Below are 142387 nucleotides of genomic sequence, written 5' to 3' on the forward strand. Positions count from 1 at the left end.
AGGTGACAAATTGATCGTTTCGAATTCTGGGTAATGTATTTTTGTACTTTAACAACGCCAATTAAAACTACCGTCGGGCAGCGCGTTAACAATGATGTTTTAATTTCAGTTACCTTACAAATTATCAGAACCAATTTAGGATATTGATTGCTGCACTGTTTTGAAAAGTCATACGATTTCGCTCTGTTTGCCTAACACGCTAATCTAACAGGTCGTAAAATGTCATCATTTAACCTGTCAAGTCTGAATTAAGCAAAATTGAAGTTTTAACGTTTTCAGATAAGATTTTATATTATTTAAAATCTCACATTAGCTCAAACTTTTTACAACTAACCTATAGAATATTTGTTTAACAAGCGAGTAAACATATCCCATATAACTTTTTTTTTTAAGTTTAAAAGAAAATTGTATTAACCTATTAATACATTATATCATTAACGCATTTTACAAACTACAATATAATTTACCGGTAATACATTTTTCGTATCATAACGTTTATCTAACATTATAAAACCAAATTGTAAAAAAACAATTACAAAAATGTAATTGACAGAACAGTAAAAAATCCATTATAAAAATCAAAAATATATTTAAAAAAATTACATTAATTATTATTAATTTAATTAAATTTTTAGTTAATCATATCAGGCAAGATAAAACTTATAATTTTGACCTCCAATGCTCTCTAACCTTGACTTTATGAGTACTCTGATCAAAGGTATTAGGAGAAAATTTCAGTGATATTACAGGAGAAACAAAACACAGAAAATTCTAAGTGCTTTGTAGAAGAGCACCCGATAGAGCTTTTTATGAATACAACAATGTTATAAAAACCTTGCAAATCAAAAGTCATTTATTTATTAATACACGATTATTTGTTGAACCTAACAGTGTAGGTAGTCCATCTAACGTAAGAAATTAATTTTGTTTGAAAACAATTACAATTTTGTATTATTCATTTTGGAGACATTTTAGTTTATGTTATTTTACAATAATAGACAATATTGTAAAATGTTTATCTCTTTTGGTAAATTTCATATAGTAGCTTGTACATATTATGAACATTTTAAGTTGAGAATATTTTACTAAAAACGTTGACTGGCCAATATTCAGTGTTAAATAATTATTTTTAAAGTTTAGGAAGAATGAAAAGGAGGACTATAGTATTATTTTTACCTGTGCGCATTACTCTACCACACTGCCCCTTTCGTCCTAAATTTTGAACTTAATTAATTTTAAAAATAACTAACTAAAATTGTTTATCGACCGGTCAACATTTTTAGGATATAATTCGTAATTTAAAAAATTAATACAATTACAACTAAAATATATTCAAGAAAAACTACAAAATTTTAATTATTTTTAATGCAAATGAGTATCTTATATTAAGAGGATCATCCTGTAAGTTATATTTAAAAAAAATAATTCAAAATACGTAAGTTTTTGTTTAATTTACATTACTTTTTTTATTTTATTCATGATCTAGCTAAGAATAAAAATAACTATTATTATTAGTCTTCAAAATCCACATTTAAAGTGTTGGAGTAACTTTTTGAGTTTTTTTTATAAAAAATAATGACTACAGATTTTTTAGATGTTAAATCCTAAAATTGCATCCAAAAAATTCCAACCTCTCATGAGTATGTGTCATTATAAAACCAATACCATCTCTCCTAAAATGTAATTCCCTTCAACTAAAAAAAATTAATATATAGTTTTTTATTTACAGGTATATACATTATCCTGTTTCGATAAAATAAAATTTTTCCCCCCTGTAAATGTAAGCTGGATATGTTTGTTTCTAGTGTACTGATAGAAAATTGAAGGAGTAATTCATAAAATACTAAAATACATATTTCAACTCAATGTCAATTAAACAGAAAACTTACCAAAGTGCTGAACCACCTCAAAAAAAAGTTTTGAGTGTTCTTTGTGACCATCTGAACATGCCCTAGGACTTGCGCGAAAATTTTTTTTTTTTTGGAACAGACTTATATAAACTTGACTTACCTTTACTTATAAATAACAATATACCTACTTAATAATATACAATTTTATTTGTTTCTAATATAGAAAGACAGATATTTATTACAGTAAAGATAACTAGTACATCAAAAAATCAATGGTTAAGATCATTATTATTTATTAAAGTCCTATTAGTGTGGGATGACACGTACGTCTATTATTTTTGTGATGGCCTTGAGTTTTTTTTTTTGTTAGATAAAAGCTACGAACCTTTAAAGGCTACACACAAAGACAATTACCGCGAGAAGTAAAGTAACGCTTCAAATTAGATTGTATTAAACATGAATTATATTCAATTTATGTCTGTATATTGTAAAAGGTAGTGTGTGGCAAAACTTTTTGCTATTTTCCTTCTACCTAAACGAATTACAATGCATTAGGGCTTAAATCAATAACACATAAAATCGATTGGCGCCTTTTGCGGCACGGCAGAGGTACTCAAGACCAATTTCAATTTTCTAAGTTTCGAGTACTTTTTTTTGGTCGCACACTATTTTTTCAGGAAGGCATTAGGTTCATAAGCATACAATACACGCTTAATATTCCAACCGACAAACGGATAATTATAAACTATACACAACATATGTAATAAACTATATTTCTTAAGTCACAGACAAAAATAGAAAAACAGACATGTAATAAAATATTCAAGGAGAAAACTTACATAAGAATTGTGAATCACACGTTTATGTACGACATGAATTATACTTCCAAATTTGCATATAAGTATTATAATTATCATATAAGCTAATACCGGAAGTAAATCAGCTGAACAAGTCTGCGGACTAGATAGAACGTAGTGAAGTACATCAAGTATTCGATGATGTCCAAAATCCAAAATATCGCCAACGGCTGCTCGGTGATAGCGTCACTGGATGTTTGGATAATCCTGAAATGATTAAATATCAGTAAACTATAAACCCGTTAAACGAGACAATATTCTGTTCATTAGTGACATAACTAAAACCTCCCAATATCACATCTAAATGGATATTTCCAACATCGAGACATTGCTAAATCGCTCTTTCTCGCCAGATAACCTTAAAGACCAAAAGTACATGCAGTATATGTTTCGATTTTGTACAATAAGATAAACACAAGTAAGTGTTGTTATACTTCTCCTTCTAAAGTATAATTTCTATGTAATAATTTCTTATGAAAAAAATATTATATTCTAAAAGCTGCTTTAACGCTGGATAAATAAATTTAAAGAACATTAGGAGTTAAGTGTAACCATTTGGGAGGATAATCTATCCAAAAAAAAGAAATAAATGGTTTTTATAATAGTCGCAAATTGTATTATGTCGAACTTGCAAATGAGATGGTAATTTTGGTAATACTGGAAAGCATAAATCCATTAATATATAAATTATCCAATTTGTAAATTTTCGCTAGGTATAGTAATTGATTCGTTATTCCATTTTGCCGCAGCAATACTGTTTTTTTAATCAAATTCCAAATGTAATTGTAAATATACATTATATAAATTACAAACGTGTAGCACAATTGAGGCGTCTAGTTTCAAAAACACCTAAAGACATTTCCAAAAAATGTTTTTTTTTGTTTAAAGTAGTCACATAATATTAAAGTATTACATGATGTGTAAAATTATAATTGAACACCAAATAAACGGTAGAGCTAGTTCAAATAAATAGTGAAAATATTTAGTGAAAATAGTAGGTGATTTCAAAACCTAACCAATCTGACAAATTTTTTTGTTGCTTATGAAAATGTTCAAAAATTGCCTAAAGCTGATTTTGAAAATTAACGCTTAATTGGACTATGCATTATGTAATAAGCGGTTTTATTATTATTAAAAAAATTATTCATTTACATTGATACGTATGAGACTATAACAATAATAAGATAGCATAAAATGTGCAAATAAACAACAGCTGTTATATATATATATATAAAGATATATGATTTTTTTATCAATTGTCTTTAATAAAACAAAGAATAGTATATATACTATGTATAGAGAGCCGAGAAAGTGATAAAAATTATAATATTATGCATGATATAGACATAAGTTTTAGTTTAATGTTTTTATCTAGTTAGTGAGTTAATAGCTACAAATAGACCTAATAATAATAATAATGAATATTTATGACCTTTTTTAATGTCAATAAATAGTTATTTAATTACATAGTTTGTTAAACGTTTTAATTATTCTTCCTAGACACCGTGATATAGTTTTACTAAAAGACCATTATGTGTGTTATTATAATTTATGAATTCACAATGAATCTTTATAGAAATTTTGTTTCGAACTGCTTTGTGTAGCAACGAAAACAAATTAAACGTCAAATCAGATTGCATTGAGAAAATATGGATCAGTTAATAATTTATTATTGACAAATCGGAAATATAGTAATTTTAATATAACTGTCAACTTTAGGCTACATAAAAGTCAATTATTACATCGAAATAGGTACACATATTATAGACATTTCGAAATAAACACTTATTCAACAAAATATTTATTAGTTTTAGATTCACTAAAAAGAAAACTACACCTTAAACCAACTTGAAGGTAAAAATAGCGCTAATTAACAAAAACTGTCTCATTTTGAATTCATTTAAGTTAAAAATAAGCTTCATGTATTTCATTTATGAAACAGATTTATACTATAATTGACTAAAAGACTTTTATTCATGTGGAAAATAGTGTTGTCATTTTTTTGGCAAAAATGAGTTTCCTGGATCAAAAGCCTGAGGACAAAAGTTAAAAGCCGTGAAGAAGAGTTTTATAAAAAAAAAAACGCAAAACAAACTAAAAGTTACAAAGTGATATCTGCCCTACTTAAACAAAGTCACAGAATAATAATATTATTGTAGTGCTTAGGTATAGAATAATTGTTTTCTCATTTCAAATATGTGTTTTTATTGCATAATATATTGAGTCTCTCATAACCATTTGCAACATATACTTATTTGTCGATTTTATTGATACTTAAATGACATTTCCATAATTTTTTAATCATAAAAACGCTTTATGGAAGTGTACTACTCGTAAAATTCATTTTCTTAGCACTGGATGAATTTTATACTGAGGCGGTAACATATAAAACGTAAACTATTAACCCAACATATTTATGAAAAATGTTGATACACACTTGTTTTTTGATGATAATTGAAATAAACAAATTAATTATTTCGGTATTTATTATTATTATTTTTAACGTGTTTACTGACTTTGGAGATCATATCAAAAACATGTCGTTTATCAGGTTTTTTAATAAAAATAGAACAACGTTCATTGACAGTAAAACAATACTAATTAACCAGAAACGTTTGCAAATCAACGTTTTTAAAATATTTTTAACAAGATTGGACTGGTTCGATAAAATTCAAATAGTATGTGTACACGCTATGTATAATCAATGTGCAATAATTGTATGTAGCAGCGCAACGATTTCTGCATTGGTGTAGTCTCTATATATATATATATATACATATATATATATATATATATATATATATATATATATATATATATATATATATATATATATATATATATATAAATTATTATATCTATATGCCTTATATTATATTGCCAAGGTGTCTTGGAGTACGTTAATTTATGTACATAATTCACTACTCTTTGAATACTTGTTACATGCCCTGGAGACAACCATATTATAATGGCAAGTTCACGCACTACACTATAATATATAAATCTTTACCAACACGTGCTCTGTATACGCCATAATGATATACATTAATTGTTGGAAAACAGGGTTAACAATCATTTAAAAAAAAATTAAACTGTCTCCGTTTATGAATCAACAATAATGACGTAGTAACCGTAAATAATCGTTGTTCAAAATATTCTTACTTTAGAACTTTGTTTGCAGCACCCTCCCCCCATTTTTTCTATCATATAAAAAATAATTCTGTGAAAATTTGGATTCGATCACTCAACTCCTTCAGGTACTTCATCGGTTTAGTCAAAGAGGATAGATTTTAGTTTATTGAATTTATTTAAAAATCTATCACAAATGTGGTTTAAAAGATTTGAAGTTACATCATTCTTAACTAATGTTATAAATTTTAACTTCGATGCGTAACAGAGAAGGTATTGTTTTTACCATAGTGTGTTTTTTGGTCAGTTTCCTTTAAGTATAGCAATTCCTTATCGTACTTGAAAGGTACTTAACTGGCCCAAAAATTTAAGAAGTTCTTCCATCCTCCTTCAATATAAAGATAAACCATACAAAAGTTTACATATTTTTCAACTTAAAACGCTACGGCACAATATAACTTGTTTTAAAAATAGTCGAACTTGTTTATAGTACTAAAATCATGTACGTTGCAAACCAAATAAACTACAAAACCCTTTACCCAGAATGGCTCAGAACTTTTTTAAACTAAAAACAGTTTTGGTACTTAAGGTCTGAAAATTTGTCTGAAGGTATATCTAGAGTGGGACTATAACATACACACGGAAAGGAATTTTTTTGGAAAACCCCGAAAAGCCAGAACAAGAAGGTCTTCAGGATTATTTTTAATTAATTTATTGCCGTTGTAACTTATGTACCGTAATTAACAATATAGTGAAAATATTTTTTCAAATACCTGTTCAAATGACCGGACTCCACTGTACTGACTTTTTGTATCATGATTTTCCCTATAGTGCGTTTTCGTTAAAAATCATTTTTGTTGACAGGCTCAAAGATTTCACAACAAAACTATTTGTTTTGATGGATTGGCCCTAATATAACCTAATCTAACGGGATCTATATCTACATTTGCTAACTACTTAGCAATTATCTTGTTAAATATTAAGAAAATATGTGATCAATAAATTGTTCGTACTTAACTTCTGATGATATAATTTACCTAATAATTGCAACTATTTGGTTCAACTGTTTTAGTAGTATTTTGCTGATATAAAAAACAAAATACACAATTATTGTACCTAATTGAATCGTATGACTTATGAGTGATTTAAATGTAAACGTTTAACTAAAGATCACGGTGAGTCATTTAACAATTTAATGTTTTATACATATTTGTCAAGTTACTTTTTATATTCTTACGGACTACGGTTATTACTTGCTAAGCGTCAATGTGTGCATCTTTAGAATTGTCTTATACAAAGAATAATTATATTATAGTCATGTGGAGTAGATTAAACGGACGGATGACACAGCAAGAATCTGTTATGACGGACGGACGCTTTGTAAAAAAAAAATGAACTTAAAAAACTAGGATAAGATATTTATATTATCATATTATCTTAATGCAGCACCAGAAAAACCTGCAAAACTTGAAACGAACGTTAATGTGCCATTTTATATTTCAATATTTTATTTTTATTAAATATTGCTGTTATTTAGTGTAATATATTATTTTTATATTACTCATCATCAATGTTTGAAAAAAATAAAACAAAACATTTCCTTCATAAGCGCTACTTTGTTTGCATTCCCTGTGCAATAAACCACTTATTTATACTTATTTACAAACTATATTTTAGGTGTAGGTACTTACATTTGTAAAATCAAAGGCATCAACAGTTGAATAGCGACATCTTGAAAACATCTGAAATATATATAAGACTACTTCAATACACGAATTGATTCCAATGCCATCAGCCAGTGCACAATATTGTTGATATAATAATAATAATATTAATAATATTTAAATATATTGCCACGTGTACATCGAAAACACACACACACACACACACTTTAAAACTTAACAATATATTAAACTATTATAATAATTTTATTGTTAGTAATTATTAATAATAAATAAGTAGCTACTCATGGTAATTGAGTATGAAGTAGTGACGTCGGTCATGATTTGTAAATTGATTAGTCGTGACAAATATAAACGCGTATTTAGTTGGAAATTTTGAAGCGATGGTCATTAATAAAAAATGCATAAGTCACTATCGTTAAAAAACACTTTGATTATAATTTGTGGCCTGAGTAGATACTTGTAAAAGAGGATCCACTCAAAAAAAAAATCCATTGTTGAAAATTAATTTTTTTTTGGCCCATGTGCACTATTATATATACTATTATATTATATATTATAGGTACAAAGAGTCTTGATTTTAAATGTTTTTTTATTATGTTATTTGATCAGTGACCGGCAAATCGCCGACATTAACTGCGTATTTGTTGGTCGAAAACAACTATCATTCTAATTCAATCAGAACTCCAAAACGCGTAATCCGACAATAATTTTGAGATCAGATGTCATAGTATGACGTCCTCTTAAGAAAAAATTCTTATTATTTATACTTAATGCCTACTCATATTTGATTACTAAATAGTAAAACCCTTGATATTATTATTTTTACTTTAGAAAAATAATTAAAACTTTTAAAAAATGTATTAACTTAATACGCATACAAATTGATGCCAACATTTCAAAGTCACCAAATCTATGGAGTGTACTAAACTTATAAATAAAAAAAATATACACAATTATCTTTTTAACGTAGTAACATCATATTGACAAATTGTAAAGAAAACCAGTTTTGAAAGATTTTTAAAATTCTGTTAATTACGAATTGATCAAATATTAATAGCTTAAATTTGCAGCTTTGTATTGAATTTAATCAGAAAAACATACAATTTTAGTAGTAATATCTTTATCTTAACCACACATTAATTTTTATTTTTATTATTTTATTTTAAATACCGGTTAGTTTAGATTAAGTTTTAGAGCGATAAGAGAATTTCCTGAATCAAGTTTAAAATTCAATTTTGCAGATGAATTTTTATTACATAGTACATTATTAGACGGTTTTCCTTATTAGGTCTTAAATATTAAACTTATAGAATATAGTTTAAGTTACACGATGACGTATTACAACAAAAAGCAATACCAAACTACACAATAAACATTTTGTTTTATGTTTGAAATTTGTATCCGTTATAGGTATTTGGTACATTTTGACATATCACTTACTACGGGAAAAACGCTGTGTTCGCTGCGTGTATCACAATCAAAATCATTAACATTCTAAACAACCAAAAATGCAGACCGGACTGCGTTTAATGTTGGCGATTTGCCGGTTACTGATCAAATAACATTATAGGTTAGGTTAGCTTTCCTAACTATAAAATGCAAATGTCTTCAGTTCAATATACCTTGGCTAAAAAATATATATTTTATTACACGCACTATAATACTACACTCATGAATTCGAAGGGTTTCATTTGTATACTTTTCCTCATAGTTCCCAAAAATGTGAAGCTTACCTTCCTATGCTGAGTACGTATTTGCTGTCCTATATCCTGTCCCTTTTATACCGTTAACCAGTCTCACCACAACGTTTTATGGTTTTCTTGAGACGGTTTTAACCTCTTTCTGCATAAGGTCCCATAAATGGCACAAATTAGTTTTTTCAAATATCTCGTTTGATATTTATCCATTTACGTTACTTTATGCATGGCCGAATTCGGCACGCAAAACTAAACAATTTTGACATAAGACACTTCTATCTATCGGTAAATGTGTGTACTATAATTTAGTAAAACTCTTATCAATTATTTGATGCGGCGTTATCAACTTTCGGGCTTTTTCAGAATTTGAGAGCGTTTTGAGAGCTTTTTCCGATTGTCAAACAAAAAAATACTAGTCAGTTAGATTTTTGCTGCAGATTTCAAAAAATGTAAATACGTCTTTGTAGCTTAAATAGTTTATAAGCTATATTGAAATTGAACTTAATGCCATACATATATATATATTAAGGTTTTTTTAGGGTCAAAAATAGTCAAATTTTTTTTTAAATATTTTTCCATGTAACTATGACCCAAAAAAAAGATACACATTTTTTTTTGAGAAAAATAATTAATTCATGCAGAAAAGGGGTTAAGACCCGATTGTCGTTTTTCACAATATACATCCAGATGATAAACATTAAAACACACGGGCAAAAATTCTCGTTTGCGCCCTCTAGGACGGCATTTTCGACGTCGTCGTGGCATTACTGAGTTTGTGGCTACACTGAGCTACCGGGGTAGACTTATTCGACCAAACTAGGTCACGAACTAGAGGAGTTAAGTGTAAATAGAAAATACATGACCCTCCAAAGAAAAATATTTGCGAAAGGGGGAGGGGGATATGGGAGATAGATTAGGGAATAGTCTTTTTAGAATATTTAGATAACAAACATACTTAAAAGTAATATTATACTGAGAAATATGACCTTGCATAATATTTTTATTCACTTGTATGTCGTGTGAAAAATGGGATAATTAAGTATATAAGGTATAAATTAAAATATTTAAATAATTACAATTGTAAGTTAAAATTAGTTTAAATGAGTATATCAAGGCCGAAAAACAAAATCCGGGGAGGCTTATTTTTTCCTTATAACATAGTATTTTAGAAAGGAAAACAAATAGAAAATTATGGCTGTTCATTAAAATTTGATAACGTTATAACTTATATCTTATATTGTGTTAATGGATGAATTCAGTAGTATAATGCATCATGTTTATCTTTCTTTTTTAATTTATATATATGAAATAATTAATATTATTAATTATTACATTTTAAAATCAAATGTAAAATTTTTTTGTTTTGGAACAAGACCTAAAATACATTTGTAATACTTACATAAGTTAACATTTCTGGTAATGTGTACAATTTTTTCATAATTTTGTAGTGCTAAGACTTAAAAGTCTAGGCTCTCTTCTAGCTGAACTAGGAATTAAATTATTTTATCTAACGTTTAAAAATTATACTGGCATAAAATGAATACCCGAAAATCCTCAAAAAAATATACTTTTCGGTAGAAAAAGAATAACAAAGCTGGGTAAAGTCCAACTAGTTTAAGTTAAGTTAATTTTTTAAAAAAAATGTTTCCTTACCTAGTTAAGTCCGAATAGATTTAAAAAAAAATAACTTTTAAATGTTTTGTTCAAAATGAAATTTTTAATGAAAAAATTGTAAATTAAAATTTTTTTTTGTTTACCAACAGTAACATTACATTACATAATCTATTAATTATAATAACTCTACCATCAAGTAAATAATAACCACTTTTACTTTGTTGGTTGCACTATAATCATCCGTCTGTGATAAGAATTAATTTTATTGAGTAAGACAATTTTAACTTAGATTTATCTCATTAACGAGCTCTAGTTTTGTGTTTAATCCAGCTTTGAATTTAAAGATAGTTTCCTGATACTGGCTTTTGACTATTAGACCGGCAAAATATAGTCATGTCAAAATAAATTATCCCAAATAAATTTGGAACTGTTTGGTTAAAATTATTGCTCGACTTTTTTAATGGTATCGCTAGTCCGAGAAGGTTTGACTATAATATGCATTGGCTTCGAGCCACCCGTAAACCATAAGCCGTTTTATTACAGGTGCACTGTTTAATGTAAAATAAGGTATAAAAATGATAATATTTACTTCGTAGTAACCGTTTACCGGTAGTTCGTACATTGTCAACAACATGAACAAACCCGACACGATCATAACCACTTCGTACTTGTACTTGACCTCTGCCATATTTTAGTAGTTCTCGACGGTCTTTTGGACTGACAATTATTGCTGTGTCAGTATTGCAAAGATTTACAATGATACTTAAGTTAAAAAATAAAAATAAATTAAATAAATTAAATAAAAACTATTCCAGCGTTAATGCGCGAATTCCACACAACTGATTCGGTTCTTAATAATATCTACACGTCATACAAAATCAGTAAAATTTGGTTTTACTTAAATGCAAGCGCCAAACGCGTTACAAGCTTGGGTTCATGACATGTGTTCTACCGAAAAACATCTGTTAGACGCTATTATTTTGCTAGTCGTCGCCGTCCTACTTAATATAATAATAATAATAATATAGTATTGTTGTACTTACACAATAAACAAAAAGCCAAAAATTTGAAAAAAAAACAAATAACTACTAAGTGCTTGGCTTTGCTACGGTAAAGTAAATCGTCGACTTGAAAATATAATCGAGTAGTAAACGTTGGTTTTTATATTTCCGGAGAATAACGGTTTTTTCCATTTTTTTCATACCAAAAAAATTCTGATAACTCCTAAAGTACAGAGTATCTTGTTGACAAGATTTTTTTTACAATACTTAAAAGTCAATTATCTTGAATTTCCAGTTTCGATGTTGAACTTTGAATGGATACTTTAGAATTAATACATAAATCAAAATTAATAACATATAATACTATAAACGTAAAACTATCTATAATAATTGGCAATAGCGCAATTTGGAAGAAATCCACAGGTATTTTTCAAAACGTTCTATTACATTGAAAATATGGAACAAATTTAAATAGATAAAAACATTTTATAATAATTAATTAAATAGTGCAATTTGTTTATACGTCATTAGACTTAAACTAACTTAACATGCAGAACTGGGTAATTTTTATTGTGTAACAAGCTTGAAACGGGTTTTAAATTAAGCCTAAAAGATGAGCAATAGAATACAAAATATAATAAATAATTATTAAAAAAAAAAAACTTAAAAATAGATTTTTCGCTAACAATAATTTATTTTAGCCGAATCTCTAAAATTAAGCAGAAAATAATTTTTAAATATTTTACAGCTATCTCATTGTATATAAGTATATAATACAAGTGTGAGAAAAAAACACCAAATTGGACTTAAAAGTGATTTTTGATTGAGAAATTGTGTAAATTAAATTAATTGCAGTGCCTCAACAGCAATGTCAGCCCCAAGTCCCAACAATAGCTATTATAATTTATTTAGCTATGCACTTACTTACCCATTGTAACACCTTATTATATTTGCAGATAATTAACAGTTTCGTATTGTTTATAATAATTTATGGACACCTTTATTCACATACAGTCAACCAGGAAATATAAAATACACGTATATTATAATTTTGTTTTTTATTACTTTTTATTAGATAGTCAATTTTTAATGATATATACGTATTGTTATATATATTCCCAATATTCTACACGTTTTTATTATTATACATCATTATACTTTACACTTAGTAATATATTACTATAATATAAATTATATAATATATAGAAATGATTGATATTAGTATATATATATTATATAATATTTAACATAAATTATAATAATAATAATATACAATGAATTTACAATATAGTATATATTATACACATATAATCATGGCTGTTCATACAATCTATACTTAAAAATCAGTTACGATTTAACCTATTGTTTCAGAATTTTTAAAATAGGATAGTTTAACATTGCAAGTGTAATAGGTATAAAAGTTCATAAGTGATTAACTCAGAAGGACTAATAGCCCAATCAAATTTCACTAATGGCTATCCTACATCGCACAGAAGTTATATATACATAATCTGTATTGTCTTAGAATGCACTTTAAAACCATTGTTGCAATACGCAAAATAAAATTTAGGAGTTTAGGGCTAACAATAGAATTTTGATTGTACACTTATTAAAGTTACATAATTCCTAAGCTTATATAATATTACAATAACCAAATTGCATAAATAGTATTAGACTTATCCCGTTGAATACGGAACTCGTCTCATATTTTTTCTTTCAATTCTTTTTAAAGTTGTGCAAAATACGGTTTTAAGAACTGATCTCAGAAATATTTTGTCTTTAAATTTATTTCAGCATAAAAGAAGATATGTAAATTTTGGTCATTGTAAAAACAATACCTTCTCTAACTACCTCCATTTTTATTACACATTAAATTTTAAAATTAAATTAATTTTTTCTGTTATAAATTACTTTAATAACACAGTCATAATTGGAGTAAAATAATACTAACGTTGTACGTCGTATAAAATTGTTTTTAGGTACGATTAAATTGTAAGGACAACATTCTCGTGAAACAAACACTAGAACCAAAACTTTGCTTGAAAAAGTGAAATAAAAAAGATATTTCTATCCCTATTCTAAGGATAGGGTTTATGATACTATTTTGGTTTGTCAGTGTTTATCGGTAGTAAAATTTTTAAAGAATATTCCTTACAAATTTAGAACTAATTCGGTTATTTTTAAAAAAAATTATAGAGCATCGTAATTTTTTACTTTTGGCCCATTGAAGTACCTGATTTAAGCTTACAATGACGATTCTAGCTAAATCAATCTTGAGTTATCAATAATGGTAATATTCTATAGTGTAATTAAAAAAAAAAGGTTGATTTACAATTTACCGAATAGAACTAGTTTGCAGGAAATTTTCATTTAAGAGGGCGTCGCACCGGTGATTTTCAGTTATAAAAACATGTTTAAGCAGACTGGAAATAACTCGCTTAATTTTGGTTTTAAAGTAAAAGCACCTATTATAAAACTAAAAGAAAACAATATTCCGGAGGGCAATACGGTGCGTTTTTTAAAAAAAAGTTATTTTTTGGAAAGCTACAGTCATTTAAAAATGTTAAAATAGTCGTTATTTCTAAACTAGCGAGTTATTTTCAGTCTGCTTGAACAAGTTGAGATGAAAAAACATTTTTAAATCGCTTTCAAGGATGCTGTGATGTCCAAAAAAATTAATTAACCATCAAAATAGAGTCCTAGTTATTGAACTAATAATTACTCATCACAGTTTAACCTTTAGAATAAGATTTTGTAAAAAATTGCCTATACTTTACTCCTTAAAAATGGGCGGTGCGATACCCTCTTAAAATATGAATTAATGTTAATGTTCTATATTTAAATTGTTTATACATCTGTACAACGAAAATGTGTATTATTATAGTAAAATAAAATGCATGTTCGGAGATAAAGAACCCCTCTCAAAAATTCTCTCGTAAAACCACCGAAACAAGCGTAGCTTTAAAATGCAGCCTATGATTCAATCAGCTAACTCAATCTTAGAACCTTTTAATTTGTTACCAAGTGACGTCATTTTGTTGCACTTATTTGATCACTTGGATCGGAACACGAATTGCAATCTAGCCGAAGTTAATATTTCCTAAATTTAGTTGTTAGTGATGCGAGTATATAATTATCTTGTTACTATACGTCTAATCCTGGCATAGAGCCTCTCGGATGCCTCCAGCATTGAATGAATGAGGTCCCTAAGTCCCTTCTAATTCTTGTTAATAAAAACATATAGTCCAAAATAAAAAAGAATAAAAATACATATTTAATGAATAAAAACAATCGTTCGGATTAGTCGCAGGCACATTAGCCAAACAGTTGTATGCGAAACGTAACATGCAAAAAACAAATTCGTCTTCCGGCTTGGAGCTCCGTCGTGTGGGTTTCCGTTTTTTACCAATTAACGACCGCCCAATAGTGAAATGATAGTGCTAGTTGCTGTTACAAATAAAAAAGCAAATATGTCATTTTGCCTTTACCATGGTGTGCATGGGCCTGGGCGGGATGCGCGGCACACGGCGTTGAGGCGTCGGCGCCAACTGCTCTAGTCGGTCGCACCGACTTGACACGCAACACGGGATGGCCGCACAGCACCGGTTCATCATGCAGTACGGCAGTGTCACGCAGCACCGACTTGTCGTACAACTCGGTGTCGGCATGCAGCACCGACTTGTCGCACAACCCGGCCGAGTCGCAGCGCACAGACCAGCCGACCTCGTGTAAGCCTTGGCGGCCGGGTAGCGAGGACCGCGTCGAGTGTACTCGGTGGTCTTCGGTGGCGCAGCGGTAACCTCCTCGGTGCGGTAAATACCAGGTTCGCGGTACAACAGCTTATCGAGGTTGGCGTCGCGCAGACATATCTGTCCGTCGTCCGCGTCAGTGCTGCCAACCGCTTGTGTCTCCACGGCCGATGACGGTTTTTTCGGCTGACTTCCGGTCGTCCGACGGCCCGTCTTCCGGTCGTACCAATGCCACACTCGAGACCAAATCCTGGAACATTTCGCTTGCCAAGACATCGAGCAAAGATATAAAAAAAAAAACAACTATATGCCAACACACTTAAGTATTTATTATTAACGCGACTGTCTGCTTCTATTGTTTTACGGAAAAGCGCAATGAATATATTTATATGTGAACCGTGATTAAACAAACCACACTCTATGGTTATGGCAGAAGCGTTGTTTTAAAACTAGCCATGTAATATGGAAAACAAACGATGTATTATGTTTTTCGATTTAAAAAAGATTCTTTTTTGTTTTATTTTATTTTACAAAAAACAATCTATACAAAAATATGTACAATACGTTTTGTTTCTAAATTATACTACAAAGCTTGAATATCTTGAAAAGGAAGCCAAGCCACCCATTGGTAACACCTCTAACAAAAAGATTCTTAAAGCTAAAATATGACACTTGAAAATCTTTCTATTATGATTTCGTGATAAAAATCGATTCTATCAAATTATGGCCTATTGAACCCAAGGGCCGGCGCACATATTAGAGGGTAAAAAAATCGCAAACGAAATATTATTTTCTGAAATGAAAATAACCGCCAAACTACAATAACTGAACTTTAAATAGCAATAAAAAAACGTCAAGGTACACATATGACCTTGAAATTTTATATTATGCCTTAAAAATATATTAAAAATATAACTCATAATTGTTTTGATATTTTTTGCATATTCAATAATGAGACTTTTGAGCGACTATAATTCACTTTCGGACCACTGTGCGGTGTTAGGGGGGAGCGAGTGGGCAAGTGGGGCTTAGGTCCTTATTATAAATCTTTTGTTTTAAAAAAATTCTCAGGCATTTAAACAAAAATGATTTGCCTTTGATTTAGCAAGATTCCCTACAAAAAATAATTTCACTTGACACATTTAAATATTTCATCTATACTATATGAAATTTTATCTACACTCAAAGACATTTACATTTACAATTTAAGTTTGTCGAGTGGAACATTAATGGATGGTAAAGAACTAATGTATGAACTCAATATTAAATTTATAATTAATCGGTAAGAAAAATATTTTTCTGTATAGATAGTGGCAAGTTTGTAAGTATTTAAAAACAGCAAAAAAATGAAAAAAAATTAAAGATATTTATAGGTTACAGAGTTGAAATTTACGTAGAGTAAGTAAAATAGAATGTGTAGAGAGTATACTTCACACAAAATAAAACTTCACGTTAAAATACGAGGTCATTAGCTTCACCCCATGGGATTCTGATGGCCAGTGTGCTTTTTGGATCTTGAGCCTAAAACGAAATCACTTATGCTTTGAAATTTTTCCCACATTTTTTTATGTCGCCCAAATGTTCTTAGATATTACGAAATTGAGTGAAACATGAAAATGAGCATTTTGAATATTGATACTACTAGACTTTTTTTTATAGAATTTGACACTCAAAAGGAAAAGTACAATTTGTTTTTTAATTGTTGTTTTTTAAAGAATGTGTAATTAGCATTCAATTTGTATTCAATAATAATTTTTTGTACTAAAAATAAAAACGAAACTTTACTTTGATAAAATTTGATTTACTTTTGGCTTAGGAGTAAAACGATTCCTATAACTAGGTGGTACTAGCAAAAAGCTATTTTTTTTAAGTACAAATATTTAAAAAAAAAACACTAATTATACTCATCTTATTTTTGAATTATGATGAAAACATTTGTTTTGAGTTTCCAATTCTGTAAAAATGTCCCACTCAATTTCAAAATATTTAAGATGGCGGTGAAATATAAAGATTAGTGGACAATTTTCAGAAAATTAGGTATCTCATTTTAGGCCAAAAAGAAAAATCAACTGGTCATAAGAGAGTCTCACTGTCAATTTAAAATTTAAACATAGCAGGATTTTCAAGTTTTATAATTCTGCTTAAGAATTTTTTTATTAATTTGTCCTTGAGTTCGTTACTCTGTAAGAGAAGCACATTGCCTGTCACACTGAAACAAAGAATATCTGCAAAAATAATAATAAAAACTTATAACTTTGTTTACAGCTGCAGGACTTGTTTAATAAAACATGAAATATTTCAATACCTTTTAAGGGGCCTCAACACTAGTATTTATTAAGGCGCGTTGTATAGGCAATTTGTAATGAAACTTAACATTAAGCTCATATTCTCATATATTAACACAGCAAAGAGGTATTTATTTTGATATTTAGTTTTTTTTAAAAGAAAGAATAAACATTTGTTTATAGACTTTAAATTTCACTGAAAACATTATTGTGAATTAATTGATCGATAACCAAATGACTAAAACAAACATTAACAAGTGTATTTTATGATAAAAATTAGTGATGTCATTTTTAATTTTTTTTTTTTTTTTTTTTAAGAGAAAAACATTACTAAGAGGACTCTACACCACCTATTTCTAAGGAGTAAAGTATAGGCAATTTTCGAAAAATATATTTAGAGCTTGAACTTATTAATACAGTGATGAGGATACTTTATTGATTGCCATTTATTTTGTCAGACTATCACAGTCATTTCTATAGGATGTCACGATGTTTCTCCCATTATTACTGTTTTGCTTGGAACGAATATGAAAGGCCAGTAACTTATATAGTAATGCATACATAGCGTTTGAATTGTTTCGATAACAATAATATTTTTTAATAAGCAAACAGATGAGTAGCGTCCTCTTTAAAATAAAATCTTTACCAACAATACCTAATGTGATTTATCTAATCAGTATTATAATCATAATAAACACAATAAGTGTTAGAAAAATGATTACAAACTACATATAAGGTATTTGACAACAAACGGTTTACTTAAGATAACGGTGTTTTTTAACATTCATGTCATTTTCATCACAAAATAAAAAAAATAATTATAAAAAAAAAACCCAAATCCGATAAAACTATGATAAAAGTGTGTATTTTAATGACACTTCATTGATTATTACTTTTAATACATTATAATTAGCAAAATTGTCACAAATCAAAACCCAATATTAACATTCTTTATTAAACATAAAATAAGTTTTGAGTACAAATTAAATTAAAAAATTTTAATTAAATCGTTCAATACATTTTAATTGGAGCGAATGCTCTTAAACGTTGGTTTTTGTTGGCTGATAATAAAAAACGAGTTTGAACATAAAAAATTAAAAACGATTTAATTGAGTATCTTACAATTTCCCACTAATTTATTCAACTAAATTAGACTTAAACTGCTATTTTATTATTTTCTCCATTACAGCTGTAAGTTGTCCCGATAGTCGTTATAGGTAGGGTGTTAAGCACACAAAGAAAGATTTAACAATCAAGTTTTTATTTCTATTTAATAACTGTCTTTGGCAATTTTTGAAAAAATAATTATTATAACATATTTCAAACACTTGGAACCATGTATAAGGATTTAAGCTACACTAAAGTAATAATTGTCAAATCCAATAATTGTATTATTCTCAACATTTACATTTTTTTTTACACCAGATCGATTCTCGCGACCTCTAAAATATTGTTTTAAAAACCTGATAGAATTGGCCTGTTTTTCCCCTCTTCAGTTAATATTTTAAGAACGTCTTAATTTTGGTTTATATCAGCTCTGAATTAAAAAATTACCTATACTAGTTCACTAGCTTAAATTGTAAACACTGAGAGATATGCAAATCTACCTTGAACATAAAAATAATAATAACAATAATAATTTGACACAAAAAATAGATTTTGTCAAGCATCCTGTTAGTCGTGTAGACAAAATTTCGAAGAGGAGCTTCCCTCCTGGTTAAGAATGTTATTACAGAAATGTTGAATGACTAGATTAGATATTATAATAAGGAATATGTGTTGAAGAGGTAATTTTAGAGTAGCACGAAGATAGTAGAAAGATTGGACGAGTTTAGATTAGGATGACATGATGTGAAATAAAGGAAAACCTGAAACATGCAAAATAAATTGATCAGTGAAGACAGCACAAGAAGTGTGTTGATTGTATGAGTAAACACTCCAATTATTTCTTTTCGACGTATCTTATAGGAGTTCACTAAAAGCATTCGTCAAGACAAAGAAGAAAAAGAAAAAAATGCGAAAAATTATAATAAAATAATCGTTTTATTTATAACTATACTACATAATATAATATTATCATATTGTACACTTATTCTGAAAAAAAATAACAAAATATTTATTTACTCATAAACTAAACAACCACAAGTAAATGTCATTCGACATATTAAGAATTAGGTACATTTACAAAAGTTATGTTGTAAGAAAAAATACAATAACAATACTAATATTATAATAGAGTTTAAATCACACACGCAGCACGCTGCACTCGAACGGCACTAATTACTGTAACGTGTATACAATATAATAAAATAATTAATAATATATAAAATAATAGGATAAACATTCAATGTTGATTAATAAACTAGGTGATTCCTGTAATATTAACATCTGTTCGCTGTCTTAATAAAAATTATTATAATAAGTATTATTTTCTGTTTTAAAATGGCCGAGTGAATCCAACGGGAACATAACAAACCAATGTAACTAACTCGTGCAGCAAAGGCAAAATAGGTAAGAATATTTTTATAATATGAACAACAAAAATGATGTTACAACAATACAGGGTTTTTTCACCCAAATATTTACACATGTCTAGCAAACACTACATTTTTTTTTTTAAATTTTCTTTCTCATTCATAATTTATTTGTACATATTCAGACAGAACTGTCCGGACCTAACGTTACATGAATGATGTGAACAATTTGAACATTTGATGGGTGTTGAAACGACATTTTTTGTATTCCGCGTCGCAAGCCTTTGTGCTCTTCTTCCGGTGTCCCAAGTCCATAGCCTTTCGGAAAATGTCTTTGGCCGGATTGTCACCAAAGTGTTCGTCAGGGCTGCAAAAAAAATATATAAAGAATTTACTTAAATGCACTTGTTTGTATATCACATTCAATGTGAATGTATGTCATCGACTTTTGTTAAGTTGAAAAAATCTAATGAAAACGTTGACTGGTCGATTAGGAAAAACCAAACCAATGAAAATATACAGAGTGATTCATTAAGGATAGGACAATTCATTTTTTCTATTAAGATAATTGCAATTATATAGTTTTTCTTTTTGAAACATTTTTATTTTATTTTACAATATCAACTTTTAAACCTTAAATGGTAACGTTTATATTTAATTACTTTTTAAATCAATTATAGTTTCTAAACATGGTCGAAAACCAGTTTCGGATAATTATTTAAGCTATCAAAGTTAAAAGTTTAGGAAGGGATTTCCAGATGGAGTGTAGTATTATTTTTTCTGCGTGCATCACTCTTCCGCACTCCACCCCAGTTCCTAAATTTTAAACTTTAATAACCTAGGACTTTATTGTGGTTATCGACCAGTAAAAATTTTCAGCAAATTAATCTTTATTTAAAAATTAATTAAAGATTTATTTACGTTAAAATTTAAGTTTTAAATTTTTAAAGCTCTGGAAAAAAAATTTGAATGTTATTTAATATTGTAAAATAACATAAACTAAAAATTCAAAATATTATTCATCGATTATTTTAAGAGAAAATGATTGTCTTATTATTAATATATCGCCTGAATATATATAAAAAAAAATTATTCAATTTCAAAAATTACTGTAATTACCGAAAATAAAGTGTCTTGCATTAAATATTTTATGAGGACGCCATTCTTACCAAATTTTGGATTAATCATATATTCGGTACAGGCTTACTTTGTCAAAATCTTAATTTTAAAATAAAGCTTTAATGTACTTTTATTAATAAAGGAATGAAGAGAGGGTATATTTTTGTTCGCGGTTGCAAAAAAAATTGTTTTAATTAAATTAAAGAGAGGATGTAATCGGACGAGAACCATTGCGTTAACAGGAGACAGAAGGGCATAAGTTTCTGCACATTTTGAAATCTTGGGTTTGAACTTTAAGAAAAAGAGCGGGTGATAAGGAAACACGTGTGATCGGATCTCAGCCAAGCGGTCGTAAAGCCCAGACAAAATCCCACTCTGTGCTTTCCAGTGCGACCGATGGTGTTGGACAAGTAAATAAGTAAGTGTGTGCCGGAAGATACACACTATACTTAGTACATTTAATCTACAATGTAGACGGTAACACGTATGTATATTATTATACAGGTAACATCCGCACGTACAAGCAGAATCGACTGCGGTCAGAGTGGAGAGGAGGGATATGAGAAATGTTAATTGGGCTCTGAATGATAAAATTACCAGACGAACGGCACCTCCAGGACCCGAGATACTCAAACTTTTAGGCGACTATGTTGTAACTATAATATATATTATTATAGTCGGTGTTCTTAATAAAAAATAAATAAGTAAGCGCCACTCCTGTCTCTTCTCTCGCCATTTCCGAGCACGTTCACTTCGACTAGATCCTAATAAACCCCATAAAAATAATCCCAAAATATCTTATTATTATTTACAAAAGTAAGACCAATTTATTCAATGCCATATCTTGACAAAAATATATACCAATGCATCTAAAGGTATTTTTTTATATACATTTTCATTAATGGCAATGCTATTTTAAACCTAATTATTAAAGAATTTTGCCCCAAGCAATATATTATTGTGTTGATAATAATTTTAATCGCGTATTTATTAAGCGGTGAACTTAACATGATTCCAAAACTAGGGACGACCTGAGACAAATGGGGAAATGACGCTAAGAGATTTAACTTTAGGATAGGGAAGTCCGTTTTGATTACCAAGCTTTCAAAATAAGATTTTTTATGTGTGCAGGTGGTAGAGAAATAGAATTTCTACAAGTACAATAGATTAATTGAATTGATTAGTTTATATTTAAGGTTTAATTTAGTTTAATTTGTATTTAGAGCATGGTTTTCTAAAATGTTTAACTGGTCATAAGCCAGTTTTAAATTTAGATACTGTAATATATATAAATACCTAATTTTAGATTTATATCCGTTTAAAATCCAATCAATAATGAACAATTTTAGAAAACCTTACCCTACACATAAATTTAATTAATATAATGTTATTCATTTGTAAAAAATTCCATTTCTCGATTTAAAACAACTTTTATAATTGAATAGTTAAATAAATATTTTTACAAGGGGTATTTTTAATTTAAAAAAAGTTTAATTATGTAAAAAAATATAACTTTTTAATTCATATAGGTAAGGTGGATATTATAATATGATTAGATTAATCACACTAAAATTACTATAATTACGTTAATTTCGTGTTAAAATAAATATCTCATCTTCTAATTGACCATTACACAAACATTGGAAAAGGTTTTAGCGGCCTTAACTCGCCCACCTACGTACGCCACTGGACTTAATAAAGTGTCTATAATTTTGAAGTCTGTAGACTATAATTTTATATCGTTAAAATGTTTAAGGCCTGTCCAATTTAAGGCTTTTAATCTCGCGAAAACAAAGCCAAATTGTGACCCATTTCAGTCCGCCACAGGATTTAATATGTGGTTTTTATTGTTCATTAATCATAATTTAACTATGCCGGTATTTCGACGAGGTGGAAAAATGTTCCAGACAAGATACTATTATGATGGGCATGACAAGAAATTTCGACAGCCACGTCGTACTTTCGCCAGACAAAATGATTTACTGAAGGGAAATAAACACGATTAATTTCTATTCCAAACCTGTATATTGTAATTTTACTGTATATGTATATAAATAATGTATAAAAAAGAGTGTGATGGTCTAGAGGAACTATCATAGCATACCTACTATTACGAAACCGACGATTTTGATTGTCAAACAGCCGAACGAATAGTTTTCGGAAGCGCTTTGATGGTCAATGTTTATTTTTTTTATAAAAAACATTATTTATTAACAATCAAATGTTTACCATCAACGCTGAACCTAAACCAGATGATCCGGAACCATCAACTATAATAGGTATATAACCTTAAGAACTACCAACGGCACCGAAAGCTACCACAGTCAACTTGGGAATGCATTTTATGTGCATCATCCACATATATTTTATACGGTAAAAAAAATATATATTATACATAAAAACATAAATCTGTTGAGCGTCCCAGAATTGTAATTTAACGAACTTTGTACGTATTTCAGATTAATGTGTTCAAACAACATCAGAGTATTAGCCAAATCCAATTTTACGCAAACTAAGCGTAATGTCCAAAGAGAGACAGAAGAAAACGTTTTAGAATTATATGATTCATTTAAAAATAATAAGATGTAAGCTTTTGGCATAATAAAAAATTTTAAAACGTAGGTAGACAAATGTCTGCGGTTTTGAAGGACGCCCAGACCGGTGTCCCCCTATGTCGCAATTGTGGGACTTGTGTCATAAATCTTATCCAAGAAAAACCTAAGAAAACATGAACGTGTTATATTAAATTTGTAAGTACATGTAAATCATTTTCAGTTGATGTTAAAACAAATGAAATAAAACTAATATTATCCTCGCAGCCGTATGTTCAGTATTAGTAACGAAACAAAAAAACAAAGTAATACATTATTGTATGACGTATGTTAATATCGATTTTTTAATTTAAAATTAAATTAATTATTTTCTGCTAACTTTTATTGTCGTCGCAGCTGTACATTGAAAATTATGCTATCGAAACCAAAAAAATACATCATTGTGCAACGTATATTAAATCCCTAAGCTGTGTGAATAAGGAAAACAAAAAAATAACAAAAGACATGATTTATAATATAAAGTTACTACCGATTACTAGTCCTGTCCCAGCTGAGATGTGCAAATATTACACGAAATAATAATTGTAAGATTGTTCTATTTTAATATACTATGAGCCCTACATTTTTTTTAAGGAAAAAAGAAACACAATTAGCTTTTAAAAATTATTGTTTATTAATGGGGTTGATCAAATGTACAGAACAACTATTAGGAAATTATTTTAAAATAGAGGTTGAAATCGATGAAAGCGAGAATGTGTCTTAGTAACAAATACCAATGCCAGATTAAAATTCTTCTCTATTGAACAAATTGTGGAATCTTTAGAACAATTCTTCAGAGCAAGCACTTTTCTCTTAGAGAGTAAAAAACAAAAAAAACAAAATTTTTTTATCTAATTTTTTTTTTTTATTATGATTTTTGTTTAAATAAACATTTCAAACTGTCAAGAATTGTAAACAAATCTAATACGTCAAAAACACAAAAATGGCCATTGTTAAATAAGTGACTTTTCTGGATTTTAATCTGTACTTTTCAGTTATGATAATTTTAACCAGAAATAATACGGATTACTAATTTTATACTACTATTGTTATTATATTTAAACGGTTTTTGCAGACCACACAAAATATACTTAAATTGTCAATCTATTTAATATATTTTATAATAAACGGGTTTTCTCACAATTATAAACACATATTTTGTTGTTTTATGTATTGATTTAAAATGATACTTGATACTTTTTAACATGTACACTTTACAGGTTTGAATGGAAGCGTTTTTAAAAATTATTTTATTACACTTCTTAATATACAGGTCATTCAGTTCCTTTGCTGCAATCACCACTTCTCTTTATCTAACTGTTGACTTAGTTTGCTATTATTCTTTCCCGGAAAGTTAATCCATAATATTAATAATATACGCATTCTTGATAAAACAATAGTATACAAATTCTTATACAGATTTTTTAACAAAACAACAGCTAGATACAGCACTAAACTTTCAATTTTTTTTTAAATAGTACAATTATAAAATTTGTACAAGTAAACACTTTTCAAAATGTACAAATAAAGGTAACATTTGATGACTTTGTGTTTTCAATTTAGTTCTTGCCCTTTTACTGACTTGTATGTGGGCAGCAGCTCTTTCAATATTAAATGTAGGTACTGGCAACCTATATAAAGGTAGAAACAGCTACACATCAAATAATAACCACCGGATAGGGAGGTCATATAACTGGTGATAACACTGCGATGCGGAAGGCAAAGGGAAACCACCGCATCAGCATTTCCTAGTAACAACAATAGTTCTCTCAGGTAAAAATTAAGAGAAAGGCCAGCGACAGAGATACTTTGGAAATAAAATAAGCTAGAATAATTAGTAACCGATTTTACACAGAACTTTAACAGCTTGATTAACATTGCATTCTTCAAACATTTCATCCTAACCAGTATATACAAGATATGCGTTAAAATTATTGTAATCGCCGCATTTAAAATGATAAGACATTTTAGATAAATACATGTGGCTTAAAACAAAGAGACGAACATGTAATGAGGAGCGGTGGGTGGTGAAAATCAAATTTAAGTAGAAGGCAAGAGGACGGAGAAATAATTATATTAGAAAGATATTATCAATATCAGTAAGAACTAAGACTAATACATTATTACTAGGATTTTTTATGCTGTTAATATGCGTATGATTAGAAAAAGAAATTAAGGATGCAAATTCAGATTCAATGGAGAGTTCCATAAAATGTCATCAAAAAAGCCTTGAGCAACAAGTAATAAAGTACAGCATTGCATGAATTCGTCTAAAGTAATAAAATGTTATTTGTACTTTAGGTGTTTATTTTGCATTAAAATAAAATAATATTATAACAATACAATTTGAAGACACACATTGAATAATAACATACTTTATTTGGGGAGTTTTTGGTAAAGTCTAAATTGTTTTATTATAATTATTATTTGATTTGTGAGACAATTGAAGGAAAAAACCGAACTTATGTATTATATATAAAAAAACGTGAAAATGAATATAAAATGTAGTTATTACACTTTTAAATATGGATGCACCTCTGTTGTATGAGAAAAAAAGTAAATAAAAATTAAAAAATAACATTGTATTAGAGAGATAAATATATAAAATGATTGGTTTAACAAAAATGCAAATAAATGTTTATTTTTTTTTTTTTTGGGATAAAAGTGAAACCCTGACCGGAAGCATTTTCTATTTCTCGCGTAGAGTACATAATAGTAATGTCGTGATGCGCTTAAGCACAAACAGAGAATACAAGTAAATTATTATTTTGTAAAAACCGCTGGAAGGCGCTATGAATCCGTTCCATTGTCGGTGTTATTTCATGATTTTTAGTAATAAGAAATAAAAAAAATAGGCAATTACTGTCTATTAGGATAAGATCAAATACTAATATCATGTTTTAACATACTCAATGTTGTACGTACACTGTACATGACATGACCCGTGTTTGTATAATTGTATATTACAAAGTATGAAACCATAATTATTATTATTCAATTTATACACAACGTTGGCGGTTAAGATGGAATGGTGTTAGTTACATAACGTGCAATTTACTCGGACTTTAACAAGTAACTTGTCTAGTTTTTTTTTTTAATGGGCATTTAGAAAGCAGCCGAGCAAAAGTATACTTCCACCTTAACGTCCGGCTCTTCTTGTTGCATGCAAACAAACCGTCACAATCTACCACGTTTCGGTCTTGGCCATAAGAAGCAATACGGACAAAATAACATATACTAACTCGTTGTTTTGAATCTCATAGTTAACATAGTTATTTGTAATCATGGCCGTATTCAGGGGGTGGGGGTCCGGGTTCAACCCCCCTCCCAAAATTTCATCGAAAAATATTTTGTATTACCTTTCATTTATATCTTTTTTAAAACTTTTTTTAAAGTATGTATTTCTGAAAATGATGTAAAAAAAGAAAAACATTTTGGTGTAAGTTTTCTTTTAGCTTTAAAGCCTAAAATAGAAATAGATAATAATAAATACGTGATATTATCGTTACCTTATTGGAAGACGTCAATAATGACTGGGTAATAATGTTTACATTCATATATAGAATCGATTCAACCCTGTATATGAATAAAAGCACGAGTCTTGTCGATAATAAAAATATTATATATATATAAAAATAATAGTCACTATCAGGGTCGGCGACAACGACAGGACACCGTAATCGTTTACTGGAAAGATCTGTTATTTCAACCTGCTAAAATAGTCAAAACAAAAATCCAAATATACCATTGTAAAGTAGAGATTCCAACGAATAAAAGTGCACCTAAAAAACGTAATAGTGACTTGATAACCGAGATAGAAATCGGCCCGTTAAGATACATTCATACATCTGACATTTATGGACTACGCGGTATATGTACCTAAAAAACTGATATGGTTCTATTTAATTAAAATCCCAAATAATATTCACTAGTTTTATCTTAAAATAAACCCCTTCCCCCCAAAAAAATGAGTGCTGGATACGGCCATGTTTGTTATTTATAATGCTTTAAAATAAAGGCCTATTTAACTAAGCAGATACTTCCAATACAGATTTCCATAACCTACAAAATGATTTACAACCTGGCCACTTAATGCGCTGTAAAAGTTAGAAATAATTAAATAAATGTCAAGTACTATAAAAACGCTTTTTCGTGGTTCTAGGTTGATAAATTATTTGCCTTGTAATAATTTCAATAATATCTATTAATATTGGAATATAATTATTTGTCTTTTGATTCTAATAACAATAAAAGTACATTTAAGTCTTACGTTCATTTTAATTGAACAATAAAGAAACTACTTATTCAATATTTTTCATTTATTGGTTTTTTTCTATATTAAATTGAAACTGAGTCTAAGAAACGCCTGTTAACTATAACTTTAAACTTACCTCAACATTTTGAGTATGTTGACTTCGACTTGGTTAAGTAGATTTTTAGGCGTGGCCGCGATTTGGCAAACCATTTTTCTGGCGCACATGCTCTTGTCGAATTTAAGAATTTCGTCAAATTTATAGAAATTGTTCATTGATTCTTCCACATAGGTGTCCATAGTCTGAAAAATAAACCCCATATCAAATAGATATTTTTATTTTTATTTATGTGTACATATTAGTGATGGGAATCCAAAACTCCAGATTTAAAAAAAAACGCTATTTAAGTTACTTGAAAATCTTATAAATATTAAATATTATCACAATATAAAGCTGTGTACTTAAGTAAAATGTTTTGATAACAATTTTTTAAAAAAAAACTCTTAATCACCCGGTATAAAGAAAAACAGTAATTTTTTTGTTTGGAATCCTAACAGACCCGATAAAATAGTGTTAAAATGTAAAACTGTTGTCGATTATAAAACATTTTTTTTAAATCTGTCTATGATTTTTGAACATTTTTATAATTACCAAAAGTTGTCAATTTCATTTTTATAAATATTTTGTAGTAATGAATAATTCAACCGAAGCTATTTTTTTTGTACTACATTTACACAGTCCACAGAACACAATAAGCTACAAATTCTGATTGGATTGGAGAAATCCATTTTTAAAGTATGTGAGACGGAAATAGAAAAAGGACCTCTTGTCGCGAGAATCAAAATCGCAGGAAACATATTACAAAAAATAATAATCAAGCTGCTTGAGGGTACTTTATTTTAACTTTTGGCTAAGCTTCATTCTTCAATTATGGAAAATAAAAAGTAGCAACGTTTCAAAACTTTAAAACTTTTTTTTTCTGAATAACCCCATTTTCCGAAAGATAAATTCAAACAAATATAACTCGACCAATTTTCAAGATAGGCGAAAGATTCCAGTTTCAAGATGTTCAGAACTAAGTGCAGAATTTGTAATAATCGATAACTCGAAATTTGATTTTTGCGACAAGAAGTCCCTTTCCCTTTTCGCCTCGCATATTATAAATTATTATTACTTGTTATTTTTGTTGATTGCACTTTTTATGACATTTAAAATTTTAACGCGATGCCTGCATTGCCGACACAATATTAACTAACACATTGTCAACATATTCTGAGCCTTAGTGTTCACTTGTCATTAAACAAGTATAGTTCAATATAATAAGCTTCAAACACTATTTGTGTTTGCAAATCACATGAATTATACACACAAGAGAATCGTGACATGTCGTGTGGGACACACACGAGAACAAGCAGACACAGACAACACTATGGCCATTGATTAATTTTTTTTCTGTTTTAATTATTGCGACCATTACTGTTCTATTATAATTGTTGTTATTTCAGTTAAGTCATTCTCTTTTCAATAAACATCTGCGCGGCATATGTGTACCTATTATATAAAATAATATTATAATGGAGCCGAATTGTCTGTCAAACGGCTTGTCTCGGTACGGCCAATGTATTAAGACATACTGTGATACTTACTGGCAATTTTTATATGGCAGCAAACTGACAGGCTGGCTCATTAGATTACATACTCAGAAAGCGCGATATCCGATAACGACTTTCGTTTAATAAGTAATACCTGGTACCCACTGAATACCTAATAGCTTCTTATAATATTATAGGAGATAACCCGAGCGAGTGCTGCGAATAATAGAGAAACCAATTTACCAATCCTATTTAAAACCGCCGGAGTCGACCGAGAGCTTACCGATATGTGGGCGTAATCCGATTTAAACCGAATAAAGACTCCGACAAAATATATTATATTTTATTATCACAATATGTGTGCAAAAAGGAAGAATGCAAGAATAAGCAGACATTTATTAATAATAGACACCGATTAGACTGGACCGGAAACTCGTTAGGCCACCGAGAGCAACGACCGTGAGCGTACAACAATAATTTTGGTTTTGATATTAATCACTTAATATCCAATTTGTTACGGCAAAACGGTAGTTTGGTAGGCGTAATTAATATATATCAGTTCGGTGCCGGCAAAGCAGTACAACAAGATTGTATTACAATACCTATTGCGTAACAGCGTCGAGAGAAATCCTAGATCACCTCAAAATACATAATATCACAACATGAAATCGACAAATAAGTATTTAAAAACATTTTTCATCAACGACGGTCTGTTTACAAAACCCTGATCTCTCTCAAGTGTTCCAGATTTGGTATTACATTGTGATGATTATATTTCATAGCACATATTAACAATCTACAAGTCGGTTTTTAGAAATTACCTTAAACTTATCTTAAAATCAAAAAGTTATTGAAAAGATATTTGGAATTATTCAAAAGATTTATTTGATTTAAAACAACTAACCTAACTGATTTTAACTAACAGAAAACGCGAGAAGCCCGTTTGAGGCCCTTCGGGACTTTAGCTTAAACTAGCACTTAAACTAGACTTTAGAAAAAGTGTGTATTCTTGAAATTATAGACATACCGTAAGAAAATCAAAAAACTAAAATATTATAATAATAACAGTTTTGTCCTGAAGAAAGGACGTTCTTTTTTTGTTTTACTTTTTAAAGAGTAGTTTTTTTAAAAGAATGTTTTTAGAGCCTGAAAATTTGACTCATATTTGTAATCGCTAGATCCTTTAACAATATAAAAATATATCAAAAATTAAGATTTTGATCGTTAAAAATTTTAAAACTCGGTAAGAATAAATGTGTTTTAACTTGTAGTGCCTATATTTCTATAAACAATTAATACTTTTTACTGTCTATAAATTCACCTTCAAAGATTTTTTATTCATAATAAATTGATTTTATCTACTAGACTCAAGAGTGAAGGTGGTGCAAATTTCAAATTTAAACCAAAAATATAACAAGCGAATTAAAATAATTATTCCACTACAGGTTGACGTCTCTGAGTTCGTAATTTTAGTCGTGTAAACTTAAATCAGAACACAAGTACCACAGTGAATTTTAATAAGTGAGACCGTTAACATGACATAATGATTTTTAATACATTTATTTGTACTTCTCAATGTATTGATAGTAAATATTACAGTTATATTCTAAGAGTAAGAGTTAAATCCTACGACGGATAGTAGGACCAGAAGGATGAGAGTTTAAATATCCAGGTAAAAAAAAATTAATTTTTAAAAACTATGTAGCATTCTAAAAAAATAATTCCTGTTTTTCAACATAAAAGTTAAAATTTAGATAGATTACGATAGATAATATACATATATATATATATATAACGATAGATTGTATAATCTCAAATTATAACAATAATATATTATTGGTGATATCATAATGCATTAAGAAAAACACTTTCTATATGCAAATCCGACGATAGACTAACACTAACGCGTTAAATCCGAACTACAACGTGCTGTTGTCAAACGATCATTTATCCGGACGAGTTATGTCGGCGCCAACGAAAAATAACTTCCATGTGCTAAACATTTTTTTATAATATAGTCTAAACATATTATATATACATAATACATAATATACCTTTCCACTATATTATAATACACGGAAAGTTACATGCTGGCGCTCCAATATAAACTATTCGAATATTTATGTGTTTCTAGAAAACTATGACTCTTACCACATTAAACAGTATTGTCAAAAATCACGTTAAACTCAACTGAAAAAAAATATATAGACATAATAAAACGTGTTCCTATAATGCAAACACGACGGCCTAATAGCCTGTTAAATAATTGAGAAATCTGTTAGAGTGAAATTCAGATGATTTTGTTTTCCAAAATTACTACAGCTATAGTTATAGATATAGCTATATTAATATAACGTATTAATGTCTAAAAAATATAAGGATAATTAATAATTTTAGCGTCAATGCTCTATTATGAGGTTAACACCGAGAATGAAAATAAAAAATCTATTGTTTATATACATAACGGGTCGGTGCATGCATGTTATAATGCATGCATAATGTTCAGTATTTCTTGAGAGTACATTCAAAGAAAATAATGGCCAGACAAATCCGATACAAATTAACTCGACTCAAAGTGAGCTGCCCACCGTGTAGGTTGCCAAAAGACAGCATAATATTCAATATAGAAATACAAAAGACAATTTTAAATTTTATAATACAAATAAACACTATTAACTCCTTGACATTAACGACTTAGACATAGTTTTATGCCCGTGGAAATATTATTATTTATATACTTAGCATCGATGGTTAAGTCAATGTATAGCAACGTAGAAGAAGCCCCAAAAACGGGCAGTCTAGACTTTTTAAATTATTTTAATCGTTTTAATCCTTTACATTTAAAATAGGCAATGGCCTATTATGGTCATTGCCAGAATAAGTAAGTACACTAGCCTTATTCAATGTGGCACCTAAACGACCGCAACTTCACTAGGTATTCAACTTAAATGTTATAACAGTATATATATGAAATAACCTTTGAGTATGTGCTGTTGTCTAATGTAACCCGTTTGCACCAAACAGTTTTGTTTTGAAATCATACATAATGGTTTTTTAGTTGATTCCACAACATCCAAACTAAACTAACCTTTATCATACTTGATATTTTGTTAGAACCCGTTCGATAGTCGGGGATTGGAATCTAAGTCCACAAAACTACTATTATAATTTGTTTGTTTTACATTTTTTTTTTTAATGAGAAGGTATAATAAAAGTATCAGTCGCAACGGTGAAAGTTCCGACCAGAATATTTTGTTCGTGTGAATATTTCTGACTCATTTTGGCACTATCCCAAAACCAATAAGATTATATTATTATGATCATAAACTCGAGTACTTGTTGGAATGAATCACAACCGTTACCGAATACACCGAGTTAATAATAATTATGATTTATGCATGTTTAACAAAGAGATGTATGTTCAACATTTTTTTTTAAGCTCACCCCACAGAAAATGTACGGTTTTCTAATCAGTATTTAGTCATGAAGCTCCTGGGAATAAATAATTCTACGCTGTATAAATATCAATCAGTTGTAAAATTAACTAACCACCAAACGTTACCGATTGGCGCTTGCGGTTATATAATATATGATGTTCAAACAGGACCTATAGTGAAGCTATTAGTAGTTTTTTTGAACATGGGAAAAATGATTCTATTATTGTTTTCCAGAGATATTGAACACCATGTATTCGGTTTAAGCAGTGCGAGAGATAGCTTAGTTTGCAAAATCCAATTTGGTAAAAATTATACTTGAAATCGCATCATATTACAATATAATAGATTTTTAGAGGATTTCCTATACGGATGAGTATTCATTTTTTTTCTTCAGGCGATGAGTTCTTTCGGTATTATAGTATTATGTATAAGGTCATATATTTTACTTTCCGTTTTTAGTCACGTTTACTCGCAAGCACATTTGTTGATAATATTTAATACCGTATTATGCATTTCAGTATTAAAATTCAGTATAAGTTTATATAACGATTTTGTTTATTTGATATTTTTCGCCTTCTTTAATTTCATATTAGTTTTACCGCATTATAAAATCTAAGAAACCCGTGGGAAAATGAATTATACATACAAATGTAGCCAATATACATAACGAACCAAACAGACAAGTACAAAAAATCATATTAAACTGTTTGGATTAATACAAATTACCAATTATGTGAGCTTTTAAGGACTTATGGGTTTATGTAGTGTTAATTTGGAAGTTGCTTGTATATTTTAGTCAAAATCATTTACTCATCATATTCAAGTAATTTATTTGCAATGCAAACATCTTAATAGTGGAAACCGGTAGTATCCGATTAATTTTTGAATAGGTACATTTTCATAATGTTATTACAAGTATTTAACACTAGTCTACATTGGTACCAAAAAAAAAAAAACATAATCTTTCAAAGTGGCCCATTTGTTTTGTTATTATCATCGATCGAACTTACCGCGTCTGGAATTGATCTCTTCCACAAGCCCAAAAGTCTGCCCGCCGTTTGCACCGGCCTATTGCTACCGGATATCTTCTGCCAATCCTGCGCCAGCTTGTGCATCATCCACATGCCGGCCAATCCCAGAATGCACAGTAGGGCTAACCTCATAAAGTGTATGTGAGCCTTGATGGTGGCCGCCATCACCAACAGCATAAATCCGACAATGGCACTCTTCATTTTCGTCGATTGACTGTTGTCGTAGTAGCTACCTACCGAAAACCGGTCTGCAAAACAAAACAAACACAACGTAAGTCGAAAGTGTGATGCCGTTTACCGACGATTAGCTTAACAAGTTGACTGCCTTTGCATTTTTCAAATTACCTCTTCAACAGTTTTGCGAGTTAAACTTAATACTCGCATCCAATCGGATCCACCACGCTCTAGTCGAGATGAAGAATTGGCAAAAAATGAGTGAGAGTTAAATTGAATTCGCATTAGCCAATATACCATAAGCATCCTGGTGAGACATACATTTAACTCACAAAGCCATTCAGAAATGTTTATTTTTAATTTTTCACGAAATTAAACGGCAAGGTAAGGCAGTCAAACTTGTTAGAAATGAACATACCAAAAATAGCGAATTTTCACCTTTTTTCCACTGGGCTCTTCTCCGACAACCCTGCTCGCTTGTTGTTCTGGGGGCGAGACGCGTTCAACAACGTCTATAGGCCGGACACATACACAACGTGTGCGTCTCTGCGAATTAACGCGAGGTAATTATCGACTGGAGACAGAGTTTTAAGTACAGACTTAGTACAGACACGGTTAAGTGGTTTGCGTTGTCTTCGAGTTGGCCGGCGAACGACGACTGTAATCGAAAAGTTGTGTTTTTTCAACGGGACAGACTCCGCCGACCGGGTCCGCCGGATCCTCCATTGGCGGTGGGGTTTGGGGCCGACTACGCTTCCGGTTTCGCCCTACGTCCGTTGCCTATTATGAAATGACTTTCGCCGGCACGAGCGCATACCGGTCGGCAAGTCCGGTGGTCGTCTGCCGTGTGTGTGTGTGTGTATTTTGTACCAAAACCAAAACCGGTTCTAACCGCGTGTAAACCACAACATACGAAACGCGTACCGTCTGTAAATACAATTATTTAGTTGTACTTACTTTTTTTTTTTACCGCTTTCGGCTTTGCGCGTAGAAAACGGTAAACATTAAGGTAGTCCCGGCCGTCTGGACAGTGTTGCATTGTAGCCGCTATAATATTATGTTATGTATACATCTAACATATACAACAATATACTTACATAGTATTAGGTATAACGTTACCTACCTACACGCACAAGTGCGACGGTCCGTTGCGCAACTGAAATCCATTAGCTTCGTCCGGAAGAGTGTATAGTAGCTGACTTGTCCGTACATAAGGGCCTAACCTCTTCCTGTGTAGATCCAACGGCGAACGGCTCTCTTGAGCACCTGTGAGTTTAGACCTTGAACGGGGCAGTCTGTCCGAAAATCTTATATCAAAATGCATGCCAAACTAGTATTGAGACCGTGAAAGGACTAATGCACGTGGTGGTACTCTTAGAGTAGAAGCAGCAATTGCAGCGCACGATGGATGGATCTCAGTTAGCGATTAATAATAGCAGCTGTAGTTATTACAGGAGAAAAAGAAATATTTGTTATGTTCATTAATTTCATCCAATATAATCAAATATTATTTGGTATAAACCGCAGAGAGTCTAAATGAAAAACCTGAACATTTTCATATGTTTAAACAATGTTGACACCATCGTTGCAACGTCATGTGGTTAGGTCAGAGGTGTATTTTTTAAAGCTGTAAAACGAAAGGTAACCATTAAAATATTATAGTACCCGCATTTGCGTTGTGTAAAAATTCCAAATAGCTTAATAGTATGTTGAACTATAAAAAAAACTGACTATCTCACATAGTCTCGTCATCGACGGACGCTGAGTAGAACAAGTTAATGATGGGCAAAACAATTAATATAGTGTCCTAAATGTAATTTATTATTTTTGTCATTCTGCCATACTCGATTGTAATATTAATCGTTATCCATGCATCAATCGGTATGAAAAAAAAATATTAGAACGCTACCAAGCGGGAGCTATTGTAGATAGACAATGTTCCACCTATATTGAGTACGCTGACTTGCTTTTAATGGAGAAAATTACAACGTATTTATTATTATTATACTTGGTAACAATATCATCTGTAAAAACAATAGGTACTCGGAAGGGTAGGCAAGCGGGCCCTTTGTCTAAACTTCACACTCAGCAAAGTAATTACAGAAGGTGAGAGGGGATATGGGGGATAAAATCTTCCTTGAGCTTTTGTCTTTGAGGAGTTTAAAGACCAATAAAGAGATGGTCGGACGTAGTGAATGTATGTGTAGCAAATCGTATTTAGTGCAGTTGAACACTAGGGTAGCTGACCTAACACAGCTAGGAAAAAATGTAAAGTAGAAGAAGCTTTATTTCATAAATTAACTGAAATTCAAATTGTTTACAAAAAATTGTTTGGTTACGCCTATATTTACATATTGTTGGGTGTTGCTAAAATGTTGGAAGCCTTGCATCTATTATCTTCAGGACTGTGTTGCTGTGGTGAATACGATTTTACTCATTTCGCTGCTGTCTGTACAAAGGGTGTTCACCGTGTATACTTTTAAGTTTAAACTTAACTTTTTTAAATATCAATTCATTCATTCTTCGATTCTTGTGTTCGTTGTGTAGCTAGGTTTAGTACTAGAGGGTAAAACACATTTTTTTTTCTTTCTTTTTAGTAGCTTGAATAAAGTTGTATTTAAATGTGATGTGTTTTACTGAGTTACGCGCCATTCGACTTATCCTTTGGGCACATTTATCCCATCACGCTGTCGCGTCCGTACGTACCGGACCTCTATAATATGATATTATGGTACACTCATCTAGTGTTATCTGGGGACTAGTAGGCGTTTTACGGTTCCTCTCGGGAAATTTGCCGAATGAATAAAATATACAGCCGAAAGAGTAGACATGGGTAAAAAAACAAAATTTGTATCTATAAACCATGTATTATATTATATGCGTAGGTACGGTACACGGCCCAGTCTCGATCACTTTGACAAAACGAATATTTGTATATACATTATTTTAATTCTTACGGTTTCTACATAAAATACAAAATCGATTTTCTTTTTCAACTTATTATATAATACCAACACATATCCATTAAAATCAGTAGTCATACGACTGACGGCTGTTAACGGTAAATTGAAAATTCAAGGGTGTAAAAAAAATATTCAAACGCTGTTGGACTCGACCAGGTCCACAAAAGATCACTTGAAAAGTTCATTAAATAGTACCGTGTTATTACGTTTACTTATTATGTTAGTAGGCTCCTATTAAAAAAAAAATTACAAGCACATACAAATATGCATTGTATTTGTTGACGTTGCCCGCCTGAAGGATGCGCGAGATAACTAACCGGAAGACCCACATGAATATTTTGGATGATGTATTCGGATTTAAGAAACACGCGAGTTTATAGTAATAATTACCATGTGATAATCTCAGTTTATTATTGTAAAGAAAACGGGTGTACCTAATAGTACAATTCGGCGCTTTCTCTTCTTACAACTAGTGCCGGGTACAATAAACAATATTATATTCGACTGGTATGCGAAATGCCATAACTTGGACAATTTTGATAGTATTTATGTATGTAAAGACACGCGACATAACAAATTATATAAGTAATTATTTGTCGTTGCATTTGCCACGACTGGACAACCGCTTTTCTAACAATAAATTTGTAATGAATAATTTATTTTAATTTTTTTAAGTTAAAATTGAATACTGCCTTATGTAAATGTTTTTTTTTTAGTATAAGATACAACCGTTTTATAAGTCCTAGTTGTATATAAAAACGAACTACTCAGGGGGGGGGGGGTGGCGATGGCCCTCTGGGTATTTACTTGTGTGTGTACCATTATCTACTGACAGATCACTCGTAAAAAGATAACCGTCTTCGCTTATACGAAGATAGAAATGTAGTGATCAATAATTAATTTATACGTTTATGTGACAATGACGTCTCATATAATTTTTTTTTTTTTTAGAATCAGATTAACCTAACTTATTTCTTAACCTAATTTTTGACAATGCTATTCAAGTTTAGGTTTTTCCTATGCTTTCCTAGTTTCACCATAAACAGAATTAGAATTATAGTTATGCCAGTTCCTAATATTATGTCCGATTTGTACCAGATTTTAACTCATCCTCCCCGTCTCTCCTCTAAACTATTTCTTTATCTTGTGAACGGTGCTGGAAAAACTTAATATCTTTTAAATAATTTTCTAACCTTTAAAAAGTTTTAAACTGTTCTTAAATTTGAAGAATCTGAGTATCCATTTTGAATGTTTGTTTGATGATAAATAAAAACGTTTACCTGTTAATATTTTTAAATAATAAAACACCTTTCACATTATATCAAGTGCCCCCCTAACGGTTCGGGGCGCCGAGTTGTCTGTTGTGGTGTTTGATATTTTTGTTTGTCGCACTTCGTATTGCAAATATACCATTGTGATTACTTACACCATAATAATGTACAAGTAGATCCTAAAAACTTCCTCGTCTGTAACCAACACCGACAGAGCTCGTTACACTTGTTAATTTAGTGCAGGAGTGTTATTTATAAAAAGATTAAATCATAAAATTGTGCCACTTTTCACAAAAAAATTTAATTTGTTTTCTTCCTCCATTATTTCCACTTAATTATTAGATTACGAAATTTGCTTAGAATGCTGAACAAAAGTGAACGGTTAAAACAACGAACTTAATAAAAATATGTTGATGCTTCCACAGATAAATCATTGTTCAAATTTTCGGTTTGAAGCAGCGACTTATCCGAAGTCAACTTTACTCTAAATGTACAATGTAAATAATTCGTTTTTATTACAATACCAGCTTTACGCAAACAGGAGAAATATGTTATTATTTTTGAAAAACATAGGAAACTAAGTTTAACTAAGAATAATGGAGTACATTTTATTATAAATTAATTTCCTAAATAATATATAAATTATGAAACCGAACCAGAGTTTTAGGGGAAATAAATAAAAGTATGTCCACAGTCTAAGTAAAAATTTGTCCGTGTTTATTGTAACTTTTTAGTATATTTTACAATAAAGCAAAATTTAACTATACATTTATTATTAAATTATTTGAAAATAGAGTAAAAATTATTGATAATAATAAAATTCTTAAATGACGACATATTATACCAAAAAAGTGTTGCAAAATAAGTATAATAAAGTGCACCCTTCAAATTGTATAATAATAAAAAAATTACCCAACTTTCTCCGTTTATTGATTTTAAAAATAAGTACCCACTAAAAATATTAATTTATAAAATATGAATCTTTACAAAACATAAATTATAAAAAGTACAATTTACTTAACGTAACAGCGCCGAACTAATAAATATAGAAAATGCGTAGCAATAATACTTTTTTTTTTTTTGAGACCGATTTGAAATTTTCGGCTGTTAGTTTTATACATTTTTCAAGTAACTTTAACATACTAATATTAATATTAACTCTGCTAACTGTAAACTGAAGCTGGATTCAGTAAGTATAATAATGGAACATAATCGGCGTAGCACCGTGTGTATATATATATCTATAAACTTAATCAAGAACGATTTTACTTTTTAATACAAAAATATAATAGATTTATTAATAAGTTTCACTTAGCATACAAATTTTTTGTTCTTTTCGAATAATTAATGCTACAAAAAAACATATATACATATATATGAAAAAAAAAAATTCTGTAAATAAAAAAATTACAGTAGGTAGAACAGTCTTATGTGTAAAATAACAATTTATAATGAATCAGTTCACTATAGTTAACTTATTACCCTGTATAGAGATAAACTTGTAAAGCTTTAATTCAATAGTTAATTCGTAGATAGTATACAAAATAAAAAAATAACCCAAACAAAAAAATAAATAAATAATAATGGTATACATACAAAAACTATTTGTAGACATAAAAAATAACAAGCTTTTACAAGAAAAACAATGTTTCGCACAACTGTTCGTTTGGCTGTTGTCTTATATTTTGGCCTACAAGATAGGCTAACTTGTGCGCGTACTGAAACAAATGATAAAAACGCATTATGAAAACAATGTATTTTGTTTTTTCAATTTTTCGGTGCTTGTATCAAAAAGTTTCGAGTCGATATTTTAATATTCATACGTTATACTCTCACACTCATTACAGGGGAATTAAGTTAATCACTTCGTATCCATATCTTATGTTTTAAAATTCCATTAATTGAAATGCTATTTTCACATTCAGTTCTACCAACGAAGTTCCTACGAGTTGACTATGATAAAACCCTTAACGATATTGCTCTTTTGGAAATATTCTTTGCATATCTAACGAGTTAAAAATTGTAATATTTCTAAAGAGAGTAATCTCATTTATCTTCTAAAGTTCAAAACCGTCTTCCGAATATTCTACTAGTTCTCAACTTGGAGCTGAATGCAAGCGCTTATGTAAAATCAATTATCCGCCACACAACAATAAGACCGAGTTTAAGTTATCTACCTTACCCTTCCCCCTATCATTAATCATTTTGTAATCATGTAAATAATTCAAGATTTAAGCACGCTATTTCTTCCTTAGTTATCTGGGCGACCACAACAACTCTTCCAATTTTTTTCTCTAAATTTGATAGTTCCTTACCATATTCTAAGTTATATTTCTACTATAGTATCCACCCTTCTGCCATAATAAATAGATCCTAACGTTTCACGGTGATAATTATGACATTTTTTCCAACCAACTCAAGTAAAAACTAAAGACACTTTACACTTGAATTTTTTAACAATTTACGCGTCAACCTATATTATTAACGTTAATCAAAACTTTTATTTCTGAGTAAATAATAATTAAATAAAAAACAACAGTTGATTACCTGAACAGGAGCTGGAACTTTTATAGTACCGCACCAGTTATAATACATGTGACATAGTTTGTATGACAATCTTTGAACGTTTTCAGTGCTTATAGTACAGCCATTTTGCAACACAATATAATGTGTTGGGTTAACAGTGCCCTGAAATGTATAAAAACATATATACATTTATATATTAATAAAAGTTATTAACATCACAGCCTATATGCTTGTTGAATAAATAAAAACTACAATATGATTTCATAACAAACCTGGCGCACATGCTGAGATACGAGGAAAAAGTCAAAATAATTTCTTCTCGTCACAGTATTGTCTATAATTGTTCCCGGTGGTGGATTTACATATTTATTTTCACCCATAAACTACAGAACAAAAATTATTACAATTATTTTATTTTCTAGCTATAGAATCACTATAACGTCTAACCTGGAACACTCTGCTATTTATTCGTTTTTGAACAACAATAAATGTTATTTTAGGAAAATAGCCACCCGGGTATTCTTTAAAGTCAGCTTCCAAGTCTCGTATTTCCATTTCTTGAACCTGTTTTAAATCGCCATCCGATACACCATCTCTGTATATTATTATTCTTTGCGGTAGTTCACCGTTTTTCTGGGGGCAAAACAAAATATTTTAAAACTGCAAGTTCAAATTAATTGCTATACTAATAAGTAATGACGTATTGCATAAAAAATAAATTAAGAAAGAATAATTTATTCCGCTCCACTTAACGACACAAAAAACCACACACTTAACATTTTTGGAATCTGCAACCCAGCAATAGGATAATTTAGCTGGAGTCACAGGACAAAACAACATAAACTTACAGCTTTCCATTTTTGTAGTACTTTATGGAACGCCTCGTGTATAGCCCTTATAAGCTCTTGGTGGGTACTTTTTTGAATGGATGCGACTGCTTGCCATTCTGTGAACAGCTTGTCCATTGATGCAACGAACCCAACAACGCTACTTGCCTGCTTACTTTTTTCATGGTATACGTCTATTCCGACTATCATAGTAGATTTCTAGAAAAAACGGTTTTTTTTTTTTTAATGATATTTTGTTATTTACTAAGTTGGACGATTTACAAAATACACTAAACTATAATAAATAATTACCAATGGGATGTTTATTGCCCAACACGCTCCTCCCAATTTACAATTAATTTGTAGGGCTATTTTTTGAGTAATTGAAGCCAACTTGTCTGGTTTTGAAATTGTTCTTGAAACAATAACCTATTGGAAAAACAAACGAGAGCTATAAAATAAAAACTTTTCTTTCCCACATATTCAATAATATCATACCTGCGAAGGTATTCCCAAGTCAGCACAACATATCTTTTTGACAGCGTTGTAACGATCTTCTCGCTGGTTTGGAAATATTATGACGACCATTTGCAAATTTTTTATGTTAGACGTGACGTTTTGTATCGCTGTAATAAAATGTTCAGGATTGTTGCCTGACACTTTTATTTTATTTGGTACTTCGATATTCATTCCCAAAATTCGACCGCTTGAAATTAATTTATTACAAAATGAATACGTCACTTGTTCTTCTTTTTGAATATACAAAATGGCCCATGAATTCATGTTAACCTAAATTAGTAAAAAAAATAGTTTTACATAGCTCAATATTAACTTCAATGTATAGAAAGGTATTACAATTATTGGTATTGGTTTTACAATGAGTTTTTTTTTAAACTTAAAAATTACAGCATTCTATATTTTTTACAACATAGTCAAATTAATCCCGAATTTGTATGGAATATTCTTTAGGTAAAGTACTATCAATAAATATTGACGAACCAAAACAATGATTTAACCCTTTCCCCTAAAGTGTGAAACGTCCACATTTTTTTTTTCAAACGAAATTAGAACAGACCTAGAGTGATGCTTTATCATACACAATTTTTTTAAAAATCTGTAATCAAATTTTTTTTTATTAAGGAAAAAAAAAAAATGGGTAAATTACACTCTGACCATTGTACATTTCTAGGTGTTGACATGTGAGTAAATCAACAGTCAACAGGTATTTGATATATCGCTTCTCCGGTGGAACAATGGTGTATGTGCAAATTTAACTTTTTTTCAGAAAACGTGATTTAAAATTTTAGTGTAATGGTAACCTTACACAATGGTAAACGACAAAACTGCTCTCTAGCGGTATATATTATCATACTGTTTTCGTACTTAAGTCAAAAAGTCAAAAATTTGAACTTACTCTATTGTTCCACCGGAGAAACGATATGTATAAGAGTAATAACGTTAACAAATTATTATAGATGGACTATCAACCCTAATACTAAAAATATAATTTTAAGCTAATTATACATTTTACAACACTTCAATTTTTATATTTCTTGCATCAAAGTGTTTATTGGAAAGTGACTATCATTTTACAAAAAAAATAATTCCTATAGCTTGAGGCTATAGGCTCCACTTCAATATGCTCTGACATCATGTACTAGCTTTCATTTAAATACAATAACAGCTAGATATACGTTTAATTAATAGCCACTCACTATTGAGAACATTGCATTCTTTGCTACGTCGTTTCCCCAATCCATATTATCTTTGATAGGTTTTTTAATGTTATTTCCCAATATGATAACTTCTTTATTGTATACAGGTCCATGCATTTTTACTGGAGCCGAACTGAATTTGAGTCCCCAATCTTTTAATTTTTTGCTTGCGGCTTCGTGTTCTAAACGTTATTACAAATTATTAAGCATAATCTTTCTAGTATATAAAATAATTAATATTCAAAACTTAAATATAATGTATATTTAATTGTAAAAATTGAAATGTTTTTTTACCTATTAAGATAACGCCCATAAATAACAAATGTTTAACAATTAAGTTTATATAGAGAACAATATTATTCAAAACATAAATGGAATTTTGTAACACTCAACAAATGGGAAATGTTATGGTTAGTAACTGTTATAACAATCATCATAAACAGTAGTTGATACTAATATAATAAAACCACCCTATAGAAAAATTAGAGTACGAAGTAACATTTACTTAACCTACAATAAATTATTAAAAACAAATCCCTCAGAATTTTTTTTCAAAATTTCATAAATATGATCTTGTATAAATGACGGTTTCTAAATAGCTATAAAGATTATTGGAAACATTTTCATTATCATAAAGGGCATATAGTATATTGTACCTACCATTTACACGTTTAACAAAATTTACTAAGGCTGCCTGCCGTACGTCGGGAGTTATTGAAACGTGTCGCTGAATCTCCTTCATTAATCTAAAATCGGCCTTCATTGCTTCTGTCAATCCTGTCATATTACATAGTTCGGGAACCAAACATATTGTATCATTTTCCTAAAAGAAATATCTGTTTGAAATATGTTTAAAATATATGAAGTTAGGTAAATATACTAACCACCGTGCCTTTCACCATATCTTTCTTTTTAAGTTTTGAAATTAACATGGGCTGTTTTGCACTTTTTATATTTATATTATATACTTGTTTATAATAATCAATAAAAGAAATCTGGAAAAAAAAAATAAAACAATTTGTTAGTGCCAAATTCTGAATTGACATACATGTTATAATTTTTAGTAAGCAATTTCGAATATAATTCGATGAAAACATTTCATTGAAGTGTATATCCGAGTAAAATATAAATATAGACCAATTTTTTGTATGATTTTATATATATGAAGGGCACAGGAGAAAAACGGTAGAAGTCACATTATGAAAATTTTAGAGTATAGCAAAAACAAAGTTCGTGAATTCCTCTTCCTCTTAAGAACAAAAAAAAATCACAATAAATGCTATTCTAATGAAAAATGTATTTATTTAAACAATCTGTTGACATAAATAAAAAAAAAATTAATGGCCTAAATTGAAAAAACTATTTTAAAAATAATAATTTCATAATGTGACTACTACTGTTTTTCTCCCGTGCCCTTCATATATATACAGGGTGTCCCATTTTAAAATACTAATCGATTTTTCTCTAAAAATACTAATCCAATCAAAAAGTTGCTTATTAGAGACTTTTAGAGTACAAAGGGGGACGTTATAAAAATTTAAAAAATAGGGTCCAAAATTCAAAATGGCTGACTTACGGTCAAAAACATGTTTTTTTTTAATGGAAACCATGTATTTTTTGTTAACCAAAAAAATGTTCTTATCAAAACTAACAACTTTTGTAGGAAAATTTTTTCGGTAAAACCCATAATTTGTAAATTAAGTATTTTTAGCTATTTTTAGTTTTGTTATTTTATTTTTATGCATATGGTAACCTTGTCATGTGTAGTAACCTTGGTTTGTGTGGTAACCATGGTATTTTTAGTAACTTTAGTATGTGTGGTAAACATGGTATGTGTGGTAACCATGGTTTTTGTCTTTGTGATACACAGAAAAGAGGATAACCTTATCGATAAAAATAATGATAAACATACCACGGTTACCACACATACCATAGTTACAACACATACCATGGTTACCACACATGCAAGGTTGCCATATGCATTAAAATAAAATAATAAAACTAAAAATAGCCAAAGATACTTAATTTACAAATTATGGGTTTTACCGAAAAAAATTTCCTACAAAACTTGTTAGTTTTGATAAGAACATTTCTTTGGTTAACAAAATAACCATGGTTTCCATTTAAAAAAAACACGTTTTTGACCGTAAGTCAGCCATTTTGAATTTTGGACCCTATTTTTTTTTTTTTATAACGTCCCCCTTTGTACTCTAAAAGTCTCTAATAAGCAACTTTTTGATTGGATTAGTATTTTTAGAGAAAAATCGATTAGTATTTTAAAATGGGACACCCTGTATATATATAGACTAATATCAGGAACTTGGTTTACTGTGCCCCAACTATGGTATTTGTTAAAAAATCTATGAAGACACTATATGTACTAAACCAAAGGTTTAACTTTTAACATACCTATAGTTTTTAATATACATTAAAAGGAATTTTGCATTGATATTGAAATTAGATACTGGTTCAATTTTACTAAGAAAATATATTTGATTATTATGTCTACATAGTACTATGAATCGATCAGAGCAAACTTTTTGTATTAAAAGTGACCATTGAATTATTTATTGTTACAAATTTTGAAGTCCACATTTTTTTTTTTCCATAAAAATTTATTGTAATGGAAAATGCTCTAATCGATGCACAGCTTATTATTTTCAAGCTAAAAAATAAAGAAAGTAATATTCAATAGCTTACAATTGTATAAGGCCTTTTAGTATTATTGTTTATTTATATTTAAATTTAATTAGTTGATATAAGCACGTGATTTGTACTTCATCATTCTTACATTTTGTCCATTTTTTTCAAATGTCGACATTGGCGACATAGTAAAATCTATGTCATCAACTCTGTAAGTTTTTCGGTTATAGTGTGTTATAACAGTTGTTCCTAGTAATATTGCCTTTATATCCGATTGACCGTCTCTACCACCTTCACGTTTGGCTTTGTTTAAAATTTCCATCCTATAAGAAAAACATTTAATTACATATATTACACTGCTATCCGTTAATTTATATTTATCAAACTTATAATAAACATATATAATTTTAAATATATATAAAGAATCCAATCTAGCTTAAAAACAACCGACCTGTACTGACCAACAGTAAATACTATTTTAACCCATTCTGTCAACTGCTAACTGAAAATTTGATAGTTAGTATAATTTGTGACACAAAGAACATGTGGGCTTACAAGAACCAACCACTTGAAATTATATTGGATTCAGACAGTTACAGATTTTACTAATGTTATTTGCTTCAACTGATTTTCTTAAATTGATGACATCCAGATTTTATTTTTAGGTAAGATATTAAATAAATTATGCTTAAATTAGTTGTTATGTATATAAGTTATTAAAATTAATTAGTTTTTTTAATAAGTTGTCGGACTAACTAAAAATGTATTTAATGTTATTTGATTGGTAGAACTATAAATCTGGATGTCACAGATACAACCTAACCTAAGTCCATGCAACAAAATATTTTTCCCCAAATAGGGGATGTCGATAGATCTTAAAATAAATAATCGGTAAATAATCATTATTGGCCAGATTATAAATCATTCTGAAAAATTGATTTTATCAGACCGGCTTACTTACACATTAAAAAAAAAGGACCAAATCTAATCTGCAGACTGGGTTAAAATTGTATCAAGTGTAACCCTCCGCTATCCAGCCTGCACAAAAACTCAGTAGGTACATATAAAATTACAAATCAGATATTATGCAAAAATTACTTTGGACATTACTTAAATATTAAAACCCAGCCTTTGGAATCTTTAATACTTTTAAAATCCCTTAAGACGCTAACATCTGAAACCACTGTTAGCTTTAATTATTATTTTAATGACAACAACAGAAACAACCAAAACCTTAATAAAACAAATTAATGTTAACCCAAAACGTAGTAAGTTAAAAAAATTCAACTTTAATATTTAATTTTTTTGGATACGCTTTTCATTGTAATTAAAATAATTTATTTAAAAAAATAGATAAATGATAATTTGTATACAAAAAAATTACTATATATTTTAATTTTGTGTCGAGCAGTATTACTATTTGTATTAGGTAATCAATATTTTCAAAACCCCAAATTCAAATAAATAGTTCTGTTACAATACCTTGACTAAAATAAATATAAATGAATAAAATAAATGTTTTATGCAGTATTACCAAGGCGTGTGTTGCAAAATGAAAGATTTTCAAATCTTCATAATTGTGATTTTTTTCTTTCTATTTTATAAGCAAAATTAGAGGACTATTACTAACTATTCAGGACTATTATGCGTGTATTGAGAATTTAAAGTATATACTTAAGTTATTACGTTTTAGATTCAATTTTAAACGGTATTATGAAACAATTCGTAATATTTAAATTTTGTCTATTATTTTGTGTACTCTTTTCTAATTAAAAACGTCATATCATAGTATAATTAGGTCATAGTTACAATGACATTGTGGTCATTATTTCATGGGATTTATTTTTGAATTAAGGGACATTATATCTTCTTAATATATAAAACGCATAATACAAAAAAATTTAGAACTTAATGTACATATCAATTTTGGTCAAAATACATTCAGTAACAAACATTTATGAGTTGTACTTCAGCGCCTGCAGTTCATGTCAAGAACAATTGTTAGAGAATATTGGCAAGTAACAATTAAATACACAGAAACGAGGTATCATGAATTGTTTTTACAACAATGAAACCAGCAAGAGAAGAACTCTGCTTTTGAGAAGCATGTTGGTCAGAGAGAGATCTATTCGTCTTCTACCTTGAATTTTTATTTTATGATATATATATAATTTTTTGATCCTCCCTTGAATTAGAATAACATTGTTTTATAACTTACATAACTTCTAGAGTTGACTGTGTGCGCAAAATTCGATGCGACACATCACAGCACATAAACAGTCCATTTTCAAATTCGTCAATTGCAGTTATATATCCAGGCCATACTTCTAAACTATAGTAACAAAACGTAAATAACAGTACTAAACTATCGAACTACTAAACAAAAACTACAGTAAAAATATTCTAAAATATTTACTTATATTCTGGAATAGCTACCCTCCTGACAGGATCATACATATTTCTTCCAAACTCGATCAAATCCAACGATTTCATAATTTGGCGAAGAAAAACATTATAAAAATGTATGCAATCTCGTAGTAAAGTTTGACGCCGATATATTATTTTGAGATTTACTTTACTTTTATCATTTAACTCGCTTATAAGTAAAGTTTCCTGAAAATCAAATATACTGATAGTTTCTTTTAACACGTTAACATTTAAAATAAAACCAATTATTACTTACATCATCTGGTAATCTCGACGGAATATACAAAGACGTGCCGTCAAATGTCTTAACCGGTAAAATATTTCTGTGTTGGTTAAGCAACATGAACCTGGCAGGTTTTACATCCACTGGCGGGTTGTAATCTACCCTATATTCAAAAACGCCTTTGTTCTGCTCAAGTTCAATGCCAATATAGTTTGATGACAATTGTAACCTGAAAAAGAAATTAAAATTAAAATCCATACTTGAACACTTCCAGTTTAAAAATACAATTATTATTAAACAACAATTATTAACTATGAAATAATACAAATCCTTAACTTAATAATAAGTTTCGACAAATAGGAAAAATATAAATACATTATTTAACTAACCCACAAAAACAATAAATATAACATATATTATATTTATTTATTTTAGAATAAAAGAAATTAACAATTGTTCAGTAAATTGGGTATGTTGATTTCAAAAACCGTACCCGATATTTAATGTTATTTTATTTATTTAGAATTCTAATTCAGTAGGGTAGCCACCCATAGAGTAATAATAGTGACGTGTTTTGGTTTCTGCACAAGTGTACTCTCTCATGGCATGTAATATAATAAATGATTTTCCAAGTAGCTATTATACTAATCTAATATATAAAATGTCAATTCAAATAGCCGACTCCCGCCAGTCGCCTAATCGTCTCTTCCATGGGATTCATATAATACATCTCGCTCATAGACAAGCTTCTGAGGCGGCTTAGGCAGCGCGTGGCGTTGGCGCGCGTTTTTATCATGTCACAACGTTATCGTATCAAATAATAACGGTGACGGCGTGTGTTGTTTTTTTTGCCGAGTTTGTACTTTCCTTAAATTAAATTAAACGTAAAATTATTATTATTATTATTAATTACACTGTTGTTCATTGTCATACGTGGTTTTTTATTCAATAGTGTTTCCCGGTGTGTCAAACGTTATCATATATATAATAATAAAAATTAAAAACGGCGAACGGCGTGTTTTTTTTTTTGGTGAATTTTTGTCTTTGTAGTTTGTTATATTATATACATACAATTATATGTTAAACGTATAATAGTTATTATTAATTACATATTTGTCCGTAATTCGCTCACGGTTTTCGTTCAAGAGAAATCGACGTGTTTCCCCGTGTGCAAACATTACCTATTAATATGCGTCGTTGGATGTTGGTACGTTTTTTAGATTTAGAATATATATAATAATATATAGTATAGTAGTATATTACATTTTGCTTACAAATATACTATTATTATTATTTAAAAAAATATTTTTCATTATATATATATATATATATAATTTGATGCACTGAATAAAAATTGTTCAGATCTAAAAACAATCGATTTTTAGTTTTATACACCTGGGGCTACTTTTGTGTGCTTAAAATTTATATACATTATTGACATAAAATATCTATGTGTTCATTCCGCTCTAATAAGAAATAACTATATCACATGATCTAATTTATTTTAATCACATTATACATAGCAACATCTTTGCTATTGTAATCATTCCAGTTTTTACTCCCTGGCTTTATAATACTTATTTAACCAACGAATAAATGCATTTTTACACAGTCTTATTATAAAAAATTATAGGTATGTTTTTTAAAAGCATCAGCAAAAGTCCCTATATCATCTTTTTAAATTCTTAAAACAGTTGTCTTTAGATTATTTTAGCATTCAACATTTTGTGTTCTTAGACCGTTTTTATGAGTAGTAATCAAAAATCAAAAAAATTGTCTGAACATTTATTTTTACTAACTATTTAATGTTAATTTTTTATATTATATGTATGAATATATATATTTTTTTTTTGAGCTGCTGTTGATATAGCTTGAACTAAATTAGATACTTATTAATATTGACTATTTTGGTTTTTTTTGTGGTGTGATTTCAGACATAGGGCATAATTAAAACATAAAAATGAAATATTAATTTCAAATCATTTTATTGCATTTTAACATTTTGAAGCATGGTGGTATAAGTAATATACTACTTTTTCAAAAAATAGCCTACTCTCGCACAGTGGTATATATTTATTACCACCTTCATAATCATGTTCAGAGAAAATCGGAGAAAAAAATGCTGTGCTTCAAAGGGTTAAAATTTATATTGAAAATCAACATTTAATTTACTATTTTATTATTTATAGAAGTATAATTATAAGTATTCGCTCCACCCTAAAAAAGTATAGTAAATCTATAGATTTTGCTATATTTTTTTAAATTGATACTACATAATGAAAAATAAAATTATTTTAAAATTTTTGATTATTATCATTTAGTAGGATGAATTGTTGGTTAGACATCTAAAAATATATCAACATATGGATTTATATACCTTTCATGGTTTACTTAAAAAAGTATTAATGTATATATCAATTTATCTATTATGTATAAAATATGTCTGGATAAGTATCAAATAATTTAGGTATTTTATGCACTGAATATTATTATTATTATCATTTTGTACTCTGACCGTTTTTATAATCACCGCCGGACACTCGAATAATCAAAAATATTTGCTACAAATTATTTCAGACATTTCATTCATGTTTTGTACTCTTGAGTTCCCAAGTAACCGTCACACAAACATATCATTCTTCCACACTTTTAAACTTCTAAAAACCAACAAACGTCAGACCTTAAGTATCAAAGTACCTTTAGCATTAAAGGTCCAGATCCAAAAACTAAAAGATTTGCATCGAGACATTTCATTTAACCTCTCTTTGGACATTTTTATAAGCTCTGCCAAATAGTCGATCAAAAATCAAAATAATGTATTTATCACTCTTCACTTCTTTCCCTTTTAAGTTTTAATATAAACTCTAGACATTTCATTCATGTAATTTACTCTTGAATTCTTAAACACTTATGAACTTCTGTTAAACCACCAGACCTTTAATATACATATTTAATGCATTATGCTGTTGGTTACATTCTAAACGTACAGTACGTCATCACCGAATAATGGCATAGACGGTGATTTCTGAACATATAAGGATTTTAATTCAACCAATATCTCGACATATAACGTATACGTTTGAAAAAGTTTTGTTGCACATAGGAACACCATATCAGACATATACAGACTGACCTCTAAACATTTCTTTCTATTTTTAACCATAGCTATTACCAAGCCCGTGAAGTAAACAACACCTCAAACAATTCAAATTAAAAAAAAAAAAAAATTGTCCTTTAAGCAAGTAGCACACTTGCTTTAGTAGTAGGACGTTTCTGATCTGACAGATAGCTAGACTTGCACTACAGTTAACCGGTACTTAGCTTGCAAAACACTTTTTCGAAACTAAGTATGAACTATGATTACTAGATAAAGGTACGATGAATTATAACGGTATACTTTAAAACGTAGTGAGCTGACTCGACTCCGTGGCCGGGCACCCCCCTCGGAACTGCTGTGTACAGACATATAACATACTACGTTTAAACAAATTTTGTTTCACAAAGGTAAACCTTAACAGACATTTAGCTGACTGTGCTCTAGACATTTTTATCTGTTTTCAACTCATAAAATTAAGCGGGATGACACCGGCCTATATTGATGACGTGGTCTATAATATAACAACTTTTACCAAAGACAATTTCCATTGTACACTTTTTCCCAATGGCCAGCTTCTTATCAAGCCTCTTAAGTAGTTCATAAAAATTGGTAAAAGTGGTAGCAACCCAAGTAAGCAACACCGGACACTTGATATTTATTAACCGTCTTACTTCTAGACTATTCTTTTCAATTTAAAATTTAAAAAAATTACAGATACATAGCTAGACTTACTCTCACTTAATCAGTACTTAGCTTGCAAAATATTGTACAGTAAATATTCCGGGTACAGTACCAGGAATCTGTGACCTACCCGCCCGACTCGGGGGCCTGGGGGCGGAGCCCCCAGCTAGAGCGAAGCTCTAGTATAATCTATAATAATGACTCCAAATGAAATATAAGTTTAAATCAGGTTGCTAGATTACAAGTGAATAGTGTACCAGTATAAGTATAAGTACAAGTCTACCTTAGCACAAAGTTACTTTAATAGTAGATTTATATAGACAATGTCATTTGACTAACAATAAGAGGAAATGAGCCAGTTGCTCTTAATACAATGTTTTCTTTTGCATAAAAAAAAATAATTATATTCCTAGAAACATTATTTTAATTTGAAAAATGATATGCATTTTACAGAAACTAATTTAGTATTAAAAAATTACTTTTGACTAAATAAATGTTAACTAGAATTTCAAAATCAGGGTGTCAGCAATTTTAAAAATCTATGGTTATATTAAAAACTCCAGTAATCCAGATTTAACAAATCTTTAAAAATTGTTCGATGCAGATGAGATGTTATCAGCATGTGTGTGTAAATCCATAAAATTAAAATATACAAAGTAACGCAATGAAACGTGTCTGATAATCTGTCAAACAAAATTTCTAATAGTGTTTTACACTCTTTTATAATTGGATTACCACATTTTAATATTTTATAGCTTACATATTTAATTTCTTAATGTGACACCTATCAACATAGAATTTGAATTTAAAGCTCATATATGGTAATTCTCCTAAACTTTAATAATACAAATAAATATAATTAGAATAATAGAAACCACTCAATGACTCATTCAAGTCAATTTTTAAGTTTTTTTTACTAAATATTTTAAAAGTAAAAGGATTGTAGTTTTTGTGGTCTGCAGTTAATTATTGTCTCTTATTTAAAGCAAAACTTACATTTTAAAAGTATCTGTCGGCTTCTCTTTATTTGGCACAACTCGGCATATTACAGGAGGGTTAATTACAGATGGTTGTTCCACATGCTGGGCTTCAGGCTCTGGCTGAGGGGCTACTATTGGAGTTTCAGAGCTACAAAAAAACAACCAAATACATAATTGACTTTTTGGGTACCATAAAGCGAGTATAATAACAAAAATTAACAAACTTACTAGTATAGGTTAAAATTCATTGTAATTAAATATTATTTATCAAAAAAAAAAAAACTATTTATAAATACATAATTATACTTTATCTCTTTTGGATCTTCAGACTGTATTTTGACTGCTGCAAGGCCTGAAACTATTGTTTCTGGTTTATCTGGGCGCTGAATTATTGAAGATTCTGGTCTTAGGCGAGCTAATAAAGCCTAATATATAAAAAAAACAAATGTTTAGCGTTTGGAAAAATTACTAACTTTTTAAGACAGCATAATTATTACAATAATAGTTATAAAAATACCTAGTTATATGTTATAGTTATTTGATAAAATATAAAATCAACTGACCCGTCGTCCACGGATGGCAGGATTTACAACAGATGGCGATTGTATTACAGATGACTGGGGCTCTGCCGGTTGCACTACAGGTTTAATTATTGGTGCTTGAGGCTCTGCAGGTATTATAGGTGCTCGAGACTCTGAAGATTGTATTATTGGTGTTCGAAGCTCTGCAGGTTGTACTGTAGGCGGTGTTTGAGGTTCTGTAGATTGATATAAAGAAACTTGAGGTGATGCTATTGGAATTATAGGTTCCACTGGAGGCACGTGTATGGGAGGAATATTAGAAGCTTCTCTTAATCTAGCTTCATTTTGTTTTTGCATTTGAGCTATACGCTCCTTCAAGAAACCTCGACCCGCCATTTCTGAAAAAAAATTATTATTTTTATTTTTAATTCGGAAATAGTATTTTAGTCATATTTCATGAATTGAGTCCATTTATTTTATTCATATTGTTTAATATACGATAGTAATATCAGCAAAAATTAAAAAAAAAACTTTATTATCAAGAAAATGAAAATCCTACTTCTTATCCAGATTATAAGATTAATAAATTTAAAAGGCTAATTTTGTTGAATTTTGGATGGGACTAAGGTAGTGTGACCAGACGTCCCGATTTTGGCGGGACAGTACCGATATTCAAGCAGGTGTCCCGCTAAATATGGTGATCAAATCGGGACAGTAAAATGTACAGACTTTTAATCGACGTCCCGCTTTTGTCCAGATTTCAAACAATAGTTATTTTTTTCTTATTTTCACTTAAGGTGTGTATATTTTGTGTTCCATCAGATCACATCAGTTTATTTTGTACAGTTTCTATAATCTATACTGTGATATCACTTATTATCATAGAGACCTAGACATTGGTTTTTATCACGTTATGATCTGGACTCTCAATCGGCTATAGGTAACCACGGTTTTAGAAATGAAACCCAAGTGGTTACAACTGATAAAAAATCTCTTTTATTGCTCAAATCTATTGCATCAAATGTTAAATACTAAGTATTAATAATTTTTTTATCTGTATTAAATATTTTATAAATTTGTATTAAGTATATTTAAATTTGGTTTTCATCCTACTTTGATTATAATTATAAGTTTACTTGTTATAATATTTAATACTTGTTTTTTAAAGTTACATTTTGTTTTTATAATTTTTTTGTTAAGTATATAATATACTTAATTTTATTAAGGTATTAATAAAATAAATATTTTATGTTCAATGAAAAATTGATTTAAATTTTGATTTTTATCCCATTTTAATTATGATTTTTTTTTTTGCAATGTCTAATTTTAGCATGAAGAAATAAAGGTGTACCCAAAACCAATTATTAAGGGAGATTAACTCCTCCTACGAGTACTATTTTATGAGGAGGGATACCCTACTTCCTCTAGTTCCTTTTGAATACTTGTCCCGCTTTTATAGAATTTTGATCTGGTCACTTTAGACTAAAGCCTAATTTATGTTAACCAATGTAGGGTCACCGACTATTAGATTAAGTCTAAAGTGAGTTATAACATATTTCAATAAGCTGTAAGAACCAAATGGAGTGCAAATTTTTGGACAACTAAGTCATTGGCTACGGTTAGAATTTGTTTCTGTTTATCAGCACAAAGTGTACGGCTTATAATTAATCCATTTTGTTCTCACATTCCAATATGGTAACGAGATATTTATCATTATTCATTACGATGTGGTAACGCTAAGATAAAACGGAGTCAATATTTGAGGGAAAAAACCATAAACAATAACTGTTGATTGTGAAACAGTTACCTAAAGTAATTAATGTGCGTAATGAAAACGCAGCAGCGACAAGTTCTGCTCTTAAAAAGCTTTATTAGGATAAAAAGTGTAAAAAACTGGCGAGGGATGTTTGGCGTTTAACATCAACGACTTCTATTGGATCTTGGGTATTATTCCTTTACATTAAAAAACAAGTCTTACAACCTAATTATCACACTATATTGATATATATTTTTTTTTATGTTGTCAGAACGGTCGCCCGAGTATAGCTACAAGCGACTGAATGTCGAACAAAGCGAATTGGATAGAATAGAGTAAAACAATATGTTGGCAGACATCTAAAACGAGTCTTGTGTTTAACATAAATATCGTCACAGGGTGTTGTTGATTAAAACAATTGGGTCAATAAGCCGTAATCGCTTTCAATCGAGATAACTTGGCTAAATAAACGCCGAATAAACTTACTGTCGTATCGTAGCGCAGACAATTCACTCGGACAAACAATTAAACAAAAAACAAAAAATATGGTTTTCCAGCTGGAACACGGAAAACGTGATTATATGTCATAAGTGAATCACAACGAGAAGAAATGGCCGAACGTGAAATTGGAAAACTCGGGTCATTTAACACAGAGAATAGAGGGATAAAGTATAAACACAAAGATAATTGAATTGTAATAATAATGAATATCTATTACAGTATTATCTGATTTTCTGTGCGCAGTGCGTAGAATAGGCCTATGTATTTTGTGCGTTTGCGTCGGAATGCGGAATAACACCTTGTGATTGGTCAGCTGTCATCGTTGACCTACTTGATGATCGGCAGAGGGCGCGAAATTCAAATTGTAACCGGTTGTAACCACTTGTTCGGTTTTATAAAACTAAATAAACTATAATCACCGATTAGATACAATTTATCTAATATTACATTTTTGCCTATGATAGGTACCTCCCTATTAGGTATTTTTGTTTTTGTTTTTTTATTCATACGATTGTCCATTGATGAATTTGCTATTTAAACATAATATGAAAACAAAGAAAAAAAGAAATCTAGGTTATGTTTTAGTAACGCCATAAACAAGAGCCAACGTGAAAATATATGCTTTTGAAATGGTGGTCAATGCATGTTGGATAAATTAGTGGCCGTTAAGAATTAAGTTTTACACGGGAGTCCCAAAAAATAGAATTTCGACAACCTGTTTTATTGGCCAAAAAATTGTTTATGGATTATATGGTATTAACTCCAAGACTCAAACGAAACAACAAGTTTTGTATTTTTAGTTAGGTATTTAGGATTTGTTATAAGATATAATTGTTTTATATTCGAAACATTAAACACATCAAATCATTTTATATGTTTAATAAATAATTTAAGTACTGCAGTTATATGCGGTATTTGTTATTTTTGGTCATCCTTAAAATTACAAAGCTACTGTTAAGACCAGAATTATTGTTATAATTTTATAATATTTAATTATAACTAATTGTTATTAGTATTTTTTTTTCCAGTACACTTTAAAGGTGTTTTGTGCCAAGTAAATATATACAAAATGATCCTCCTGCGTAAACCCAATGGGTTATAGGTATTAATATTGATTTTATAATATATTATATAAAATCAAAGGTATTAGTGTAATAACTTACTTATAACAAAATTATATAAAATTCACAACACTTTTTTTAATTTTCGACTCAACAGTTGTTTAAGTTAAAACTTATGAATTAAAAATTGAAATTATAGTATACTATTTTATCCAGTTGGTTTGTCAATTGACTTTCTTTGGTTTTTTAAACAAAAATTAAGACAATTACTAAATGAAATTTGTCGACTTACTTCGATATTATTGTAGTTAATATTATGTTGTCGTGGTTGCTTGTGGGCTTGTGAATGCTTAAACGACGATGTTGACAGATGGTCAGGATAGGAATATATTTCCTTGACTAAGCAGCTATAAAACAAGTGGTGTTGGAGAGCAGATGGTTGCTTAAGCACCTGCTTAGGTACCTGCCTAACCTACCAGCCAATAAGAACCGAGTGTCACATAACCTTTTTTAAACAAAATAACAATAAACTATGATGACCCTTTGCCCGACATACCTACCCCGATGTTACCTAAACTCTGAATTTTTGTATACATCCCCACATTTTTGGTACTCGTGGCATAACACAGCCCACCATAGTACACCTACCCTGACAAATCACTAAGTAGGTTCACAAAACTAAAAAAAATACAGAATGTTCCAGCTACTATAACCACTAAAACCACATAATATTATTTTAATGTGATATTATAAATGCGTTAAAGCTTGTAAGGGTAGTTCTTTGATATTATTTACTAAGTGTGTAAGTTATAATAATATTACTTTTAAGGAATTCTAATTCCTAATTTTCAAAATATACATTTTTGATTAAATACACTCGTAATTTGGTTTAGTTACATACATAAGAAAGGTAACAAAAGTTGTGATTTAAAAAGAATATAATTTTGTTGTAAATTTGAAAACATAAGATATCAATTTAACAAATATAATGTATTTATTCAAAAGATTGTTGTAAAAATTAAAGTCCTGCAACGCAATTAAGAACAGTGAATATTATTCTGCATGTGTTCCTTGTAAGTTATAATACCTACTACTATATCATTTATACATTTCAATATAATGTAAATATACTACACTATGTTTTGAACATTTTACCTGAATATTTTACAAGGTGACAGAAGTGAAATCAATCTTCATGAACCCAAGTTAACGGTTACCTACCTAGATTTACTCGAATTGCCTACAAGTTTTTACATATTTTGTACCCATAAAATAAAATGTACAAATTCTAAGATGAGAGATTGAAAAAAATGTGTTACACATATTTGAAAAAAGCTATTATACATTTACATTTTGTTCTTCATTATGGCTTTACAAACTAAAAAATCTTTTACATATAAATAAACGTTGATTATATATTGTTATTTATATTTATACGAATCTTTACTTTCATTTTTTAAATTCTAAAATATAATGTACTCTCTCTAATAGTTGAAATTAGAAACTTCATGTTATTTGGTTTTCCGTTTTCAAAATAATAAAGTATTTATACATTCTTGAACTAATTCTAAACTCAACCAATGGCAACACCTTAAAATTAGCATAAAAGCTTAAACTACGTTCTTACAGCGAATAAACCAGAAGTGTCGCATAAAAATATATTTTGATTTGTGTTAGTTAGATAATATATTTAGTACCTATGACATTTGAAAAAAATATTTACACATTTATACAAAATTAGTTAAACGGTAATACTTATTGTCTATAACTTATTGCAGTTGAAACTGCAATTTAGACCGAGATAACAACGACTACTATTTTTTTTGGACAACCTAAGAAATAGGAGGAAATGTAATATATTTACAAAGTCCATCGGATTGATGAAAATTAAAAATTCAAACGCTGAAATATTTTTTAAAAAATGTTCTTCGGTCTACATATTTATGGAGCTAAAATTATATGTTTCCATTTGGAAAAACGAAGTCTGTGTTTCTTTGACGTATATGGTATGAAGATACAAATTTTCTATAATATATTTTAAAGGTATTGAAAAATATAGTAAAATATATACTAACAAGAATACAAAAAAAATAATTTTCAAAATACCCATATTTTCTGAGTAAATTATTGTCTTATATCAGATGGATCAACCTGTATATAAATTACAAATTCTATAGGTCAAAATTTCGGGCTAGGTTCGTTACAATAAAGCGATAAATAATATGCATCTAACGGCTAACCTACTTTTATAAAATAAAAATATGTTATTTGTATAATTTTATAGGAGGTTATAAGTTCAAAAATGTCAAATCTAAACCGTCTAAGCCCCGATTGGCGGGAATAACGGTTAGGTAAGAGAATGTTCACTAAATATTTTCAAAATGTATATTGTGATGAAAGTCCTGTGGACGTACCTCTGTGCTCCGCGTGGCCCCGGCTTAAGTACGTCATTGGCTATAACATTATCGCTTTTGAGTATCGGTGAAGATAGTAACGTGCAGCAAAAGACACCGTGCATGAGATACTTTCTTATGGGACTAATAGCTTGATTGAAAAATATGAAATTCACTTTTTTTGTAATTTTAAAAATTGATTATAATACAATGTTTAGCACAAATCAAACGATTCGTTTTACAACTGTAGTGTATAAAAATAAATACAAGCATAAACTTCGCAGTTGAGCATAACTTGAACTAGACATACTTAACTTAATATACTTCGAAGCAATTGTGGTTACCAATCTAAACGCCGTGATTATAATATTGTAGTCCTAATAAATCTTATCCTATCCTGATTCCTGTTACAATAAAATCGTAGTATATTAAATTAATTTATTATTAAACTATAGTTTGAATATAGTAGAAATGGATAGCCCTTAATTTAATGCTCATTTTGACATTAATATGTCTTGTCTGGGGGTCAAAAAAAAAATGTATGTAATGAAAAAAATATAATGTTGTCTGGTGCACTTCCCGTGGAGCTAGAAACTTAAAATTTGAATCATAGCTATTCCTTATAATGGTCTCATGCAATGTATGAATTTAGGAGTTTAAACTCATCCCTTCATAAGCCATAACTTACAATTACTTGTTGATATAAATAAATAAACCTCGAGATCAAAACATAAGGTCAGTAATATGTTTTATGGCCTGCCATAAGACATATTAATGATCTTATATTTTTCCCATAAGGGAAAGATTCGATTTGATTTATACTTTGTAAACACCATTTTTGAAACCTACAGTGATCAGTGTTAAACAATAAAATATATGTTATTGTGATAAAGTCATTTTAAAAACATTTCATGTAAACATAATTTGTTGAAAATTATTTTGCTCATGGATAATTATGTTAATAAAAATGTATTATGTTAAACATATTTTTGTACTTAATAGTATTTTCAAATATTTAGGTAAACGTTACTAATCAAGACGAGTTTTGGTGGAGATGGACTGAAGAGGTTAGTTATTATAGTTGTAAGTGTTTATGACAAATATGTTAATGCTAAAATATAGATTATGGCCTAAATTGGAAAAAATTAAAAAATCACTACATTATTGTGCTTATAATGACGATGTTTAATTTTTTTTTCTTAAAAAAAAAAAGTGATAACAGATTTTTGAAATCAGTTCAATTTTTAGACTCCAAGTTCAGAAACTAACTCTTAAAAGTCAAACTAAAGAAGAAGTGTAGACTCTTTTTAGGGGAAAGCCTTGATAATATTATTGTTATTGCAGTTCGATAAATTTATACTTAAAAAATTAGAACATAATTAGAACATTTCTTTCTTAGTTATTTTGTGTCGGTGTTAAAAAAGAAATATAAAAACACATCATTCTAAAACCAATAACTTCTCAGCTCCGCATCAAAGCTAAAATATTTATCAAGACATACATATTTAATAAACAAATACGGTTTAAAATTAAAACATATTGAGCTGAAATGACATATCATTAATTTTTATTTTATAAACATTAGACAAAAAATACAGATTAAAAGTTGAACGCTGTGTGTGTCTTCTTGATAAGACCAATAATTATATTAAATACCAAACAAAATAACAATTTTATTAAAATTACAGAATACTCTATTAAAATAGGTAGGTACTAAAAAAAAAAAACGATTTAAAAGGTATTTGACCAAAGTAAAGTTAAATATCAGTACTCAAATATCTATTACAGCACTGTCTGTGTAAATAGTGTAATAAAACTAAAGCAAAACGATTACAAAACAGTGGCAGTCTAAAAGCCAGACGCTACTTTCTAAAGGTATTGTAGCGATGAGTTTGGCGTCATATGATTATTTGAATATTTAAATTTTAAACTGTAATCTTATTTTCGTGGTGTGTGAAGTGTGCATAGAATCGGTGAATATCTATCGATTCCGTTAAATTTAAATAACAATTTTAAGTAATGTTATATGAGCGCTTTAAATGATTTTCAAAGTGGAATGAGCACTACAAGGATACCCGCTCGCCTTGGGCTTGACCCGTTCCCCCAAGAGTTGTTTGCTTAGTTCGTATCAAAATCTATGTCACACTACATGTTTCTGTCAACGTTTATACCAGAGATTTTTTTTAGTTTTAATTGCATCGCAAAAACTTACTTACTTATAGCCAATTAATATTAACATCATAATAATATTATGATTTTAGTATGTATTATACAAACACTGAACCCACAACCGTTTATGTCATAACTCATAACAAAAGTAAATTATCGAAATTAAAAAACTATTTGAACAAATGATGAAGTACGACGAGTTTTTCAGAAAAAAATTGTTCTTTTTACAATACTTTTTTCTTCCGTACTTTATTGCATGGCGAAAAACTGTCGGCAAAAAATAATATTGTGATTTATGCTAACAAGATGTAATTTGTATTTTGTCGGGACGGGGACCTAAGTTATGCATTAGATAATCTCAACAGTCAAAATAATATGCAGTGATTTGGCTCACAGCGGATTACTATGCGACCGTCGTTTGCTGTTTGTACCGTGTGAGTTGCTTAGCAATTATTTGTGTAGAATCATAGTGGGTAAGGTACTGAGTTTATATTCGTTAACAGTGTCTAATGGCTAATAGTGAACGAAGAATGGTATTTTTAAAGGTTGATACACGGTATACATATATGAGTTTGGAAGAACTGCATGTTAATTGTTAAACGAGTATTTAACAAACTAAAATAATTAAACCCTGAACTATATTGTTTTTTTATCATTTGATCAACGGATTTTAGATTTGTACTTGCTGTGAATGGTTAACTAAGGAAAATAAATACGGACGAAAATTCGCGCGAACGCTCAATGATAAACTTTTACAACACCCATTAGTTATATAATACCCAAAACTTAATGAAAAACATAGTCTTGTTTACAACAAAAACATTTAGTATACTGTTATGTCATAACCCGCTCTTTTTTGTTATAATAAATAATTTGTATTCTTGCTAGCGGAAAGATTTAAAATTGTTGTTCAAAGAAATGCATTGCCCTTAGTGGTCCGACTACCATCTAAGTCAAGCTAAAAGTGGAGGTACGCAAATGTTTTATAATATAGTTGGGGTTTCTGTATTCCCCCTCCCTCCAAGTCGTGTAATTGATAACTATTTTCATAAAAACATTAATTTTTATTTTTATTATTAAAATTACCTCTATTTAGACGTTTTAACTATAATTTTTGTAATTTCAACCCAACCTAACTATAGAAAAGGATAATTGAAGGATAATTAAACGACCCCGTGGGTTTTCTGCTAGAAAATGTGTAAGTGAAAGTTTGTTTTATAGTAAACCGGAGTTTGTGTACATTATTGATGTCTGGTGATAATGTTTGTACATAATATAATAGATCTGATAATGATTATTATGAACATACCAGCTGTACGCGCTATAGCATGATGATAGCGCGTTACGTCGATATTCGTATAAGATAGTCCATACTTACTTATTTGTTCACAACAATACGTTAACCAAGATGTTGACAGTAACAGCAGCTAGTGCCGAAGGCTTTTAATGGCGAAACTTATTAAGTCTTTGGGTTAATAATAATAAAAGAAATACATTGTCATCGACGAACCATACACGAACATTTTTTAAGTACGTTCAGTGTACAGCTATATTAGGCATAAAATAATAGTATGACAAAAAAAATAAATATGTATGTTATAATATTGTAGTGAATTGTATGTTGTAAGACATTAAATTTCCGGCCAAAAAATATTTTTATTGGTATATCATTTTTTTAAAAAATATTTGAAAAGTATGTGTTCAGATCTTAAATTTAAAGGGACCAATCTGAACTAATCCTTGAAAACATTTTTTTCAAATTGTCTTGAGTGAATTATTATTAAGTAAATAATAAGTGTTTAACTGACAACACACTAATTAGTTAGAAAATGTAATTCATCATAAGCTGGAATCTAATCAGTAATTATTTAATACATTTTACCAAAGCAAATTTAACATAGGTACATCATTAACTTATCCAAATGTGTTACACTCTAAATTATCTTTTCGATCGGTGTTATAAGTTATCATAGTCTATAAATGGAGTTTTTAAATTCATTATCACTTCTCGAGCTTTAAGTTTGTAACCTATAGTGCTTCTAGTGTGACCAAGCCTTTATTTGTGTGCGTTTTATCCCTACGGCATTTATGTTGTGAATGTATTGCTTAATGCTGAAAAGGTTTGTAAGACTTCATGTTGACATATATCTCACGAAATTCATGTAGTATGTACTATACATGTATTACAAAAGTCAAAAACAAGTGTGTATTATACACACTGATTGTTGACACCTTTTTATCTACTTTCACCATTTATTATAGCCGTTTAATGGCATTTCTTAGACATTGTACACGAGCACTTGAAGAATACAAGTAAGTGCCAATATCCTCAAGGTTTTGTAATAACTGCCGTTTTAAGCCTTAAGGTTTATTGAATAAACATATAACTATTAAATATTTGTATCGTTGTAGAAGTAAACATGCCAGTGAACACGTGCGATAATACACCTATAATAAAATATTCAGTGAAATTATTTAGTTTGTATGATATGAAACCTATCTAAAGTAATTTTAAGGCAAAGAAAATTGTATTAGTTGTGTACAATTTTTATACATATGCACGTAAAAAAAAAGGTCAAGATCAATATTTATTTTGTACTTACACACAACTAACAGGTAGCTTATTTTCGCTGTATTGGATCTTCTTGTTTGAAAGTAAGCAATTATAAACTTACTCCTGATATAAACATTTAATATTATTGGTAAAGTTAATTACACGTTTCATTTAATTAAGTCTTAACCGATGAGATAAGTTTTAATAGAAAAAACAAAATATTGTGAGTTTAAACAAACATCAATGACTCGTTGAACGTTGCAAAATCCATTTCACTTGATTTTCTAGTTTGCCATTCGTAGGCCGTAGCCTTAACATAATTTAAATTGTATTTAATTTGATTTTTATAATTATATTATGGGCATTATTCGGTATGTCGTATTGCAAATTATAATTTACACGCAAGCTGTATTGATGGCGCTTAAGGAAATAGTCCATATTTTATACTCTGCCCGGCTGATAAATGGTAATTATTATTAGTACCAGACTAGCATATACTTTTACATAATGACACCTTTTTGGGTTACATCATATTATAAGTATGTGATTAAACCCTATATCGGACAATTGTACTAACACAATGTTATTATAAGTGTGGTTAATATGTGAAGGTTATGAACGTTACTCATTTTCGTAATGGCTATACGTCCAACGTGTTTAGTATAGGTATATTAAATAATTGGTATTTATCAATACCCGCAGCATCTATGGCGTTTGGGTACATAAGTGTTATTTACATTTCAAAAAAAATATATTAACTACCCACATTTAAAAATGTATTTATACCAAATCTGGAAAATATATAAAGTCAAATTCAACTAACAAATAAAATCCTACTTTTATATGTACAAATATCTAATAAATAATTTCATATTCATTTTTATTTTTACAAATTTAAATAGCTACTAAAAAAAAATATTTAAATCATTTTTGAATTTGAATTTTTAAAATAAATAAAAATCGGTAATAATTAAAATTAAAAAAAAATTTAAATAAAAGTTAAAATAATAAAAACATACATTTTTTATTGATTGTTAATTTTAAACAGTCATGTTAAAATGTATTTTAAATATAATCTATACTTGCCGACTCTAAACATAATAATATATGATGTTATTAAAATGTATTTTGGCATCAATTATTTATACACCTAATAGTGAATGTGTTTGTGTGTGTATGTGTAAAATTATAAAAAAACATTTGTTATGTTATGGATTCATATTATTATCCAGTTTGAAAATTATCACTATTCATAAGGTGAATGGGGGTGGCATATAATTACTGTATAGCTATTGAATGTACCAACACGTTATAATTCATATTTATTATCGTTTTCAATGTTGTGTTTAATCCAGTTGTTATTCGAGTAAAAAATTGTTACCTAACGGTATTATTATTATTAATTTCAGTTTATTAGTTATTTACTACCGAGTGATTTATACGCAAAAAGAAATCCATACTTAAGTAGCTGTGTGTAGGAACAACAAAACAACAAGATAACACATTGAATTCAAAATTCCGATTGCGTATACAGGGTGTAAGTACCGACTGAAAATATAGCATAGTGAATCCATTTCACGCTGTTTGCAAAATTGTGATCTTCTTCAAGGATATTATTTTCAGATTCCTTTTCTATAAATATTACATTTCACATTGTTACTATGTTTGGGCATCAGAATGATGTCTCTTTCTGGCATTTTCCATGAATATAACAAATTTACCGTGTCAACTTTATAACGACAAACGGGATTAAACAATTTTTTACTATCCATATATTTTCAGCGACGCAGTGCTGAATATCTAAGTAAAAAAGCAATTGGCCGGATCTTTAAATCAGTTTCCCTAAGCTATAGTTTTCTTTTATATGACTGTTTTGATATGTACATATTACATCATTTAAGGGTAATATTTGTGAAGATTTTATTTGTTGCCAACGGTGTACGTAATTTAGATTAAATTATAGTATTTACTTATGGTCGATAATACGTTTTTTTATTACATAGAGACCATTTAGGTATACTGAACTAACGAAATGGTTTTGTTGGGATTTAATCCATATCACTGATTAAAATAAACCTCATGAGATCAGAATTGTACCTACTCTTCTACTGTGATTTTTTATTTATTTAGAGCGCTCAATAAACACATTTAACCCGAATTCAAATAATAACTAAAAATAAAAATGAATACCAATGACTAAATAATAATGAAAATTAAGTATAACAAGTAGCAATTAGTATTACAATTTGGTAAAAAAAATCAAATTAATTCAATTTAAAGTTCATAATATTTGTTTACAAATCTTAAAAACAAAAATATAATCTTGTTCTAGCTGTTCTTGATGTTTTAACTTTAGAATTTCTATAATTAATATTTAATAAAAAATAGTTTTCAACTTGTTTAGAAAAAAAAACCACTCAACATATTATTATCCTTAGGATATTTACTCATCAGTCATCGACAAGGTAGACAACATTATGAAATAAATAAATAGTTAAAATGAGACTGTTTAGTAAAAAATACTTATGAATATTGTAGTGTAATATTCTTTAAAAAAATGTACGAACCTAAATAGTTGTTTAATTTTGAGGCATTAATCACGCAGTTCAAAAGAAATAGCACATCAAAAAAATATTGTCTGGACTCTATGAAATCAGGTTGCAGTACTTTTCCACGTAAATAATTATTGGTTGACCGGACATATAATTTAATATAAAAGCCTATATTCGTACTAGACGGCTTTGGATTTTATCTAGTTTATTTATCAAGCAAGTTTTTCTAACATTCTATAGCACCGAACCGAACTTTAATACCTGCCGCGCCAATCAACAATAATGTTATACTACTTTTATACATACAAGGCATGTTAAAAAAATTCTCTCAAAAAATGAATAAAATTTTTATTTGTAACATATAAAAATTCTTTCTCAGTTTTTCATTAAACTCAAAAGAGTAAAATAAAATCAGAAAAAATAGTCAAAATAATTACAATTATATACATTATTATTTTAGTATTCATTCTGTCTGTCGTTTGAAAACCCAAAATAAATTTCTAAAAACCACTTGGACAAAGCGTTTTTTGTGTACAAATTAATTATTGAATAGTTAATTGGACTAAGTCCTTATTCTCTAGTAGAGCCACCCATTATTATTTTATAATACATCACAAAATGAATTAAAAACATAAATTGTAGATTTATTTTCAATAAACAAAATGGATTCACATGTGTCCATTTTACATTTACTTAAAGAAAACCCACTCGATCCTACTATTTCGTTTTTAATTATTGTTATCGTTGTTTTAAAATAAATGTTTTGCTTGGTTTTACAGTGATTCATTACAAGGATACAACATTCATATACGAGTACTCTTAAAACAATTGCAATTTTGTAGTTTTTATTTCTAGAGATACTGAAGTCATTTTACAGTATAGGCAATATTCAAATTTTTATCATTTTCATTATTTTCCAGAGCTCTATCAACTTTTAAAATAAATGGTAAAGTATAAATTGAATTACTTTTTTTAACAAAAATAATCTGCTAAAAACTTTGACTGGTCGATAACCAGTTTTGGATAATTGCTTTTAAAGCTATTAAAGCTTACAATTCAGGACGGGAGGAAGGGTGGAGACGTTTTGTATTATTTTTATCTGCCGGCGTTACTCAACCGCGGTCCATCTCCCGTCTTATACTTTAAACTTTAAAAGTAATTATCCAAAACGAGTTAGTTAAATATGTACGTTACGGCGAATGTTTCAAAAGTCGATATATCTCTAGAATAATACTAAGAAAAGTGAATATTGTCAAAAAAATCATATACTTAAGTGTGTAAATATACATATACTAAGGCATGTAATGGTGTAAATATAATACCCCATACAAGTTTTAATAATATTTAGTATATTATTTATGTTATTTTTAGTGTCTCAAAAAAGAGAAAAACTACAAAATTGTCATAATTTTTAAGAGGAAACGAGTACTTTATCCTTTAATAAATCACCTTGTATGTTTTTCTTTTTTATTTAATACTACTATGGTTTTACGTCTTCATTATGTGATTTATTTGATTAAAAATGTGTCCAAGTCTTTTTTATGGGACCGCGATCGCTCAAACTTACTCAGACTTGAACGGTTCACATTTTTTTGTGTTTCGAACAGATTAACCAGGCCCCGGCAATGATAAAAATTAACACCGGGAAGACACTTGTCACACAAAAACGAGGCGGCCATCTTCTTAATGCTACACTATACTGTTATGTTATGTCTAAAGCTCATATGTTTATGACTTAGCTTATTTTTTTTGTGAGATTAGATTTATACCCAAGTACGATAAAAATTAGATTCACAAAGACTATAATATTTAAAATCAGTAATCTAATATTGTATGAGTTTTTATACAATGATTATTTCTAGATTTAGTAGCATATTTGTAAGTATAATTATTAAAAATGTCCCATTTTATTATTATGTTCAAGCCGCAATCGTGTTTACGAGTATGAGCTAAAGAAAATGATACACAATATGATAAAAGTATTAATCGAAAATTCTGATTATAAAATATTGTCCAACATTTCTAAAATAATCGTAATTGTTCTTTTAAATTTGAAAACATCACCAAAACCATTGTAAATCAATGTTAACCTGATACATCTAATAGCTTTATAAATAATTAACTTATGTAAAATGTTATTTTAATTATGTCATATCGGTGATTTGAAAACTCGGTTAGGTATATGTTTTTGGCCGATTTCAATAAAGGCATATAATTGCATATTTTAATACATATTTTATGGTAGCAATCACATCCGAGCTCTAGACTTATATCTATACATTATTACTATTATTTGTTGTGTATAGTTATAATACTAAATAGTCCGTCAAAAAATGGCCGTCGCTTTTTTTATTTATATTGAAAGTGACCCTTCTGCTTCGTCTATTCTGTGATTTAACCGCGAAGGGATATAATATAATGTTATGTCGTCGGACGTAAACTGGAGTCTTCGACAACGGACAAGCATAATATAAATATTATTGAACCATCGGCCGGCAATGAGTACTGACTACTGTTAAGAACGAAAGTGAAAGAAACATAATATTACTTGTGCGTGTGTCTTAACTGCTAGTCGTACGTTAGAGGGGCACGTGGTCGGCGTCTAAATATCAAAGTATATCGTTGTGCCGGTGATAGCCGAGGTCCTCTCATCAGTCCATGGCCGATACTCGTATAAACTTCTGTGGACGGTATACAACTCCAGACACGTTTCTGCCGGTTCGCCTCGTTCACCTGTACCTACCGCAGATAAGACGCTGACTTCAAAGCGAAATTAATTAGTCCGTTGGCTTTTTTATATACTATAAAATTATTTAAAAAAAAAAAAACACAGTTAATTATGACGTTATTCGGGTCGCCTTTGGTGTTCGGTTGTTTTCTGTTGATTTGCAACAGTCTCGTCCAGACGTTCGACTTCGACAAATGCAACTCCAAACACTTCACCGCCGACCAGACTGACTTTGCCGAGTGCAAAAATGCCAGCCAATCGTCAACCCGACATTTCGCTTACGGCGAAACGGGGCTGTTGAATGAAAAAAACGTCTCGGTCCTCATGCAGACCACCATTGACCGACACACCAATAGTAAGTACTTGGATATTACCTATTATAAAATTAAAACGACCCCAATTTTGCCACGACATACAGTAGACCAGTAGTTGACTAAATGACACCTCTTGATATACCAGACACTTAAATAATTTTAATATTAAGCCGATGTCATTACTTTATCTTAAAAATTATGTTTAGTCTAATAATACTGAGGTTTTTGGGTAATTTAAACTTAAATGTTAAATCGAACCGGCCTGTATACTCTCTGATTAAACCTTAAAATATTGTTTTGTAAAAGACAAAAAAAAAACGTTTAGATTTAATCCTTCTATAGATATTTTCTTCTACAGGAAAATTAATTAAATAATTTAGAAACTAACAAGTAAAATGTATTGCCTCAGAATTGTGAATATCAATATAATAATCAAAAACATTACAAATAAAAATATATACAATACAGAAAATAATACAATTTTTTTAATGAATGTTATTTTGTTAGGAGAGTTGATAAAGAAAAATATTTTAAAAATTGGTCTTAAAAAAAAAAATTATAAGTAAAAGTAGAAATGTAAATAAAACATAGCCATATCTTCAACTTCAAATAACTAGGTGTACCAAAGTGACATCATTGATTATAAATACAATATGTATTTATAATCAATGGTAACAGTAAAAAATAATAATAAATGAAATATACTTTAAACTTTATAACACTATGTATACATAAAATCATAGACCTGCGATATATAAGCCTAGACAACTAAAAATTATTTAAATTACAATTAATAGGTACAATTTACATCTTACTGTACATTGTATATAATTTAAAATAAATTTAGTTTCCCAATTGTAAAAAACAAATAAACATTTGCATATTATATGCAACCATCATATTTTAATTTGTTCAGTATATGAATTAAATATAAAGTACACATTACGAGTAAATAATGATGTGAAGGAATATTTAACATAAAAGTTACATTTTTCTTTTATAGTGTACCTACCGCTTAGGTACAATGTCGACAAGTTATATTTTTTTTAGTTTCGATGCGGAGCTGAAAAAGTATTGTCTTTAAAATGATGAGTGAATTTTTTTCTATTTACGGTAACTTTTATTTTATACAGACAAGCATACATCAGTGTATTAGATAATATAATTTACTTTCATTCATAATGTAAAGAAATAATTGAAATATGAAGTATGATATAATTATACATATGTAGGCAAAACAAAATTGTTTACAACGGATAATTAACCAACATCATTAAAGTATTGGCCCGTTTTAAAATTTTGTTTAAACATTATTATTTATCCTGTCAATTTTTGTATAAGCAGTGAGGCGTCTAAAAAGTTTGTGGTGAAATTGTATAACTAATAATATTAACTAAACATTTCGTTGGTAAAATTTCAAATTTAAACATCAAACATGCCGTTGACAACGCGCATGTGCGATAACGTATAATTATTGCGCTATTTCACATCCAATATGGAAATTAATATGGTAATAACTATTACTAATACACATTCGAGCCAACGTAGTTTTTCGAGACTCGTTATTCTAATAATAATTATCAGAAAAACGAACATTCGACATTGACATAATAAAATACAGCCGAACCGTTTGTTACAAAACTCTCTTTTTGCTCGTTTAATTATCTTTTACCGACCGAGTGGTTTATCGTTGTCGTGCGATTAAACATAGAACGAACACATTTTTATGTAGTTTCGATATTATGTAGTAGTTGAATAAAAAATCCATTTAAATATGTTTATATAAATATGTCCGAGCCAACGACGTGTAATATTTATTTTGTACAACAATTAATTGGTTTAAGTTAGGTTAGTTAGTTTTTATAGTAGAGTAACTTGTGGAGATGTGCCAAATACGCGTATTCGTGTAAAAGTAAAACTTATTTTATGAATTAATAATAGGTTTAGGTATAGTTCTAAAAAAAAATTGTTTTGAATAACATCTCCTCTTTTTCACATTTTTTTTTTTTTTTTAGTTGGCATAAATTCGAATCAAACCGTTAGATACATTCAATTGTAATTAATTTAATGTAACCTATAAACTCATTATAGCTTCATTATAATAAAACAAACAAAATATTTGATAAAAACATTTATATTATCGTTAAAAAGCCTACTTGGCCTATTTTTGTTAAAACACTATAAGTAAGCACTCGAGAAAATATCCAAAAACGTTTTTTTGAAAGGGTAAACGAACTTTCATGGTAAAACCATTAAGCGTACCGGCATAATAATATAATACATAGCGTTGATAATTATGCATGAGTCAGTCCGTTTGTATAGGTATGTAAATTCACTCAGAAACGCTGAAGAATCGCACTAAAATATTACTTTTTATTTTAAAATGACAATATTCACACACGGCGGTCGTTGAAGTCTCCTCGGACGCAGGTATAAATAATAACAATTCATTGCGTTCATAATAATATACATTATTGTTATTGTTGTTTTTGTTTTGTTGTTTTTTTGGAATTACCGGCCAACGCTCGACTTAATGAGTACGGTAGTATTCTAGTCACATTCGCGGCCGGAAAATGGTCCGTTTCGAAATAATTAGTCGATTTGTGAAATCCACCATTTGTGTAGAGGTATTATATCTATACTATACTATACCTAGCTATATAGTGTAGAATGTAGATACATAATATTATATGCTCTGACAGTGGTGAATACCCGCTATAAGCGAAACCGCGCGACCAGTTTTCGAGGTAAGTATAATACCAGTGCGAATAACCACACACCGCACCGCACACGGTCATTATACGGCCAGGCGGCGGCGCGTTAATTATTTTTCAATTGCACCATAATAATAATAATAATGATAATACGAGGTCCGTCTTTAGTATGCCGTATATATTTTTCATTTTTACTACAACTACATATTATTATCAATTGTATTATCTATCCACTTACCTGGGAGGGGTTAGAGCATCTTTACATTTCTGGACACGCCCACATTAAATTATCAGTGGGAAACGGCACTGGATCGCACAGTCCTGCCCAAGGATAGTACTATGCGTTCTTGTCAAAGGGTCATTACTCATTGTTTCTTCAATGTATTTACCAAAATTAATAATAATATTAATAATAATTGGTGCCTCTACTCTAGCATTTATTAAGGCAATTTTTGGATAAACATATAAAGATGTACCGTCAATGCAAGTAACTTGAGAATAACATTGCCCAATGTTATAATTTTTCTTTGGATGCTAATCTGGTGATAAAATTAAGAAATGTAACATTTTTTTATGATTGTGCTTCATTTTAATCGTGTAATCTGACGTTAATTTATCCCCAGACACATAGAAACCAAACAATGCGACAATATTACCCTCAATGGGGCAAAGTTACCCCAGTTGACGGTATCAATTTTAAAATTTAACTCTAATAACTCATTATTCTCGGTTAATTGATTATTTTTTTTTAAATATTGAAATTTTTTACGTTTTTTAATAATTTTTACAAATATACTTAAATTGATGCATCAAGCTAGTATTGAAAAATCTACATATGTTTTCTAAACTATTGTTGGATCACCCGTTTAAAGTATGCTTAAAATTAAAATAAGTTTTTTCCAACCAAAAGTATGCAGTTATAGAGGCCTCTTAAGAGGGTGCTACACATGTCAAGTTATTAGATTTACTAAAGATGATATTATTATTATTATTATTTTATAATAGCCTTTGTAAGTCTCTGTGGATAAAAAGTTTTATATTTGGACTATTATAATACAGTCTGCTTCTTAAATTTTTCACTATTTCCTTCATTATATTTTAACTATGCTGTTATGCCTGTAGTTGTCATAATCTTAAAATGTGGGCTCATCTTAAAAAATAATATTATACGTCGTACGTCGTACGTCATTGGTTATTTTCAATAGGGTAACAGCGCCAACGATTGACACTATAATCCAGTCTTTGTCAATGCAGTGTTTTTTATATCAGATAAAATTTGTCACATAATATTTTACATTTTTTTTCAATGAATTTTGTACAAAATATTGATCATAACGGTTTAAAATATCTTAATATTTTAGACAAAAAAAAAACACTATATTGCCAAATATTGGGGTAGTGCCAATCAATGGTGCCGTTCCCTACTGTAATTAAATCATTTTTTATTAAAATCATTAAGGGACCTCTACTCTAGCATTTTTTAACGCGCATTGTATAGGCAATTTTTGGCTAAAATTGTTTAACATACATATTACCGCAAAAAAGAAGTATCTATTTTGATAATTTTTTTTTTCAACTTTTATAACTTGTATAGGATCTATTTTTGTACATAAACACATGTTTTTACTTTAAACGTACTGTCCTTAAGAATACATCAATTTAAATTTTTAAAAAACATTTGAATTCTTCACAACCTTTTCAAGGCATTGGTCGTGGCACAATTTTTAAATTATTTTCAGTTAATTAATTATTTCAATATAAAAAAAATGCAATTTTTAACTTTTTCAACTAAAATAATTAATTAACTGTAAATAATTTTAAAATTGTGCCACGACCGATGCCTTGAAAATGTTTTGAAGAATTCAAATATTTTTTCAAAACTTTAATCAGAGTATTTTAAGGATCAGTACGTTTGAATTAGAATGAGTTGTTTTCGACCAAAAATACACAGGTGTAGTGGCCCCTTAAAACAGAAAAATCGACTTCCAGAATATCTATGCAAAATTTGACACACATTTCTAACATATTTTTCAGGTAATAAGACATTAATTTTATAATATTACATTTAATTATTATATATTTACTATTAAATTAATGATAATAGTCATAGTGCAATTCGTCGACAATACTTTGCAGAGGCATAGCAGCTATACTATATACTTTACATTTCAAACAAAACTATAAAGTGACATTAGTATTCGGAAATTCAACATTGGATTTCACTATTCTACGAAGCAATTGCACTGTAGAAAACTGGTTAATTGGTGTACTTGAACTGTTTTGGTATATACATAAAATACAATGACCGTGTGCAAGCCTATTAAATTTTTCTATGATAGTTATATTGTGACGTCAAGTGTGAGCGTATAAACCCTTTGAAAAATAATTCATGTGACGAAGCCGAACACTGTTGGTGAACTAAACCAACCATTAATAATATAACGCTTAGTAAAAAAAAAAAATCAGAAATGTTGGTATTCTACTGTAGTCGAATATCAATCTTTAACGACCATGTAAACTAGTGTTGAATTGTTTAGTAAATCTATTAAAAACAAATATTATACTTTTTCACGCTTCGTGGTTTTGCTTTGCCCTCAAAATGAATGTATTGTGTTAGAATAATGTTTTTGTAACTATAAAACTAAAATATGTGTAACGCAAGACAGGATTTCATAAATAGATACATAATATTATCGTTTCGAATGTTAACCGTGCGTCGAGGAATAGAAGATGGCCTTGTGGTATTCCAATTTGAGTTTTGAGTTTGCACGAAATAATTACTATAGACATTTTAATGAAATGTGTACGTAAGTAGTAAGTCGGAAAGGATGTGTGTACAAATTCCAAACGAAAACCCAAATTGATATGTTTGGTAATTATCAAACAGTCTTGTATTTAATTTAACCAGAAATAAAAGTAAAATGTAAATAAACAATAAAATCAATAAGAAATTATAGCAATTAGGTTTACTCAACACTTGCGGAGTAAAATGGCCATTATGTTCTGTCTTTGAACAGTATATTACATGACGCTTACAAACTTCGTGGAATGACTTTGCACGATATTTATAATCTAAGTGTAACTATTTTACACAATCCGCATCTGTTATGTAAATTTCACATTGATGTCTTAAACTTATACACACTTTTTGTAAAATTTGATTTCTCATGGGGCCCTTATATAGATCTGAATATAAGTACTACAACTACTTCTTATATAAAAACTAAATAAATACAAATTATGTTTGTGTTTTTACTTAAGTGCTATTATAACAGTAGGCGATTATTTTTTTCAACGTTTAACTACAATATTATCCTTGTTATGTTTCATGTGGATTAATAACATCAGAGTAGGGAGCACATCTTTAAACAGATTACAGAATAATGAGTAATGACAATACAATATGGTCTAATTAATTTAACCGTCGTTATTGAATAAGACAAGCACATTATTGTACGTGGAACAATGTATATAATTGCATTACAATACTATGAGTATAACAGCATGTGGTATCAGCACAGAATGTTATACCATTTTAATCATAACAAGTGTGACCGTGCAACTTGTCAAGTACACAATTATTATATATTGATGCATTTTGTCTATTGTAAAGAAAATGGTTTTCTTTAAAAACTTTCTTAATGTGGGTTTAAAAGCACCAGACACTTTATGGTTTGTTCAAATAAAAAGTTATGTATATAGATGATGTAAGAATGTACACAGTAGACCTCCAATATTACAACCTATGGATGACGCAGTCAAATCCCAATAAGCAACAAAGTAAGACGTCGATTGACATAATATTAAGACAAAAGACAAGAGACTGTCGCAAAATAAATAAAACAGTTAAAGACTACTCAAATAATATATTAGGAGACATACCATCGATGGACTTTCCAAGTTCAATGCCAAGTTCTGATATTGACGTTTGATTAGCCAATAGTACATTTTGTTTCAAAAACTGCTCATAAGCAAATTCTTTGATTTTCGAATTTAAATAAGTATCCAATTAGGCAAAATGAACTAGGTTCTACTAAAAATAAAACTGAAGTTGATAATGTACCATTAACGGTTAATGGAATTTAAAAACATTATTTATACATTTCTATATCATGACAGCAGAACCCTACAACAAGGAAAACTATTTCATGACTATCTATATTTAATTAACTACCTTATGATTAATGAGTAATTAATCATAAGCTCTTATAGGCGATTTTAAACACTTTTTTTTTACAACAAAATTTCAGAATCATCTATGCTTACCGTTTACTTGCCTTTTAGAGATAACGGATTATGTACATGTCATCCTGTCGCGATGCAACCCAGACCTATGTCAAATAGCTTCAAATTATTCGAGTCTTAGTGCAAGGAAATTATAGTTAAGTACAAAAAAGTGAATTGATCATCATAAAAATACAAAGTTGTTGTGTTCAACAAGGCCAATTTTGACATTTTCTACATAAATAACTATCAGAGTAGTAAAATGTAATGTACTTATTTCGGCTGTTTTTGGGTTTATGTTCGAGATGGCACTGAACCACGCAGCAATAAAAAATACGTATTTTTTTAATCATATTTTACTATATAATAATGTATTACTTAAATTATGTTAAAATTGAATGTTATAAAACTATTATAATTTTGATAAATTTTTTTTATGTCATAATTGGACAGAATGTAAAATAAACGCGATTATTGTTTTAATGGTATTTCCTAAATTCTATAAACTTAATAATTATTTTCAAAACCACTCAAAAAATTTGTAAAAAATATTTTTAAATTTTAACTGCTTTACGTGGGAATACAGACTACGGATTGTCGCACTTAAGACGTTTTATAATTTTTTTTATTGGTATAAAAGTGTCGGGTATTTTTTTGTTTTTATGATAGATAGGACAAATACCGCGCATTATTCTTCTCGTCCTATTCGTTTAGTTCCGTTGTGCATTGACTTTAAAGAAAAATAAATAAACATAATGAAATGCCGACTTCGATTTCCTAGTTATGAAACTTTTTATAATGGAAAAACCTTCGGAGTAGGTGTTCGTGAAACTGGTTGTTTTCTTATTCAATTTTTACGTCCTTGATATGTCACACATTAATTCGCATTGTAATTACTCGTTATCTAAAGAACGTTACTGCCATATCCTGTCCCATCAATAGAGAATAACTCCTTGTAAACGTTTTTTTTTTCATTCTGGTTATGTGTTTAAGCATATGTACTTTGAATTGTTTGTATTATATCATTATAATTATTATATATCATTTTTAGATCTAAAACTAATTGTACTTATACATACATATAGGTAAGGTTAACCAAGTGATATATATTTTTTTTTTTTTTGGAACAGTAATTAACGTCAAATCATCTTAAACTGACTAAATAAAAATAACTCTTGGTGTAATTAAAAACGTAATTTTAATTAACAACAATTACAGCCCTTAAATCCCCCTCCCTATCCGGCATACCAGACAACAACAAAAAACCACTCTAAACTAAAATATTATTTCAAACGCGTTTTGTATTTGTACAACATTATTATTCGATCACGTCATCCTTATCTATTGGTCAACACTAAACGGCAAACGAAATGGTTTAGAAAGAGAAAAAATGTATATTAGAATAACTAAATATAACTTGAAGGTTTATTATAATGAACCCTACAAAAACGAAAAACCGGTCAAACAATATTGAAAAACGACGCTGTCCGGTGATCAAGTACAATAATATTCTTCTTCTAATAATAGCTACGATATTATGTAAATATAACAGGTTAACGTTGTTAATGTTGACGACCATTGTGGCAAATAGAAAATTGTTTATAATAACAAAAGAAAAATTAAATACCAGTTGAAATAAATCGTTCACGATTCTGAGCAAGGTTGGCATACATTTTATATGGCTTTCAAAAAAAAAAAACTGCAATCAAATTTGGTGGTTCGACAGAACTATTTGACCAACTTTATAACAAGTTTATCAATTTTAACTTTTTGATACGATGATATTCTTTTTTTTACTAGGAAATAGGAATTTATCTTACTCTCCTTGAAATCTGATGTTATCTATTAAATATCGGCTCCAATTATGTGCATAATTAATTAAATGTCCATAATTAATAATATAAGCCTGCATAATGAGTGTAAAATAATACTATTTAGAAAAATGATCTTCCTGAAAACTTATTAGTAAAGCATTAACTGTGTTTTAGATTCAAACCCTCGTATGTAAAGCAATGTAACTATACCTTATAATGTATGAAATTCGATATATATATATATTGTTAAAAATAATTGGTTGATATTTAAAAACTAAAAGGTATAATTTTGTAGCTTAAATTTGAAAACTATGTACCTTATGTGAAAATGCTCTGATAAAATTCTGTTCAAAATTAAAACGTTATTATTAATTACATTTTAAATCAATCATCTAAATCTAACATATTCTTAATATATGTTTTTTAACGACCTGTACTTAAATCAAATGTGATAACTTTTAAGTTACAAATCGATCAATGTCGATCATTTAAATATAATAAAACACTTTAGGTATGGTAGGTATAATATATTATCCGTCTTAACGTGATATTTGATGATTGATGAACATAATGCTCGGTTTATACACAAGAAATCTTTAGTCTTTACAATAATTATAATCGGAATTACCTGCGGTTTTATCAGGATTACATTTTTAATAAAGCCGGGAATGGATTGGCAAATTTTAGACAAGACTTTTATAGTTTGTTTTTTACAAACATCAATTATTTATTATATACATAGCTAGTATTACTGTACTGTCGAGTTAATAATATTATTTGATGTAAATAAAAATCACACGGCGGCCGTCGACGACCGGACAAGGTCATCCGGTATCAATGCACTAACTCGAGAGTGTTCTTATGAAATGGTATATAGTATAGACTATAGAGCATATTACTCTGCCGCCGTGTGTTTACAACTATAGTAGAAAGTTGCATAATATTATCATTTTTACATCACACTCACATGACCAAATTGTGCAGCGGCAGCGAACCCATCAGGATCAACACAACGAAGGCGGTCTGTCGATAAGGTCTTCTTCTCGCCTTTCATCTCCATAATAATAATCATAACGTTTATATCTAACCCTAGACGGTATTTCTTTAGCCGCTTAAAACAAGTTTTGGACTTAACGTGGATAAGATCAAATGATTTGTTATAGATATTAAAAAAATGGTAATTTTCGTCTTACACGTGCGCTCGTTAAGTACAATACTCATCCGATATACCAACACTAGCTAAATTATTATTATGTGCTGAGAGATATTATATTATTATGCACAGGACTACTTAGATACGATGAGGAAAATATAAATTCACACGACAGAATTTGAATTGCTTATTATTAATTTCAATTGCGTTTTAAAAAAACAATTTTCAATGGAAATTTAATTATTAAAGAAAAAATTTTAATTTTATAATGATTATAAAAATCACAACGCGTAGAATTATACGACATTTATTATAATTATATGTTAAATAATTTTTCATTTTAATGAACTATTAGTCATCATGCAGAACATGTACGTTTTGCGTCGATAGCTATTAATTGTCTAATAATATAATATGCGCACATATTCGTACATAGATTTAAATATTACAAGCTTTAATTCTATTACAAATCTTAATATTTGATTAGTAACAATTAGTAGTTTTTAAACAAAACAACATATTTTTTTAAAAATAATACTTATTAACTTTACCTCGTGTGAGGATTTTTTTTTTGTAAATTGTAAAAAGATACTACATTTAGATTTCACCAATGACAGGGGGTCGCCTATTGTTTGTTGACTTAACAGATATTAACATGGAGAAAAATTGATTAATTTATGTTTATTTATCTATGATTTAGTTTATTTATGACTGAACTTTAAACATGGAATCGATAATTGCAATTTAATTGCTAACAAAACTGTACACGTATACGGTGAATGCAGAGTGAAATTTTGTAGGTATGGCGACGAACGCGAACCAGAATTCCTTGGACGAGTTTAATATGTATATAATAATATTATAATTGAATTTCGTCTAGCAGGCGCAACACTATACCTACAGAAATTGATCTGTTGTACAATATCTTTGATCGATTTTAGATTTAAGGGCATTGATTGCGCCTACTTAGAATGGTCCGATTTCAATTGTCCTCTTTACTAAGGTATTTGTGGAAATCGATATTTGTTATTCTAATTAAAACTTTGTTTAATCCTATTTGAATTTCTCATATTTTTAGTATTCTCATTATTGGCTTTTTTAAGTAAACGAAACATTTTTTTGAAAATCGACTTTCACAATAACCTGGAAGAAAGGTCGATGAGCTTAAGTATTTTTACAAAACCAAAATTCTATCATTCTAAGTAGGCGTAATTTTGTCAGGCGCTTTAGGTCTAAATCGGTTTCTTGTAAGAACCAATTGGCTTTTACTATTATAAAAAAATTATATCCTAAAACTTAAATACCAATTATCCAAAAAATAAATTGAAATGGTCGAAATTTATTAAAACCACATTTTTCATACAAATTGCCTGTATAAAACTCCTTAAAACCCGCCCGCTTGCAATCCCCTTAGGCAAAAAAATATCACTTTTGATTATTTTACAGAAATTTCAATCAAAAAGAGTTGGTGATTCTTACAAAATAAAATATGCGAAGAGTGAATTTGTCAAACATTCGTAGTACCAAAGTATCCAAAGGATAATAATTTAGGTTTATGACCTGATATGTATTTGATGTGTACTCCAGTGGAAACAATAATTTGATATTTTAAAGAAATTAAGAAAGATTATTTGTTTATTTATCACTTGAGTATACTAAATTGTTTCCACTGAATTATAAAATATACATTAAATTATAAAACTACATTTTATTGTCTTTTCACACTGACAATTTCACTTTTAATTTTGTATTAAAAATGTATATATCTACGAGAGATATGTACACGACCGATTCTATTATATTGATTAATTAATTTACAATATTAACGTTTAAACTAATTTTAAAGAAGTTCGATGGTTCTTTGTAGTGTGTGGTTTGTTGTTCTATCGTTGACACATTTCGAACAGTCAATACTTAAAATTGAGTCAAGGGCGCCATATGGTTTATGTAAGCCTTTTGTTTCTGTAAGATTCGATTACTACGGAACTGCTTTTGTTTGCATTATTTTTGTAATAATTATAATTAATTTTGGATATAACAGAATCGACGTTGGGTATTGCTTCACGGGCATATACTGCACCTAAAATGTTGATAAGACATTAAATATTATATAATTATTAGAATGTGCACAATAAAACATATTACGTGTAAAGTATCAAAAAGGGCAAAAAAGGTAGGTTTCAATTCGCATATCAAAATTTGAGTTTTAATTTTTAATTTTTGGTATAGGCAATCACTTTTATGACACTTTATTACACCGTTCGTAATAAAGTTTAAAATATTTGTGCAACTTAAACATTTAACATAGGTGCGCCCACCTGGTTTTGCTTAGTCTACGATTTTTTAGTTAAGTAATAATGTAATAACACACTTAAAAAAACTATTTACCACAAAATGCAATTTACCTATGCGTGTACTTGTATTTTGGTCAGGTTATGTTAGGTCAGTCTATTGTGGTGAAGAGTAATTTTTATTACTAGTAAATAATAACTCTACTTTATAGACTTATTCATTTATGAAACCCAAGTGTTGCTCAGGTTATTTCTTGATTAATATTATTTAAGTTGGACTATTATAAAGTAGGAAAATAGAACGCCAAAAAGGCAAGCAGTACTATTTAACTCCAAAACAACTTGAAAGTTCATTAAAATAGATTCGCACGACCATGTTTTCTGTATAAAAATATAAATACAGATGTAGGTGTAGCGTCCTCTTAAGTCAATCCTGAAAGTAAAAATATCAACTTTATAATTTAGTTCAATAAGTACTTAAGTTGGGTACAAGTAAATAATGGTTTGATAAGTTGTTATATTATCAATACAGTATTTTTTTCATTTTTATGTAGGACCAATAAAGCAAATCTGTTTCATACATATGTTAAACTTATAGACGTTAAAAACTGACAAAAAATATTCTTAGGACATGTTCACACTCTTTTTTACAAGCATGTAGGATTTTTTCAGTTTTTAATTTTGATAATAATTTAACCAAAAAACAAGTTTTTAGCAAGACATATTGCATATATCTTCTTAATTTTTACTTGCTTCGAGCACTAGTACTTCACAATAACATTAATATGATAAATTAATATTGCAATTTGCTTTTGAAACAAACTTGCTTTGCATCTCGTTTACCATTGTCAGATAATAATCAAATTCTGATTTTGATTATTATTCTGATTATTGTATGATGAAATGATTTATGCATTTTACATAACCTGATTAAGTAACGGTTTATTATAATCACCAATGGACAATGCTTGTACTATACCTTTTACGCTATTTGTTATTGACTTTCGTTTGTTCGACGAGCACTATTGATCATCCGATTTAGTACTTTAATGTCATCAGTCATTTATCATGCAAATGATCATGTGATGTAGGTAATATATTAAAATACATTTGAATCCAATCAGAGACGTATTTCCCATCAGGCAGAATAGACTATCTAGGGTAGCAACATTTAGACAGGTGTAAAGTTTTAGTGCTTTTTTATATCATATTTAATTCATATCCTAGTAATATCTTAAATGATTCAATGTGGGTCTTTTTGTTTTGATAGTTAAGTAAAAAAAAATACAATAGATAGCTTATATTATTTACTAAGCCATGTATATTAAAACTAAATAGCTGTAAGGGTATGCTTACATGTTAACATACCTACTATACATTTATTTGTTTCACATTAAGTTTGTATTATTTGAAAACATAACTAAACCGTTTGATTTATTTTTATGCACTAAGGAATTTTAATACTCATACTTGAGTAAAACTGTAACTAACGTTTTAAAAACAGTGTACTTCATGAATGTTAATAAAAGAATCATATTTTAGCGCAGTGCGGCCTGGCTGTACTTATGATATCAGTTTTTAAATAGTCGACTGAAATAAATATACAACTAAAATATAGTTAAGTTTATCAGCATTCAAATGCTATACTTTTTTATGTCTCTATCGCTCTACTTCTTTTTTATCGACTTCTGAGTAGTTGAAATACAAAAGTACTGTTAGGTTTCCAATTGTTTAAAATCTATATAAAAAAGTTAATTGGTCGGTAATAAATTAATAAGTTAAGATTTACAAGTACTTATGTCTTATAATAAGTACGCTTTTTTTTATATAGTTTTATAAGTGTGATTTTGAATGTGTTTCCTAGAAAATATTAACACGCACGATACCAAAAGTTTCAGTAATTTTCATAATATGTCGATGAATTGTTTAAATACAGTTCTCCAATAATTGTTGTAACCACGTCTTGTGCTTGTGATCAAACAAACATGTTTTTTAAAATATTGTGTCTAGTTATTGTGTTGAATAAATTGCATTTGATAGATTGTAATTTTACAGGTAAACAGAAAGTGGTATTTTTAAGTAGTATAATATTAAGAGCATGTTTTCTCATATAAAACAATTATAATTTTCACAAAGGAAAATTGTTTGATTAGGTTTTATATATTTATTCAATCATTTTGAATTTTTTTAACTATTGCAACTCAAATGGCAGCATAATAATATATTTTTCTAGTTGAATATATTTAATAAAAAATTAAAAGGGCGGTTAATACATAAAAAACTATATTACCCGATAGATAAAAAACATACTACAAATGCTTATAAAATACTTTTTTGGTACCTATTGTTTTCAATTATTCTTTAATGGTTACTGAAAAAAACACATAATTAACTGACCATCGATAGTAATTTTAATGCTGCTTAGTAAAAAAATGATTAAATATTGTAATCAGGTTCTACATTTTTAAATTCCTGGTTCATTAAAGTAATGATTTAAAGTTCAAATCTTGTTTAATATTCCCAATATTTTAAAAGGGGTAATTTTAAGTTTTATCAAATGTACATTTCAATTTTAGCTTAAGGGCCTAACTTAAGAATCGTGGCTTTTGTAAATAGACAATATTTGTACATGAAAGTGATTTTGATAAATTTCGATCTTGTCATATAATTTTCTGGTTAATTTGTTGAAGCGTTTCAACAAGTTATAGTAATTTTTGTGAAGTAAATAGAGTTCAATAAAAAAATATAACGTTTCGTAACATAATCATAATTTGAAAAATTAATTTTTTGTTTAGTATAAGAAGAAAAATGTTCAATATCTGTAGAAAAGCTACTTTTAAATCTGTCTTAAAAGTTAAATTTTTTACATATTTTTTTTTTCATTTTGGTAATCAATAATCGAAGATCTATGTGGACTGTCGGAACATGGAAGTCTTCCTCTTGTGGAGGAACAAAAATTAAAAAGAGTAGATACAACAATATTATTTTACCTTTAACTAAAAACTATAATCTCACCATTGAAGTTAATTATTAATGGTTTACTATACAATATTACATTAACGACATTCCGTTTGAAATACTCAAAGAAAGTTTACAGTAATCATTAACTATAGCAGGTATTGCAAATATTCGATAGAAGCTATTAACGAGCTACCACGACGTTATTAGGACCACCATAGTTATGCATGTATGCATACGACAACAAAGAAAACCACTTACCTAATTGTTAAAAATCTTAAAATCACCGAAAAACGTTTTACTTGTTTACCGTTTGCACATATAATACCTACGTAAATATTATTATCGTTTCAGACGGAGGTCAAACATTTGTTTTTTATTATCATAAAACATTTTAGAATGTTGTCCCACTATTAAATATTGATGTTGTGAAACCAATTTTTTATTATTATAATATTGTGTTTGATCGTTTTAGCCTGGCTAAATTATGTGGTACCTAATACCTATAAGTACCCGTCCGTGATATCATACCAGTTTAATCAAATTTGACCTAACCTATTCGTTTATTGGGGTTTACTCTTTCACGGTCAGCAAGTTGCAAGAAAATTAATATTCGTTTATTAGTTTTCCTTATAATAACTCTGAATAAATAAGTGAGCTGTACAAATTCGTGATCACTAATATCCGTTTGAATTTCGGTGGGCGTAACAATAATTTTTGAGTACTTGATCTTTTTTGAAAAACAAGGAAATCGATTTTCTCATTTAAAAAATTATACATAATTTTCAATTAAAAAAAAACGTTTGACGGTTATTATTATAAACATCATTTGGAGTAAGCTGTGGAATAAAAAATATATATTTACCATATTGTGTCAAGCTCGGTGCTGAATTTTCTTTGTTTCATATAAATTTTATCACAAAAAAAAAATATATTTAAAACTTAACGCTTATTTACTGATTACAAAACGTTATCGGAATATGAAGATATAAGTTTAATAATTTACTTGCTAAGTTCAAGAACATATCTAGCGAAACGCTCTATTTATATTAAAAAATACAAATTCTGAATTTATTCACTATAAATAGCGATTTCTGTAGAATTACTCTAAGACCTATTTAGTAATTACTGCTATAAAGTACTGAATACAGAACTCATATTATCTGCGGTCATCTTTATATAATAGTTGTAGTCTGGGACCTCTATTAACCTTACAAGGAGACATATTATATTCTATTTACAAACTAGTTGTAAACACTTCCTCCAGCTATGAATGGTCTGTCGATTGATTAAAAGGTAGTATAATCTTAATCTTTGATGACCTTGTTGAAGGTTGGTTGCAATGTGCGAATTCCAGTTGTGTTTACTGTTAAGTATGCCTTTTAAGTATCATAATGTTAGCGTCCAAGGTATGCTATGGACTTGCCATCTAGCTCTCGATCCGAACTGCTGAACGTTTTGCTGGGTTTAATACTATTCTTAATTTTTTTTTTTTTGATAATATACCTTATGTTTGTATATTCAAAGAATATTTTTTTCATATAAATGTATATACTACAATTGGTTGGTAAAATAAGCATATAAATGGGTTTCATGTTCTTTGCTGGTTTTGTTTATGCCTATAGACATTTTTTCGAAAGGTAATTGCAGTGATTATACTAAACGAGCGTTTGTATGTCTGAACGTTTGCGTTTTAGTTGCAGTTACGATGGACGGCAAACGTTTAGTTTAGACTATTACCTTATGTACAGTCGATATCGTGTCCTCTATTACCCAACCACAAAGGTAATGTCTGTAATATTGTTTAAAAAAAAAATGGCACCCGCCGTTAAATTTTGCCCAAATGAGTCTGTAAAATAATTGGCAGACGACGCGTTATAATGATAATAATAGAGTGATGCAAGTACACATGCAAGTTACATAATTATTAATTGTATTCATGATTATCTGGTCCGCTCCGTTACAGGGCGATATTGAACGCGGTCGTATGTCGTCTGGCCAGCAAGAGTTGCTTGCGGTTTTGAAAAAATACTCGTATCAAACAGGTTTTTGTGTTTGGTCCATCGATAAATGACTTTGAAAAAAAAATATATACATAGGTATTTAAGTAGATAAACATAAAATTATTAACGAGTACTTATAACATCTATATATTATTCGAGAATCACATGTTTAGAATAATGAAGAATTAGATACCTACCTGTAGAGTAATTTAGTCAGAGCTATTTAATACTGTTGTGTTTTCTGTTGTATTCATTAAACGGTCACACAATAGCCTTTTGCGATGACCACATCGCTGCAAAGTGCTGTTGCAATATCACAAGCATAACATAATATTCGAACTATACATTACCGTTAGTAGGTTTCCAACGTTAATATACTTAAATTATAATGGGTTTTTTTTTGTTTGATGTCCTATAATTTAGGAGTGTTCATATTATAATATGTGTGCGCTGTGCAATACAGCATAGTTGATTAATGTATACAGCCTGATTTTTATTAACCATTAAAACGTTTATCGCCCAAAACATTGTTGCTAATTTTTCGAGAATATCAGAGTATATCGATAAACAATAGGTATTGATTGATTTAAATAAATGTTCTGTTACTAACTCAATTATGGTATCATTTATAAAATATTTAAATAAACTTTTAACCATAAAAATAATACTTGTATATAAACATTATAAACATTATTATAAATAATAATGTGTATACTTATTTCGGCAGCATAGTAACCATCTTCAACGCACACGAAAGACTGAGTGTAGAGTATTATTTTTGAGGGGGTTTATTTAAATATTTTATAATAAACAAGTGTTGCTTAAGTTTTTTCTAGATGGTATCATTTACTTTTTTTTTTGTTATATTCAAATTCACATAGAAAAAAATCTTTATGTACACTAACTATGTAAATACCGAATAACAATTATTGAAATAATAAATTGTTAATTTGTTAGCTAAACTGCATTTGAAAAAATTGACTAACATAAAATTGAAGGTTCGATCCGAATAACGCGCTATTGACCACTTTGGTCAGTTTTGGTTGTTTTTTTTTTGGAAGTGGGGGGGGGGGATATTAAGCTACAAACTAATGTAAACCAGAATTTCCTTATCACCCATAATCATCGTGCAATAAGTGTGGGAAACCCAACAAACCAATTGATAATTTTTTTTTCGACGTTATTCAGATCGAATCTTCGATTTTTTTATTATTGTAACAGTTTTTTTAATGTTTTTGTGTTTGTAATTTTCCAGGACAAAAGACAAAAGCCGAGTTGCACTCGAGTACAGTGCAAAAATTCATGTTCTCCAATCCACCTGTGGCTCTATTAAACAGTACCAACGAGTTATGCAAGAAGCACAGCCACATCTATTTGAGCGAACTCGAAAAGTTGACATTGTGGGCTTTAAAAAGTAAGTGCGCGGCAAAGGTCAGACTATAATAATCTAGTTGTTCTTTGAAAATACTTCAAGTCACGTTATAGAAATTAAATAGGAGGTACACACAAAAAACTGTATTGTTTGAAATGTTTCACAATTTACCGTTAACCCCATATACTGGTTTATTACTGCAGTTATAGGCAAAGGGCTAACGACCAAACGGCGGTAATGACACGGTACAATACGTTTTGCTTTTGTGTTAAAAAATTAATGAGCCGTTATAAATACCGCATTGAACATAAACAACTTACGAGTATTAAAACCACTAGGTATATTATATTGACAACATCATATCTTATATTGAAATTTTATTAAGCATATGTATAGAAATTTATTAAAACTCATTAAAATTGAGTTTATGATCTAAAAAGTTGTTTTTTTCGTGTTGCCCGAAATTTGAGCATTTTTTTCAGTAAGTTGCGATTATTTTACACAAGAATCTGATTTTTAATAAATATTTTTTGATGGTCGAAAATACTATAAGAAAACGATAAAAAAAAGAGGTGTCAAGGGTAAAACTCAAAATACTTTTTACGACTGTTTGGCCAAAATAATCGGAAAAAAAAATGTTTAACAACTTTAAAATATTTCTTTCATCATAACAGACATACAGTGTGATTTTCAAAATAAAATCGGCGGGGGTCGACCCAAACGTTTTACTATATTTAGCGTTTTTACCCATATATATATATATATATATATATAATTTGTTTTACTCAAATACAATTTTAATCAAATCATTTTTTATTTCAGTAAATTATAAACAAATATTTTTGAATAAAAATTATTAAAATCTCTAAATTTAATAATTTTTTAGATAAAATCTTAATTAAATCAACTGCTACTCTGCTTAAACCACAGGTTAACCAGATAAATTATTTATCCACAATAGCCTAGATTTTGTTCAATGTACAACTAAAAAGACAAAACCTAACGGTAGGCGTTCAAATTAAAAAGTTTGTACTTATTACAAAAAAAACAGCTATAATAATTCTTTTACACGTTTTCGAAATTTTCAAACTCTATTTCTAAAGTTGTTTTGGGAAAAAATAATTTAGTTCCATTAAATATTGAATTATTATCTAATATTTTAAAGAAAATTAAGAAATATTATTGGGCTATTTGAAAACACAGTAAAGGACTATATCATGGATTTATAAAACAATTATAATAATTTGTACATATTTTTATGATCTCCAAAAATATGTTGTCTAATAAAGGTTAATGTTATGTCATCTCGCTATTTCCTACCATATAATTTTGCTAATTGGATATTTAGTTCTATTTAGGTTAAATTTTTTTTGTCAACTGACATTTTGTATACTAGGTCTTACTACCTTATTTTGTATACTACTAATACTATTTGATAGTTTATACGTATTGTGTTTTTAGTATAAATTAAAAAAACAATAACTACATGGCCAAGGTAGAGGTGGGTGGTTTTAGCCCATTTAGCTCTCTTACGTACTCTACTGAGACTTAATTTAAATTGATAGAAAAAACATAAACCGATCGACTCTATTAAGAAATTGGTATAGTGCGAGATAACATCATCATATCGAGTTAAAATATGTGTTGAGATCAACCACTTGTACAAACTCACCGGACAAGAGAAATTATGAACACAAATATATAAAATATAAATTTGCCATGTCAGAAAAATAAACATTAGGCGCCTAATAACGCGTCGACCTCATTAGAGAGCGCATTGTACGTTTAAAATGCAATAATTGTCACGTTCACTTTAACTGTGAGTGTTTCCCTTAAAAAGTGCGTGGTCGAAGAGTGACAAAAAAAAAATCAGTTGCGTAAACCGTCATAATTTTATGGTAGTCCAAAAACATTTCCATTTAAGCTTTTGTTACGACAAGGCCTGAGTATGGTCATTAGTTTATTATATTGAATACTAAGACTTGTACATATAACAATAACTAAATACCATTGAGTATTGTTTCTCGGGTGGATTGCAATTAATAAATGAAGTTTTTCTATCCGTTAAAAATATGTCTATTGTTTTTTTTTTACAATTTTCCGGAAATTTATTGTGCAACGCATCCGTGTTAAGTTCGGTATTTACCATTGTCCGGTTGAAAAAATTTCAATGTCAAGGACTAAATCGTTATGCTAGCACTTAAAATAAACTATTCTGTTATATGGTTTGCCAAGATGATCAATGGGTCCACAGACCCTATTGTGCGGAATGAGGTCACGATTAATTTTACTATCAAATATCAATGGTGAGTGTACAACGGTTAAAGTAACGCCACTAAAACTACATACCATAAAACACTACTATTATTTTTATTAATTATTACTATTATTAATACAAAAATTAACTAATAGTAAAAATGTAAACCCTCAAGGCATTAGTGTAAAACTACGTTTATGAAAATGTAATTTCACTGTACATTTTTTGTAACCACATCCTTCACTCGTTATATCCTAATCCCTCTCTTCTAGTTTGGACTTTTGACGGTCCATTGCTTTTTCCTCTATGAATAGATACAGAAATGATCTGTATTTTATTAAAGTTAATTATTAATTCAAACTATTCGATATCAAAAAGACGCAAATAAAAAAAATATATTTTATGGCCTATGAGTGTCCAAAACTATTTATACCTACCCACTCGATCCGGTCAAATTTGATGGTAATAATAATAATGGGCTTGTTAATAATTGCAGATGAGTCTGATGATTTCATTGTTTTTATCGTATAACCATCAACATTTATTTAAATCGACAGCTGTTGTTTTGTTTATCTCGCAAGATATTATTATTATTATTACCTACCTCACGATTTTCTGCACAACGCCTTATTCACTATTAACTTAAACGGAGATTAACTATGTACGTAGGTAGGTGCCATAGTCAATTTCAATAGTTATTAATAAACGCTATTTAAAAAATTATTCTCATATTGGTCAATAATTTAATTGGGTTTTCCGTTGTTGTTGTTTTTTTTTTAAGTTATTTCTATATCCAAATCGAGGTAAGCAAAACGTGACTTAGGTCTATTCGAGGTCTCCATAATATGTGAACGATAATACATAAAATATATTGTTTAACATCCACACATCTCGCAAGAGATGAACAGAATGGCGCCCTTCGACAGAGTATCCGCAAATTTTTTCCAAACCAAAATAGGTAATGCGAGAACTTTATACTTGCATTGTTATCAGAATGATGTGAAAACGGTATAAAAATCCTTGAAACAAATCGTTTTTTACTGAGCTGGCCAAAATGAATTCCAAATGTTGACTACAAATGTTTAAGTATTTTATAGAACTTATTTATATAATAAACCTCACAAACACTGGGCAATAGACATCTTTATTGGTTACTTACTATGCATTTATATGAAGTATTTGTGTTTGTGGATGTCAGTGTGGCTTGGTTGAGTGCATGTATAGGCAGACATAGGGAGGGGGATATAATAAGGGGGACTATTTCTGTAGCCTCCTATAATTGTTTTATGTATATCTGAAGCAATGAATTAAATATGAAGAATGTTTGGTGCGCAAAAATAAAATTAACTAAAACATTTAATTATATGCCCTCAAAAAGAATGTACTGTGCAAAGAAAATCGTTTTATTTAATGTAAATTATAATTTCAAAAATAATTGCGAACAACCCAAATTTAACAAGAACAAAAAGAATTTTTATTGAAAAAATTGAAAGTTCAAACTCTTAGGTGTGCTTGAATCACTCAAACATCTTTTCATGTTAGTTTATGATGAAGGCCTTCGTTTAATCTTGGCTTGTCTGCGCTTTGACATTAATATATGTTTTATTGTTGTTTCACAGTGTACGATTCGACGGCCAAAATACCGTCAGGCATTCTAAACGGAAACATCAATCAGTTTGGAGACTTCGACCAGTGTTTGAACGCCAACGACCAAAAGTTAGGCATTCAAGGACAGTACTGTTTGACGTACGTGGAGATGAACGTGATAGCCGAAAACAACGAAAAACTGAAGACTATTTTGAAGTTGATGCACTCACATTCAGCTTTTCGCAGTCGGTTGGAAGATGTGAGTCATACAAAATCGTAGTTAATCCATTTTGGGTCAGCATTAAAAGAAATCTGAAAATTGAATAAATAAATATAATATGACTAGTCTACTTTATACGAGCAGAACCGCGTTAAGCAACAGGTCTGAACAAATAATAATGAATTAATTAGTTTTTTTTATCCGTTTACTTAGGGATTACAATTATGTGGTTGTTTGCATAACTACACTCAACCAGTTTTAATTGAGCAGTTGTTTTCAAATATATACCTGCTACAGGTGCCGAGTGGTTTCAAATGCCTAATAAGGCTATGTAATCATTTGTCAAACTTATCCACCGACAACTGCAAAAAAACGACAGTTAATGAACTAGACATATTAATATAAAGTCGAATAAATGAATACAATCTTATGAAATAGTATAATTATGTTTTCAAAATACTAAAAGATTCGTGATGAAACACAGTTCATTTTTTTTCATTTTAATTATTCATAGTACATGAACACAGTTAATTATTGTATTATTAAAAAAAAAAAAAATGAAATGGTATTTTTTTTTTTCTACAAGCTTGTGCGATTAATATTAAATATTTTGTCCACGTGTGTTTTCAAACGTTTAGGCCATTCGTTTATGTCTCGTGGAATACTAATACCTACAACAATAAAATAAATACTAAAAATAAGCCTTTTTGATCCTTTAAATATCATTAGGTGTTTTATAGTACTTTGGAGATTTTTAAGTAAAGGTTTTTTTTTATAATATTATGCTATAGCGCGTTAGGGATTTCTGTCGTTATAATTTATGGCTGATGATAAAAGAATAGTAAGACAGTTTATCATCCCTCTATACATTGTCTCAGCTCAGTGCACTGTACTCAAACTGCTCTTTTTTTTGCCCCTTTCTATTTAAAAATCATATACACAATACTACTGAGCTATCCTTATAAAATCTCTTACTTGAATTTATCTATAATTAACTATTATGTAGTATTAAGTTAACTCTTACTCCGGTATTACAAAACATTATAATAATAAAAATAATACAATATTCCGAAAACCGTGGGATAAAGAATGACAGTACTTTTTTATCATAAAATATAAAACACTCTAATTAATTTATATTATATAAGAATTCAATACTAATAACTGAACGTTTAAAGGGTAAACCCGTACACTAATGCGCGTTAACTTAATGCATATTAAGTTAATACGCATTAGCGATTGCATATAATCGTAGAATATGTGCATAATGTGCAGATGAAGAAACTTATTAGATTTCATATCATTATATTTAATATGCTAATTAAATAAAATAAAACGAAATTTAAGGAAAATTTACCAATTATTACATTTATTTTTCCAAGTTCTAAGATCAGAATAAATTGATAAGATGTAATATGCGTTTCGGTGAAGTAACTGCGCCGTTCTGAAGGGCTTTTTAAAGTTTTATTTACTTTTCCGTAAAAATGAATCATTTGGAGCGTTACTTTCCGTTATGGTCACTGAACATTTTAAGAACGGATTGCAAAATATTTTGACATTGATGGTTTCGAATTAGTCACGTGCAATGCGGTAACTCCATTGTTTTACAAGACGGCGGGCGCGGTTAGAGCGTCACTCTAAACGTGATAATGTTATATTATGTCAATGTCAAGGGATGTCGTTTGACATACAATCGATTTTAATTACAGTGAAAAGAAGATTAATCGTTTTCGGAGAGTGACTTTGTAAAATCGCCCTTTTTATAGGGCACTAAAAACTAGGTACTGTAATTAAGATGTGCCGTTAGGAGTATTATTAAATATTTTTCTACATTATACGGCCAAGAACTTTTCGATTACATACTTCCCGTCATGTTGACGTATCACAATCTATGTACTTACATTCATTGATAGTTTTCTGCTAATGGTGTCCCGATTCTAATTGTATGCCGAGTTTTAATTCGATAAATGATATTTACAGCCGGGCCATCGAGTCCCTAGATTTTCCACTATCAACTGGGCCATCTGCACGCCTGCCAGTTGTTCACCATCTGAAATTGAACGAGAAATGCATTCCATATTGTCCAAGTACGTGGACACCAATGAAATCAGATTACGTCTCAAGGTGGATCCTGAGATGTGTCAGACCCTAAGGAAGTCTTTCGTTCCCACGATGGGATCTCTAATGGCCATGTAAGTAAAATATATGTACAAAAAAACTACTTGTGATTTAGAATTTCAGTTAAAAGAAAATACATAGAGGTGAGTAAGAATGGTAATTTTGAATATTCCTGCAGAAAGAGCTATCAAGTAACTTCAAAATCACATAGTTAACAAAGTGCGCTCCATCTCTTTGAAAATGCCAACTTTTTTATAACTTTTCTACATCCCCGTATTCGTTATCGGTAAAATGTTTTCAAAATATTTGCATATATATATATATATATATATTCTATTTATTTATTATTTGCATGATAACGTTGATGCAGTGAATTCCCACCGACTGAGTAACGAAGGCTGTCTGTATTATACTCTTACAAGCTTTGTTTGTTTTATTAATTTTTTTCCCCAATACAAAACAGGTCATTGTGCATAATACACTATTATAATACATAGAATTATAATAACAATAATCATACAGTTACTTTTACAAAAAACGTCTCCTAATAACAGTGATGATTACTGTTTTGTTTTTTTTTTTGGTATGGTAATATTAGTATCACATACAGGGCGCTAGCAAAATAATTACAAAAATTATAAACTTATTTTAATATTTTTCCAATGGTTAATGATTGTTTGAAGTTTGAACCTGTAAGCTAAAAGTAAAAATGAAGCACAATACAACACTATAATTATAAGTTTTGAAAAGTGAGCTCGGCCATCAAAATTTCAGAAACGATTTAGGGGCTAATACTAGTATAACAGGTTTCTAGAAGAAAAGAGGTGGAGGAGATTTCAAGACAGATCTAATATAGAGTTAAAATATAAATTTTAAAAAATGTGCATGGTTATCGATTTGTGTGTTTAACGATGTACGCTTATTTGTGTGTGTTTAAGTATTCAAAACATATTAACTCAACTGATGGTCATTTATGTCAACATGACTTGACGAAAGCCATTAGTATACAGCTAGTCTCAACACAAACATTAGGAAAGGTCTAAGAATGCAGTTTTATAATTTGTATGATTAAAATAATAATACCATCTTACGTGTACTGAACCCTATACTTTAACCTAAAAAAACAGTTATCTTTCAAGGTTTCCTTCTCAGTTTTTAATAATATAATTATAATAATTATATTAATTATAAGATGCAATTTTGAAATAATTATTTTGTTTCCTGATGCGCGATACGATTATTTTTTATTGTAATATGTAGAATGATAATAACAATAATCATACAGGTATTACGATAATGATTGATTTTTTTTGATAATTTATGTATTTTGTTTTAAATTGTAACTTAATTTATAAACAGCTACAAGTAACACGCTTTTAGAAGAAGTTAATAGTATATTTTTATGGTTAACGAAAATACATTATACACACGTACAGAATTATAGCCGCTGTACTAGTGCGTCAAAGACATGGGTCAATTAATTTAATATTTACTGAAATCTCCATCCACTGTGTTCTTCATGGCGGAGGCCAGAGAACCCAAATTGGGTGGAGGGCCTTACAAAAACTCAAGAAAAGCTGAATTTTGACCTAAGTAAATGAATAATGTTTGTATTTGTTTTGTTCTTTTTTAGATCAGCGTTTGGTGTATTGTTCGCCATCATAATATTGTCTTCGGCGTTAGACGTTTATACGATAACGTTTTTAAATTCCAAAAGTAAGTTTTTCAATACCTAATTTTTTTTTTTATGTAAAGTCGCTGCGACATAACCTCTCTGGTACAACCTATATTCTAGCTACGTTTTTTTCTATGCTTTCAGGTAATTTATCAAAGCTGCTGTATTGTTTTTCACTGAAAAGAAATTTAAATCAACTGTTCAGCTTGACAGAATCGCCGGACGCTATACAGTCAATACACGGCATAAGGGCCTTGAACGCTTTCATGCTGTTGGCGTCGCACAAGTCTATGGCTATGTTCTTCAACCCCTACTCCAACAGAACTTACATGACTGAGGTAAGTTTACACCGTTCTAAACTGATTTAATATAGGTTATACCAAAGATACTAAAATTAATGTAGTTTATACCATAGTTAATATTCAAAATATGTCATACCCAGTGTACCATGTAAATGATGTGTAACGGTCGTATAAGTTATAGCATTGACATTTGATAAGCTAGTTCTATATGGCTATATTATACAGTATAGCTTGTGAGACGTGAATGACATCAAGTGTTATAAAATTTGTTTTTGAACAACATCTCATAACTCTGATTCCTGGGGTTGCTCAATTAGTAATACTATATAGTCTACAGATGATCATTTTATCGTGAACCATTCAATACCTCACTTTTGAACAACTACTCTTATATAACTTATACTAGTTTAAAAGTTATGATGGGCGGGGAAGTGCAGTTGGAAATACTCGCAGATAAAAATAATACTACACTCCACCTTTCATCCTGCCCTAAACTTGAAACTTCAATAACTTCAAAAATAGTTATCCGAAACTGGTTATATCGGCCAAATTTTTTAGTACGTCACTCTCAATTTTAAAAGTCAATGAATTGTAAGCGTTACCGCTTAACTTTTAAAAGTTGCTTTCCAAATAACCAAGTTGAGAGGTGTAAAAACAAACAAAATTGAAATAACATTGTATAAAAACATTATAAAAAAAAACTAAATTTCTTATTAAACTCGATGAGATATTAAGTGGTTCACGATATAATGATCGCTCTGTATATAATTTATATAGATCAAAACCAATTTTTTGAATTTTTTTCAATTATTTTGGTCATTGTCGTAAAAAGTATATTTAGTTTTTTCTTGACACTTATCATTTTTTTATAGTACCTTCAGCTATCAAAAAAAAAACTAATTTTTAATATTTTTTTTTTTTTGATAGCCGAAAGTACTATAAAAAAATTATAAAAATGAGGTGTCAAGGCAAAAACTCAAAATAATTTTTACGACCATGGCCAAAATAAATTGAAAAAGAAATCCAAAATAAAATTGTAAAGATTTCTGTCATCATAACAGTCATGCAGTGTAATTTTCAAAAAAATCCGCGGGGGTCGCTCAAAACTTTCGTTTGTATTTTGCGTTTTGACCCAAATATGCGATTTAATATGCATATTTATTTGCATGAATCTAGTCTCAGAACTAATGTAAAATTTGTAGTTTTTTTTTTTTAACCCAGAATAATATATGAAAATTCTAATACTTGTTTTACAATTTATTTACAATTTTAAAGGTGATAAAAAACTATTTGACGTGCTAGAAAAAATCTGAGGCCTTATTCGGATACATAGAAAAAAAAAGTCCTTTATAACAAACATATTATATACGTTTATATAAATATTGTTTACAAAAAAATTATGAATTTACCGTTTAATTATTACCGTGTAATTTTTAAAATGAGATTTTGCGCACAATTGCGTACTTAAATCTAGGTATTAGAAATCTCCTTATAGAATCACGGTCTTATTGTGACCATGCTGAACTTAGAAAACTATTTCCATGTATTCGTGATAGATAGATAGACAATATAACATATGAACGATTGGATGATCTTTATAACATAATATTAATGTCAAGAATAACAGCTTAAAACCGGGCCAGAAATCTATAAAAATGGCATGGTTTATTTTGCATTATTGTAGTAGGTATAACGGTGTAGTCCTTACTAATATTATGATAATACAAATTATTATAGTAAATGTATTGTTTTTCTTTAAACTGCTATATTGGACGCCCCATAATGAAGGTACGCTATTTTTAAACTTCTTCTCTTCGCATCATTAACATTATTGATTTGCATATACGGTTGTTGGGCCCAAACTCTAAATGGTTTATCCATCACGGTTATGCCCATAATTTCTGTATTTACCGCTTAATTATAAACACACCCAACAGCGCATCCTTGGTTTTCTGAACGCTAAATTTTTAATAATAGGTACCCAGTATAATACAATATACTTAGGTAGATGCATTAGGCGCATCCTACGACGCGACGTGGACCCGATGGATAAGTATCAGTAAAATACATGTACTATGTGTTTTGGAAAAACGCATGTCGTCATTTAAAAAAATTTAAAAAACCTAACCTATTCTCAAAAATAAATGTATTCAAACGTTAACCTTGACGTTTTCAATTTATAAGATGTTATCGTAACATAGGCTAGCTAGTAACAGACAATAAAGATTATATTATACGAGTATATTATGTATAAATTATTATTTAAGCGATTGTACGTTCTTAGCCAAGCAGGCTTAACCGGAAACGACATACATGTTTTATAGTCGATAAGTATATTTTGTGTATAGTTGTAAACCTTGCAAGTTGTTTGTATACTCGTGTTAAAACTGGACTATTCCGTGTTGAATAAACATTTTGTGTACATTATATTATTACTGTACAATGCATTATTAAATTACAAGTAAATCCCATCGATTTGATAAACACGAGTCCTCGAATCTTTGCTTGCTAGTGTTTACATGCTTCTGGAGTCTTAAAATAATTCCTAAGAATAATTAGGTGGTATTCTTTTTTTAGTTTGATAAATTGTATTTTTACCAAATATACATGCATCTTAAGGTTAAGATCCTATATTCTTACCTTTCAATTAATAGTATGCAACATGCCACGAATATTGTTTTTTCATTCATAAATCTTTATTTTAAAGTTATAACTTTACAAAAGAAAACCCTATTTCCTCATCTCAAAAAATGTCGGAAAATATTATCAATATATCCTTAAATATAGCTTGTTTGATATTTGCTGGGGCGGGCAATTAATAAATAAACACCGAATATCTGAGAAATAGTGACCGATGGAAAAGTAAGGATAGCCTAGTTTGGGTGGTCTACTTATATGGGACAGGGCAGAAAAAACTATACCACTGTAAGCACACATTTAAAAAAATAGTTAAAAAATAATTTTTAAAAGAAAACTATCATATTATATTAATTTCTAACAAATTACGTTTCCGCATCATGCAACATGCCACCATTAATTTAGCTAATTCCATGAGTGGTACTGAGGTAGATTTACCTACTATTGTAGAAAAAAATTGATATGCATCAATATTACTATTATTATTTTAAACCTTATTTAAAATATGAATAAACCAATGAGTAAGCTTTTAAATTTCAGTATAGAATTCTCTTCCGATTTTTCGATCATTAATTTCAAAAAAACTTTAGTATATACATAAATTAAAAAATTAAAATGTCTTCAAATGCTTCTAATATTTGTCTACGAAATTATGGAGTGTGACGACTCTAGTATCTAAGAGTTCGCTTATTAACTTAATATTCAATAATTAATACTTAATTAAAAAAAAAACCCGATAGGCAAATAACATATAACTATTTTTTGTTTATTATGGTTCATTTGATTTTGACAGGTTTTTTATAGAAAAAAATGTATGTTAATATATAAAATGGTTTGAAAACCAGAAAAGCACTAAATCAATAAAGATTTAAAAATCCTAAAACTGAGTCGTTTCTTTGTTAAGTCTGTATTTTTCCCTCATTACAGCGTTAAGCTTTTGTTATTATTACTTTTTATTACTACACACAACGGGCATATTGTCATTTCGCTAATTGATAATAAATATTCAACATTTTGTTGTTTTTTCAGTATTTTTTTAAAGTGTTAACACATTTGGTGTGGTAATTTTTTCCTCTGACGACCGAACCCGACTGACCGTAACATAGTGTAGCCATGCGTGATTCGGTTAATGGTTATTTTATAATTAAATATATTATTCAGACTCATTCTAATAAAAAATATGATATAATATGTATTTATGCCTTGTACAGTTTTACGTCATAGGAATAAATGAAATAATATTAAGCGTAACTGGCAGTATATATATATATATATACTCTAAATGCGGTTAGAAATATTTTTTTAATTTTGCAGATCAGGACGTAAACACGTCAAACAAATAAATGTACTATAATTCTTCGGCTTATCCCACACCATTTTAGGGTCGGTCTACCATATCCGATTTGTTCACTCTTATCTGTTAGTCGACATCTCTACGTATAATATAATTTATGTTTTAATAAGAACAACTAAGTTTAGTTTAAGTTCTAAGTTAAGATTTTGCGAACATTTCTTATAGGTACTTTACTCCTTGATAAATAGATGGCGTGGCATTATCTTAACTCTATCTAATTAATTATTCTATAAGTAAACAAATATAGTATAATGTATATAGGTAATTATTTTAGTTTGCAAACACAGAAAATTGAAAATAAAAAATTGGGAAAAAATATTTTGAACAAACGGGGTACTTAAATACAATTACTTATGCATTTCATAACCTAAACTACAACAATAACAATTTAATTTTTATACAATTACTGGTTATGCGAGCATTATTTTCGTTAGCTTGTGGTGCACCATATTGATATTATAGTATCTACTAAGAGACAATATTTTTCGGCTCACGTTATAGTACTATTATATCTTAATTATATATTAATTATTTGTAATATGTTTCAGTATCTAGGCAAACCATGGACGGTCATAGCACGAGCAGCAAGTCTGTACACGGATCCGTTTATATTCATGAGCGGAATACTGACGTCCATTACGTTTTTAAGGCATTTAGACCGAAAAGGAAAAATCGATTTGACCACCGAATTCCTATCCAGATATATAAGGTATGTATTTAGTACGTTAATAACCAATAACAGCTGTAAACTCGGTGTATGCGGTAATAAAGTAAAATATAGTATATATTATGTACTCGCATTGCATCAGTATAATCATTTGAATAAACCTATTAGTTCAGCTATTTGTGCGACAAGGTAATTTTATTTCTAAATCAAAACTGTCGTCGACGACATTGGCCGAGTACAAAAATTGATAGTAATTGCTCACAGCAGACATAACGTTCATCTGACAGGTAATTTTTAATAACGAATTTGCATGAACGTTCGGGAACTTGGCATTTTCGATCTTGTGTTAAAACATAATAAATGAAAACACGGACTAAAGAACAAAATATAATAAATCAGTCACTGACGTTAGTACATAACATAGTCATACTTGGCTCCTTCAAATAAATCCGTATAAGACATTAACCCCAACTCGGCATGGTACATACCCATATGACTTCACCTCTAGCCAAAAATTCCTGTAAACATTTAAGTCATAATTATTCATACTTAAGTGTGGCCTACGGGTATTAAAACACATTTTCTTTAGATGTGATTTCAAGTTTATTCGTAAAACATAACTGGTAGATTTATTATCAATAACAAACAAATTATTCATCAATTAATTTCGATAATTAATAGTTATTTTGATACCGAAGTAAAATATTGTAAATAATTATGAAAAACTTTATTATTAAAAACGACAAAGTAAAAGTACGAAGGAGCGAAAACTTGTGTTAAGAACGTGTGTGGTGAAATAGACGATATTATAGAAAAAATGGCTTAAGAATAAGTTGGTATAAAACAGAATTAGATAGTTTAATTTTAGCGTTGAGGAAGTTTCAGTAAGACGAGGTGAATTGGTTATGATTGGAGAGCAAGTGGTAAAGACAGTAGAGAAATGTAAGTATTTTGGGGTGAGTAAATATGCTTACCTATGGTTACCTATGCTAGAAAATGGTTGAATTGAAGGTGTGTTGATAATTTCATAGTTTTTGCTCGATCTTTCAACGAGTAATTCACCTATAATTTGTATTGTTAATACTTACAGGTTGGTGCCGACGATGGGAGCCATCATATTGTTTTGTACTTTGATACTGCCTAACTTGGGTTCTGGACCTCAGTGGAATCTCGTGGTAAAACAGCATGCTGACATTTGTCAACAACACTGGTGGAAAAATTTCTTGTTCATCCACAACTACTTCGGTTTTAAGAACGTGGTAATTATTTTGCATTGGATTTCAATTAGTAGCTAAAAAAAACATTGTACACTCGATCACACCGACTTAGGACATCGAAAAAAGGCAAAGGTGCACCAATTAAGATGTGCATCAATAGTCAGTTCTTATCCTTATACAGAGTGTTCCGGTATCGGTCCATAGTAATATATGGATGGACATCAGTGAGGTGTACATACTAGCCCCTCGTTGTCCGTTTTCGGTTATCTCAAAAATGTAAGACTTAAACTATTTTTTTAAGTTCAGAGCCGAAAGAGGCTGAAAATGATGTGACCCTCTTTTAATGTGAGGATTTTGCACCGGTTACAAAAATACACTTAACATATTTTTTAACTTATTATTTTCGGACTTACGAGGTTGTCTATATCATTTTTGTGGCAATCAATAACGGACAACGAGGGCTTATTTGTACACCTCACTGATGTCCACCAATATATTACTATGGTTCAATGCTGGAACACCCAGTATAGTTAACAATAAACAAAGCCATTGCCAATCTTTGGACTGGCAGTCCTTATTTTAATGTTTGAGTTTATTCCACAAGCCCCTCAGACAAATTTATCTTGTTTTTTTCTTCACAACCTTGCTACTCGTTCGTGTGAGTGTAATGTTTTCTGCTACAAGAAAAACTTTTAATGTATATTTCTGTAGTGTTTGTCGCACACGCATCACATTGCTATCGATTCGCAACTGTTCGCCATCTCTCCCCTGTTGGTGTGGGCCTTATGGAAATGGCCGAGGAAGTGCACTGTTGTGTTGCTGACGTTGGCTACAGCATCTACTGGACTCCGTTACTACGAGACTCTTACGAGGAAACTCAACTTGTTCATCAACTACGGTAGCTCGTAAGTACACCTTTAATGAAGAAAAAATACAAAATATACTTGATTGTTTTACTTCCTCTAATGATTGTGGTCAAATCCCTTTTCAGTATCCACGTCAAGCTTAAATGCATCCAATCGTTTTTTTGACATTTCCTTTTGCATTTAATATGTATACATCATATCCGTACTTCCTTTCTCTCTCTCTCTATTGTGAAAAATTATAATAATTAATAATTAATTGTTTATTATTCACTTTAGAGTCTCCCAAATGTACGACACGGCAGACTACTCGTACATATTACCCACCCATCGGCTCACGGTGTACATAATGGGCTTACTTCTCGGTAACTTCCTGAGGTGTTCCGGCAGAAGCTATCAAATAAAAAATGTAAGCATTACCATACCATATTGTTATATATAACAGAATTTAGACATAAACTGATTAGAGTTTAGACATGTCCATGACTAATCACCACCTTGTAAAATAACACCGGTATTAACTTATGACGTTCTATTTATTTTGACTCGTCAAAGATGATTGACGTTGTTGGTGTCGATTAATGACACCACATAATATTATGAATAGACTTTGATCTACAAGTCATTTTGGTACACTTATATGCAACTCTGTAATAATAATGGTTTAATTGTATTTCAGGTAAACTTGAAATTGGGCTGGATTGTCGCAGTCGGTTTCTTTTACCAAGCATTCATTCAACCGTCCAAGATGGGAGACATGAACTACGTTTATAACGCCGGAGACGCCGCCAACTACGCCGCTTTCGCACCTATTTGTTGGTGTATATTTTTCGGTTGGATCATCTTCGTCTCGCACACCGGTAACGGAGGTAAGGTTTACAATTTTTCTATTACCCTACTCGTCTTCTCGAAGCCTCAGACTTGTCCATCACAATAGCTGCTATCAGCTTTACATCAGATTTACTCAACACAACCGTTGTTTTCCTTTTTTAGGAATTGTGTCGTCGCTGTTCTCTTGGAAAGGATTCATCGTCTGCACTCGATTGTCTTACACTTTCTACCTGACTCAGTTTCCCGTATTCTTCTACAACGTGGGTAGACACCGAACGCCGCTCGAGTACAGTTTCGGATTGACGGTAAGATGAAATTATTATTATATATTCGGTGTCATAACCTCTTCGACGTCTCGTTTGTTTAGTACTCAATCCTTACGATTTCTTTGTTTTGAAAGATCCAACTACCGATCAACCTTGTCGATTAACCTCACTCAAATCGCTTTTCGTTTCCTTAGGTCGACCTCCAAGAACTGGTGACAATCGTTTTCGTGTCCATCTTACTCACGGTGGCTGTCGAGATGCCGTTCAACAACATTAAGACTGCGTTCGTTAAGAAAACGTAAAACCAAGTGCTCTCGCAAACGCACAACATATTATTTAAATTCTATTGTTTTGTAAATATTTACCTCGTTAAGGAGCCTTAATTTTAGTAATCACAGTCAGTGCACCATATATTATACCGCTGTGCTGTAAGAAAATGGTTTTGATTTTTTTGTCAAACACCTCAATGCGGATACAGCGGTGTTTTTTAATTTTATATACCTATTTATTAGATACCTACGATTATCATTAACAGTTGTTAATAATAATAAATATAATTGTTGTAATAAACAATGCGATAGTTCGTAGCTTGTTTTCGCAGAAAATTCGCAATAGAATAATCTAGTATCGTCATAACTATTATTTATCAAACAAACCAAAGCGAATCTAATGTGGCATGACTCTGTTTTTGTTAAAAATCTAATAATTAATTTTAAGTAACGCGTTTGTGATATTTTATTTCACAAACAAGGAAACGACTTCAAAATCAACGTGTACAGTATTGAGTAAATTATTTTATTTAATATTTATATACTATTTTGAAACCCCGTTATAAGGGTTTGTTAAAAAATCGTAATTAAATTATTTTATTTACCATACTTCGGATTATTGCCCACATGATATTATCTATACCTAATTATTGTATTTTTTTTTTGTGAATAATGTATTTTTATATAATGATATACACACCTATGTATAAATAAAATATATACCTAATCCTATAAGTGTCGTTTTGTATCCATCTCTTATTGAATTTCTCTATGGGCGGAGGACGATTCTTTTCTTGGTTTTTCTATACATACAAGTATTTTGACGTTATGCAGAAAAGTTAATTATGGCTTTAAGGAGTATTAATCACTGTTTATCGTTAGAAATAAAATACTATGTCTATACTATACCCTAAAAAAACATAAAATATTGATTATTCAACAAAGATTAACTGTACTACATTTAAAAATTATATCTATTGTTTGCCCCACGTAAAAAAAGAAATGCATTTTTTACTAGAAGATGCGCTTATTAGTTAAACGATTAAAAGTATGGATAACTCTTATAGAAACCAAAATGTTTCATCCTGATTTCTGAAAATTTTCTTTACGATTAGCCGCATATACCATAAGTACAGATACAATATAAGACAAGGTGAGAAATTTGTGTTGTTTAGTATAATAGAAATGAAGTCGGGGACATATTCAAACTGACCAATATCTGTTATAATAAAAATAAAAAAAGTTCTTTGGCCTCCTTCCAAGACCAACCGACCACAGTTTCATATGTAAATAGTGAATGGTTATTGTCTTAATCTAAAATAAAATTCTGTTATTTAGTTTCCGTACAAGACCGAGGAGTTTTTTCCAGTTTTTTAGTCGGCGGGTACAACTCTTTCAACAGCTGACATTTTGTTTTGCCGCGGTTTGCAAACGCCAATCCCATTTCTATGTCCTCCCTCAAGGCTACCACGGCCCTGTCCATCATGCACATCTCGTCGGCCGACATCTTTGGTAAACTTAGCACTTTCTTGACGCCTTGTTGGCCCAAAACTATCTGTGTCGACATGTACCTAACGCCGGGCAACACGTCGCACCGGATCAAAGCATTGATAGGCTCCTCCTCGTTTCCGGAAGTCATGCCCATCATGGCTTGGGCCAAATGATCGACAAACCGGAAAACGCCAACGTCGAAGGAGACACCGTCCTCGTGGATAATTTCCGCCGATTGAATCCGTTTGTACAGTTTACATAACTCGTCCTGAAAGCATACCACGGGGTGAATTCGAAGAATAAAAAAGGCTACAAAAGAAAAAAAAAAGAGAACTAGTGTTGAGACTTGTGTAGTATCTATTGTTTTGGGATCATGTTGGTTACTTGAGCTATAGAGGAGAGTGTTAGAGATAAATCATTCTAAAATAATTATAGAAGCCAAAAGAGGAACATAAACTAAATCGCCTGATACGTTTAAGAGTATAACATACGAATTAGAACTGTATGTATTTGGCACGAGTTATGCAAAATGGTAAAGCAAAATGAAAGAACAGATGTGATGTGCAATAAAAAGGCGTTATTAAATTAAAAATAAAATTACCTAAGACTATAGTGATACTTTCGATAATGTATGGAAGCGACTTTCAGTTGGACTTTGAAAAAAATAATGATAATGACAGACGGGAATGTTGCGATGGATGACTTGACTAGTTTGAATATAATTAGAAACGCCTACATAATAAAATAAAGGGCAATTTGAAAATTGTACCAAAGCTAAGACCGACGATAATTGTGAGCAGTAGCTCATTATAAAGGTAATTAGATAGTCGTGTCAGTAAGAGTTAACATAACTATTGACAATGACAATGTTCGACCCTTGTTGAAAGATGACAGTGTATGAAAACTATGGTAGCCAACCACACTAAAAGAGGATACGAAGAAAGAAAATGACTTTTTTTTAAGACAGTAAGTTACAAATGACATACTATATCTGTATGATAATATTGGATGAGTACTAGGATACCGGTGAATAATCTGCGAGCGGCAACACGCTGGACACGATGGGCACGCACGTTTCAGCGCTATTACCTCCAACGATGGGCACATTGACGGACTCTGGGCCGGCACACAGAACACGAGCCACTAGTGCATTTGCCTTGAGCACTTGGGTGGTCATAAGTCCAAACACCGTGCTTACGTCGAGCGTGCCGTTTCGTCGGTACACTTCAGATACCAGCGGTACCATTGAGTTGACAGGTCGCTCGGCTACCACCGTCCACGCTTCCGGTCTGTACTTGGATATGTCTTTAGCCAGCTTTTCCATTTGTTCAGCTTTCCGGCCGAACACATCGCACTTGTCACCCGTAGTGTCTCCGCAGTCGTCGGGACTCAATACTACAATATCTGCATACTGAAAACACAAAAGAAAAACTATATTCTTTATAAGTCATTGAAAAAGCTGCAACGGCAAAGACACAAACGGGCCGCGGCCACCGACCTTTGAAGATCAATACTCCTTCACCACCTCGATAATATAATAATGAGCAGTTGATGAAGTAGAATGACACTATAATTATACTACTATATATTATATTAACTAAACTATAATTCAAAATAATGAAGCAATTCAAGAATCTAAATGAGAAGGATGGAATGTAAAGAAAAAACGTATGTACCTATAAGGTTTTGTAGGGGCAACAAACTCAAATTTGTAATTTATTAAAGGTGGTTTGTAGTTGGTGCAGTTTGTTTAGGCGCGTTGAATAAGAGATAGAGGGCTGTCAAAAATGACATAAATGAGGCGTTGCGCAGCAGTCAGCATTCTCCACTTTTCATAAAAAATCAAGTTTGTGAAGTTTCTTGAATAATGGATTGTTATGGTCAATTGTCAGTTCCGTACCTACATAATAGTTTACCACGTAACTTCTGTAGACGTAGATAAAATAATTTAAAAACAGAGGTTCCGTTCATCAACTACAAAAAATATATAATTATACTGAAAGTAACATTTGTAATTTTTTTTTTTGTAATACTGATTTTTTATTTATTTTCCTATGATCATATTTAAATAAATATTTTTTATGTGTAAAGGAATAACAAAATATAATACTACTAATAATGATTAGCTAATGATAATAAAATAATAATGCGGCCCACAAATAATTTTGAGAATTCAGTCTTGGCCCTTTCAAAAATCTATTGATTACCACACTGTATTAGATATTAAAAAATAAATCTAGATACCACTTCTGTTTAAGCCTTTTAGCTGTCATTGATTGTGATCACAAATTGCATTTACATTGTTTACACGACTATAGGTCTCTTTCATAATTTGTATACATAGGTCGCCTACGTTTTGAAAGACCCGTACCAACTTTCTTGTTGGTCTACGAGCCAATCAACAGCAGCAGCTGTTCGAGCGACATTTAAGCTACAGCCCTTTGACAAATCCAAGACTTCTGAAACGCTAGCAGTTGACACGGTGTGACTTCAATCAACAAAGGTTGTATGTGTCGATTGGCAATTATAACTGTACGGTAATTGTGGACTTGTGGGTTAGAAAAGGAGAAAATCTACGTGGGAAAGTTTCACGGTAGAAGGGAGACAACGTAACAGCGGATGGAGAATGCTATGATGATCCGCTCGAGCCTAAGAAGACTACTTAGCTAGTGATCATACTTTTAACACGTCCCGGACGTAAAGGTCATCAGCGTACGCTCGGAAACGGCAAGCAGGATTCATGTCTTTCAGTGCATTCAACTTGCTGACGGTCTGGATATCACTGTACACAGCCAGGTCGCTCACGTATGGCGATCGTTGAAGACTTGTAGCCGCTTTCAGTCCCATCGGTCCTCTGACTCCAAACAGCGCCACTCCTATTTTCTTGGCCAGAGTGCATATTTTTATCGACTTGCTCATTCTCAAAGTAGTCGTGTAAGTGTATGGCGACCGCCGGGTCACGACCGACCAGTGTGTTTACCTTATACATCCTTCCTTCGCCGTTGTCTCCAAGTAACAATACACTACAACTGGTGGCCAACAACAATTAAATAATAATAATATTATTATCTACGTTAGAACTAGAACAGTATTGAGTTTGAGTAAACCTAATCTAACCAGACGTTCGGTTTAACGGTTAAACGACAATGATGATTTGTATTATAAAACCACGGGTCAATCGAGTCATATTATCCAATCATTTATTTACATTGTATATATTGTTTGATTGGGTCATACAATAGCGACTTCAAAGTAAGGTAGTAATTTATGCAATTATTGTATTTATCTATAGCATATGTATAACGTTGGGGGGCTGGAAAAATTCGCTGGTTATTCTAAGTTCCTCAGACTAATCTAAAAACATTTTCCAAACCGTTTTCTTTCAGAAAAAATAAAAAAATCTACTCATAAACTAGTAAACTGTAATTTTTAAATAACTTTAAACAATTTTAACCATAATATGTTCAGTTTTAAGGTTTCAGTAAATAAATCTAAACGGTCATATCATAATTGTTAGGTAGGTATTCAAATGCATAGAACAAAAAAATGTAATAGACACTTCAATATTTTACAGCCACGAGTTAGTAAACTCAAAAATAAAAAAATTCGGTTAACCAATTTTAAAATATTCAAATAGTGACACTTCTATAAAATTAATTAGATTTATTAAATGTAATAAGAAATAACTAAAAGAAATCGAAAAGTAACATTAAAAAATAAGTTATTGTGTTACTTACTGTTAATGTTCGTTGGAGTATATTTTATCAATAAATTTAAAAAGCGTTACAGATAACAATTTTACTAGAAAGAAAAACAACACAATTTACAGTTAAATGATATTACAATATTAAAATTTCTATATGAATTGTAGTTAAAAATTATAAAAGTATGTTATAATTGTATAAATATATTATTAGGTAATATCTAAAATTATTTTCATATAGTGATAGTTTATCAGGTAATAATAATAAAAAATTTAAATATCTATTGTACATTTTAGAGGCCATAAATATAAACGTGTATTTGATTAGATTTTTTTAATAAAAAAACTGAACACAGTGGAAAAACCATTTAGTTGGCAAACAAATTCTTAATAACTTATAAGTAAATATATATATATATTGGAATTTTGTATATTTTCAGACTTATATTATATACAGTATAAAGAACTATATATAGAACTAAGAATATGTAACAAATAGGGCCACAGCAGCAAAAGCGATAAGTATGAATCGTACATAGAACCAACTTAAAATAAAAAGAACAAAAAAATAAAAAAACAATATAATCAATATTTTCTATTGAAATGTTTAACACAAAAAATTAAAGTTAGATCGTCAGAGTAGGAATCCTTATTTAATAAAATTAAAAATTGTCAGAAATTGCTAGTTTAATAAGTATAAACCTGCTCGCGTTATTGAATAAAATTTAAATGTTTAATCCTCTCAAACACACAATCGCAATATACTTTGAAAACACTTCAGATATTTATAATATATGTGTAAACAATGATCATTTATTGATGAGTATAAAATAAAATTATACAATAAATATTTATGCCCTACGTGTACATATATATATTAAAATGTTCGGTACAATATTTTCTTTGATACATTAATTTATAAAAATTCAATAGTCTAATATAAACAAAAATATTTTTGCAATTACTTACAATATCCCATTATTAACGTAACTTTTGTGTCGGCCATCACTAAAAACCGTCTACCTACATACACCAACCTGTATCTATCATACTTTATACTTTTCACGACGTATTTGTTCTTTACATCAAGCACGTCATACCAAAGATTTGAAGTTTTATTTAACAACAAAAAATGTTTATTAATGAGATGTAAACAAGAAGTGTCTTGTATAGAAGACGCAATCGTCGTACCCTGAGCTGGATCGACGTCGCTTACAATGTATTTGTACAATACGTTTTGATTGACATAAAAAATATATTTGCCGTACGGGTCTAAATCAAAAGTACTACAAGACAAAAAAAATTTTGAATTGTTTTTTTTCCTTATAAATATAGTACGATGAGGCTTGTTTTGAATTCCAATAACGCTTTCGCTAACTTTGATTTCGTTGGCGGCACCAAACAAAGTGAATCCTTTACTAGACTCTTTTTCTATATCGTAGATCATAAGCATGTGTTTAACAATACTTTCGCTGTCATTCTGCAAAGAAATTTAAATGTTAACAGACATTTTTAACAGAATTGGCATAAAAACCCAGTATATGTTTATAGGGATTTTATTGGGTTTCCGCATACCGCATAAAACTTAACTAGGTCTGGTATTTTTTTTTTTTTTCTTAACAACGTTTTTATTGCCAACTATGTTTTTTAAAGAAAATTACACTAAAAAATAAAGTGGATTTCTTACCTGTGGAATGGTAACTCCTATCATCACTCTTTCTTTATAAAATTGTACACAGTCAACGTAGCACTTCCATTTACTCAATTTGATCAATTGACGGAGTTTTCCAATTTTCAGGTTGATTACGTAAAATTCGTTTTCTTTTGGGTGAACTACAACTAATTTATCTTCATACATGGCTATTTTAGTGTCGTTGTGGGTTCTTAAAAAATGTTGACTAGGCAAATGATCATGCACTGAATCTTCTATTAATAAATCTCTATGAACGACTTTTGTAAAATGCAATTTAAATTCATAGTTTTCGATTATATAGACAAAAATCACTGATCGAATTTCAATTACTAAGAATTTGTCGTTTCCAACCACTTTGGGCTTATCGACTTTAATGTGCTTATAAAATAATTCATTAAACATTTCACACATCTCTAGTTTTATATTGTGAAAATCTCTGGCCAAACCTTTTAGTACAGTTATTGTAACCGGTATTTCACTTCTTTTGTTGCTGACATTTACTACGTAATCGCCAAAACAATATGTATTTGATATGTGACTCAAGTGTGGTACTTTTACAGAACAGTAGCCGTTGCTTCTTAGGTATTTTAAAATCCTGTGGTAACAAATGAACGTATCCCACCAATGGCATGTTTGGCCAAACATGGAGGTGGCCCTAAAGTCCATGTACTCTTTTGACGATGAACCAACTAAAGTGCAAAAAGTTGGAGAATTTCTCAAGTAATCTTCATCCCGTATATCCAGCTCTTCACATATACGCTTCCAAATTACATTTTGATTGAGATATGTGCTCCGCCATATCTTACTGACAGAAGTCAATGCAATGATATCCCTCAAGTTCAAATATTGAACGATATTGGCTATTAGTTCAAGTGGAAGTTTTTGAATATATGTGTCAGATCTAAAAATACAAATGAAAATGTTTATATTTTTATTAGAAAATACATTACCTAGTGTTATAAATCATTTACAAAAATATTTCTTTGTTTTTAAAAAAATTTCTTAACTTTATAATAAATTTTAACTATGTACATATTCAAATATATTATATTAAATAAATCAAATTAGTAAAACTAAAATTATTATTGTTATACAATAATATAAAAAACAAATTTTGATTTAAAATATGGTTGCAAAATTGAAAATTTAAATTAATATTATATTGATCAAAACTTGCATTTGTTTCCTAGCTAATTACGATATTTTGACATACTTATATCACTTACGGAAATAACAAACTCTTAAATTGCTTAAACAGAGACAATATTAGCTGCTACTTGCATTTAAAGTGATATCAAAAAAGGATTTGAACTCTCATAGCGGTATTTGCATGTGACTTGCACATCAATCGTGCTACGGTAATGGCAGTATACAACAACGAATATTATCTCTATTTAAGCAATGTGTACAGATTTTGTATTTGTAAGTTGAATGCAATTTTAAAAATAATATTATAAATAAATAGGAATTATTACTTACTCATTTTTTTTATCATTTTTTTTATCATTTTTTTTATTATTTATTTTATTATTTGACATTCTAAAAAATCCTCTAGATTAAAATACTTGAAAACCTGAAAACAAATTGGAACAATAATAAATAATCAAACTAAATTTAAGTAGAATCGTTATTGTACATATATTTAAGAGATTCTTGTACTACAGTGTTATTTAGATTTTACCCAAACGCGCTCATTTCTGCTCTATTACTTTTGATCGCTAATGATTGATCAAAAAGAATGCCAGCATAGAATGTTCGAGGAAATGTGGGGATGGGACTTAGGGAATTATTGCAATTGAAGCTGATGGATTACTTTTAAATAAACTCTTTGATGCAATACAGTAACATCAAAATTTAACAGTTTTAAGTTAATGTGTCTTAATTTAAACTGAACATCCTGAACACATACTACTGTATGTGTTTATATAACTCCCCAACCCTTTTGAGGATAAAAGTTTTAACTGACCGTGTTGAAAACTACTCTCCTAGTGGTTTTTGGCAATTTAAGGTCTTTTTATTCAAAAAAAATCTTATTTTACAAAATTTTGTTGACCTTGCAATTTTGATAAAATGTCACCGTAGATAGATTTCTAATATTATGAAATCAAATATAAAAAAAAAAATCAATAACATTTGCAACTATCAAGACATCAACAATTTATAGTATTAAATTATTAAGAATTAAATTTTTTCGAGTTTTCTTTAATAAAAAAAAGTTTTAACGATTTTTAAAAATGTTTTGAATGTTAATTGTTGTTAGATTAAAGCAGTATTTTGAGAAAAAGAAATTTCTATAATTATTATTTTCATCTCCTCAAGTCAAATAAGTATAATATATAGATAATACTGTAATTTATAAAACTTAAGCCATAAAAAATATTGGCAGTATTCACCTATAAGTATTTTTTTTTTAGCCTTTATTTGAAATATGACGGCTCAACAATTAAAACAAAACTATGACAAAATATACAAATTAGTAAAAAAAATAAAAACATAATTAATTATAGGATATATAACCAAAACCAAAAGAAAACACAGAAAAATATAAAATAAAATAAAAGAGATTTAAATAGTGCAGCCAGCGCTCAAGAGGAAAGAAATTGTGGCAGTAATAATAGGAACTGAACGGGAATTGAGGATGTTAAGAGGATCAGGATTTGGGATACCATGGGATACAAAGAAATTAAAGAGAAGGATTCTATTAGGAACAAGAGAAAGATAATCGAATATGAAGTAAGAAAAATCATTCACCTATATAATTCCAGGTTAACAAAAACTTAATAGTTCAGTTAAATAACTTAAAAGGACAATGGTTAATGACTGGGGAAAAATTAAATTAATGTAGTTTTTTCCTATAAAACAATCCAATAAATATTGCGTCTAATTTAACTGTATACATAATACAGTAAAAATAATAAGAGTAGCGCATAGCGCCTGAAAGTTTAATCCATAGACCATGAGTTTAAGAAAAAGCCAATTATAATTTTTGAATGCTGTTTTCTAAATGCCAATTCCAAACAAATTTAGTTCTGCCATTTAGTAGATCAATTTTTTTGTTTTGGGATGAGTCAGCTGGGTTTTGAAATATTATGTTGTTCTAAAATGTTTAATGTAATAAAACTAAATTTAATTTTTTATGCGCCTCAATTATATTGTACATTCTAATTAAAATTTTCAAAAGCATAAACTTTGCACAACTTTTATAACTTCTTATAAAAATTAACTTTTTATTGCTTAAAGTAATTATGGGTTAATGATATTTGTATGTACATCAGTAGTATTATTAATAATTTGTATTATCTACATTAATAAATTGGTTCAACAGTTAAGAAGTTATTGTGGTTTTTACCCCAAAAAAAAAGAAGAGAGGAGAACCTGAAAAAGAGGGAAAGAGGAAAACCGAAAAAAAGCTGGTTGGATGCAATGGAGAATGATACTTCTGCTTACAATTTATATTTTAATTCATTATCGACTGTATTTTAAGTCACTTTAATAAAGGTTTTAATTAAAAGTTTTAAAAAAAAAAATGTATTCAATTAACGCAGTTATTTAAATAACTATTAATCTCTTTCGCTGGTGGAACTTTATACGTGTTACTAGTAGGCTAAACATTGCAAATTTTTTTTTTTTTATCGAGTCTTACATAAACATAGGAAAATGTTTTGCTTTTTTCAATTACAATTTATTATGGCATAAATGTTTATTACTAGTTACCCTTTTTTTCAGATTTTTGTTTTACCATTTTGTAGTTTTTTTAATGCTGATAATGAATCTGAAGTCAAAAATCGGCAGACTATTTCCTAAGTTCTAGCTACTTAAAAATTGCTGTGCGCCGCCACACCATACATTTGTCATCAACGTGAAGATAGGTTATCTGCTGCTGCCCGCCACAGCCACCTATTATTGTACATGAGGAAATAATATGCAAATTTCAAGTAGCTATAACTTTGAAACTAGAGAAGTGCGCCAACTTTTGACTTCAGATTCGTAATTAGCGTAAGAAAATACTATAAGATGGTAAAATCAAAAATAAAAAGAGTATCTGGTAAAGTGCATTTGTTCTTTTATTATCATTAATTATTATATATTTTTTAAAGTGTGCGTCAACCATCACCGATAACAGCCTTACTTCAGTTTAAAGGGTTGCTAACAAAAATAATAAATATAGACATATCCATAATACACCTAGTGTGCTAATACATGTATCTATACACAAAGATCTATGGATATGAGCATACTATTTTAATTATTTAATTTGATTTTTATAAATTATCAAGTGTCATTAAAATCTAAAATAAACATTTTACAGAATAATATTATAATTTATATATTAGATTAGTAAGTAGCCTCCTAAGAAATTCAAAACTTAGCTAGACTCAAAACGTTGGATTATGTTACTTAGGTACAGATGAAAATGTATTTACTATTTCTACTATAATAAAATAATCCTTACCTCTTTTTTTATACAAATTAGCTTGTCTAAAGTTCACGGCAAAATACGAGTTTTCATACAGAATCACTGATTAATCGCAATACAGAAGAGATTAGAGAACAATTATTTTATTATTACTGTGGAAAACAAATACCTAGGTATTAGGGTTTTTTAATTTTTTCTGACGGGTACGCCGTACGCCATAATAATATTATTACGGCTTGCATCAATAAAAAAGAGCAAATGATGCTCAGAGCAAATACACAGAGTTTCTAATTCCCTATACCACCCGCGGTACCTCCACATTATCACGGTAAGGTCCACGGTTATCCAGATAACCGTGGTAAGATCCTCTGTTTTACAGTTTGACCAGACATAAAAATACAAATTGTACGTTTAAAAATTATGTTTTTGACTGCCTTCTCTCATAATTTACATATTATATTATAGGCACGACTTCAGATATTTTTACCATTATTAAATCGCGGTGATAAAGAAGAAATAGTTCTTTATAATCGTGCATAAAAAATATGATAATTGATAACACAAGAAGTGTCCCCCACTGTTATTTATCAATTACCGTATAAAATTCGGTTTTATCTAATGTGACTGCATTGTAAAAATGAAGTACTGTTCCGCCACTTTTTTGGCGAAAGGATTCCTCCAAGAAGGATTCTACTGTAACACCTCTCTATGCTCTAGCATTATCATTCGACTGAATTATATACAGTAAGTCGAACTCTGACACTTAGGTATTACACCGGTTACTGGTTATAAACTGGAGGTAAAATATTCAAATAAACCCGGTATATATTATTATTATTATTATTTTGAATAATTTAATATTTAAGCGTAAGAAATACAACAAAATAGTCTACTTAAAACATTAGTTTATATATCTGTGGTTTAACGTGAGTATAAATTAACCAAATACATTTGCTTACAATGATATACTTATACGTTATGAATATGCTAATTAAATGTCTACTATTAAATTGACTAATTGAAACATAGAATTATATTTCATAGCTTAGTGGTGAAAATAATCATACACGTTTCTCAACTGTCATTAAGAGCACAAACAATCGCTTTAATTATTCTGTCACATATTAAAATATTATAATACTATTTAAAAATATTTATTTGAATATTATTCTATTTTTAAATACTTGAAATTTATTATTTATTCAAGTATTACTCAAATATTGGTTAGAAGTATAATAACTGTTTATTACATTTAAAATTTTTAGTTTGTTCATAATATTCGTCAGTCATGTAGTTTCCTCTTTTTAGTAAATGTTACTCTGTACATTTTACACTTATGACTTGTCTAAACTTAACACTACAGATTTTAATATTAAACGAGATATATAACTCTTTTTTCGTATAACTATTAATTATTACTATAAAAAGGGTTTTAATGGTACAACCCTAACTTATAAACTTGTTTGTAAAAATAAAATTGGTGGTCGGTATTTAGTGAAAATGTTTTAATATAAAAATAAAGTATTTAAAATGGCAATGCTTAATTGAAGGATATAATTACATAGGAGCGCTTAGTTCCTGAATGTAAAAGTATTTACTGTCAATTTTATTCACTAACATCAAATGTATTTTTATAAAACTTTTTATTCTTTATTAGAAATATTATTTATAATCAATGTTTTTATAGAAACTATTTTAGCGTCATCATTTTGTATACCACACAATAACATTTTTGACAAAAAAAACACACACAAAACTCATTTACCTATGTCATGAATTACATACTGATAATATTTTATACAAATACTGATCCATACCACTCCATAAAAGGTTCTTAAAAATAAAATAAATTAATTTGTATACTTGTAAGGTTTTTATCTGTGTTTTATATACCGGGTGATCCATGTAACATAAGACATTAATTTTCTCAAAAAATAATTAAAATTTTACAGTATTTTTTTTTGTTGAAAGCAACTTAATAAAAAAATGTATTTATGTTATTGTACAGTATTAAAACAATACCAAATTTTTATCTTTTATAATGTTTTCCAGTGATTTTGAAACTTAAAAGGTAACGTATATATTTATTTAACTTTCTAAATTAAGAACAATTTGCCGAATAGTATTTTTAAAGTTATTAAAGTTTAGCTAGGGAGAAGGGTGGAGTGAAGTGTTAATTTTATCTGTGCATATTACTTATTCTCCCGCTCGTAAATTATAAACTCTAATAACTTCATTAAAAAGTTAATTAAATGTACAAGTTCTCATTGAAGTTTCAAAAGTTGATGGCGCTCTGGAAAGTTATTGTAAGCGGGGTTAATTCCCGCGGGCTCACGTTGTTCTTAGAAACTACCTACCTCTTACCTTACGGTTCAAACCCGTAGACTCCTTTTGTCTGCTGTAGATGTAGTTGGCGAGGATCGTGAGCCGTCGCTGTTGGGAAAAGCCTTTTGTTCACTCAATTCTTGTAATTAGTAAAGAAAATGTCTGAGACGAATAATAATGATGTATAATAGTGTACTAAGTAAGTTGGTTTACTCACTATTGTCGAATTATGTTACTTTTATAATTAACTGAAATATAAATATGTTATTAATTGTTTGGTATATTCTTATAATTAAGAACATAATCCCTTATCAAACATATAAGTTTTAACTGGTTTCAACATTATTAAATAACTTATCTAAGATGATGTAATCGTTTTACATTTTTTTTCCTATTTTGCCGATATTTATTAAAAAGGGGTTTGAAGCAGCCAAAACACTAAATTGAAGGAAGTTAAAACGTCCATCATCGCATCAAAAATAAGATAAACAATGACATGTTTTTTTCTAAAAACAGAAGCCCTTACTTCTTATGTTTACTGGTAACGACACGTAAAACCCTGCATTTGTTCGAAAATCTAAAAAATTACTTACAAATATTCGGCGAATCATATTATGTTGTTGTAAAACGGTAAATTGAAAACTGGTTTGTGCTAGGTAAATAGGCTGAATAGAGCAAATATATACACTAAAAAGACTTTCAATAAATATCAAAATGTATCGTTAACTTAAAATTATGAACGTTGACATTAAGCGGAAAACAGTGTACGAAACAAAAGTCTGTGAATTCAGAAAGTTGTATTTACCAAAATTTTCACAATGACACTTTATCCGATCAATTGTAAAAGTTTTGGAATATTCCCCGAAATGTTGTAAGCAAATACTTGGAAATTCTCTCCAGCAGAACAAAACTTGTTTATCTTACTCCATTCCCTTAACAATATCTTGGCAAGTGTAATTGTGTTTGTGTCAAACCACCGCCTGGGCATAGTGGAAAGGGATCAAGTACCATACTTCTATGAAGAAAATGTCCTGCTCCTCTGTAAAAATCTGAGTAAGATTTGAAAATTTTGCAAAAGTGAACCGAAATCTTTAATACTTATTTACTTTTATAAACTTCTATGATTCCAATTGCCTTCAAGTATAAAGTGGGTAAAAAATTACCTACGTTAATTTTTTTTTATAAAGACAATTTAATTTCTGTCTTTGGTTAAACTACTTAAATAATAATTACCTTTTTTTTTGTCCTAAAAAAAAACATACTACTCAATAAGCAGACATAAAATAAACTGTATAAAAACGTTACTGTAAAACGAAATCTCTTCAAATAATTTTATTATTTTTTCTCAAACTTAATTTTATTACGCATATTTTTATCCTTCGAATATATTTTGACTGTAATCATAATTAAAACTACTTTATAATATTTGGAGACCCTCTGACAAATGCCGTTTTTTTTCATTGATAAGTGTATGTGCTATATGAATACTTACAATATTTTTAATGATGTAATATGATATTGCAATATGCCTCATTGTCAAAACTTTCAGCTCACGTTTAACTGTATTTTTTAATTTAGATTTATTAAAGTAAATAGAACTATATATTTGTATATTTTAAATTAAGAGAACTTAACTGTAACTTTAGTTTGAGTTTTCTGGATGGACTTATGGGGTTTTCAGGTTGGTTGGATATCAGAGAGAATATGATGTGAAATTAAATGTTGACATTAAATGATCATTAATTATGAATAATTGTATTTATAATTAACATTGATTATCAATGCTAAGACACATTTAAAAAAAGTTAATTTATTGTCGCTTCTTTAATTCATATAACTAGCTACATATTAAAAGATATATAGGTACAATTTAGTTTTCGAATCATCATATTTTACAAGGGTAAAAAAAATGAACAAATAACATTCCTTTTAACTATCATAAGTCATTTTTAAGACAAATAGTTTTATTAAAAAATCAAACAAGTAATTTTTATAGAATAGAATCTAATATATTGTTATACATTCATACATCATTATCGTTATTATATATATAAATAGTATAAATATTATAAATATAAAGGCACACATGTACACGTACACACATTAACACGCATAATGTTACATTACAATCATAATAATATATATTTTGTATGGTATAATATACTGTATAATATATTTAAACGTTTTGTACTTAGCATTATCATAAAATAATAGGAACTATTGAACATAATATAGTATGTTATAACACCAATCTAATGTAATTTTTTTCTTTTAATAATATATTTTTCAAAACGTTCTTTTTTATCAGTTAAGATAATTATTATTATTATAAATAAATTATGTGAGTATAAATTAAATACACTCACAAAAAAACAGTCTATCAATTTATAATCGATTTTCCATTATCATAGGCGTTTGGAGCTTACATACCTATTAATATAATATCATAATTAATTTACAGTTAAGTGTTATATTTTATTTGTTTATATAATTAATATTATATTATTAAAATATAATATACGCATTTGTTATTATAAATACTATACGTAGAAGTGTATATTGTAAGTAACTAAGTCAGTCATAAAATAAACTATTATTTTTATTAAAACATTTTTTTACTGTTATCCAACTCGATATCCAACAAAAACACTTCCCTCCCCCCTCCCCAAAAAAAAAGATTTTCAAACTTTTTCGCGCCTTTACTATGTTTTTCCAATAGACTATAAAATCATTTATGATCCATAAGTCGGCGTTTGGATCAGATCGGGAATTTTTAGATTAAATAGAAATCCATCGTGGCAGTGTTAGTGGTTTTGAACTTGTTTTGTCCTGACACAAGAGAAAGATGGGGCGACATCTGTGGTGGGTTATATAACAGTACGACAGGCAAATAGTGTTAAGTATGTAGATTTGGAGTTCGAAAGGAATCTGACAGGCCCGGGGTTATTTATATCCAAATAAATTGATTTCCGGTTTTATTTACCCACGTACACATGAAAAAAATTCACTCGAGGGAGTTTAGGATGTACTTCAGTGCTTTCTTCACTGTCTGTTCACTCGATGCGAAATGTTATCAACAACACCTCCTATTCCATAGATAAATGTATCGAATAATTCACGACATTTCGAATCAAACGATTCGAGGACGACAATAACATTACAACGGGAAAGACAAAAAAAATAACTCGAATTGTAATTTTTTTAACCTTGCAAAAAAAAAAGTACATGAATAATAGCGAAAAAAAGGAAATTTTGAATATTTGATTGATAGAAACAGATCGGTTTGGAATGAAAGCGACGAGAATAGCACTTAAAATAATAATAATATTCATAGTTAAACGAATTGTGACAAGTCCAGACAGCAACATACAGTTCATAAAGAAAAGGAATGTCATACTTGAACCTCGACACTAACCAGGTTGCACACAACTGAATTGTTCAATATGACTGACAGCCACAATTGCAGCAAGAGACCGAATGCGTATCTACTTCCTCCAAGCTCTAGGCCAACAATTGAAGAGTTGTAAAATGATTTTGAAAAACTGAGTAGATTAGAGGCCCCGGGATGACCTAAAGAACGGTGGGTCTATAGAGGTAGGTATCGAGGATTGAGGAAGAATAGGAGTGGATAGATAAGATGGATCTGGATGGTTTATGCAGTTGATGAGATGTGCTAAGTTTGATGTGGACCAATCTTTGCTTCATAATCGCGCCAAACTCATCAAACTTCGGTCCACCAAGTATTATAATCATATAACCTTCAAATGATGATTAAATCATATTTTACCAGATGAACTGCACTTCCAAGTCGACTCTCATTCCAAAGATTTATTTTATTTCCTGTCATACAATACACAATTTATAATTATTAATAAGTATCTAACTTAACAACACAAAATAAAAATAAAATATAAAATACTAGGTAAAAATAAAAAAAGACTTAGAATTGTCTCGCATAATTACACACAAATATATAGTACCTACAACATATTTTTTTTTTGACTAGGATAAATAGTACCGTACAAAATTAACATCCATAATATATAATCTAAAAGGTTCTAATAATAATATAATAATAATAATAATATTTTTTCTTATGTTCTAAAAAGTAACTTAATAAGTAAATAAATTACAATATGGTAATACAATAATTTTGATTTTTGTTTTCCTATTTTGACTGTATGTCAAATTAATTTTGATATCGTTTCCATTATATATGTTTAATAAATATACCTAAATCTATAACCTATATAATATATGCGTTACAATATAGATTCATATTATAAAGCCATCGACGTATTTTTTTTTTTTTTTTTGTTATTTTTCGTTGATTAAACCTATAATACCTATTATGCCAAATTCTAAATAATAGTAATAATAATAATAATAATAAAGTCAATGTACAATCTTAAAATTAGTTTTGATTTAAGTTCCATTGTAGGGTAAAATTAAATTAAAAATTGTTTAAAACAATCATAATATAATATTTATATCGTACGTTTAAATTAATATAGCCAATACTTAAATTTCAAGTAATATTTAAAGTTAGTGTGTTACCGTAAATATTTCGGACATGATTTGTTTTGGACTTAAGACACGCTACGTTATATTTTATACAAGCGCCAATGTTTAAAATAATCCTAAATACGGTAGATGTTTTGCTTAATACACAAAATTATGACTAAAAACATTAAAAGATATTTAACTGAAAAACTTTACGCGCGATCGTATGTTTACGAAAGTAAAATAAATTGGGAAATAGGCGACCACCGTGGAGAGAGAGGGGGGGAAGGGGTAAAGAAAAGAAAAACTTTTCTTTTTGCTATTTAAGTATTTAATATATATATAAATTCAATTTACTACCAATTCTTCGGTTCAAGAAAAATTGTATTTTCAATTATTTTATTTTATTGTTTCAATAATTCACAAAATACTGTTATAGAATACAAAAAAAATCTCTCCTATTGTATTTCTCTCTTCCCTCCGAATGCGGAGGACGAAGAAAGGTAAACTAGAAATTTAGTTTTGAAGAATAGTTCATATGACAATAGTGTTTTATGGTTAATCATTTATTTGTGATTTCTGTTTTTGACACCGGATAATTTTTTGCGACTAACCTAACCGAGTAACGATTTGCCATTCATTTTTATTATCGGCTGTCGTTATGTAAGTACGAAACGTATGTAATGCAATATACTTTGAACCGTATAGTTACTATTATTACCTAAAATATCTTGTATTATTTCTTTAATATACTGTCGAAACCGTAAACGCGACTGATTCCCAGTAAATTATGTCTGAGGGCACATCTGAACAATTCCATTAAAGTATGTTTTAGTGGAAATTATACTGAAAACGTGTTGAAAACTCTCAAGAGTGCTGATTTTATATTTTGAAGTCGGTGGATTATTTAAGAAACCCTTACACGAATGAATACTTCGTGAAAATGTTTTGGATTCTATTTTTAAAGATAGCGGTTGACAATATATTTTTGAGAAATGTGCCTTATACGAGTATCGAAACAATATGACAGTGTTCTTGGATTGACACTGCGATTGGCTAACAAGTGTATGCACAGCAACCGGCAGTCAATCAACTATGTCAATACACTAGAACACTCTTCACAGGTCTTGTAAAATGCAATGCATCATAAACGGAGTTTCAATCATCTCATAACTGACATGGACAGACTGAAAATTCAGATTTTAAATATATCAGTCACAAAAATGGGTTGTCGAACATATACCTAATACGCCAATACAAGATCGGCTTGATTATCATTCCAAACGATTGTCATTGATGATCGATAGGGTGTTGCCGATCGAATTGTAAATGTGAACCCCATTTGGATTTTTACCTTTCGTAAAATGATAAAATCTCATGACATTGATTGTACAATTTTGCATTAGAAAATAGGTAAGTCGGGAATAATAGTATCTCCATATACTGCTTGCGCGTACAAAAAATAATGGTCTCTAATGATCCTAATTAAATACCATCAGACGGGGTTGTCCCTGCAGAAGATTGCAACTATTTGATTATGGCACGCTCGAAAACATCCTGAATTTATCAAATCCGTTTAAAAGGTTCATTATTTTATTTTTTATTCTCGGAAAAGATTACAACGATTGTGTTTTTCTCGGAATTACGGTCTTCAACCGAACCAAAGGTTCAAGCCTTTGCGTACTCGACGATCGTTGGTTTTACCTGCAATATAGATTGTGATATAACATGTAACAGCGTGTATACCACTTTTTTTTCTGAGTGCGTGCCTATATATTATGCATATAAATCTGCATACTTCGTAGACCGTAAGACCAAATCCCGATTTCGGTCATAACATCTGGAGTATATTAATTATATACATATACATCCGGAAGCAACACCCACTACTCGGAAAAAATTGTGCGTTTAGGTTTGCTTGAAAGTCACCTATCCACCTCCGTTACCCTAGATGTGTGTTATCTCGTCATGGTGTTTTTTTTTTTAAGAAATTATTTGGTACTCGAGATGAACGCTTGTTGAAAGTCAAAAGGTCGACGACCATTTGAAAATTGCGTTTAATAGCGCATTCGCCCAGATTGGCTCTACTAAACCTCGGGTATTACATATTATAAAAACGTTGTAACAACTTTGGTGAGCGGTAGGATTTTTCATTAGATTTGGGCTGTAAAAAACCCCTACGGTCGGGGTGTTTAATGATTCAATAAAACATCCAGTGGCCGTTTTGCGGGTAAAACAAACTATCGAGGCGCCACCCTCGGCTAACGTGTAAAGTCCAACATTTTATGAGCCATCAGTAATTAAATTCGATATTTTATCGCATCCGACAAAAATCACTAAATAATATTTGTACATCAATTAAAAATACCTATCATATAAGCACAAAAAAAAAAAAATGACTAGAATAATTCTATGATCTATACCTAATATTGTAGATAATTATTTTGTTGAATAATATAATCAACGGCGAGTAACGAAAAACATTAAAAAAAAATAATAATAAAATATCGACTAGAGTTATCTTAATGGAATAAAATATGTAACGCAATAACGCGGCGAATAACAATGTTAAAAATAATTTTGATTTTCGTTTTCTTGCCACGTTTAAAGATTAAAAAATATGATTTTGATTATAACGTTATCACGCTAGCACGAATATGATTTGGAGATAAAAATAGTTCATTTTATTTCTACAATACAACATGTAAGCCGGTTCGTATAGCAACGAACAGTGCTCAGTCATTTTTTACGGGAATAATACAGAGGAAAAATTACTACGGGCAATGGTGTTAATATTTTACTATGGAGTTTTACCGGTAGTTTCTACACACGATTTACGTTTTGTTTCCAGAACACTTTTGACCCTCGGACCATTTACAATGGAGATTTCAAATATATTTTTTAACAATAGACAGGTTAACAAAACGGTCTTGGACCGAGGCATGAGTATCGAGCGAAAAAGACATGGTACTATAGTTTACCCAGGTCAACGGAAAAATATTATGGTGTTTTCAGTTATTTTTGTATTGACAAGAGTTTTAAATTATAACATCAAGATGATAAAAAATACTGATATCCGTATTTCCACTCGATAATAAAAGTTGTTTTTTTGCGCACTTTCTATATCTTAATTTTGTTTATTCATTTTGAAGAGTCCACCGATCACATTTACGCAGGCGTCGCAACAGTTACTATCAGCTATTATCCCATATGTGATAATGATAACGCTTACCAAGTGTTGATAAAACCTCGAGTATACAGTACCATTAACCATTCGGCCCAGCTCTCTTTATCCATTATAAATTATCTACCGTTTAAGCATTGAATACATGCATGGTCGTCCGGTTCGTATTGTCCCTTGTAGTTAACTAATTATTGTGGTGTCTATAAACGAATAATTGTTATCACGGAAGTTGAAGTAATTTATTTTCGTTGAAGGTTATATTTTTGTTCTTGCTTATAAAGTGTTGTTCAATAATCGAAAAAGTAATATACAAACACTTTAACAAAAACCATTAGTCTGTTTTACAATGAATATCCATTATTACAAAGCCAAAAATTTAAGAAACTAAAACGAACCGGACCAACCTAACCCGATGAGATAACCAATGGATGTGAAACTCTATTTATAATAAGAATATATTAAGCTCTAAACAGGAACCACCCAACCTTACAAGGTGACCTTCTTTGGGTTGGATGGTCACCGCTCAGGAATCGGCTTCTTCTTATTATGAATAACGTGCAGACGCATTACGACTCTCGTGTGTAAACCACCGTTTGACTCACAAGACTTAATTAGGAACTTAAGTAACGTAGATATCACCAGATTTTATTCCAGCACCCATGTAAATTTGTTAGTTTCTTTTTTTTTCAGTCTTATTATAATTCTTTGTTGTACAATAATATTTACTATCGTACGAATAAAAACACTAGTTTTACTAAAGACCATTTTTGCGGAAAGCTTACCAATACAACATTTTATGGTAATCTTAATTACAGAGTTGGCAATACCCCGAATTTCGATTTTTAAAAATCCCAACCTAATTAAATTTTGAGCTAGGTTTTTATGAGTTTGGGCTTTTTGCCAACTCTGTGCCAACATACGGCTGTCGGCGATAACGAATTTACATGTGTATCTTTCTGTGCTTATGGTTAAGGTATCCGAGGAAAAACTATGTGGGGGTGAGTTTGAAAAACACATTGACCGTGGAGGTGAGCTTCTCCTTGACTGGAAGGTAAACCAAAGACGAGTGAAACGAGTCGCTCCGGCCGGTGCCACCGCCACTGTTCAACACTGTTTTCACTGCTGGCGACACGGAACAATTTTCCAGGAAGAACGATTGCATTATGAATGGTTCGTGACCGACGTTGGTCTCGTTCGGTTTGCGGGCGTCCGCGTACACGTCGTTGCCGTTGGTGTCCATGGACGACTTGTCCACCGTCGAGTCCTGTCCAACGTCCAGTTCGTCGGCGATTACCGCCGGTTCCGGACCGACGTTGGTCACCGGCGCCGGCAGATCGCAAGCTAAGTCTTTTTTTGTTACGTGACAGTGGATCATGTGCGTTTCTAAATGCGCTTTGTCGCGGAACGGCCCAGCGGAACAGTCGGAACAGGCTAATGTTGTCACATCGTTGTCGCCGTCGATCGCCGTCGGCCGCTGTTGTTTGACGGCCACGTGGAATTTCTCGTGAACGAACAAAAACGACAGGATGGACGTGGTGAACGGACAGTACGAGCACCGGTACTGTTTGGCTTCGTCGGCTTGCGGCGTCGTCTGCGCCGGTTGCTCGTCGCCCGAATGCCGTCTGGACACCTCTTCCGAGTCCGCCGGGTCGGCTGCGACCGTCGGCAATGCCATGTTTTGTTGACCGACTTGGCCATCGCCGCCGTTTAGATGATTCTGTATTTGTTTCCATTGGGTCCGCCCGTCTTCGCCGTGGTCGTTTAACAAATGGGCGCTCAACCATTTCGAGCTCCTGAACCTCCTGAAGCACAGGTTGCAAACTTCGGTGTAGTGTTTGTAGTACCGGTGATTGTTGTCGGTCAGTTCTTCCGGTCCACCGGCCGACCCGCTGTCTGTCCCTGCCAAATGGTCCGACCACAATTTGTGACAACCGGCCGGTCCAGCGTGCTCGGCGATACCGTGGGAGTTCTGTTTGTGCACCCTCAAGAAGTACTTGCTGCACAGCTCCTTGTTGCATATGTCGCACACCACTCCGTTGATGTGGTTGCCGTTCTGTATGGAAATTCCGTGCATGCGCTGCATGTGCGTTTTCATAAAGTACTTGTTGCATAGTTCCTTATTGCATATTCTACAGAAACTGCTGAGCATCGTCGACGACGACGAAGACGACGGTTTCCTGTCTTTGATGTACTCGTTTTCGTTCTCGGTCGAATACTTGCTGACCGGCGATGAAGCCGCGCTCATCCCTTTGACGTGGCCGTCACATTGTTGAACGTGCGCTTTCAAGTGAGCGTCCGAGACAAACGTCTGTTGGCATTCGGGACACGCGTGTTCGGTAAGCTGCGATGTTCCGTCGTGGCTGGTAGCCATCAGCGTCTCGTTGACCAGTTCTTGGACTATATCTTCATGTTTGCTAAGAAAATGCGCTCTTAAAGACGATCCGTCCACCAATACGTTGCACACGTCGCATTTGACCGGGCCCGGACTCTCGGGAGTCAATTTCATCAAAATACCCTGCACAGCTTGTTGAAATCGGTTCTTGTGCTTGAGTTGTGCCATTTCTTCTAGGGCCGCGGTCTCGTTGGTTTCTACCTTTGGGGGCAATACTTCCTCGGGTAAATCACGTTCGTCTTTCAGCCTTATCGGTTCGATGGTCAACGCGTTCCGGTCCAACATGAGGTTGACGGGAAACACGTCAGCCAACTGTCGTTCTCCGTAGACCGCATTGGTCGTAGGATCAGTAGGCTCGTCTTCGTGGGCGGCTGCCAACATCTCGTCTCCGTAACTCTGTTCGGCGGCGGCCATCGGTTCGGTCTTTATTAACTGATCGTCGATGACAGTATTTGTGGCGAGATCCGTAGGCGGCTTTTGTGAGTAATCGTTGACCGTCACTTGGGCGTAAGATAAAACGTCTACTAATGTAGAGGCGCTCAAAATCTCACCCCTCTCGCAGCCGTCCAAAGATTCTGATTGTTCTCGTTTTATGTAGGTTCGCTTGAGATTGGCCGCCACATCGTCCAAGGCCCTGTAATCACCACCCTCTTCGTATATACCGTGTATTTTAGCCTTGTGTCGTTTCACAAAGTACTTGTTGCAAAATTCCTTTTGACAGATGCTGCAGAAGGCCCGCGTGTTAATGTTGTTTATCATGTTTTTGACTCCCTGAGCATTGGCCAACGGCGGCTGCTGCTGAACCACCGGTGGAACGATTTTGGACGCGTAAAACGGTGGCGCGGAGGACATGCCGTGGTTAACATCCGGTTGTTTCCATCCTCGATCCATGTACTCCGTGGCGGTCTGTAGACTGACGTCCGAGTAAACACCGTGTTTGTTGGCCTTGTGGGTTTTTAAAAAGTATTTGTTGCAAAACTCTTTGTTGCACTGGTCGCAATAAGCTTCGGGATTGAATATCTGAACAGGAGACTGAACGTAGTTGCTAGGTTTGGACGTACCGCACACCTGCAGTGGTTGAGCTTTCAAGCATATCGGAGTAGCGTTGACCGAAGGTTCGTACTTTAACTGGTTGATCGGCCTCAAAGTCGCCTGTTGATGTTGGTACTGTGGCTGCTGCTGGTGCCGCTGATGATTCTGTAGGTATTGCTGATGATGCTGATGCTGTTGATGTTGCACCAACTGTGAATGTTGCTGCTGCTGCTGGTGTTGGTTAGTACCTAGTTGAAGCATCGCATTGGACGCAGTCGGGTTGGGGACGTCTTGATGTAAATGGTAGACGACGGCATTGGTGTGCGACGGTTGGGGAGATACGGCTTGCGATTGTATCTCGGATTTGGTCAAGTTCAACGGCGGACTGTGTCGCTTAGAAGATGACTGCAGTAAAGAATCATCTGAACTGTGGTCCGATTCGGGCTTGCTGTTGCCGTGGTCGGATAGCGTGTCAAAAGCGTTGCAGTCGCCAGTGGTCGGCGTCCCGTCTTCCGAGGATATTCTCGTGGGGTTAGGCTGTTTGCGGCGCTTCTTTGGTATGTCCTGTCTGTGCGTTACTTGCCGATTGAGATCTGACGAAATACGTTTCGTCCCGATTTTCACATCAATCGTATAGTTAGACTTACCGGACGATATAGACTTTAACAGTATGTCGGTCCATGTGGTCGGGAAGCTCATTTTGTCATCGGTCTTGCCGATCGCCTGCATGCCGCTGTTATTCTCGGGAATCGCCTAGAAACCAACACAAACAATTATATCAATTATATTTATACTTATTTTAAAATGTATAGAAAAAGATTAGCCTAGCTAGCCAGAGTAGTGTCTACAGCGCTATTGAAACTGTCAAATTACCACCCGAATGCTTACAATCTTATTTACATAATATTAATCATAACAATTTAGTTACTAACAAATTAGTTTTCATAAAGTTCAAATCAAATTGATTTTGAAACACAATTTGAATTTTTATTTTTTTAATTATCTTACTAAGTTTAAAAAGTGTTTCTGTCATCTACATTATAGACGGATTTAAAAATTTGTTTAACCTCCAACAAGTTAATCCTGGCTTATCTTATCTTACCCTAACCTACCTATTGACGACAAATAACCTGTTCCAGGTATTAAGCAGTCAAGAACTGAAAGGTTTTTATTTATTTCATCTATTGATACATGAGTTAACACTTAACAGCCAACGAAATGCTGATTAAACCATTTCGAGGTTTATAAAGGCGTAGGAATTTCGTTTTCTAGTCAGTTACTTTGGGTAATTACTTACATACACTTCTTCTCAAAATTTTATTTTTAAAGTTTTATTTATTAATAAAATTGTAGTGAAGTTGTGTTTTAATTTGACAAAAACATTGTTCAATATAAATAAAAGACCAAAAACTGCGCTCAAGAAGACAAAACAGAGTTTCATTGCCCTCGAGGAGAATGATTTCTTGATATTGGCTTAGTTTTTAAGTGTATAATTGTAGTGTCATACTTATGAGATTATAACTTAACTTAGTTAAATGCATTTGATGACCTTTCGCACCGCGTAATTTAATTTGACGTACAATTCTAAATCCAAGCCAAAATGTTATTACCAGCGCTCTTTCTAGTATTTACGTTTTATATTTTATTGTCAGTAATTTGATTAAGCAGTTTTTATCTTTTTTATACATTCCGGATCACTAATATTAGATATAACTGTGTCCCTCGTTCATATAAAACTAAAATATTTGAAATATTTATTAAGTTCCAGATTAACAATAATAATAACAACGTGAGACATCACACAAAAGTTTAAGAGTAGAACTAATGTAAGACTTATGTAACTAATATAATCTGTTTTTCTTACCCAATTCTTTGGATTTTTGTACATGTATATGATACATTTTAGATAGAACAACGGGATTAGAAGAATTATTATGAGTTTATAAATTATAAAAAAGTTAATAAAAGTTTTGCTGTATAAACGTAGAATTTTGACCTAATCTAACCTCGCCTCAGACACGTGAGAGGTATATGGAGGGATAGCTCCTCCCCCCAGTGTCTAACCAGTCCCACTATACTATAATGATACATAATAGGGAAATTATTTTTTAATATTGATACAACAGAAAAGGGCTGTTGTAATTAAACTATATTGTATAATCATTGACACAAAATATTTCTAATTAGTTGTGTTCTTCTATTTCGTCAACAGGGCCAGCTAAATATTCTTCCTCTACTTTTCTTATGGCTCCACATTTTCTATTTACACATCTCCATATATTTATTATGCATTCCTTTTCGCTATCTTTTATTAAGTCTTATCAGTTTTAATGTTAGATTTGTCTCCCTTCTTTCAACTTACTCAAACACCATCTTAGTCTTTCTTTCTCACTTTATACTCATATCGAATAATTGATACAAATTAGTTATTAGGACTGTTGTAGGATATTTTATTGGTTGAGCTATATAAAAATGATCACGTCCAACGAAATGATAGGTTCTTAGTAGGTAAATTTTTGAAAATTTGTTATTTGGAATTTACAGTCGAGCTCAAGCCAAAGCAAACTCTCCTTACTTGCTATAGTCCTAAAGCTGTATATCCTTGCCCTTATAAAAAAAAATAGGTATACGTGTACGCCACTTACCCAAAAAACTATCCGAAAAACTTTACTTTGTCCAAGAGGCAATTGAACGGTTTAATTGGCGCGCACCACACACGATCGGTACGACCATACACTCGGCGACAAAGCAAACGCTGTACTGGCAACCGACACCAGACGGCAAACGGCGTTTAATAAACAGGGTAAGTATAAGAACACCTCCCCTTCGTCAGCCAGTTGGTAGAGGTGTTTTCCGAGAATTGTGTGTTCGATAATTATTATGTTTTTTAACGTCAAATATTTGCGATAGTTGCGTAAACTCGGGGTTTTGCTGCACCTCCCCCTGTCGTCTCTCCTTTTTTTTTTTTTTTTAAACTTATTTAAAGTGCAAACACTTTATGTACACCGACGGGCACGAAACTTTCGGCGAAACGACTATTATATTATATATATATATATATCGCACAGCAGAGCGTTTGGCAATTCAAAAGCAAACAATTTCTGGCGATTCTAGGAATTCGATGGTCTCGCCGTATTGACTCATTAAAGAAACCTTAACTATATACCCTTATAAAATATACAGCACAAACGTCAGGCCAATAAAAACGTATACGCCGTGTTCTCGGTATCATAACGAATATATTATTATAAAACAAAAAAGACACGCAAACATCTCTCGGTTCATGGATAAATTATAACATTGTTATGCGGTTAATAAATATAATATATATACAGTGTACATACATAATAAAGTTAGCAGTTCAAAGGAAGCGCGGTAAAATTCACTGGAATCCAACAGTTCAAAAAAAGCGTAACGTTAAAATAATAATAATATATAAATGTAATTTAAAAAAAAAAAAAATCTCTATGAAAAAACCAAAAACGATAAAGCCATGAGGAGTTTATTTTTTCTAGTTTCTGGACGCGTACATAGTTTTTAAAGTAATTGATTCACTTTTTGTTCTTGGAAAATTATATTGAACAGTAGTGTGGTCACTACCATACATCGATATTTTCAAGCAACTCGACAAAAATCGTAAAATGTTTTTGTTTTCATTGAATAATCTTAATTTTCAATTTAGATAAGCCCCCGCGATTAAAACAAAGCTCTGTATGTTCCATATTAATGAACATAACAACTACCATACCTGATAATTCAACACCTTCTTTGAAAATAAAACAGCGTTAATAGCTAGTTTTTGGTAGAGTGTAAACAAACAATAGTTTATCGGCCGTTGACCACTAGACAAGTACATATATTAAAAACCTAAAGGAATAGCAATACCAATTAGAAAATGATAATATTCGTTTACAATAATAATGCTCCTAAACAATCGAAGGAAAATTTTTTAACCAACAATATTACAATTTTTTATTAAACCAATTTTAATTAAAATTTTTTAACATCTCTAATAAAATATTTATGCAATATCAATTTTTTGAAGTACGAGTATTTAAGTAAGTATTATCTGTAAATAGATATTTAGTAAACTTTTTTCTATTATTTATAAATTTGTCTAAAAACATAATGAAATTTTGTAAGTGTAACATGCTTTCAAACAATTTCAAGTAAAAATAGTGTTTACAGTGGAACATTTGAAAACAATTTTAGAACGTTAATATTAAAATTATATATTAAGTATATTTAAAATATTAAAACCCGTACGACAATTATTAATTGTGTTTAAACGTTCAATTTTTATAAGTTTTTAAAAGAATATATAATTATACATTTTTTATACAAGGTTTAAACAATTTCTTCTTGCATGCACTTGTGAGGTGAGTCGTTAAAATAAATCGACTTGAACCACCTATGAAGGCTTTATACTTAATTACGGTGTTGGGTGTCTACATAATATTGTATATTTTAATAGTAATTACCCGTTACTCGTGTACGGTTTGTGTTATTGACATTTTGTTATATTCTATTGCAGAATGTTATTGTAGTGGTATAATATGACTTATGTACTGGTAATATAAAATAGAAAACATGAGATGTACAAAACGAAACACCACCCAGTTGGAGTTCCCACAGTTGGTTTAAATTATTAATCATCAGGGACTCGCATTAAAACGGCTACGCTTATAATTTTGACCACAAATAATTGATGTATTTTGATAATTTCATAACAGATGGTTGTGTTTTTCACGGGACGCGAGTCAGTAGTTAAATGGAATTTATTAGCCAGCCAAAGACAAACCACAAGAAAAATGCAAATAACAGGACATACTAGAATTAGTTGTTTTTTTTATTTCAAAGACATTTTTTATTAAATAACAAGATAAATTTAAGTAAGGTACAAATAATTTACTCGAAATAAGAAACATCTGGAAATTAGATTTAATTAAAAATCAAATTACGCTATAATATAAAGACTTGTCAAAGCGAAACTATATTTTATAAAATTTAAAGCCTGCTATATAAGTTTGTAAAGTTTTTTTAAAAAAAATACGGCCGAGTAAAAAGTTTAAACTTTCTAAATACAACTTTTTGTAAAATGCACTATGATTTATATTACAACGTTTATTATAAAAGTTCAAAAAGAATTCATGGCCAGCTGAACAAAAAAAAGTATAGTGCCAAAATATAAATCGTATTATTTTAAAGGATTGTACTTACGAAGAATCACACAAAGCATTAAGTTTTTAATTTATTATATTGAAGATAGAATTGTATCTAGCTGGCTCGTATTGGTAGAACTTTTTACAGAAAACAAAATATATCGCTACTCGCTTGTCTAAAACTTTTAATTTACAGTACTATTAAATTTATAGCCAAACAAAACTTTTTTAAGGTCGATTCTAGGTAACTATCGATAATTAAAGAAACTCTTTTTTCCAATTGCCATTACTGTCAATCTGGTTACAACTATTAAAACAAAAAGTTTTTTTTCTCGAAAAATATAAGAGGGTTTAAATAAAAAAACGCTAACTTACTGTCAATTTATTAAATATAAATTCATTGAAGAGCCTATACAAAAAAAAAACCGTATCTGTTGGTGTAGCGTTCTACAGAATTAAATTGGAATACAATTATTATGAATTGTTGAAAGTCAAATGTAAACGCAACGGTCTCAATTGGATCTATATTTTTGGTAATGTTAACACCATTGTAGGATAAAAATGAACAGTACAAACATCCAAATACACAGAGGACGCCAACTAAAAAAAGTTTATTCAAATTATTTTAAACAAAAAACAAACCATCAAGGACCGGTTATCAGAACTCCTTTGTAGCTCTGCCAATTGGTATCGCACTACACGACAGGATAATTAAGGCAATCGTATAATATGTTCATGAAGTGCGAACTCGTTTGTCTCTACGGCTAAGCATATATAACAACATAACGATGTTAGTTTTAGTGGTGTTTTTTTTTCATTTAGCCAAATAAACCCACGCTATGGCCAATTAATCGGGCAAAACTAAATAAAGATGATATTTGTATAAATTAACATAATTTATGTTCCGGGTCAACGTAACGCATATTATCATAGGACAGGTTTGGAAAGGTTAGGTTATTTAAAAACATAACAACAAAAATAAAACTCCAAGGCGATTATGTTTTTGTTTTTTTATCGAGGTTCAGACTGTCGTACACTGACCCAAAGGTATGCAAATAACTTAAAAAAAAAAAAACATATGTATTTAACTTACTACCAATCATCCAGTTTAAGTTATAAAAATCCAAAACAATGAATTACAAATCACAAATTGTAAAATTGACTTAGAAAAAACTAAAATAATAAGTACGAACTTTGCAAAAAATATTTAATCGTTAATAATTGAACCTTTTCTTAAAACGTTGTCGAGTACAATTACAATTATTTGTTTTCAATTATGATTGTACATTTTACCCTAAAAATTGACATATCAACACAGTATTTAAAATACAGCACATGCCGAAAACCGGTCGACATAGTTTCAAATTAGTTTGGTGTGTTCGTTGAACTTTTTTAGTTGGATATCTTCAAATTTCTTTAACATATATACGCATTTAAATTTTTCTTAAAAAAAATTCTCAATATAGTTCTAATATTTTGTGTTCGTCTTGCCGATATGCCTTCAAAATCCAAGAACATATTTGTACATCTTGAGGAAAATCCATTATTTACATATAATGTTTTGAAGAAACTTCAACAGTTGCATAATGACTTGTATGCCAACATTAAGATGCTATTTATGATTATGATCTTATTATGTATCTTGAATTTGAAAGCTATGCTTGTGATTCGACAACGCTAAAGATAGAAAATGCAATTTTTGTTTGCAACCGTCATAATTTCTACAGACTTGAGCACTTCGACCCCACTGATTTGAATGAATCTAGTACTTCTATATATATTTATTTTTAGTAATACCCAACAAACGTCCCCTAGATGTTTTCACCGTAGTACATCTATAGAATCGACTATGCGGCTTTTGCCGATTTCCACCCTATTTTAATCCCTAGGGAGTGGCTCATTAACACTCCGCTTATTTATCTTGCATTTTACATGAGGGGCGATTCTAACAAAGTTTTGTGGGAGGTAATTGGATTTAAGGGAGATTAGGAAAGCAAGCGTCTGATGAGCAACGATCTTTTTTACATCGACAAATCCAATTTTGCACCTCCTCAGGGTTATAACGAAGCTTCGACCAACACAATCATTTCGCGCGGTTAAGCGACCAGATTTTTGTTTATCTAAATAATTCGTTATAATATTTTCATTTATTTATTTTATATTCAAAATAACAAATTCGAGTCATTTAAAAGCCTTCCATAATGTATGAGTTCTAGAAATCTACATTACAAGTATTTAAAAACTAGGTGTAATAACGTTTTTTGAATTCAAAATTTGGGAAGAGCTGTAGCTTTATCAATTGGATAGATACACTTATTTATTACTAATTACATTGACTGATGTCTTTATAATATGAAAAAGATGTACCGAAGTCGAAAGAGTATTTTAAACGATTTAAAAGGCCAATTTGCCAAAATCAATGATATTTTATATTGTTGAAAAAAAGTTAAATTTTACAAGAAATTGTCGAATGTACAGAAAAATAAAAGTGTATTCTCCAGCGTGGAGTCTGCGGGCGTTTATTGCTTGTGGGTCGTCTATTTTATGAAACGGTGGCGAGGCCATGAGTGAGCAATAATGTATGGAAACACTCACTGTACAATATTGAATAATGAAAGGACGATGAAAAGAAAATAGAAGGGTCTGAATCAACATTGTGGAGATGAATGTGAGTGACTAGGCTAGGCTAAATTAAGAATGAGTCATATTATTTAAGAAGAAGTGAAGAAGTTACGCCATAAATAGGGAAAATGAAAAAGAACCGTAAGAAATCGGGTGGGGTATGTTGAAAGGGATTAGTAATGTGAAATGTTAAAACAAGTACAAGAGGGATTAGTGTAGAAGGACATAGAGATAGGCCAAAGAAGAAGTGGTAGAATATGATAAACAAAGAGATTTGTGCAATTAATTCAAAAATAATGACGGATTTAAAACTGAGGGGAAGGAAGAATATTTGGCTGGCCGACCCCATTTTTTATGGGTTAAGACGAATAACAACCAGGCGAGGATCTAAGAAGGAGGACAATGGCCCCGACAAATCCCCAAAAAAGAATTTCATACGTCCGTAGAGGCCTGTAGCCCTAAGGCTGCAGCTGATATAACCTAGTCATAAATGCAATTCTGCATTGCCCCCCTCCTAAGAATTTCTGGATCTACCCCTGAGAAGAATTTTGGTAAAGAAGGTTGTCAACAAATCTGAACACATATTTACGATAGACAAATACATGTGTTGAATTCATTTTTTAAAATTGTCCATATAATTAAAATGTATAGTATGTCAAATAAAGGTTATCGTTTTACATTTTCATTTAACGTTTAAACAACCAATTTGTATTGGTAGGCAATCAGTAATGTCAACTTTAGCATTGGCAATAGCTCAAACTCAATACCTATCCCTCGTACACTATTTGCCACTTTCGGAGACCAAAAAAACAGTTAAAAAAACATTTTGAATAAGCCTATTGTGCGCAGATGTACCGTCCACCGGCATGCATGTACTACACGTGTAAAAGGCAAGACGATGACTGTCAAGGAAATTATTATTATTATTATTTGTTATTACTATTGACATGCAAACCGGTCGTTTTGGTATAGATGTGATCGACTGCAGTAAAGTAGAAACAGTAGACTTAGGGTAAGAACTATGATAATATTTCCATGGAAACCAAAGGGGAGAGACTTCGCACTTTACGTGTATTTCATTGTTTATTACATACATGCGACTTTTATAAATTGCATTCGATTTATTTTAAACAATTTCGTACTAAAGCACCAAAGTGCGTAAAAACACGGTTTTAAAGAACCGACTACTAAAAAAATACCTACAATTTCTCGTACGAATACAATTAAATGTAGATACCTGTAAAATTATATACAAAAGAAAGAATAAAATAAGTTTTATCGTTCAAAACTTAATTTTTGATCTAACCGAACAGTCCTTTAAATATATTATTTTAACCTAACCTGTTCTAGAGTTTGTGATATTATTTAACTTCCCTTAAAGTTCTAGTATAGTCGATGCAAACGGCCAAACCTTTTGTTTTGAAATTTTCAAAACACGACTTGCCAATACTTTTCGTGTAATAATACAGATTTTAAAAATTTTAAATATTTGTAATACTTGAAATAAACCAATAAATATTGTTTGAATTTATCATCTTTTTCTTTTTGTCAAAATTTCGTATAATACTCTACTTAAAAGTGTAAAAAAAAAACATAATACATCTACCATAAATTAATTATAATAAATATTCAAAAATACTACTATTAATAAGACAATAATTTAATTATTGTTATTATTGGTGCCGTGAGGACACGATAATATAAACGATTAATAACTCACTGGAGCGAAAAGCGTGTCGCCGGTAATGGTGAAGATGAGGTAGCGGTGGAGGCGACGGCGTTGACGGCGGTGACGGCAACGACGTAGACGACGAAGGTGACGGTAAGGGGAGACGGAGACGACGCCGGCTGTGATGATGTCTCGGTCGGCGGCCGGCTTGATGCATGCTCGACGTCTGCACGGGCAGTGTACAAGCGGCTATTATTTTTGTTTTGTATTATTAATATTTTTAAAATAGCTGTCGGCTTTGTTGGGTTGTCGAATGAAGAATTAATACAAATTTTAATTTAAAAAATAAAAAATAAAATAGGTAACAATATATTTTATCAAATCATTTTTTTTTAAATTTTTTTTTATTGTGTGTTAATTATTTACTTTTAATCGGAAGAGACGGATAAGGCACTGGCGCACACCGTTAGTCGCACGCGGGAGAGACACGCGCGCGCGTCAATAACGTTCCGCCGGCGATCGCACACACATATCGACTGGGTCGTCGTCGGCCAACGTGAATCATGAGCGGGGAAATCGCCGTCGCCGCCGCCGTCGTCTCTTCTACCGCCTCGGCCGCTGCCGCCGCTATTGTACGTTACAAACGCAAGTAGGTATGTCGGCGGCCGACGCCGCCGCCTCCTCCGCCGTTTTTACCAATTATTGTATTGTAGACGGTCGCCGCCGCCGCCGCCGGTTTCATATAGATATACGTGCATACATACAATACGTATATAATAATAATATTGAGAATGAAAGACGGAAAGAGACAAGAAAAAAAAAAGAATAGAGGAAAAAAACTAATAGTATAAAGTATCGATTGATGCGGGAGTGACGTCACGTGCGAAACACGCTGCCCTAGCCGTACATAACATGTGTGTGTGTGTATGTGTATAAAGCGGGGAGGGTCGCCGGCATAGGACAGGGACTTCGTGGAGGGGGTGGCCCGCGGCGGAGACGAGCATGATATGAAATTCAATTTCAGTTAGTTATAATATACGACGTATGTGTGTGCGTGTGCATCATGTGTGTATAGGGGGCGAGGGAGGATAAGTTTGTGAGTTTCACGTTGTATGTGTGTGTGTGGACGTTTGTCACCCTCTGACTTATGTGTGCATGTGTGTGTGTGTGTGTGTGTGTGTGTGTGTGAACACCGCCCAGTTTTATGTTATTAAGATTATTGGTCGCCAACGGAGGGGTCGTCGTCACCGCCGTGGCCGGACCAGACGGGATGAAGGGACGGACGATCACGACCCCTCCACTACACTCCACTTGCTCCTCCACTCGTCGCGCACTAGTCGTCGTTGCATTTTTAGTCGCGCTCCGATCTATTCCTCTTGTTTTTAGTAGTACAGTGACCGACCGCGGAGGGTAAAATATGAAACTCTCCCTATCCTCCGCCAACAACCCTCCTCCCCCCACACACCCATGGACACTCAGCCACCCTCGAGACGATCGCCGTGGTCTCCCCCACGTACAGCGCGTTTACAATTTTTCGCCAATATCGCACAAAAACGAATGTTTCGTTTTTTCTGTTATTGATTTTTTTTTCTTTTATTTTTCCAAAAAAAAAAAAAAAAAACCCCAACAATGCGTCCCTACGCTATTCGTCTCCCCAACGCCACATTATCTCGTTACATGTATTATGTATACATGCATATATATGGTAATGAAGTAAACGTAATGCGAACGTACATAGGCGATCATTCCCAATGCGACCGTTCCCCTTTTTCTGAATTCTAGTCTTTTTACACAGTTATATAATATTATGTATATATTATTTAGACTCGATTTTCATCGCTATAAAATATAACTATAAAAAAAAAAAATACATTTACGTGTGCGTACGTTTAGCATCTCATCCACACACACACATATGCGATCGATAACGTTCATATTACAACAATAATAATAGTACAGCAGACGCGCGCCAATCGTTGGATTCGGCACGACGAGCAGATGTAATAATAATTATGAATGTAGAAAAAGTGCTACATTTGGTTTTTCTAATACAGATTTATGTTTGTTTGTAGTCAGATGTATGCATATGTATATATATATATATATATATTTTTTATCGTGAGAGATTCCAGTCTGAATTCAAAGGTACTTTTGTGTGAACAAAAATTAAAAAAGAAAAATGATTAATGTTAAACACCACGATTTGGTCCGTTTTTACAATATTTATTCTCTAATCCTTGTATAATCCGCTTTTCCGCCGGCTTAAATAAAAAATATTTATATACATTTATAACACCCATAAACATAACCAGCTTTGACGGCTGTGTGTGCCTTTTTTGAATTGACTTTAAAAAAAAATGTTTTTCGTTTTATATGTTAATAATAAACCGGCACGCATAAAAACAATTAGGACCGCACAATTTAATTAACCGCGCAGTCTTGTATTGCGTCGCGAAATTTGCATATTATATTTCATAGAATATAATTATATCTATTGGCAACGACCGCTATACTGCTCAATATAATTCACTCCGACTTGCGTTTATGTCGATTTTAAAAAAATAGTAAACATATATACATGCAAGCCGCATCGACCTAGTTTGACCCAAACCTAACCTAACAACGAAATTATTATTCTACACCGACTACATTACAATATTGTGAGACACAACAACACTAATAAGTACCGAAAATACTTACAAAAGTAGTTCAAAGGTCAGGACAGGTTAGGGCTGGGCTTGAACGAACCAAGTTAACACGTTGGCTTACCAATGGTGATGGTTTTTTATACGGTCCAAAAGACTAGCAAAACTGAACTCGACCAGTAACTAGTCAAACTAATAAAACAAATTCCAACAAAATAAATTGGACGTTACCTAGTAAATATTATAACTAGGCATTTTTTAATTTTAAAAATCTAAGTCATCTGATTGGATATGTATTTGAATCTGAATTATTACAC

General features: G+C 30.3%; 7 protein-coding genes across 11 annotated transcripts; 1 reads left to right on the forward strand and 6 right to left on the reverse strand.

Moving 5' to 3' along the window:
* Nucleotides 1–2657: 2657 nt before the first annotated feature.
* On the reverse strand, nucleotides 2658–11746 carry LOC126836473 (uncharacterized). Its single transcript, XM_050569933.1, has 3 exons — nucleotides 11422–11746; nucleotides 7528–7595; nucleotides 2658–2914 (listed from the first exon to the last, which is right to left on the reverse strand). Exons 1-3 carry the CDS (start codon nucleotides 11518–11520, stop codon nucleotides 2773–2775), a joined length of 309 nt encoding a protein of 102 aa, XP_050425890.1. The 5' UTR covers nucleotides 11521–11746; the 3' UTR covers nucleotides 2658–2772.
* An 8145-nt stretch (nucleotides 11747–19891) lies between these two features.
* On the reverse strand, nucleotides 19892–35218 carry LOC126836471 (uncharacterized). 3 transcript variants are annotated; one of them, XM_050569930.1, is made up of 4 exons: nucleotides 34957–35218; nucleotides 34344–34612; nucleotides 28443–28606; nucleotides 19892–20708 (listed from the first exon to the last, which is right to left on the reverse strand). In XM_050569930.1, exons 2-4 carry the CDS (start codon nucleotides 34563–34565, stop codon nucleotides 20549–20551), a joined length of 546 nt encoding a protein of 181 aa, XP_050425887.1. In that variant the 5' UTR covers nucleotides 34566–34612; nucleotides 34957–35218; the 3' UTR covers nucleotides 19892–20548. The 3 variants fall into 3 exon arrangements, with proteins under 3 accessions (XP_050425887.1, XP_050425886.1, XP_050425888.1); XM_050569929.1 differs by having other exon boundaries at nucleotides 34977–35217; XM_050569931.1 differs by lacking the exon at nucleotides 34957–35218 and adding an exon at nucleotides 34710–34902.
* Nucleotides 35219–40172: 4954 nt separating this feature from the next.
* LOC126836467 (piwi-like protein Ago3) lies at nucleotides 40173–56922 on the reverse strand. Its single transcript, XM_050569920.1, has 18 exons — nucleotides 56655–56922; nucleotides 54455–54810; nucleotides 54198–54316; nucleotides 53908–54039; nucleotides 49167–49362; nucleotides 48900–49096; nucleotides 48702–48815; nucleotides 46632–46806; nucleotides 44725–44835; nucleotides 44501–44663; nucleotides 43841–44022; nucleotides 42624–42914; nucleotides 42438–42554; nucleotides 42147–42344; nucleotides 41746–41931; nucleotides 41571–41681; nucleotides 41320–41460; nucleotides 40173–40490 (listed from the first exon to the last, which is right to left on the reverse strand). The coding sequence occupies exons 2-18, from the start codon at nucleotides 54806–54808 to the stop codon at nucleotides 40404–40406; spliced, it is 2874 nt and encodes a 957-aa protein (XP_050425877.1). The 5' UTR covers nucleotides 54809–54810; nucleotides 56655–56922; the 3' UTR covers nucleotides 40173–40403.
* Nucleotides 56923–69959: 13037 nt separating this feature from the next.
* On the forward strand, nucleotides 69960–105885 carry LOC126836906 (nose resistant to fluoxetine protein 6-like). The gene is made up of 13 exons (XM_050570627.1): nucleotides 69960–70481; nucleotides 88853–89011; nucleotides 92846–93072; nucleotides 95014–95225; nucleotides 96785–96867; nucleotides 96971–97164; nucleotides 101668–101828; nucleotides 102877–103045; nucleotides 103715–103908; nucleotides 104146–104275; nucleotides 104546–104735; nucleotides 104860–105002; nucleotides 105158–105885. The coding sequence occupies exons 1-13, from the start codon at nucleotides 70238–70240 to the stop codon at nucleotides 105263–105265; spliced, it is 2214 nt and encodes a 737-aa protein (XP_050426584.1). The 5' UTR covers nucleotides 69960–70237; the 3' UTR covers nucleotides 105266–105885.
* Nucleotides 105886–106534: 649 nt separating this feature from the next.
* Nucleotides 106535–109834, reverse strand: LOC126836843 (malate dehydrogenase, mitochondrial-like). The gene is made up of 3 exons (XM_050570498.1): nucleotides 109403–109834; nucleotides 107748–108134; nucleotides 106535–106991 (listed from the first exon to the last, which is right to left on the reverse strand). Exons 1-3 carry the CDS (start codon nucleotides 109640–109642, stop codon nucleotides 106563–106565), a joined length of 1056 nt encoding a protein of 351 aa, XP_050426455.1. The 5' UTR covers nucleotides 109643–109834; the 3' UTR covers nucleotides 106535–106562.
* Nucleotides 109835–110728: 894 nt separating this feature from the next.
* On the reverse strand, nucleotides 110729–116819 carry LOC126836576 (uncharacterized). Its single transcript, XM_050570116.1, has 4 exons — nucleotides 116573–116819; nucleotides 113599–113692; nucleotides 112114–113020; nucleotides 110729–111906 (listed from the first exon to the last, which is right to left on the reverse strand). The coding sequence occupies exons 2-4, from the start codon at nucleotides 113655–113657 to the stop codon at nucleotides 111388–111390; spliced, it is 1485 nt and encodes a 494-aa protein (XP_050426073.1). The 5' UTR covers nucleotides 113658–113692; nucleotides 116573–116819; the 3' UTR covers nucleotides 110729–111387.
* Nucleotides 116820–123267: 6448 nt separating this feature from the next.
* LOC126836737 (uncharacterized) lies at nucleotides 123268–139944 on the reverse strand. 3 transcript variants are annotated; one of them, XM_050570355.1, is made up of 2 exons: nucleotides 139477–139944; nucleotides 123268–130725 (listed from the first exon to the last, which is right to left on the reverse strand). In XM_050570355.1, exon 2 carries the CDS (start codon nucleotides 130699–130701, stop codon nucleotides 127537–127539), a length of 3165 nt encoding a protein of 1054 aa, XP_050426312.1. In that variant the 5' UTR covers nucleotides 130702–130725; nucleotides 139477–139944; the 3' UTR covers nucleotides 123268–127536. The 3 variants fall into 3 exon arrangements, with proteins under 3 accessions (XP_050426312.1, XP_050426313.1, XP_050426314.1); XM_050570356.1 differs by having other exon boundaries at nucleotides 139473–139944; XM_050570357.1 differs by lacking the exon at nucleotides 139477–139944 and adding an exon at nucleotides 132618–132698.
* Nucleotides 139945–142387: the final 2443 nt, after the last annotated feature.

The sequence above is a fragment of the Adelges cooleyi genome, unplaced genomic scaffold (assembly GCF_023614345.1).
Source record: "Adelges cooleyi isolate 19-005CV unplaced genomic scaffold, UGA_ACOO_1.1 ACOO_flye_CR_arks_rails_tigmint_CR_PRNA_247, whole genome shotgun sequence".
In the NCBI taxonomy this organism is placed as follows: Eukaryota; Metazoa; Arthropoda; class Insecta; order Hemiptera; family Adelgidae; genus Adelges; species Adelges cooleyi.

Excerpts from the sequence above, each read along its gene's own strand:
- LOC126836471 (XM_050569930.1), bottom strand. The coding sequence starts at position 34,565 with ATGAAGAGTGCCATTGTCGGATTTATGCTGTTGGTGATGGCGGCCACC. Across the intron at positions 28,607-34,343 it reads AGAGATCAATTCCAGACGCG|ACTATGGACACCTATGTGGA; the intron begins GTAAGTTCGATC and ends TTTATTTTTCAG. Across the intron at positions 20,709-28,442 it reads AACATACTCAAAATGTTGAG|CCCTGACGAACACTTTGGTG; the intron begins GTAAGTTTAAAG and ends TTTTTTTTGCAG.
- LOC126836467 (XM_050569920.1), bottom strand. The coding sequence starts at position 54,808 with ATGGCGGGTCGAGGTTTCTTGAAGGAGCGTATAGCTCAAATGCAAAAA. Across the intron at positions 48,816-48,899 it reads GTAGCTATTCCAGAATATAA|TTTAGAAGTATGGCCTGGAT; the intron begins GTAAATATTTTA and ends TTGTTACTATAG. Across the intron at positions 41,461-41,570 it reads TATCTCAGCATGTGCGCCAG|GGCACTGTTAACCCAACACA; the intron begins GTTTGTTATGAA and ends TATACATTTCAG.
- LOC126836473 (XM_050569933.1), bottom strand. The coding sequence starts at position 11,520 with ATGGCAGAGGTCAAGTACAAGTACGAAGTGGTTATGATCGTGTCGGGT. Across the intron at positions 7,596-11,421 it reads CGGTAAACGGTTACTACGAA|TCTTATATATATTTCAGATG; the intron begins GTAAATATTATC and ends GTATTGAAGTAG. Across the intron at positions 2,915-7,527 it reads ATGCCTTTGATTTTACAAAT|GATTATCCAAACATCCAGTG; the intron begins GTAAGTACCTAC and ends TAATCATTTCAG.
- LOC126836843 (XM_050570498.1), bottom strand. The coding sequence starts at position 109,642 with ATGAGCAAGTCGATAAAAATATGCACTCTGGCCAAGAAAATAGGAGTG. Across the intron at positions 108,135-109,402 it reads ACGTCCGGGACGTGTTAAAA|TATGCAGATATTGTAGTATT; the intron begins GTATGATCACTA and ends TTGTGTTTTCAG. Across the intron at positions 106,992-107,747 it reads CGCTCGCAGATTATTCACCG|GACGAGTTATGTAAACTGTA; the intron begins GTATCCTAGTAC and ends GTATGCTTTCAG.
- LOC126836576 (XM_050570116.1), bottom strand. The coding sequence starts at position 113,657 with ATGTCAAATAATAAAATAAATAATAAAAAAAATGATAAAAAAAATGAT. Across the intron at positions 113,021-113,598 it reads AAAAATGATAAAAAAAATGA|ATCTGACACATATATTCAAA; the intron begins GTAAGTAATAAT and ends TTGTATTTTTAG. Across the intron at positions 111,907-112,113 it reads TAGGAGTTACCATTCCACAG|AATGACAGCGAAAGTATTGT; the intron begins GTAAGAAATCCA and ends ATTTCTTTGCAG.
- LOC126836906 (XM_050570627.1), top strand. The coding sequence starts at position 70,238 with ATGACGTTATTCGGGTCGCCTTTGGTGTTCGGTTGTTTTCTGTTGATT. Across the intron at positions 96,868-96,970 it reads AACGTTTTTAAATTCCAAAA|GTAATTTATCAAAGCTGCTG; the intron begins GTAAGTTTTTCA and ends CTATGCTTTCAG. Across the intron at positions 103,909-104,145 it reads TTCATCAACTACGGTAGCTC|AGTCTCCCAAATGTACGACA; the intron begins GTAAGTACACCT and ends TATTCACTTTAG.
- LOC126836737 (XM_050570355.1), bottom strand. The coding sequence starts at position 130,701 with ATGCAGGCGATCGGCAAGACCGATGACAAAATGAGCTTCCCGACCACA.